At 35.4% G+C, this 144,179-nt stretch overlaps 3 protein-coding genes and 1 non-coding gene across 4 annotated transcripts in view; 3 read left to right on the forward strand and 1 right to left on the reverse strand.

The window, feature by feature from the left end:
* The first annotated feature begins 4,263 nt into the window (after positions 1 to 4,263).
* On the forward strand, positions 4,264 to 43,271 carry LOC137397383 (kinesin-like protein KIF16B). Its single transcript, XM_068083674.1, has 13 exons — positions 4,264 to 4,307; positions 7,765 to 7,834; positions 10,931 to 11,053; positions 24,410 to 24,518; positions 25,248 to 25,359; positions 27,942 to 28,069; positions 28,760 to 28,829; positions 30,696 to 30,836; positions 31,972 to 32,072; positions 36,058 to 36,279; positions 38,240 to 38,337; positions 39,258 to 39,335; positions 43,122 to 43,271. Exons 1-13 carry the CDS (start codon positions 4,264 to 4,266, stop codon positions 43,269 to 43,271), a joined length of 1,446 nt encoding a protein of 481 aa, XP_067939775.1.
* A 2,537-nt stretch (positions 43,272 to 45,808) lies between these two features.
* LOC137396133 (kinesin-like protein KIF16B) lies at positions 45,809 to 56,736 on the forward strand. The gene is made up of 4 exons (XM_068082289.1): positions 45,809 to 45,844; positions 47,830 to 48,019; positions 51,225 to 51,307; positions 56,578 to 56,736. The coding sequence occupies exons 1-4, from the start codon at positions 45,809 to 45,811 to the stop codon at positions 56,734 to 56,736; spliced, it is 468 nt and encodes a 155-aa protein (XP_067938390.1).
* A 31,738-nt stretch (positions 56,737 to 88,474) lies between these two features.
* Trnas-gcu (transfer RNA serine (anticodon GCU)) lies at positions 88,475 to 88,556 on the reverse strand. The gene has a single exon. It is a non-coding gene; the product is annotated as a tRNA-Ser (tRNA).
* Positions 88,557 to 117,463: 28,907 nt separating this feature from the next.
* Positions 117,464 to 144,179, forward strand: part of LOC137397384 (uncharacterized) — a 47,363-nt gene continuing 20,647 nt past the window's right edge. Inside the window, exons 1-18 of the mRNA XM_068083675.1 lie at positions 117,464 to 117,770; positions 118,574 to 118,652; positions 119,435 to 119,590; positions 121,518 to 121,638; positions 123,126 to 123,255; positions 123,614 to 123,790; positions 125,088 to 125,210; positions 125,412 to 125,453; positions 126,496 to 126,606; positions 126,762 to 126,947; positions 128,210 to 128,346; positions 129,745 to 130,754; positions 132,169 to 132,245; positions 135,640 to 136,524; positions 136,984 to 137,039; positions 138,566 to 138,733; positions 142,364 to 142,847; positions 143,299 to 143,389. Coding sequence (XP_067939776.1) covers positions 117,464 to 117,770; positions 118,574 to 118,652; positions 119,435 to 119,590; positions 121,518 to 121,638; positions 123,126 to 123,255; positions 123,614 to 123,790; positions 125,088 to 125,210; positions 125,412 to 125,453; positions 126,496 to 126,606; positions 126,762 to 126,947; positions 128,210 to 128,346; positions 129,745 to 130,754; positions 132,169 to 132,245; positions 135,640 to 136,524; positions 136,984 to 137,039; positions 138,566 to 138,733; positions 142,364 to 142,847; positions 143,299 to 143,389 — 4,340 coding nt within the window. The remainder of the gene's footprint in view (positions 117,771 to 118,573; positions 118,653 to 119,434; positions 119,591 to 121,517; positions 121,639 to 123,125; positions 123,256 to 123,613; positions 123,791 to 125,087; positions 125,211 to 125,411; positions 125,454 to 126,495; positions 126,607 to 126,761; positions 126,948 to 128,209; positions 128,347 to 129,744; positions 130,755 to 132,168; positions 132,246 to 135,639; positions 136,525 to 136,983; positions 137,040 to 138,565; positions 138,734 to 142,363; positions 142,848 to 143,298; positions 143,390 to 144,179) is intronic.

Here is a 144,179-nt window from a genome sequence, read left to right on the forward strand (position 1 = left end):
AACCATAATTTTCTAGATTATTTTAGGTCGTGAAACAATGATGAATGTGTGCTCAGTGGATATGATGCTACATGTACTGTATATATTTTTACAAGTTTTTAAAATAGTTCGAACCTTTATGGATTTAGCCCAAAGAACTGTAAAACAATTTGTTTTCTATTTGGTGAAATTCACTGAGTGTTGCCGTACCTTTTTACTAGTTTTTAACCAAATATCATTGTATTATGAGTACATTTAGATATATTAAATAAAACTTTAAAAACTTCGGATCATTAAAGAAATTGCCCAGGGTTACTGATACACATTGACAGAGACAGCCAGAGTTCAAAGGGTTAAGTACCTAAACAAGCCTATCTGCAATTTATACTATAACGCCTGAACCGTTCACAAAATAAAATCGCTCTGCACGCATATCAACCAGTTCATTGAATTTTCACGAAGTTTTTTTTAACTTGTTTACACTTTAAACCCTTGCTTCACATGTAATAGTTAGAGTATTATTACCAACATATAAAAACCCAGGTTTATGTGATGTAAGATAGTATAATCATAAAGCTTTTCAAATTAAAATTAGTTTTTTGCAAATGCTAGGTATAATTTTTGCTAAAAATTTGTAAAACTATATGCCAACAATATATTTATATATTTCCAATTTTTTTTTGCAGCATGAACAAATTAACAATTCCTAAGTAATTACAATAAACCATTGTTTATTATACGAGACTAAATGGTCAATTTAGTATTTATACCTTAATGGATTGTGAGTTTAACTCAAGATACATGTGAGTTAGTTGCTCAAAGGTTTTGTTTTAATAGAATAATCTCCACCTATGCATAGGTTGTTCACACTTTTAATAGTTGCAAAATGAGAAAAAAATGGTACAAAAAATCTCAAACACAGCAGTAGGCAATAGAACAGAAATTTTATACCAACCTAGAACGCTGTCTGTCAGGGCTGCAGCAGGAGTCCACAAGCAAAGGAAGAGCATCAGCCAGCTTGTCATTGTGACAGCATTTGCTTTATACATACGAAACAATGGTACCCGCCGCCCAAAGTGGCCACAAATATCAATATGAGGTTGCTTTTAAATTTGCCCTTTTCTTTAGAATTTGTATTGATTATCATCGCTTTGAGTATCCTTGAATAGCCTGAATAACGTAACAATGTTATTGCTATCAAGACTCACATTGAACATTGTGTAATTATTTATTTATAACTAGCTGTGCTACCAGGCTCTGCCGGGTATTAAAAATCAGTTTATAAACAATGAGAGAGAATAGCAGTTGCCTGCCACTTGCTATTAGCCTGGCACATTGCCAATGCATAATTTGAGTAAGCGTACTAATAAGAGCTACCCTCTCGGTGACGTTAGGCAATCACCCTACGTAGTACGCAAAGCCGTCATGTATTTGCTCCCATATAGCGACATATATCAATAGTGAAGTGATCAAGTTTGTGTGGCTGAGTTGGTACAGCGTCTGACTGATGAACCGGAGTGTCTGAGTTCAAATGTTCTGGGATATGAAATCCTTACTCCCAGATGTCAATAGCTATAGCTGGACATACCGAAAACAGAAAACAGACTTTGAAAAATATGTTATTAATAATTTGCTGAGCAAATACTAATACTTGTATTAATATATTATATTAATATAATATACTATTCTATCAATATATATATTAACATATGAATAAATATATATATATACATATATATATATATTGATCGCACACTTGCGGTCAAATGTGCCATGAGATATATATATATATCTCATGGCACATTTGACCGCAAGTGTGCGTATTTTAAGGGTTGGCTTACAACAAAATTTACATTACGGTTATTTGGTATCAAAAAGTTCACCATGTCTTACTCCTCTGTGATGTAGGTTCAAAATATGTGGAAATGTAATTACAAGCTCTTAAAAGCTAAAAACAAACAGTTAATCGCAAACATCACAAAACCGCGGAACCGCGGTAGGTTGGAATAAATTTATTTCTCTGACGTAGTCAAACGATTTGGTTATTGTTTTGACACATGATGTTCTCACGTGAATTGAAGGGCCAATAAAAGGTTCAATATAAACTTCTCGTAGCACTAGTTTATGACAACCACTTCGGGTTTTACCGAAGAGCCCTTACCAAACATAGATGCTCGCTAGTTTACAGTTTCGTTTCAGCTTGGTCGAATCGTCTACTCAAATATCTGTAATGTGAATTTTGTTGCATGTCAACCTTCAACTTTAATGACTCTGTAACTAGCTTCAGGATATCCCATAACTGCTGTAGGTCTTTGCAGCTGCTTTTACTTTTGAGACCAATTCGTGGGAATTGCTCCCAAAAGTACAAACTTCCAAAACCTATATCGCATTACCGTATTATAATATATTATTATATTTTAATTTGTATTAATCCTGTCTAATGCCGCCATCAACTTATTTTTATTAAAGAAAATTTTATTTTTAATTATTTATGCAAATATAAAAAATATGCAAATTAATATTACATTGAAAATTAATTTGACATTGAAAATAAGATGGAGTTATTTTTTTATTATTCAAGTTAAAAAACATTATTTTCATTCTTTCTTTACAATTCTTCAAGTTATGTTAATCAGCCAAGCATATCTACGTTTGTAGTTTGAATAGTGTAGTTTTAAAATACACACGTTGATGAGACTGTCTCCTAAAACAGGCTGACAGACAGATAAAGATTTCAGACTAAAATGATGACCACACCAAAAAAATAACAACATACAAATCTGAATCAATTTATGAACATTATTAATGGCTTGGGCAAAATCTAAACCTGTCTCCAAATAAATGATGAGTGCAAAAGTTGATATCAGAAAATATTCACAGCATTTTACCAATAATTCAACATTTGAGTGTTTACCTTTCATTAAACATAAAGTGTAATGTAGTACGTAATAACACACACATTTATAAGGAGACTTTTTGAATGTTCGGCGTTGTCCGAATAACAAATAAGTCTTTGAACAGAAAATTTATATTTTTTACTTTGTAATATTTACCATTCTAAATTTTAGACTTCATATTATGAGAAAAGTATTTACTCTTCAGTTCAAATAATTGAGAAAAAATAAAACAGCCATAAAGGTTTTCAAATTTTCTGAAACGATTGCAATTTTTAAATTTCAAATCAGAAAAGAAGTGTGTTGTTGAAATAAATTAAGAAAGAAAATTAAACTGTAAAGGTGTTTAACTGTGAATGTGAAATCAATAGCAAGTAATGGTTAAATAAATTATGTTTTTATATAATTAAAATAGAAAACAATTTGGTCTGCAATTATATGATTTTAAGTTTTTTCCGTGTTGGCATCATAAAGCGAAAATATTGTATAGGGTAGTATAGAAACCCGTAGTAATTATTTAATACAAACAATTAGTGGTTAAAATCATCAAAATTTTATATGCATACTGGAAATATTAACAGTTAGTAACAGAACAATATGTTAACCTTAGCAACTATAGTTAGCTACAGTAAATTTAGCACATTTAGTGGTTATGATCTGCAAAAAAATGTAACATTACAATGTACAGTACTACGCGCAATACGCACCATGGAAAGTTCTTACCTTTGAGACAGACGTGTATCACAAACGCCGAATCTACCTTAAATGAATTTAGCTTACCAGTACTGAACACATCCTTACAATGCAAATGAAGTTGTAGTATGTATTTTACTGAAATTCAAACCTTTAGCAACAATTTGATCCCTTATCTGTTTGCGAATCTATTTTTAGTGTAACGAATAATGCTGAACTGAGATAGCGAGCACTGTATTTCTCTTTAATGCGTTGTAGGAAGTATTGCAGCAAATAGCATTTCCACATTGTTGTTTATGAAAATAAACACAAACGCACGCACGCATACATTATTATTATTTTGTCATAATCAGTACACTGACTGCCAAATTTTAATTTTAATTTTGACAAATCCTAATGTTGATACAGTATGGCGAAAAAAGAATTCTTTAGTGTGGTGAGGACAAAGAAGCATCGAGTTTTATAAATGAAGGCAAAAAAATCTTATCACAGGAGCATCATAACCCATGGGCATACTGTATTAACTAATACGTAATTTAGCGTGTGCAATCGGCAAAAGGGTATACAGTATACGGTAAAAGCAATAGAATAGAAGAGCGCCTTAGCCTTGGGGTTAGACCTGCGTGTTTACAAATTTGCAGAATCAATCTTCGTGAGTTCAAATCCAGTATAAAGCAGATTTTGCAGAAATCGGAAAATGACAGCTGACGACATACAGGTGACAAACTTTGAGATATATTTGTATGTTTTATATGATTTATATTTTTTTTATTAATAAGCAGGTGTTCTACCAAGTGTAATTTCTATGCTACTACAGTCATGCTGTGGTTGCTAACTTCATTGTTGACACCAAGGGTGTATCGACATAAATATTTTCATCGAGTATCAACATAGATTCTTCTAATAAATTTCAGTTGGAAGACTATTTCTTGGTTCATCACCATCATTTTCAGGCAATTCTAACTTAGTCTAAAAGGCCAAAACAGGTCATGTCGGTGTCCTCTATACAATACAATATTGAGCCGCAACTTACTGTCAGACTTGAAGCTAAATAGTATATCAGGGCCTTTTTGAGGATATGATTCCATACCATATCTCCAACCTGTGACCTCACCAAATTGCGCTGACAGTGATCATTTATTATTCACCATATTAGATATTACTATTTGAGTAATGGTAGCAGCAGCCTATAGAAGTTTCAGAGCTATCAATTTTTTTCACAGCTATATTTTATTGTATGACACAAACATATTACATCAGCGGCACTAATGGCAATCCGTTACAACCACCTTTAAGTTTTTAACTTTGGAAGAAAGGTTTTTGCACGTAAGAGATTCATGGTAGCGATAATGTTGAAGCAACCTACGCGTTTAAATGCGGAGTTTGTTCCTCTTTTTAACAGGGAACGCGGAGTTGGAAGCTCTTGTTTGCGCTTTAGGAGCGGCGTTAGTAACTTAGTACATGTAAAAGAATATAACACAAGTATAAATGGACACGCTAGAATTATTGCCAAAACCTTGTCATTCAAATTCCTATTATAGAAAGGGATACGGTATGTAATATCTCACACACGAGCACGTGAAGGTTACTCAAACTAATTTATAAGCAAAATAGAATCGCTAAAAATTGTTGCGAAGTCACAGTTAGAAGAGGGAGAAACTATAAAATGCACTTGTTTTTTTAATATATTTTAAAAAATCTGATGATGAAATTTTTTTTTCACAAACAAAATATTTTGAAACTACGTTTATGTAAAATAATTAACGTTTTAAACAATAAAAATGTTAATTAGCATTTCTAAACATACAAACATCATCGAAGGTAATGTTGGGATAACCCACATACAAAATATTTTTTTAGTTTCACTTTAGCTACACGCGTGCTGCAGTTGTACTTTCCAGTTAGATGAAGTACTAATAACATTATTTTATGTTTTTATGTTTCATTTTACTGAGAAACAATTACGTTATATTAAAGCGATGTTGGACTACAAAGTTTTAGATGTTGGTAAGTAGCGATGTAGCGTATTTTGTTGCCTTAAACATGGTTGTAATGATAATTATACATGCAGCCACAAAACTTGCCGCGATCTATCGCGGACTGTTAGGTTAGTAGTGAATATATAAGAATGCCTGTGCTTTACGCTAAAAATAGTAATTTTAAATAGCAATAATTTTTTATGCGACAGCAAAATTGATAACTTAGACTTTGAGGTCAATAGGCATATACATGTACGTGGAGGAAAAAAATCATCGCCTTTTCGCACTTGTGAGAATACAGTCACACGAAGACAAGCATTACCCATCTGTTTTTCAAGAAATAGCCATTTGTTACCAACACAAATGATATTGCTCTGGTTACAGATTAAGACAAACAATATATGTTATGTATCCTCTCAGCATACCTCAACAGTTTCTTTCTCCAAAGGATTCCACACTGGCGTAAAAACAACCGATACACCTTCCTTAATATCCTACAATTTTTGGAACTCAATGAGGTACTTTCATATGAACTCCAAGGCAATTTTTTTCTTCTCTTTAAAGCAATAGTAACATGACCTTACATGACTGACGGGCACCTTGTTGCTCAGACATATCTGGTTATTAAGATTTTATTTCCTATGCTAATGAGGTCCTTTTTGCAGGAAATTAGACATGATTGAAGCATGAGCCATATCAAAGTTGCAGTTAGGGTCCGGCCATTAAATTCTAGGTAAGTTACAATGTTATAATATAACAGCTTCTATCACTTTAGAATTGTTAGTAAATATGGTGTTCCTTGCGTATATTTTCTGATCGATGCTACCATATTATTATTATGTTTATTATTATTATCATGTTATTTTGTTATCATGTCTGTGCACCTCATGCTATATAAAATCTTGAATTGTAGTCAACCAAGTAAAGTGAATATTTAAACTCTAGTCAAATCTCTACATGAGAAGTTTATATGTTCCGAGAGTTATTTATGTCAAAACCGTTTCATGTTACAACAAAAAGTAAAGGCTTTACTCATCTAATTTGTCTCATAACTGGAAAACCTGACATGGAATTCGACCAAGTGCACTAGTATATAAAACTATGTATTGGATTAAGTGTAATCTACTAAATTATTTGCAAAAAACTAAGTTAATAAAATAATAAAAATAAGTTAATATACTAGTTAAAAACTTATAAAAGGAGCTTTTTTATAGTTGCTCTATGATTGAGACACGGAAGTGGAAGGTTAATCTTAGTAATAAGCCTTAGGTTCAAAGGCAGAGATGGGATTGAAATATGCTTAGTAATTTACACTATGTATTTCAAAATAAGTGAAATCTAAACTAACTGACATATGGTTGTTATTTGTCTATTTTTGCATTTCTTATAATTGCACCAATCTCTTTGCTCACATTTGCGAAACAGTAATTTTTCACGATTCTTTGAGATCAGCATATTGGAGATTACTTCAGGTGAAAGTCAATTACTCGTATTGGTATATTGGTATGTTTAAGTGATTGTGAACAGAGACTGAATTCTATCAAACTTTATTATAAAATGGAAATAGACAGAAATTAACTCATTGATTTTTGATCAGGTTATTTTCTGATAATAAGTGTGTTGTAATTATTTTTATAAATGATTAACACTTTGTTGTGTCAATGTTGGTGACACTTCATGTAAAAACCTACATGAACTTAGCTTTACACACTCCGTATAGAAAGTAATGATAGTTCAGTTTTTACTTTCACTCAAACTCGACAATTAATATGAGTAAATGAAGTGTGGCCTGTTTATATACCCATTGTTAATGATTCTTGAAGGGAGAAGGTTAATTTTTACACCTGTATATTATACACGTTTATGATACACGTCTATTGAATAGTTAGACAGTTACTTTATCTCACAGCTTGTTACAAATTAACCATGGGTCACTAATCACAATACATCTTGCTCTAAGTTAGCAATGATTGTTTTATTGAATTCAAACTATAACTATCTAGCTGCCAAATAAAATCTTCATTTTTTATCATTAGTATATAATTTATTTTGTGGTGTGTATTTAAAAAAATAATATTTTATTAATAAATTAATAATAATTGTTATTATATTTATTGTAATAAAATTGTTTTATAGTATTTAAACTGTGAGCATCTATTTTTTAAATAATATACCGAGTACTTTTTTATTGTTAAATTCTTTTTCACTCTTTGCTTCAGAGAGATCGATGGCCAGGCAAAGGTGGTGATTGGAGTTAATTGTGACACCGTTTCAATTACTAACCCGAAGGTATGTTAATATTCATGCCTGCAACCACCTGCAAATGTTTTGCCCTATGATAGCTGCTGCAACAATACTATTGATTTATTGCTTGATATCAGAGAGGTCTTGATGTTCAAACTGATGTTTTTCTATTGAACATAAAGCAGTATTGACACCTGATCGGACATGTTAATTCTTGCTTGAAATGACTGTTTTTTAACTGTTATGCCTTATTGACAGAACGACGGAAATTTTGTTCTAAAACTGATCTAAAACTCTGCTTCTATTCATTAACTGTCTATACGCCCATCAAACGCTATACAGTGCGCCCTCGGGTTACGATGACCTGATTATTGTATGGCGAGGGTCAATCAAATCAATTTACCAGAATGAATCTTTCCTATAATAAGAGCCGTCTTCGTCTGTCCAAATTCACACTAAAAGTGTTAGAAAAAAGATTGCCTCACAAAAGAATTGAACTCAGATGTTCCATTTTGCAGCCAAGCTCCCTACCAACCTACACTCAATCACCATGCTGTATCATGGAATATTTATGTATTTAGTTATTGCACATGATGATTTCATGCGGCGCATAGTACCAGCGCACTAGTGCGATATATGTTTTATTGTTTCTGCGACCGTTACCGTTGTGAGAGTCTCTAAGAGTGTAGTCTGTTACTATAGTTAGTCATCGTACTACTAGAACAGTACTTTGAGCTGACCTGACACCACGCACGATCTGCTAGGTGCTGTATCGTAGGCTTTTAGTTTCAATAACACAGCATCATCGATTGATCATTGTTATCACTCGAGTGTTTGCTTTCGCTCCATTCACTCATTACAGTAATCGGGCTCTCGCTTTGTTCAAATAACTCCCATTGACACAACAATGCCGTTGCCGTGGCTGCGGCTTATACTCCACTTCCTAACTGCGCGGACCAACACAACCACTTATAATGTGTGTGTAAAAATTTTATATTGCTTCTGATATTGAATGCATAGAGGTGTTTGTTGTTTGCGAAAGCTTCACTACTGGATGGGAACCCTGATGGTTTAAAGATAATACCGTGTAAACAGCTGTTGTGATGAGAATAATTAGTCCAAATATGATATGCTTAATGTGTAAATGGTTTATTTGAAATTTAACAAATAAACTCTACTTAGTTGAGTGTACACTATGTTTGTTCCTATGTTTATAGACAATAGCGATTCAAGTTTTTATTTTTGCAATTAGTATTTTGATCAATCAGATGATAATGGATAACAGAATGCAGTTTATCTGTTAACTTTTAAGATAAACTTACACAATACTTTAGTAGATTTGATCAGAAAGTGTCGGTATTTTCTATCATTTGCATTTTTTTTATGTTTGAGGTGATCTGACTGCCAAGATGTTTCAAGATTAAAATAGACAAAACTTGATCACGGTTAAAATGGTCAGAAGAAGCATATGTGCAAAATGTTGCCAATAGTTGCTATAATTGATATCGGCTATTGTGTTCAAGTTGCAGTGTCACCCGTCTCTATTCTGTTGGTCTTTTTGCAATTATAAACATCATAATTGCACTTTCCCTTGATCTGAGTGTTTGAACTGCGTTCAAGTATTGTCGATGATTTTAATCTTGAAACATCCTGACACTCAAATCACCGCAAATAATCTACAATAATCACAATTAATAGAAAAATACTGATACTTTCTGATAGAATCTACTAACATTTTGTGCCAGTTCATATTTAGCATATCCTCCACAATTAATTTTGTAATATAAACCTTTTATATGTTAGCGTTCCTAATATAAATATTTTTTCTACTTGCTTTTATTTTACCATCAGTGATAGACAGTACTTAATCTAGATGCTTTTCAATGAAACAAGGTGAAAGAATTTCCAACCCATTGCAGTTAATATGTGGAGTTATAGTTTCACTCAACCCTCCTTTTAGCTACCCAACTTTTTCATTTTTTGGCTAATATTGGCTTCAAAGGGTCATTTTGGTTAATCCGGCTCTTGAGTAAAAATTTTCGCTTTCAATTATGTCCAGTGAGATATTCTTCATGACACTTTCAGTCACAAATCACTTATTCAGCAATAAGCACCTTGTTGTGTTTCATTGCTCCTAGTAGCAGGTGCTGACAGATTCTTGGCCACGTGTCAAGTGTTGTCTCAGCTTGTGATAGGTTTTATTCAGGTAATGCCATGTTCCTCGAGAGAGAGGTGTCAGCATTTCCTTGATAGTTAATGATATCTAATGAATTACAACAAATATTTATCCCCAAGGGATAAATGTTAGATGGCTTGCATCAGCTACTATGCTGTGGTCTCCATAATTGCTATCATTCACCTGAGAAGCGCTCATTTAAAGAATTAAGGAAGCTCACATTTATTTCTAGTAAATTTCATACAGCAATGCTTATACATAGCATTTCTAACAAAGTGGTTTTATCACTACATTTTTATGCTTCGATTGGGTTCGGATTTGCTTCAACTCAAACTCATGGAAGCCTTAAACCCCAACACTTTCGACTCCATTTTGCTTCTCTAAATCTATGCGAAGGCATTCGCTGTGGGAGTACTTCAGTATCAAACGAAAGCTCACTACTGATGGATTCGTATCATTAATACTCAGCTAACCGCCCCACAGTGGAGGTAACAAAATGCAGCTCACAACCTCACTGGTCTCTGCTACAAAAACGTTCCATGGCTACTTCTGTTTCTACTTGAATTTTTGCCTTTATATTAATATTTACACGCCAAGGATGTGTTGCTCATACGAGTATGGCTAGGTTATTACTTTTTAGTGCAACTAGTTGACTGCGCAGGAATTGAAAAGCGTCAGTGACTCGAGAATGAGTCCAATTTAGTCAGTTTTGTTCTAAGGAATAAATCTATATCTATAAATAAATCATAAATCTAGGAAATATCTATATAGATGACAACCCTGACTCGTTGAAACAGTAGGATTCTAATTTTTCAGCAGCGGACAACTCCAAACCCATTCAAAGCACGGAAACACGGTGTATGACTCTATGTTTTATGAGACAACATACAACATAATATTCTTTTTGGTTGAGTTTATAGGAATAAGTTGATCTGTTAACCACCTTTGAGCGACTCGTATTGTAGCTTGACGCGAGTAGCACACAACTGGACATCGCCGATTCAAGAGAAAAAGTCAAGTCGTTTGTGTTCGACTACGCCTACTTATCGGCTGACAGGACCGCACAAAACTACGCATCTCAGGAACTTGTAAGTTGTCTCCCATTTTCAATTATAGTACTCTGTTTAGAGACTCATGTTATTCAAGATTAGAATTTACCCCTCAGTGAACCTGGAGACTTACATGGTAACATACGACAGCCAGAAATTAGAAGAAGTCCATTTGTTCTGAGAGTTACTTTATTTCTGTGTCTAAACTGTTGCTTGTTGGGACATAAAAACATGCTGTATTTGTTTAATTACTCTCATCTCATAATTGATAGGAGGAATTAAACATCCCTACCTTTAAATGAGATGTCTTATGAGGTGGGACTTTAAATGTTTCAAGTTTAATATGTTTAATGCTTCAACTTTAATTGTTCAATTAAAGTCCCATCTCATAAGAGGTGGGACTTCAATTGTCCCACCTCTTCATATGGAATTCAACCAAGTGCACTATATAAAATTATGTTATGGACTAAGTGTAATCTACTAAATTATATGCAAAAGATTAAGTTAATAAACTAATACAAATAATTAAAATGGGCTATTTACTGTTACTTCATCATTGCGACTTGAAAATAGAAGGGTAAGCTTTATAATCGCCTAGGTTCACAAGGAGAGATACGTAGTATTAAAATATTACTTAGTGTTAAAATATACTAATTATGAGATGAATTTCTTGTTTTTGTGATATAAGAAGAAATAAATCTTAGGTATATCTTTCAACTCCACAAATATTAACCATTCCTAACTGCAAATATTGCTAGAGTAGCCAACTGCAAAGTTTCATCTGTATGAGTTCCGTGAATAGGCGCAATATTTTTGTTTATTCAAGTCGGAGATTTCTGTTATAGTCTAAGGTTGACATATAATAAACCTCTACGTACAATAAATTCAGCATACAAGTCTTTTGATATAACAGGTCTCTATAGTATCTTTGATACCATACACATCCGTTGACTCCGATTTACTTCTGCAAACATTATTGGGCACCACTGAATGTCTTCTTTCATAAACAATGAGCCAGCGTTTTCTGGTGTAAATTATAGGCCCAGGATATGCAATGAAAAGTACATCATGTGTAACTGTGTATACAAGCGTGTATATGTATGTGTTTGTGTTGTTTGGAAACTTAGTAGACACAGCAAGTTTTATTTTGTTAGGGGAATCCTGAGTAGAACAGTTTATTTAGATCAATTCTTCCAAAGATGGTCTTGGCTAAGACGTTCGAGTTGTACAGTTGGATAGTTGTTGGGTGCGTTGAAACTACTAGGGAAACTTAACTGACTCATAGATGAAGGTGTTCTCATTCGTATTTACGTATTCATGGGCTTGCTGAGTTTTTTTCTCAACATGTGACATATTTGGCATCCTTATTTGACCTCCATTTTCACCATCAGTTCAGCTTCTCAGTGAGTGTACAGTATCTCACTGGCTTTTTATTCTCTCCTTAACTTTATCTCGTTGTCTCTCAGAATCGCTGTCATTCCTATATTGTTATAATTATTGATCACATGATTATCTTATTGTTTCCTTAGCGCTGGTGCATTCCTGCAGATCATAAGTACATGGATGAGTGGTTCTGCTTTGTAAATGTAGGAATTATTCCGCAATGGCACCTTTCGTTGTCTGTTAGTACATATAACGGCCATGTGAGGAGATATCGCAGGCTTCGTAATAACACTTTATTCAAATCGCAACTGCAAGTATCGTGTAGTCATACTGCTTTAGACTATCCTTCGTTTTTTCGTGACGTCATTATATCGTTGTTGGCCATCTTTATAGACAATTTTTCGTTAAAAACACGAAGCTTTTGCTATGAATTTTTGAAAACGATGCTTTTGTTTGCAAATTTTTTTAATTATAGTATCGAAACAACACCAAAAGGTACTATTAAATAAAAGAAAAACGATTGTTTTCTACAAATATGGCGGCTTTTTCGTGAATGAGCGCGTGTGCAAGCGACTTGATGACATCAAAAGAACGATGGATTGATTAGTATTGAGTCAGCACTGTCTCAGTCGATCACGTTTGTCGATGGTTTTACTGCAAAGCTTAATATGCACTTCCTGTTTCATATTCGTGTGATCCATTAAATTCCTCATTTGATGTTTATCCTGTGATTCATAGTTTGTTTGATCAGCTGAGACTTGTAATGGTATCCCTTAAAATCTGAAAAATGTACTCACTGATAACATAATTAGCCAATAGTACATGAGTAAGGCAGAACTATTTCAACGAAGCATGAAAGTGCCACTCATATTGATGATCTCACTAAACGCACCGGACAAACACATTTACTGTTGCTCCAGGAAACACTCAGGCCTATGACAACCATTAGATCCATAGCCATGTCACCAATTTAGAAAATCTTGATGCTGGTCTACGCTATGTTATCATATGTTGTTGTTACTCACACAATACATCGGTGATCGTCGTTGATAACAATTTTTACCCTATCATAAAGCCATCTGCATTTACATCAGCCAAATAGTCTGTAGCATAGCATTCTCATTATCCAATGCATTCGCCGAAACGAGGTACTAGTCCCGCAGCAACTGTTGTGAAAGAAAATATAGATCGTCCAATCCGTGACAGCCAATCACCATTGCCAAAGTGGTACACATTGCACCGGTTGTCGTCGGTGCTCGACGAACTATCATGAAAGTTTGGCTGCTGTAATCTTTCCCATTATATTTGCATTGCTTTGACAATGCTATCGGTTTACTGTGCACATAATCGACAAATATCGACGAGTGGACATGCCGACATGCGGTGATGTAGTGTGAACCAGTATTAAGGCTGGCTGAACTACCAACCACTTCCAAATTTGCCATGTGAATGATGGAATGGTTCTTATTCTGTGTATAAAGGGTTGCTGGCTGGTACGCCTTAGTTTTGTTTCTGTCAGAATAATGAAGTGCCAGTGGTGATTTGGGTCGCTAGAATGTGGTTTTCACATCATGAAGGCAAGTAAAAAGGAGCTGAAGATATATTGCAAAGTTGAGCTCAGCTAGTGTTTTAGACTTCTGTTTGGTTGTCTGGACAATGTTTGCTCGACTAGTCTGAGCGTGTTAATCCAATCACCATAAAGGTGCTTGTTTAGGCTTCTGTCGTGTTGTCTCTTCCTGATTGGATGTAGACATAATATACAGGTGTGATGTTTATCTGTCTAATAACAACATGCTGTCAACCGCAGGGGTTGAACTTCAGAAGTTAATCACGTGGCAGTTAGGATACCATGCTATTTCCTCTCTCACTAGCTGAAAGAAAAGTGGTCTCAGGGTGAGCTTTTCCTCAGAAACCCTGAGCTGTTTATGATTGAATTTGATGGAACTTGATCTGACCAATCATATTGCATCGCCATGGGATTATCTCTGCAGATTAATTCCATATTTCTTTAGTGGTGGCAACTCAAGAAATGGAAGCTTTTACACTGTCACAGAACAATCTAGAATATTTGAGCTTCTAATGCAAACATGAGACAACTGGAATCATCTCATATATGGTGTAATGTCATTTCTTCTGCGCATTCTCAAGACACCAAACATATTTGGTTAAAATTTTGGTTCAAGCAATAAAGTGTACATGACATACATGTAGAAAGCTCTTTGAATATCTCTATTAAAATACTGTCTTTTGTCTCACTACCAGATTTACTTAATTAGCCTTAGAATGTAACTGGCTGTAAGAAGATTTCAACTTTACGCGTGCCGTGTCCAAGTTATAACAAACCATCAACAGTCTTAGCAAGGATTTGCTCTGAAATACTCTATTAAAACATATAAGCTACTGGTAATAGTCGCTAGAAAGACCAAGAAGGCTTAGAAACAATAACTGGTCAAGTCATACGACACGCGAGTGACTTCTACTAGTTGAATAGCTGTATAAAGGGCTCTATCTATTTAATCAATGCTGACTCTATCTACTTGTAAACTGATGCCTATAAATAACAGCTTACAATCAGCCTGCTGCTTGCTGTCGATATTGACTTTATTTATGTTACATATAATGGCGTATGGTGGCAGGTGATTGATCTATAGAAATACGATATGAGAGATAAACAGTGTTAGTAACAAATATTCCTGCTTGTGTTTGTGTTTGCCGACTTGACATAGTTGTTAACTGCTTGAGGCATGTTTCTTACCTTCACATAGAAAAGGTGAAACCTGAGCGTCCGTGTGAATTCTCAAGTTCTTTGCCATCATAGAAGTCATTATTTGTCAGAAATGTATACATATTGGCCAATGATGTTATTCGGTCAAGGTTATTGCCTGCAATGTTTTATATTTTCATCGTCAATACTAACTAAATGGATCAGTTCTGATGACTCAGCAAATTTGAAAAAGTTTGCATGTCGTTATCCAAATTAGCCAGAGTCTTGAGTGATGCAACAACATGGCAAATGGCTGCTGAGGTATTGAATGTTGTTATAAGCGTCTGGTAAAACCATCAGTCCTTTTATCAGTTGCTATGATCAGTTTTTCATCGGTAACACGCCACCATCCTCCATCGGTTCCAAGCCTTGGCCCTACGTCAGTGTCTAGCCTCAGGACTACAGAGGTACTACCCTTTAATCCCACATAGCTGTCTAGTGTCTCTTCATATCAAACTGCTTTAAAAACTTCATGGCTCTGTTTCATGGAACTTGCTCAAGCTGCTCTGACCTCAAACTTTTACACACATTATCTAGTGCTAACCTTTTTATAACTTGATCAATTTTAAAGCCAATTCTAGACTTGTCTCCTTCGACCTGCTTTTTATCGTACTGTGTATTCGAATATTGCTGACTGCACCTTATGCACCATTTCATATAGCCCTATAACTGCAGAACATTGACCTATATGACTCCTTTCACTTTTAGAGCATCCCTAAATAATAGCCTGATTGCTTGCGTTTCCATTATTGATAAATGATGCCTTCATATAATGCATTATGACACTGTAGCCTGGTGTCCTTTTCAAGCATCTGTACCCTAGCGAATCTAAAAGTGAAAACTTGTGAATGTAAAGTTTTTTTTACAAGAATTCGCCAAGTTTAAATAAAACAATAACAAAAGTTTTAGTAATATTTCTTGACTTCTTGCAGCAGCCAGCAAATCTTGTTTGTATTGATAGACGGCAGCATGTAAATAAGATTAAGTTCTTTAGCAATGCATACCTGAATAATATGATGAATAAAATAAATACAAGCGGGGAGGGTGAACTGTAACCTTTACAACCAAAATCATCAACTGTTAAAGCGATACACTATACCAGTGATACACTGCGGCAGCATGTAGAGGGTGAGGGTAAGGCAGCATATAGAGTGTGAGGGTAAGGCATCATGTAGAGGGTGAGGGTAAAGGTCCGGCCACACGTAACGAATTATTCGTTCAATCTGACCGAATTCACGAATTTCACAGAATTCGCAGATTTATTCGGCCGAATATCACAGAATCGTGTGAGCTGTGCATGCACACCGAATTCGTCAACGAAACGCTTTTAATTGGCTAACCAATTTTTTTAGCGAGCACGATTCTAGTAGCTTTGACAAGTGGTATAGTCCAAGACACGTACGGCGACACACAATAAAAGTATCACCGCGATATGACTTTATACATACGATGCAACTGCCTATATGCGCTAGAGATAGCGACTGTTTTGTGCGACGGAGCTTTTGCTGCATAAAAAGAAATTATTATTATTGAAAAAGAAACAATTTATAGCTTCTAAAACATAAAAGAAAATACTGGATACACGATGAGAAGTTCCTGTCATGGTGAACCAACAAGAGAGAACCAACAATAGCGCATATAGGCAGTTGCATCGTATGTATCAAGTCATATCGCGGTGATACTTTTATTGTGTGTCGTCGTACGTGTCTTGGACTATACCACTTGTCAAAGCTACTAGAATCGTGCTCGCTAAAAAAATTGGTTAGCCAATTAAAAGCGTTTCGTTGACGAATTCGGTGTGCATGCACAGCTCACACGATTCTGTGATATTCGGCCGAATAAATACGTGAATTCTGTGAAATTTGTCAATTCGGTCAGATTGAACGAATAATTCGTTACGTGTGGCCGGACCTTAAGGCAGCATGTAGAGGGTGAGGGTAAGCCAACATATCTATTGGTCAGCCACTGCGACATGATGGCAATGCTAGCATGTCTCGACATGTTTTCGCCTGTTGATCCTTCCTTTCTGTCGAGGGCGCGATTCTGGATTGTGGTTTGGTTCAAGCCTGATATCACTTCAACATTCACATGTAGCTTTATAGAATCGCAAATGTAGCCATCTACACAAGCCACAACCAAGCCACAACCATAGAGAGTCTTAGTTGTTTTGGTTGACTAACTGCATGAGAGAGTATGATTCGATTTCCTTACTGCCAGTGTTTAACTGTTTAAATTGAAATTCTAGAGAATTATGCAAAATAATATATTGGCCCCAAGGTTGGCGCGAAGAATCAAATAGTTTAAATTGTTCATTAAATCATGATGTAAACCATGTTTTTTTGTTTTTGGAGAGCAAACATGATTCTTTTTAATCTTTCCTAATTTTGCAAAAATCATTGTTTCTTGACAAACGATCTTGTTTTTATGTGTATGTAACATATCTATACACACTCCTCTGTTATGAATTAGTACGTGTGATGGAGATAATTAACTGCTCACGTTGTACAATGCTACAGAAGGGCCTTTGAAGATAGGACTTGAGTTTATTTAGTAAACCTCAAAGCAGGATTAATTGTGAGGTAGTAACTGAATATGGTACAGCTTTCCCTTCATTACTCTGTTTAATGAATGACATTACGACCTCAAACTCTTTGCAGCAATCAGCTTATGTGCAACCGTTGAAGGGTATTCTCCACCTTTGATTTTGTTCATTCATACATAGGAAACTAGCTAGTAGGTAGTAAAAACCAGCAAACTGGTGTTTATATTTTCCATGATCAACAGCATCAATCACGCCTAGGAAGAATGTACACAAATCTTGATAATTTGATGTTTTTGGCTTTCATTCATACGTTGATTGAAACTTAGTAGGTGCCTCTGCTCCACTAACTTACATATAATTTGCACATTATTTATATGAATCTCATTGTTTTGTTAGTTTTCTGTTGTCTGTCGTTCGTGTGTCCAGTTATAGCGATTAAAATCTTTGAATGATGCGCACGGAATTTGAACTCGTGACATTCAAATCGCAAGACTATCCATCGCTTTTTTTGACGTCATCACCCTGTTTGCACATGCGCTCATCCACGACAAAGCCGCCATCTTTGTAGAAAACGATCGTCGTTCTATTGATTAATAGTATTTTTCAGTGTAGTTTTGATACTAAAATAAAAAATTTGCAAACAAAAGCATTGTTTGCAATAATCTTTTTGTTTTACTATTGTTGTATGGCCTAATTTGAAAAACATTTTTATTTGTGAAATGAAATTACTGCCAATAAAGTACTATATATGTATATATATATAATTATTTGCCGAAGCTTTGTGTTTTTAACGATAAAAGTTGTCCATAAATATGGCAGACAACGATAGAATGACATCACGAAAAAATGAATGATAAGCAAGTGTGCCTAACCACTAGGCTAGGCGCTTCTCATCATGCTGGAAGCTTTTACCATGTCTCTCCCTATCGTGATTGCACATGTATGCTTAACATGCAATTTTTATTATTCATTAGTATTACCTTTATCATTGATTCGAAATTCTTGTAAGCTTGTTTTTCTTTCTATTACCTATTTTTAAATTTGTAATTTTAAAATGCGCCGCCTCAATTTCAAATTTCACGACGCCACCAATTGCCGGTTGTTCCTAAGGCACTCGTTAAAACGGTAAAAGCTAAAAACGTACCAGTATCGTCTATCAAAACTTTGAATACAACGAGCTTCTGATGCAACAATAGCCTTTTTTATACACTTCTACATAAACATTTTTTAATAATTCAACATATTCATGCACTTTTTTCTCAGTTCAAATTATTTGTATCAGTACCAAATCATATTTTATTGTAATTTCGTTGTGTCAGACTTTATTTAGCCATTGATTGCTAATTTAAACACTTAACATTCACGTCTAAACGCTTTCACAGTTGTTTTATTTTTTCTCCTAATTTATTCGAAATGCGCAAAATGCTTCTCTCATGATGTGAAGTTTTAAAGTTAGAATGGTAAATGTTGAAATTGTTAAATAAAAGTAAATTTTCTGTGCAAAGACATTTTTATTACCCGAGCAATGCCGGGCATTCACCTAGTAATTTTATATTTAAAGAAATGCAAGTAGTTGTCAAACTAAAGTATTTAATTTACTAATTTAAATCTTGGTGTTCGTAAAAAAGCTAAATTGGATGCACTTTTTATTTTATTATTAATTAATGTTACTTTTTACTAGTGCTATTCTTTAGAAATTTTTTTAAAGCTTTTTTTCCTATCACCTATTTTTTTAATTTGTGATTTTCAAACGTACCGTTTCAATTTCAAATGTGCCTTTACACTCATGTTTTTGGTTTTGATAAGTCCGAAAAAGTTAAATATTTTCCACGTGGGCAATTTTATTATCTGTAGTAGGAATTGCCTCTACATTTTCTCTCTGTTTTATCAGACAGAGTATCAGACAAAGACAGTTCGATATCTCATTTTTATATTTGTATCAGTATCAAGAAGTACCAGTATCACCGATCAAAACTTTGCTGAGCTTCTGCTGCAGCAGTTAACTTTTTTATACGCACAATTCTACATGTACTTCTTATTTATTTGTTCTCTTAATTTATTGGAACTGCACAACAGAACTTTTCATGTGATATGAACTTTAAAAGTTAGAATGGTAAATGTTGTATATGTTGAATAAAAATAGATTTTTTGCACAAATACTTTTTTATTACCCGGGCAACGCTGGGCATACATTTAGTTAACTAAGCCTGAAAAGTGGATTTGCTAGCATTCTGATGTGCATTGTGATTCACAAACAATTTGCGTGAACAAAAATGAGTAAAAAACATCAAATGCATCAAAAAAATCATAAAACTTGAATTAAATCAAAGAAATTTCAATTTTTTTTTATAAATGGCAAAAATCATGGATACGTTTTTCCAAACCTGAATACCTTTAAGGCTTCAGTTAACTGAGTAGATTTTCAAAAGATTTAAATACAATAACTTGTGTTACTCATTGTCTTGAGGTGCTGCTTGTATGGCATTTATAGCTTCTTCTAACAGAGAACTGACTGTGTTTAGAATAAAGTATTTGTCTTGGAATGGCTTACAATGGCTTGTAATGTTGTCTGGCACTGTGATGCCAGACAACATACCACAGTGCTGTGGTATGTTGCTGCTCAGCAACTATTTTAACCCTACTCTCTGAGTATCTTTGTTATATTTATATGTAAATGTATTACTAATTTGCACATTTAACTGTTCCATAGAATGATATTCGAAAATAACATGGAATGAAACTAATTTTTCCCCTGTATTTATACTGATCGATTGGCAAGTTTTAGCATTATATTAAAAGATTAAATATTTTATTTAAAGGCAGCATTTGCAATGTTTTGAAATAGAGATAGGAAATTATAACGCATTTCCATGAATATGTGTGTTTTTGTTTATTCAAGTCTGAGTTTTCTGTTATATGATTAGTTGGTCTACAGTAAAACCTCTATGTACAGAGAATTCAGCATGTAAGCGTTGGATGTAAAATTCTAGTATGCCTAAATCTTAGATTTTACATGGATTGTTATTTTCAACGAAGGAGGTGCGAATTTTTTTGAGACATTGCAGTTTTGGAGTTGATACTAGAGAGACTAGAGAAATTGGGAAAAAGAATTTGCTAAAATAAAGAAAATCGTTTCGTTTTCACTTTGCTGCCTTCAGATCATCCGAAGGTTTTTACAACCAAGATTGGTGTTTGCGATTCGGTCCAAGTCTTACGACCTAAGTATATGCTGACCTGCTGCCAATGTCTCCCTAACCCAAGTTTTATAGCTGAGTCTAGTATCTTTACTAACATTACCTATGTTATCAAGCTCTGGCTGTTTCTCAGTGGCTGCCGCTGTGTGTGTAAACATGCCCTTATGTAATAACTTGCTGGCTTTAATCTTCAAGTGTTCATTTCATTCTATCTTTAGTATTTGTTGATACTAGCAATTCGTACGGCACTGATATTTGTATAGGGGTTATACAGGTGCTTTGAGATAAACCTCACGGACTCATTCACTCCCTTTAAATTATCAGAGTTACACGGAGAATAAGCTCTGGGTTTTCATGAGCCTCTTTATTTTGCAGATTTTAAAGAAAAAATGTGGAGTTTCTGTTGAATATAAATCTTTTTTATGTAAATTTATGTCTGGGATTTTAGACTCACTGATTCATAGCTTTCGGGTACTTTTGTCCGCAAATATAATTATTGGAAGATTTTGTTAACAACACATCTTTCGCAAAACCTTATGGCTTATGTTTATCGATTTTTAGGTTTAGTTGGTGGTCTACGTAAAAGTTAGTAAAATCATACTGGGGTACTATGTGGCGTGGCTCACTAAATATAATTCTTCAGTGGTGCAGACAACTCCTGTTTCAAAAGCTTATTCAAATGTTAGTCTCGTGAAGAGTAAGCCGATATCAAACACAGTGGACCCTTTCTACCTACAATGACCTTAGCATATGAATTTTCCAAGATAATATGGAAGGCTTGAGCGCATAGTTGACTCTGCATCTAAAGTAGTTCCCTCTGTATGACATTCAAATATGACATTAAAAACAATGGCATAGATAGATCATGTGTTAAATAAACATACTAGCGTCAAACCCAGATTTATTTTATTTTTAATCAGCTAACCTGAGGGTGGTTGTTAAGTAGTCTGGTTCTCAGGAACCAGAGGCAGTTATAAAACCAAATATTTCTGGCCACCTGGTGGAAGGTACCATGGAGTGAATGTGTGTGATGTTTAGACAAAATCGAACCAAAATTGTGAAAATGCTTATTGCTTACGCAAGCTACCACAAACACATACATACACTGGGGTATTATATTACTTATATACTTACACTATTACTTATATTATGGACACCAAATGTATAAATCCTAACTTAAAAAATTATATATCTAAAAAAAGGCGGTGGTTGATGAGTTAAAAATTAATAATAGGAGATGTTTATTGTTACTTTACCTTGAAGGTACAAAAATATATTTGTAACCACGACAGTGTGTAGGTGCAGAAATAAACACATAGTCGCTTTCTTTAACTTAAACTATGTGCACTATTACTATTATTGTCTTTTCATTTATCTGACAATTGTATTTTAAATTCTTAGCAGTTTCGTCACTTTCATTTTCAAAAACCATAGTGTCAAAAAACTTGAAAATGGTCTGTTGGAACTTACTGCAGATGTATGCTTAAATATTTGCTCTAACTTTGCACTTTTTTGTTAGAAAACATGTATTTTGCATTCGATTGATCATAGAGGTATGACTACCTAGAGTGACTGTCCCAAGCACAGGTGTGGCTGTGAGTTTGTACATAAGATTATGAATATAGTAGAAATATATTATGATCGTTATGATGTTTATGACATTGTGTCAGACTTGTTTGCTAATTGAAAGTTGACCTGACACGTGTCTTACTTATAGCTAAGCTGCATGCATATCTTTGATCATAATTATTAATGGAATGTGTGTGATTGAATGGCAGGGATTTGCTATGAATAGCATGATAATCTTGAATTTGTTTAAAAAAGATAGCTGAGCCATGAAATTACTACATAGAAAGGCATAATTCTAAAGGCTGCTATTAGCTTATAGCTGTATAGACTAGCAATAATATTCCAGGATTTGTATTTGCTGTAGTATGTACATATGTATAGCTTTTTATTTGCATTAGTGATCATCAGAAAAATTATGTTTTTCGTTACACATCAAAAGAAAAAAAAAGAAATCAGATATTACTGAGTGAGTTAAACAAATGAGTTTTAAAAGCTGCTAATCTAATGGTATTGCGGAGTAGGGGTAGTGAATTGAAAGTTTTAGTAATGTAAAGTTCATAAACTGACATATACGATGGCAGATGTAGTATACTGTTGTCACGGAAATAGAAGACGATGTTTGTCATAAATGTGGAAGGATAAATAGAAATATTCTGGGCATAGTTTACGCAAGCCCAGAATATAGCGTAAGCTATATTTGTAGCGTAAGCTGCAATCAGTCAATGCAGAGATGTCTGTCCTGATAAATCTGCCGTTTTATTTGTCAAACGGTGGGAGCCATGGCACTAATTTACAAACACCAAGGTTCTTCAATAAATATTGAACATATTCATAAGAAAACTAACTTACAAGGAGACATCAGCCTTCAGTTTAAATGGGTGCAATACAAATTGTAAAAAACCAAATATTTAGGGTATGATGACAGAAAGCGAGGTCAATCACTCAGACCAAATTATAACATATCTGCCAGACCAGTGACATAGTGTAAACAACATTCATTCATATCATACAGAGTGTAATCAGTAGCTAAGACGGCAGACAAAATAGTAGACCATGTCAGAATTTATCAAGCGCTAGGGGCGACATACAGATTACATCGGTGACAGGATGTGCTAGTCTTTGCGTAGTCAACTAAAATACTAGACAAGTTCAATGTTTGATCTTCAACGGAAATATGATCTTGAGCTCACCAATCAATTAGCTGGTATAATTAGCCAATTGCATTGTTTAATAATATTAATTATCAATAACCACCTTGAGGGTGGAATGCTGTAGAGTTATACTAGCCATTGTCTTTCGTCATGTTTGGTCTGAAGTTGAAAGGAAGACAAGCCTTAAATCCCGAGGTAGCTGAGTGCATGCTAGTTCTTCCGCCCTCTCTGATGTCATTGTAGATTATCTTATGCCTGTAGGCGTTATTCGGTACCACCAATATATATTATGTTAAGTTTTTGCTTAAATTGGTAGTCATGTAATAGAGCGTTACAAATTGTATTGCAATCTTTATAAAGATTGTTTTTTTCTTCTGAGCGTTTGTACTGCGATCAAGTTTTCGACATAAATCTTGAAAAATCCTAGCAGTCAGATAACCTAAAACAACAAACAAATTCGGGAATGATAGAAAAATATTTATACTTTGTAATGAAATATTTTAAAATTAGATGCGAATTAACCTTTAAAATCACCTTTAAAATTGTTGTGGTAACAGACTTTCCTGTTTGCAGTAATCATGAAATTGTTTCTTTTAAAGGTATGTTGGTAGTTTTAAAATATTCGTGATGATGATAAAATTTCACTAGCGAGCGCTGTTTTGGCATTAAAAGTGGTTACAGGCCAGAGAGTTCCTTGCTTCTTATTAGATCAACTGTCGCTATGGAGACAGATGTGATGCTGAAATGTGTTCAGTGTTGTTCCTTTTTCCTGAATACTTTCCATTGTTATAGATATTTGAAGATCTCGGGTCAGAGGTCCTAGAAGCAGCATTTGGTGGATACAATGCCTGCATATTTGCATACGGACAGACTGGGTCTGGAAAGACTTACACAATGATGGGTAAGTCACTATGGCTTGTTGTATGGTTCATATTCCTTGCTTTTATACATAAAAAGTTATTAAGTCGTGTGTTTGAGGTATGTTTAAAGTGAAGGGGTTAGCAGCATCCAACCTGCTTCATATCACCGGGATAAACAGACATGACTTTTAGTCTTTCAGCTTATGGATTTTTGCTTTGTCGAGAAGACAACTCTGCAAGCAAACGTCATAATCAGCATACTAGTTCTTTTCGCTTAAATAAATGAATTTATATTGCAGGATTTATATTATTAGTGGTGCTTTTAATGATACGTTTTAATAACTTTTTAATTTTTTTTGTTTTGGTCTGCGTAACCCCAGTTGAAACTGGCTCAGTTTTTTATAAACTAAATTCGCTACATTTTAAATTTAATTTTAATTAATACTTCCTGACAATCAGCGAGCTCATTGCTCAAAATAACAGGCATAAAGATACAGAACTTCTAATATGTGAACACTCAGCTGCTAGTGCAAGGCACAGAGTCGCAGAAAATGGAATAGAAGTGATCTGCCATACTAATTGGTAAAAAAAAGAGGAAACAAATCCCGATTTCATATTTTGTACTTGGTAATATGCAGTTGTTAATGCCATATTTGCCATAGTGTCATCTTAATTTACTGTAAAAGCATCGCCAAAAATTTGGTAAATTACCTCCAGTTTTCCTACTGGATTACTTGACTAGCTCTAGCTAGTACAATGGAATGCTTCAGGAGATGTTCAAGATGTGGGCCTCACTCCACGAATACTGCAGGGTCTCTTCTCTCGAATGGATGAAGCACAGTCTGACCCACAATCCAATGTTTCCTGTCGAGTGGATGTCAGGTATGATAGTGCATATACTCCGTACGCGTGCTCGTGGTTTTGCTGATCGATTAAACAAGCAGCGAGCAAACATCCTGCCAACGAAACAGGAATGTTTGCTTGTTGCTCCGAGATAAGAGGGGCTTGCTTATCATTTAACCAGTATCTGGGCCATAAACTATATTTTAACTTCTGTAGTAAAGGTAGCTAAGTGGGGTGCGTTCCCGCACGGGTTTGTATCAGAGTTGGCCCTAGGTTGGTCATGCTGGTTTGTGGTCACAGCCATTTAGCATGGGTTATGGCTCATTGGCTAATTTTGCTATCAAGGAGCACACCTGTTTACGTATTACAATGGTAACTCAGACATGTCAATACTTGTTTTCTGAGCTGAAAAAACTTAAAAGATGTGACCTTGACACTAGTATGATGCTAAAAGTACCCAAGTCGCATTTTTACAAAGTTAATTTAGTAAATATAAACGCCATTATGGTGTTTGTAGTATGCTGGTGTCACCGAATAGAAGACGATGTTGTCACATGTGTGGAAAGATAAATATGCACTAAATGTTATTCGCATATTTCTTACATGTATTTTATGTTATATAGCTCTATAGACTGCGCATTCCCAAGTAAATAGTTGCCTCTCATGTTATGTACACGTTCAGAGCTAAAGCATCACGATATGAAGATATGAACAAAAATTTACAAGTTTTCTACATAATTGATAATATTGCGATATATCATTAATCGTCTATTTACAATATCGAATCGTTTAGGGATTTTTGGAAATAGTGAATCTTTATTTGTAGCTAGCCGGAACATATTTTGCCTCATGTGTTTTGTACTCCATGCATCATGCACCAAGTTTGTGTAATGCTGAATCCTATGCCAAACAAGGCACCATACTTGTTAAATGTTGACCCTTGTTTGGTAATCCCTCGGGTGCTATTTAAAGATACTCACCAGTTGATAGCCGAGTTAGAAGCACCCGCCGTAGTCAGTGTTTGTCCAAACCTTCTTTACACACGATACATACACTCCTTTGATAAGCCGACATTTGTTTACCCATAGTTTGCTCTCTTTGCTAAGTGCACAAGTGCTTGCATATCTCATGTACGTTGTTCTGCGCTGACATTTGCACTAGTGCAGCTCAGTTGAAGTAACAGTATATAAAATATTTCATAACTTTTAATTGGCTAGCGGGAGTCTTACACAAAATTTTAATATATTATATCAGAAAGTGTCAACATTTTTATATCGTTACGATTGTTTTTGATGTTTAAGGTAATCCGATTTCCAGGATGTTTCAAGATTAAAATTGACAAAACTTGATCAAGTTAAAACGCCCAGAATAAAAATACGTGCCGAAACATGGTCACTAGTTGCTATAGTTCATGTTGGCAAACGCATTTTTCTTCTGTCAGTCTCTTTACGGCTATAGACTTGCTCTGAGCTAATCAAGTCAACTGCAATCAAGTCAACTGCAATCAAGTTTTGTCAATTTTAATCTTGAAACATCTTGACAGTCAGATCTCATCAAATGTCAAAAAACATCGTAAATGATAGAAATATACTGACACTTTTTGATACAATCCACTAAATTTTGCGTAAGTTCATCTTCAAGGGAGTTATTCTATTTAAGTAGGTCAGTTAGCCAGATTAAAAGTATGTCACGAGGACTGTTGTTAAACAAGGGAGAGTTGTTGATGAATGGATGACAAAATCTCTAAAAGACATCAACCAATCACCGTAATTCCATTTTGGGGATGTTGGAGGACAATATTTTGTTGAGACAAAACTCTTAAAAGGATAATAGTTAAATTGGCTGGATTGGTGTACGTACACACATTGTAAATGTTTTACTACTTTCCTACGTTAAACCTAAGGATATTAATAAATTTTCTGTAAAATTCCAACTCAGCAAGTCTTTTATGTAAATAAATGATAGTCGCGGATACAAATGTGTTACTCACAGAAAGATTTAAATAATGTTTATGAGTTGATGCCTTAACCTCTGATCACTTAGCTCCTAATTCTCCAGTTTTATACAAGAAAGCTACTATGTTCTGATGCTTCATCGTTACCCTTTGCAGCAGTAGTCGATTCCTTGAAACCTCAGAAAGTCGGAAAAAATTGTGCGCTACCCTATTTTATACATTTTGGTTTATTATGGTGTCAGAAAACTTTTACATAATTCCTGATTTATTCCGGCTGTTTATAGATAGGGATATACGCTGCCATTAATGCTTTTGTGAGCTTAGCTGCCATCAAGGGTGGAGTTGTAATCTCTTGTTAGTTTTTGGCTTCAAATTCAAAGTGTGTTCTGGTGAACTGATAAAATGTATGTGATTGGTTTACAAAATATAAAGTTTACAATTTCCAGCGACCAAAGGACTGTCTGCTCTTTGAAAAAGTAAATGTGTGTGGGAAACATCCTCAAAGGCTCAAATCATTGAATTGCATATTTCCCGACATGATCTGACCGATCACCAGTTTTTTTAGACATATCTATTACGATCTTTGCAAAGCACTCATATGTGTCTTGTCTTTCCTACCACAAGCTCAGTATTACTATATCACTTGAACTGTGTTCATCCTATGTAGCTATATGGAGATATATAACGAAAGAGTGAGAGACCTGTTACGACCTTCGGCCGCCAAGAAAGGTCAAGGACTCGAAAGGTATACTTTGAAGGTACGAGAGCATCCCAAGGATGGACCATACGTGCAAGGTTAGGAAACTATTTCTCCCATTTTTCGAATAATGAGATTATGTAGAATGTTCTCTTGTAATTCTCAGGCAAGCATGCGTAATTCCATTGGTTTTCACTAAATCGTGTCAGAACTGTGGCAAGTTCTTATGACTTTAATTGCATAAAACATTGCTCATTTTGTTTGCTGCACATACTCTCAGACTAGCTCACGCTGACTTTCTAGTAATGCTTTTGTTTAGTTGGACAAAGCCAGCCATATATTGCCATTGGTTGATCTTCACATTTTGAAAGTTTACTAATGCAATTGTGGCAATGTAATACTGGTAATATAAGTAATATTTACTTAAATGTTAATACTGGTTTTTAGATAAATTTTTGTTAATAATGAAATATATCTTTCTATTACAAATCTTTGATAATAACACTTTTTTTTGCATGGACTAGTAGAGTTATCTCTCCTGTCCGAACATGTGATACTCTAGAGTCCTGTTGGGGTTGCTAAATATAATTTACACAATGCTCAGAAGGCCAACCCAACACTTGTTGTCGTGGAGCTGCTCTCTTAGCGCTACACCGAAATGCAACCCCCTTAACTGAAACTGCTTCCATAAAATGGGATGTCTGCCTAAGCTGTTTGGAGTTGTCTGTTGATGCATTAGATAGTTACATTTCCACCATTCAAAACTTTCCCATTTGTTTCTTTTATAGATCTCTCAAGACACATAGTCAAGGACAATGTGTCAGTTCAAGCCCTGCTTGACAGAGGAAATGAAAAGAGGTGTGTATTGCGTAGCTTGCTCTATGTAGGAATCTGAGCAAAACAGGGGGTAGTGGCAAGCGTCTCGTAGTCACCTAGATAATTGGTGACGGTGCTGTACTGGGCCAACAGTGGTGCAATGGGGTAACAGTAGTGTAATTGGGTAACAGCAATTAGGTAACAGTGGTGTATTGTTACGACCATGGTGCAATAGGCGTAGCAGTGCTGACTTTAGAAAACTGTTGTGTAATGGCTACTTGTTGCAGTTGTAAAAATGTCATGCTGTCAATGGTCAACTTTCACTCGTAGTCATCCAATGCTGTCTGTGGTAATATGAAATTGTTCTCATAATTCTTATTGTTATTAATTATTAATAATATTATTAATATATTATTATTAATATTATAATTATTATTTAAAATTATTAGTATTTTATTTTCTGACCCAATTAACTAAAGTTAATCAATTCTCAGTTACTTATACTGTCAATTTCACTATGTGAGCTTTTTGTATATTACCACACGGATTCGTTCTACAAAAACAGATTGCATGTGCTATAGAGTTGTTCCCTCTTGATTTGCTCTGTGCTGTGGCTTACAGCATGAAGCAATTAAAGAGTGAGCAACTCTCAGTTGAAAAGCTCTATAAATGAATAAGTTACACATTTGTCTTGTAGCATTTCATTAAGCAGATTGATATGCGACATAAATTGGACCTTTTTGTTGGAAAACAAAAGTTCTCATTGACTACTTTGTTACTCATAGTAAATTTAGTCAATAGTCATAAATTATATATTAAATTAATAGTCATTTTGTCCTGATTCCAAATATGTTAATCCAACAGCTATAAAATTATGTTTTTGAATGATTATGTGGGCTAAATTTGGGACATTTCATTTTTGTAATGGTTGAATATATTTTTATTTATTATGTATTAATGTATATTATATTTTATTACATTTTTATTTGCTTATTTCAAGTGATATACAGTATATTTGTCATCATTAGCCTTCTTTGTTGCATCTAAGCAGATCTGCTTACCTCATTGGGAGGGTTATAGATGCTGTTAACAACTGTAATTTAATTTCGTAATTTAGTATTGTGAATAGATGAGCTATTAAAGAGCTTGTGAATTACTGGTGAGCAGTTTGATTTGAATTTGAGCAAAGGTCTCTGTCAAAGGCAGCTGCGCAATCACACTATCATCTTATCTATCACCTATGCTAAGAAATTTTTGATATATGAGTTGAGAGTTCATCTTGATTGGAAAACTTTGGAAATTATATATTTAGTGTATTAACTCAAACTGATAACCTACTATGGCTGACTGGAGTCCTTTTAAATAATGGCATTATTGGTCAAGTTGATTTGTGATTGGTTAGTAAAATACTTGCTTATTTTTATTGGTCAAACCATAACTGAGTATCTCCTGATTTATTCGGATTGTCTATGGCTATGTATTTATGCTGTAATTGACCCTTTTGTGAGATCAGCTGCCTTTAATTGTGAAGAAACTGCTTTTTTTGTTAAAGTTCAATTAACAAAACCTCCCTTTTTGAGTTTTTGGCTTCGAATAAAACTTTATTCTAAAATAATGAATGTTAAAATTGACTGTGATTAGATTAGAAAATAGAAATTTCACTGTTTTCATCCATCAAAGGATCGTCTGTTTTTTGAAAAGGTGGATTATCTATAAGAAACTTCCTCAAATCTCAAATGTTCATTGATTTGTGTGTTTCATTGTGTGTCACTCACTAAAAACGAATTTATTTGAATTTTAGTAAAATTCAATGCTGTTGTATTGTTATATTTACTGTTAAAGTTCAACAGCAATTATTAGGATGCTACTTGCTGGTCTTCTAATATAAGTCATCATGTTGTGATGTAGAATAACAGCAGCTACCCACTATCACGATCATAGCAGCAGATCTCATGCTATTTTCACAATAAACTTCACTCAGGCTAAGTTAGAGAAAGATCTCCCATGTGAGACAGTCAGCAAAATTCATCTTGTTGATTTGGCTGGCAGGTGAGTTGTCTCAGAGCTATTACTGTACACTAAATGTTTCCATGGAAATGTTATTCGCTAAGTTGCTTTTACATAAGGCCGATTTGCCGAGTTGTGTTTCTGCCGAGAGAGTTAGAATGGCTTCTTGTCTGTTTACGATTTGAAACATGTTTTTGCAAAGACCTTACACCCAACCGACTCAAACATCAACAACAAAATGTGTCACCTTTTTAGCCCATGAAATACAACATCGATATCCGTACCATTCTGTCGGTTTTTCAGCCGGCATAAACACATTCGAGTCACCCAGTAGCTACCTGTTATGCACATGTATACCTAATAATTGTAGTACCTTGTAATTGCTAATTGATTTAAATCGTTCTCATATGCATGCACCTTATGCTGATACTGCTATTTTTACCTGAGCTTTTGGGAGAACGGAATATACCACCATTGTGTTTCTGGCGCTATTGTGAGATATGATTGGTGATGGTCATTAAAATTGGCCCAACATATTATGCTGGATATCACCGACCTTGTTTCGGAGACTGTGACAAAGCCAATTTACAACCAATTGTTGTAAAAATTGTCATTTTACACCGAACTGGATTTGTCGGTGTGGATCACCTCTGATGAAATGGCCTTGCGTAAACGCACCTTCAATTCAAGTTATCTGAGTATTTCAAATATTGTGTATCTGAATAAAGATGCTTTGTTAAGGCCTACCTTTATTTTCATAAAACTATTTAACTGTGATTAATACCTTTCTCCTATTGTTTTCCATCATAGAGTTATCCAAATACATGTATATAGCTATACGACAAGTTAACTAAGGGAAACGAGGCTACAAGTTTATGGAACTCTGGCTTTAGTTGATATGTAGTATGTTATTCTAAATGCTAGTTTAAATTTTAATACATGACAGTTTAGAGGCTGATATATCAGTCTACATTGTAATTAAAAGGCTGATATATCAGTCTATGTAGTAATCTTAAGGCCTATATATCAGTGTAAGCTGTAGTCAAAAGGCTAATATGTCAGTCTATGCAATAGTGAAATGGCTGGTACATCAGTCTATAGGTATAGCAGAAAAGTGCAAATTGATATATTAGTGTGTTCGGTGGTCAAACGACTTACATGTTTGGCTTTTCTTTAGTGAGAGGGCGAACATCACAGACTACGACAAGGATCGGCTAAAGGAAGGAGCCAATATCAATAAATCACTAGTAACATTAGGAAATGTCATCAAGGCACTAGGTATGAGCTATATTTATAGGCGAGTTGTGTGTAGCCAGTCCTTGCATGAACTTCCTGTCTGTCTAAACAATAATGAGCAATTCTCAGTTTCCTGCTTTTTGAATTATGTACCATTATTAAGCTTTATTATAATCACCTTCCTATTAATTATCCTATAATCATTTTTTATTAAGCATTGAAGTTACACAATTACTGGAAGGAACATATAACTCCCAATTTACACATATTTGTTTACACAATTTCTACACATCACGTAATTTTGACTCCTTCAGAAAAGTCTTTCCATTGGCTCTAGTTAAATTCTACATAGCTAGCATTGCGGGCTTTTCCTGGGCCCCCTACATCAGTTAAATAAGAGCCACTAGAACAAAGTAGACTAGTAAATTGTCATACTTTGGTTTTGTTAGGAAGCACACTAACGGTCCGTTTAAAAATATGACCACTTTATGCATAGATATTGTATTTTTCTCCTACCACATACGTCCTGTTCTTTTTCACTGTAGATCCTCTCCAGCTAAAATTTCATCAATATATTTTGTTACGATTTGTTCAAATAAAATTGGTTGATGTAGTTTAAATGCATGAACTTTTTATAATCATCTAATCTTAACTATTCTAGGCAGTGTTCTGTCAGTCAGTTGTGGCGTGTTGAAGGGTTATAGGTCACATGACCACTAGACATCGTCCAATTGTACCTCATATTTCATCACTGGACTTCTGACAATATCACTTTTCACTTTAAACTTTACAAGTAAACCTGTCATGCCACCAGACCTAATAACCGTTGTCTTAATTAGTTGGAGTGTGAGTAGGCATGTGTGAGTGATTATTTTTGGTGTGAGTAGGCAACTCCAGAGATTTTTATTAAAAATTTTATAAATCTCTGTTTATAAATAGACTGACAGTAAGCCCGACGTTAGTCAACATTTTTTTCCCGTTTCTTGTTAAATTACTCGACTGCTTTCACAGCAACAATCCCAGAATACGTTTATTGAATGCAGCTGGTCGAAGTGCATGCGAAGGCGCATTTTTGAGTTTTAATCGGAGAGATTGTGGCTCGTTTATATGGAAAACAAAAATTCTAACATTGTTATTTGAGTTCGGTGTTGCTCGGATTTGTCCCGCTTTTGCGCAATAAATAATCTGTAGGTATTGTGTGGAACTCTGGCAGTCTGCTCCTACAACTCTTCCATCACGCTAGAATTACTTAACGTCACGGAACATCACTTTTATTATAGTAAAAATTATTTTGCAAATTCACAAGGTGCTCAGTTTAGAGCAGTCGGTAGAGTGTTAGTATCGTAGGATGAATGTCATGAGTTTGAACTCTGAACATAGAAAGAAATCTTTGATCACTACATTTTAATCAACACCTAAATTATTACTTCAGTGCGGCTGTATCAAGCAAGATCACAAGACTATCAGAGCTTTACACGTACCCTGGCAGGCTGATGCACCGTGAGAGAAAGTCATATTTGATAACTACGCACACAGTTATTCTGAAATGTAGTGAGGTGTTCAAGTGGCGCAGTTGGTATTGTGCCTGGCTGTAAGCTGAGTGTTGCCACACCGAATCCCGTGCGATACGATCTTTTTTTCCAGCATCCAACTGCAACTTTGGATGGACGAACACGCCTTTTATAGTAAATATTTAGATATAGATTTTACTTCCTGTAACTCCCTTATTTACTTATGAAGTTTATGTCTAATAGCCAGTCAGTGAAACATAAAATTTGGTGGTTTCACTACTGCTCTAGTTTTCTCAGACTTTCTACTCACCTCCGCTCAAAACTTCTGAATGAGGTTAATAAATCAAACAGTTTTATGCTATGGCTATTTTATGTTTCCCCATGACAAGACTGACAGGGTGCCAGTAATAATAAAAAAAGAGAAGAGACACGAGGCATTATCTCACCTCGTGGTGTAACGAGGTGAGTTAATTCTTCAAAGAAGAAAAACAATGTAAATAAAAAAATTCTATTTCTCTCTCGTTTACTGCTCTGTTCGACCTTCTGATACACTCTATAATCACTCACTGTGCTTGTTGCTCCCGTGCAGAAGTCATCCACTACCGGACATACCTCGAGAGAAATGGTAAAATTTGATGTTCTGGTTTATCTGACTTTTGTTTGATCAGCAATCCTTTCTAGTGCATTTTAGCTCTGCTAGCTACTCTCCTGTATTCCTGCCTGTCATGTCTACGTTGCCTAGCGTTCTTCCTTTACCTAGTATTCAGACTAATAGAGTGAACATGATTTTCACAGGTTGCTCGAGTGGAAGATTAATCTATTGAGAGGTTAAACATCAACTTACACAAAATCTTAGATTTTATCAATAAGTATCAGTATGTTTTAATTATTTGTGATGATTTTTTGTTTGAGATGGCCTCACTGCCAGGATGTTTTAAGATTAAAAGCGAAAAACTTGATTTCAGTTTAAATTCTCAGAAAAAATATGTGACGACATGACAACTGCTATCTGTCTAGTTATTGATATCAGCTATTTTTTCAGGCTGCAGCGTTACGCCTTTCTATTTTGTCGATCTCTTAGCACCTATAGATGTTATAGTTGCACTTGCTTGAATCCGAACGTTTTCACTGCGATTACGTTTTGTCGATTTTAATCTTGAAACATCCTGGCAGTCAAAACATTAAAAAAACGCAAACGATGGAAAAATGTCGATACTTTCTTATATAATGTTCTAAAATTTTGTGTGAGTTCATCTGTTCATATGTGACACAATTAATATCGAGTGATTACTTTGTTGATTAATGTATCCTTGGAGTAATCTCGCGAGATACTAACTAAGCTATTAGACAATTAACCTTTCAGATTAATAGCCTAGTTACGCTTGGTTTCAGCCATTGTAGTAGCTAGTGACATCATTAGTTTTGCTTTAGCTGGAAATTTGTGTCATTTATTATCCAATATGAAATGATGACCGGTTCAAGAACAGCAGTCATAGTTTGATTTTATATAATTGCAGGTTGGCTCATCGCAAATTTTCTCTTCGTGGTGCAGATAACTGCTAAACATTTCTATTGTTGTATTGTGAATCACATTAACAAGTTACCGGTAGTTATCATCAGTTTGTTGTATTCAATTTGTAGTTTTTAATCTTTAATGCCTACATATGCTTAGGCGGGAGGGGGAAGTCTATAATATGTGTCCGCTGAACACCTCATTTCCATTTTAGTAGCTCTATTTACGAAAAAATAAAATTGTGTTGAATTACAAAAAAACTTTTTATGATTTATTTGATTTTCTTATTCAGTGTCTAGATCTGCTAGTTTTATCAATAAAAGTGACATAAAAAGCAAACCCCCGTTAGTTTTTGGTGCGCTTTACTTGTATTAGTAGATTCCATCTGGTGGCTTACAAGGACTTTCTGGGTGGTCAAATTGACTTCCCAGTATGCTAAATCGATTATCTGTTAGGTACCAAGGTTGTCTGTTTTAAAGACTGAATGAGTAGCTAAATACTCAAATTATGCTGAATCCATGGCACTAAGGCAGTTATTGGAGTATATATATATAGCCAGCATTGCGCAGACTACTCCCTCAGAATATTGCAGGGATGTAGTGAAATGTTTGGTCAGTGGACATTCAATGAACAGATGAGTGTGCTTCCCTTTTGTGAAATCACTGCAATCCTTTTAAGTATATAGCTTGAGCTAGACAAATCACTCACATAAAAATGACCGACTTTTTTTAACATAAGTTACAGTTATTTCAAATAGATGCAACTTCATTTTCTGAGCTTTTTGCGAGATGGCTTTTGCAAAATTTACAATCTTAATGAAATTCTTCCAGCTCCTTTATTCATTGGATTAATAGTTCTAAAGTTGTCCTTGTATACACTTCCTGCTTGCTCATCTTCATCATTCTCCACTATCTATTTTTATCTTTTAAATAGCATCGTTCAACAAACTTGAAAACTTGTCATTCTTTCCATTTACATCTCGTTTCTATGTTGTATCTTGCAGCAAATCAGTCATCCAATTTTGCTGTCAGTCAAGAAAATCTTTCTGGGTCGCTGATGGGGTCAGCTCCATGCCTGCTATCCAATAGCGATCTAGCGGCCAGAAGTGCTAGCCCTGTTCCGAGGAAAAAGACCGGACAGCTGTTTGTACCCTACCGAGACAGTGTTCTCACCTGGCTACTAAAGGACAGTCTGGGAGGCAACTCCAAAACATTTATGATTGCTAGTAAGTGATCTCACACTGCACTGAGGGTGAAAGTCCATGCAGTAGACTCTCCTACAACGCAAATCATCTGTTCCAAGAATGTTCATGTTATAAGAAGCGTAAATTATGTGTAAATAGCCTAATCCATTCCAAGATCTTTCCAGAATCACCCCTTATCATCTTTCAATATGGAAATAACTAAACTCAACATCTCATTTTGATGACTATCCAGTAACTGTAGTATTATTGGTTTTATATCGACGTCTTTTTTTTTCTTATCACTTACCTGTGGTTTAGGGTCCATGATTACAGTAATTTTAACGGGAGCGCACACCTTCAATGTCAATTTAAATCTTTTTTTACCTTTTTGCAGCAGGGTCTATCTTGCAAAGAAAAATAGCAAAATGTTACAAATGTCTAAAATAGAGTAAATGAATGTATATAATATATACCTCAAATACCTCTGTATGTTGTTTTTTTCCCCAAGTAGGATTTTTGTCATTTAAGTCGAATTTGAGAATTGGTGCTGATTAGGCGCATGACATTATATGGAATTTATTATGTAATACAATGCAAAAACTTTAACCTAAATTATTTACGTTAATTAGAACTTATGTTATAGGAGTGTCAACTGTATCTACTGTTATAAGTGTGTGTCTACTGTATCTAGTATTACAGCCTTATAGGGATGTGTGTCTACTGTATCTACTGTTATAGGTGTGTGTCTACTGTATCTAGTGTTATAGTTGTATGTCTACTGTATCTACTGTAATGGATGTGTGTCTACTGTATCTACTGTAATATATGTGTGTCTACTGTATCTAATGTTATAGGTGTGTCTACTGTATCTACTGTTATAGGAGTGTGTCTACTGTATTTACTGTTATAGATGTGTGTCTACTGTATCTACTGTTATAGGTGTATGTCTATTGTACATGTATCTAGTGTTATAGGTGTGTCTACTGTATCTACTGTTACAGGTGTGTGTCTACTGTATCTACTGTTATAGATGTGTCTACTGTATCTACTGTTATAGGAGTGTGTCTACTGTATCTACTGTTTTAGGTGTGTGTCTACTGTATCTACTGTTATAGGAGTGTGTCTATTGTGCTGTAGTTATTTTCACTCTCGTATTCAAATAGTACTTATCTCCCAGTTAAAACACACAACAATCTACAATCCCTAATCTTTAGAGATGTATAGGAGTTCTATTAAGGGTTCAAGTTGGTTTTGATTTACATCCCATTCCCTTGTCTACCTCGACATTTGAGTGTCCCAACATTTGAGAAATCTTAGATCGGTAGGAAATTCCAAGGAAATTTTTTTCTTGAGATTTGAGACAAACTTGAATTTACGAGGTGAATCTTTCTGCGGCCGCTAGATGGGCCGAGTATGCGAACGGACGCTTACGAAACAGCATCTCTTGATCTTTGTTGTCGAATCGAAAATGATTTCAAAAGGCCGGCTAAAAGTGAAGGTTAAAAGCGAGTCGGAATTTGAGGCCAGAAGAGCAAAGCCGGAAGAAAATAAAAACTGAAAATGAAGACTAAGTTATAATTGAGTTTACTGTACGATTACAACTCAATTTTAATTTTGCTCGTAGTAAGCTAAATTCATTTAATTTGAATTCAGCATAACAAATTCTATCTAACTTTATTGTTTTAGCAATGATCGTTCTAACATGCAGAACTGATCTCAGAATGAATTAACTCCGCATGAAAAGTTCCAACGGTAAAAAAGCGTCTACTTTCAAAGTTAAAATTTTAGACTTCAATCACATGATCCTATTCTGAACATCTTACAGCCATTAAAACTTATGTTGGTAGCATTGAATGATTTATCTGTTCTAGTCCTCAGCGGGAATAATAGCCTGTTGCTAGTCATGCTTTTGTGGTTGGCTGACCTCAACTAAATATTAGAGCAGAAGTTGTCAAAAAGAGAGAAAGTTTGAATTTATAACAGAGTATTTATCTCTCCATAGATATTTCTCCCTCCAGTATATACTATGCAGAGACCCTCAACACTCTACGCTACGCCCAAAGGACCAAGAGCATCATAAACAAACCGACAGTTAACGAGGTGAGATATTCATCATGTCTCTTCACTTTTATTATTACTACTATCAGCCTGTCGGACTAGTATGCTGTGAGTGATTGTCAGGTGTAATAAATATACATACAATTATTCTGGTGAGTCAGTGGACGGTCGATCGGAGCAGTTATTAGAGTATCGGTCTACCATGTTAAAATCTGGGAGTTGAAATTATGTACGAGGTAATTGTTTTTCAACACCCAGCGATGGCTTCAGACAGATGGGCATGCACGGCCCTTATTATAGTAAAAACTTGCACCCTGACAGTCTAGTGTGCCATGAGTCATCGTCAGGTGTACTGATAAAGCAATGAGAATGACTATTGCACAATTACTCTGAAACAGCTGAAGGTGGTTGATTGACACTGTTGTCAAAGTGCTGGTCTGTCCAGTTGAATGGTGTGAGTTGAAATCACATGCGATGCATTCTTTTTTTCAAACCGTGGTTTTTGATAGACAGCAGGAGGACACGACCCTTATTATAGTAAAGATGGATGTTAAAAATCGGGGTATTGAAAATGTTTTTTTCAAAATTCATTTGCTGATAAGTTTGTTCTTTGAATGAAGCTTATTTAAGTATCTAAGTATTACTTGAATGAATACTAATGTTTCTAGTTTTAGCTGATTGAGTAATTTTTAAATAATGTTTTTTGTAATATAAAGCTCTATGAACTATTGTACCCACGAGTGTGGGACTGTCAAACTGGCTATCTGCAAGTCAGCTAGTGCCGGTCGATTCAATCCACACACTGTTTTCTTATATCACTTTAGTTGAGTATACTTGAGATTCAAGATAGTTTGATACGTAGTGTTGTACGTCTTTGATATTTGGCTGTAACGTGAATTAAATCGTCTTGGTTAGTGATAAACTAGTTTATTCTTTGTGTAAAGTCTACGTCTTCTTTTTAGGATTCAAATGTGAAGTTAATAAGAGACCTGAGAGGTGAAATAGAAAGGTTGAGACAACTCCTCGTCACCTCCCACATGGTGAGTTTTAAAGGAGTATAACTAATCTCTCATATGAATGTTTAGTATACAGACAGTGAGTAGTCACGTAACATCAAATAGCATGAATTACTAACAGAGAGTGTATCTTTTACTACCATAACAATATAATAACATATAATCAGAATATTCTAATCAGTAGTATAAAATGCTAGTAAAGGTGATTAATAGTAATGTCAGCAGGTATTAGTACTATTAGAGAGTACATACAGATGAGTATATAAGTTACTACCAGAGTGCATTTGCAGTCGTACCATAGGGTATACAGAGTATCACTATAGAGTATATAGGGTTATCACCATAGAAAATATAGAGTACCACTATAGAGTATATAGAGTATTACCATAGAGTATATAGAGTATCACCATAGAGTGTATAGAGTATCACTATAGAGTATATAGAGTATCACCATAGAGTATATAGAGCAGCACCATTGAATATATAGAATATCAACATAGAGTATATAGAGTATCACCATAGAGTATCACTATAGAGTATATAGAGTATTACCATAGAGTATATAGAGTATCACCATAGAGTGTATAAAGTATCACTATAGAGTATATAGAGTATCACCATAGAGTATATAGAGCAGCACCATTGAATATATAGAATATCAACATAGAGTATATAGATTATCACCATAGAGTATATAGAGTATCACTATAGAGTATATAGAGTATCACCATAGAGTATATAGAGCAGCACCATTGAATATATAGAATATCAACATAGAGTATATAGAGTATCACCATAGAGTATATAGAGTATCACTATAGAGTATATAGAGTATCAACATAGAGTATATAGAGTATCACTATAGAGTATATAGAGTACCACTATAGAGTATATAGAGTATCACCATAGAGTATATAGAGTACCACTATAGAGTATATAGAGTATCACCATAGAGTATATAGAGTACCACTATAGAGTATATAGAGTATCACCATAGACTATATAGAGTATCACCATAGACTATATAGAGTACCACCATAGAGTATATAGAGTATCACCATAGAGTACCACCATAGAGTATATAGAGTACCACTATAGAGTATATAGAGTACCACTATAGAGTATATAGAGTACCACCATAGACTATATAGAGTACCACTATAGAGTATATAGAGTACCACTATAGAGCTCATGAAGAAAGCCTGAATGTTTCCACTATATGTTGTATTCATATCTTATTCAGCGTACTTCCACTCCAGTCCCTGAACTGCTATATTGTCAGTCATACAACTCGACCTCCGATCGCTTGCACAGAGCCAAGGTGGTATCATGTGTTGTGATTGATTGTCATCATTGTTGCATGCGGTGGTGGGAGTAATGCCCTCTCTCCTTTCCACTCTACTAACCCAATCTTCCATGCTTATATCATGATTGGAAATGTATTTCTTTCTTGTTTGTGTAAACCGCGTGATGAAGCGTGTAAAGGTTGATTGTTGTACAAAGTGTGCTCGCTGTAGATTCCATCTCGTAGTTACGTTTTAACATTACAATTATTCATCATGGATGACATACTTCCTTGCAGTTTGATTGTTGACTTACTACTCTAATCGAATCGTAGGTAGTATATGCAGAGTACATGATTACACAAGAGTACCCTCACTGTATCCATGTTTCTAAGGCAGGCTCTCTGCAGCAGACTTGTAACTGCAGAACTGCGCCAAATACATTAATTTTGACCAGCAGTTTTCTCAATGGTTTTTCATTCTCTGTCTCACCAAATAGATGCAGAAAATATGTCTAAAGATTTTTGCTGCTACTAGTGGGCTGTATTCAAAACCAAGTATTGTACTACATACTGGGATCATTCATATCACTTAAATTTGGAAGAACTTGTCAAATGACACTATTTGAACTTGAATATAAAAATGCTAACAACTGATCACTAAAACGCAGCAAATCAATCACTGTTATTTTGCACCCAAAACAAACATTGTAAATACTTAATATTTTTGTAATATTTTGAAGCGATCACTCAGTCTGCCAACTAGATTGGTTTATGAAACGACAATCGTTGTGAAATGTTGCTCCTATTCTACTTTCTTATCAAAAGAACTACACGCTAAAATACATCTTTGAAGGGCTAGTTAATTACTTCTCTAGGGAATGTTTTTGAAGAGTGTCGTGATTAGTTCTGATAATTCTAAAAGGTCAAAGTTCATGTTTGCCACCTTTTGTGTAAAAATATTGCAACCAGCAGAGCTTGCATCTTCTGTGAACTAATATCATGTATTTGAAAGATATGAATCAGAGTGTAGAAGCTCACCTTTTGAGTAGATTTTAGCCCTATAAAGAAACAATGAAACACTGAAGAGCAAGATATGATAATCATTTCTCATATCTTGAGGCTGCTCATGTCTTTCTTGAGTTCTGACTATGTTTAATTTGCTGTCTGTTAAGATTGCTTCAACTCTTTCTCATGCTTCTCATCACTTCACGAAGATTAAATGATAGATTCTCCCTATATATGTAGATTCATTGACTTCTTTTCTTGTAACAATTTGTTTTTATGTCGCTGTTTAGTTACCATGGAGCCATCTTGTTTCAATGGTGCCATCTTGTTTCAATGGAGCCATCTATTTTTCTGGAGCCATTTTGCTACTATAGCACAACTTGCCCACTATCTTTTCTCTGTACAGCAACTTATTATTATAGAACAACATGTTTTATGAAACTATTTTGTTTCTATAAAGCAACTTGCATCCATGTTTGGTACTGTCTTTTTGTCTCGTTGTCCTCAATAAGATTTTAACCTTGTTGATTCACAAATTGACATTCCTCAAATTGCTTTGATGTTGTCACTAAAAGGCACAATCATGTTATTGTGCTTTTTCATTAGTCAAATCTTTCCTATCATTGCTTAGCTGTAGACTCTTGTAACTTATATCAAATGATAGAGACAGGACAGATGTGTTACCCTTCATTTATTTTCTGAAATGTTTCTGTTTTAGCGAGATTACAAATTTTTGCTTCTTTCAACTGTTTTCGATTTCGAATGTTTTTTGTGTTCTTGCTAAACTCTTCAAAAATATCCTCAAGTCGTAACTAAAGACCAGTGCATACTGTATCACAGTATGTGGGTAGTAATTTCACACTACATCGGCGATCGTCTGTGATAACATGTTTAACACTATCGCTCACCACACTGTGGTGCTCATTGCACAGACTGTTGTGGATGCATGATATCGGAAAGTTGGACAAAGCAATGTTTTCCTATATAGCTGCATTGTCTCGGCGATGCCATCGGTCTGCGGTATACTTGCATGTAGTCTATGAATAATCGCTGAGAGGATAACTCCGACATAATGCGGTGCATGTGTGCCAGTCTTAAGTTATGCCTAGCTAAGAGACATATTGTGTTGGATGCAAAGTTAATTACTTATATTAACCAGGCTGTGTAAAAGAGGAGACGGAAACCTCTAATATTTCTATCATGGTGCTGGCATCAGTCCAAGTAAATTCATGCTTAGCTATTTAGATGTATCTTTGCGCCGTGGGCCTTAGTTAAAATTAATTTCATGGGCTTTAGTTAAAATTAATTCCCAATTTTATGTGCTGATAATTTTTTAGCTGAGATCTGACCAAATGATTTCATGCTTGTCCTTTTTGACATAATGAACAATATCAAACAGTTTTGTATGTCGGTGACTACACAATGAGTGCATACTGCCCGAGTGCGTCGATTCAATGCTGCCCAGTAGTCAGAATTAGTGATATCATCTGAATACTGATAGAGTACATATTTATATTCAGGCTCAGTCGACAAGGTCCCTCACAGACATGGATACAGGGCTGGTTGAGCGGCTGGAAGAAAATGAGGCTGTTGCTAAGTCTATGCTCACTAGCTGGCTGGATAAGTGGCAGGAGGCTCATGACATAATGAGGGCGAGTCAACATGAGTAGACAATTCCATACAAATTTAGGCCTAGTTAAATTGTGAATATGTTGACATGTCTGGGCTGGTCTATTCACTGAAGTTAGCCATAGGCCTTGTTCACATATGCTTGCCAAAATCGAGTACATTTTGTAAGAGTAATCCATCACCCTTCTTTAGATATCCATATGAACTCTGCTTCTCAAGAGGGAATGATTCTAGATATTTTACTGACTCCACTGTACACCAATTCACTGGTCCCTGCTTTGTTAAATATATTGGCTTATGTTTTTAAAATTGTGAATAGGTTTGGCTGAAACTTTCTTTATGGATAGAAGAGAGTTTCTGTGAATTTCTAACGGTTGTGTAAGCCGAAACTCATGTGGCCATTGTAACAAGGTTTAATTAATATAATTTTGTGTCTGATATCATAACATGATGATCTGCACTTGTGATAATTATCCTTCTGACAAGCCCGCACTTCTGCCTAGTAGTTACTTGTATTCGTTGTGTTCAACTCCCATAATGTTCATTATCTCTTCATGCCTACATAATGGTTATTGTCTCCTCATGCTATGGATTGTAATATTCTCCCGATGCGATACATCTTAAACTAGTTTTTTGTGAGTACAACATTTGAATTAGAAAAAAACTGGCTACTGTTAAGATAATCTTGTCGGGTAATAAAGTACCTTTCCACCTCACAAACATTAATTGATAAATCATGCCTTACTAACTGTACACAACATTAGCCTTGACTTTTCTAATGGTCGTCAAGTGTTTGATTTTTCAATTAGACAAATATGGATCAACTCTGGCATCTATACAAAATATATTTTTATTGTAAAATTTCTATTTCTTTATACAGAGAAAAGTACAATAGGGAAATAATAGAAAAGAGATATTTGATCGACCTTTTTCATATTTTTGTTTTTAGCATGTTTGTTTATTCAGAGCCCTACATTCTCGAAAGCTGATGCAAATGTTCTGAATACAGCGTTCTCCTGGTCTTAGCGGCTGTAATAATCTCGGTCTGTCATAATCAGTGGTTTGTGTCATAACAATACTCTCTCAGGATTGACGTGTTTATATGGCACAAACATTTTAATTTTAAATTTTTTAGTTAGCCTTATTTGCTAGCCTCGGGCAGGCTTCCTATTTGACATGCCAGCTTTCTAGCCTGTCTGATGGAAACATGTTTGCATCAAGCTATTACCGTTATATATCATTTCATCAGCTACCTGTTTTGAAGTTTTTATATCAATTTTAAAAGAGTTTTCTACGTCTGTCAGAGATTTTATCAACTTGCTGCCAGAGGATCAGTCAGGCCTTTGGTAACATTACCATTAGAATTTCGACTCTTTGTGTCTAACAGCTGTAGGAAAGTTAATTATATTTTATTGAATGTAAAAGATATAAGATCATAAGAATATATATTATATTTAATATAAAACAATTTACTACTTCAAATTACTAAAAGTTTATGCAGTATTTTCTTATCATATCTATGAATCCTGTCAAACTCTAATTTACAATGATTCGCTAATTCATTACTTATTATCAGCGGTGGTCTTCAAATAGGTGCTCAATCTTTTAATTAGCTGGTCAGAATGTTTGGGGGTGATGAATTTAACCCTTATACGGGCAGAGCGACATTAATGTCACCAGCTTTAGCATTTTTCACTAAACGGTTTTTCATATCCATCGAAGTATTTTACCGCGTTAAACAAGGAACTATTTTGAGTAAAACATATTAGACGGATACAGTTATTATATATTTCGGTGTTTAAAGCTTTTATAAAGTTTTGAGAGAGAAACCTTAAAAATTTTGGAGTAGGAAAATGGTTTCCGTTACGCTGTAACAATGGTGGTTTTAGGTGCCATTATGTGCAGGCCAGAAAAATGTAGTGGCAAGAGAGTTAAACACTATCGTTATTAATAGAAGTGCTTTTTACTTTTAATGTTCGACATTGCATAGGTCCATGAAGTTATTCACACAAACTTGATTGATTTTCAAGGAATCAATATTCACTAGATCGTGTTTTATTTGTGGTTTCACACGAGTAGTAGTTTTGTGTTAGCTCTAACCACATTGTATTTGTTATTTATATTTGACTTTACTTTCTTAAAATGAAACGTTGTTTTATCCGGTAGGAAACACATGATTGGTCTCTTGATATTTTTAGCAACTCTGATTAGTTTCCCGATATATAATCCGGCTCTGATTACTGTATTAAATTTGTATAGACATGGTTGTCAAAGGAATGATTAGGTTTCAGAGAGATTATATAGGTTGTCTATACTATGGATAGCCCTTCATGAATTGTAGAGTTCTTACGCTGAACTATAGATAATTTAAATATAAGCTTCTTATAATGGAATGTGAATATAAGGATTTGAATTGCCTCAAGGAATGGAACCATTGACTGTCAAGTATGGTGAAAACCGCTTGAGAGAGGAGTGAGTGTACATGAGTGCAAGTATGAAATTGAGATGCAACAGATATGTAACTGTTATACAGGAGTCAGATATAATGCTGAAGAGAGGGCCAAGAAAAACTAGCTCTATGGGGGTGATTGTGGACTCGCCCCTTCCCCACCTCGTTGGCATAGATGATGATATCCTGAGTACTGGAGTAATCATATACCATCTCAAGGTAAGGACTGTATTATTCTCTGTAACTAATAGCAGAATTTATGATTTGTGCCATATTTTAAAAAGTTTACGTAACACGTTGACGTGCAAGTCATGAAAATATCAAGAGAAGCTACCATTGCGAGCTGTTAAATACAGAACTTAAAAAGTTATTATTTTTCGTTCAAAATAAGATTAGCATAAAGTGGACCACTCCTTTTGTTATATTTTGTTATTGCTTACTACTTCTTTATGTTTATAAATCTACCCATAGGTTTGCTTTTGTCTAGTATGACCAAGGCCAGGGGTCGACAACCTTTTTCACTCAAAGAGTCATTTTGGATCAGTTTCCGCAGGAAAGAACGCAGTGGGAGCCACAAAACCCCTTTGATATTTTACATTTGAAAAAATAATAAATACTACATGTAACGTTTTTGTTTAGCTTTTAATGCTTTTATAACATGTTCATACTGTAAAATGAAAAGGTGTGGCATGTATAATGATTTAACAGCTGAGAAAACAAAATTACACTTTTGCAAAGACTAATAAAATAATTGTGGCAGTTTTATTGGCGCATGAATTGTTCTAAGAAAGGTGGACTACCTGTTTTAGTGTTGTTGTTTGTCAGTAGTGTTGTTGACGATATTGCGAACCCAAATGGCTGGCTAACCTTACTAGATTTCTAATTGTTTAACCCAGTTCGTTGACATAATATCAGAAGGTATCTTATTGCGGTTTGGTCCTCCTGGTAGTACATTTTTCTGTACTTTTATGTTAAAGTTAAAGCCACGAGACAATCATGTGATAAGGTACTAATAATAATATAACATAAATAATGACGCATAACAAGCGACAATGTTTGATTATCACCATAATTACAATTTTTTTAATTATATTACAAAATCTAGTGATAGAACTTCTATATTATTATGAGTTGCTTGGTATATGGTGAAAAAAGGAAAAAGGAAAAAAATTCAAAGTCAGAGGGAGCCGCAGCGAGGTGATGAAAGAGCCGCATGCGGCTCCCAAGCCGTGGGTTGTCGACCCCTGAGCAAGGAGGTCTTATCATTATACTCGTAAGCTTGCACAGGTTGTTCTGAGGCTTGTTGTGAATGTCACACAGCACCACACGCACTCTAGTATTACTCATAACACAAAAAAGTGTGAAAACAGGAAAATAGTTTATCTAGTTTTCTAAAGGATTCTCAAACCTGATGCTGCCCCAATTTCATACAAATATGTATTTGAGAGTATTCTTTCTGTAAACACTAGTAATAGCCTGCAAGAGCTCTTACATCAATTTATATATTAATAAACAGCAAGTGCATTGTTACAGCCAATAACATTTCCACACTGTTCTCTCTATTTTTTCTCTGTGCAGTCTATGATCAACACAAGGGCTGGTACAAGGCTTCTGAAATATCGATTAGTCTTTATGCATTCTCTGGAACCGTAGCATATGTAAAGCATCTTGGTCTTACTACATGTCATAGGTATAACTATAAAAGAGTTTACTAAATGCAATTCGTAACCACTCTCTATACATCTTGTGGTCTTCCAGTTCACCCAAAAAAGCCTTTCGATTTGTCACACTCAGAATTCTTCGAATCATAAGCGGCTTTGTTCTGTTCATATAACATAGAATTATTTTTCCTAGAGAGTTCATAACTTTATGAATGTTTGATGACCTGTGGCCATTTCCAACCTGACCAATTTTTGTGTTAGGAATTATTTCTGCACCTAAAACACTGAAAAGGCTGAATGATAGGCTCGCCATCTTTTAGCAGAACATGTAGGGCTGTGGGCTAGCAATACCAACTCTTATAAGCGAAATGAATACCTCTTGTAGGTCTGTTTTGTACTCAGTTCATAATCTCATTTGAAAAGGCTAAGTCTCAGTTCACTTCCATGAGCTTATTGGTCAATATGTCATGCTAATGTTTACATATGCAGGAGGGCACAACTACAGTCGGCAAGGAGTGTGCTTCACGCAAGTGCGATATTGCGCTTCACGGCCCTGGGATTGCAGCAGAGCATTGCATTATCAAGCATTCTGACGGCAGTGTGTGTCTATATCCCAGATCACATGCTAGCTGTGCTATAAATGGATCGGATATTACAGAACCTACAAGGCTGACTCAAGGTGAGTAATCAAAGAGTGGTAAATATTGATGTTCCTAGCTATGGCTGTTTGTTACCTCATTTTTAACCTTCGTATAATAAGGCAGGGTGTCCGAACTCCAGATACCAAAAAACCTTTATTTGATCGCCACTATTATAGGAGAAGGATTAAAAAATAAAGCGCCACCCTTTAATTGAACGTCACCTTCATTTAACCACCACATTGACATTCGTTGGTGTTTATGAACCCATAATAGCAAGTGAATCAATAAAAAAGTGTCTGCAAAATCTTACTAATAATGACTCGGTAACATCAATAGCAATTATTTCGTTGTTTCTGTTCGTATCGCAGTCTGTCTTCTACTGTTTTAAACAATAATTTAATCTTAATGCTTTTAAACAAAACTCAAATTGTGTCCCAACCAAAGTGCCATCAATAATTAATAATCCGCCTTGTGATACAGACATTGCTAATATGTTAAACTTGTATTTTACAACTATAGCAAATAAATTGGCAACTCAATTGGATAGGAGTCAATTATTAACAAAAAATCCCAACTCTTACATAAAGTTGAACGATGATGGAAAATCAATTTCCTTTACATTTAGATATGCAGATGTAAATGATATAAAAGGACAAATAAAACAAATTAATGTAAACAAATCCTGTGGTTCAGACGGAATATCGGCTTTATTTATCAAAAAAACTTGTTCAGTGGAACGGACTGCCGGTCGGATTAAGGCGGATTGGAAATCACACTGTTTTTCGAACTACTCTGAAACAATGGCTCCTTGACTCTCTGACATAGCTTTTTTTTGCAGTAAATGAACTTTTGTTTTTGTTGACTCTCTACCCGGGCTCTGCACCTCGACTCGCTATGCTATTGTGCACGTGGGCCCTTATCATTAAATATAGATTGATTTTTCTATTATGTTTTTTTTTATTCCTTGATGAAAATACAAACAAACAAAGCTATTGTTACACCCTTATGTTTTCTTATTAACCAAAGTTTAAAAACTGCTATTTTTTTTATCTAATTTAAAACATGCTATAGTAACCCCATTATATAAAAAAGGTGATGTAAATCTATGTGATAATTATCGTCCCATTTCGGTACTTACAATCTTTAATAAAATATTTGAAACTTTTGTGAACAACCAATTGCTATGCTTTTTAAAAAATCATAACATTTTATCTTTCCACCAATACGGTTTCAGAAAATAACTATCTACAGCTAATGCCCTTGCAAAGTTTAAAAATCAAACTTTACAAGCCTTTAGTGAAGGGAAGTGTGTGTTAGGAATTTTTGTGGATTTCAAAAAGGCTTTTGATACCATCGATCATAACATTCTGACAACAAAACTTGAAAAACTCTGCTTTGACACGGCATCTTGTCAATGATTCAAAAGTTATCTAACAAACCGAACACAATCAACTAAGAGTCAAAATAGCATTTCTTCATCACAAACATTACTTCATGGAGTTCCTCAAGGCTCTGTCTCACGTCCTTCATTGTTTTTAATTTGTATAAACGATCTACCTGTTTGCTACATTTTTGCTGTATATTATATGCCGATGATGCAAATTTGTTTTATGAATTAAAAGACCTTAATAAAGTTTCCAATAATGTAAACAATGACCTTCAAAGTTTATGTACTTGGTGTACCTTAAACAAATTGACTGTTAACATGGAAAAAACCTAATACGCTGTTTTGCAAAACCCCCAAAATAAATTTAATTTTACTGATAAAATCCTTAACATAATCTCGCAAGTTATCTCTAAATCTAATACTATTAAATTTTTAGGTATAACGTTAGACAAACAGTTAATTTGGCGATACCAGATTTATTCGATTTTGCAAAAATTACGTCCTATTTCAGGGTTAATGTTTAGATGTTCCCAGTGTCTTCCTGAATATATTTTACTACTGATTTACATTTCTTATGTAAACTCAAAACTAACTTACTGTGTTGAGGTGTGGGGAAATGCTCCAGCTGTGTACTTGAATCATTCATTTTTCTTTCAAAAAAGTATTGTAAAAAAGATTTCCTATATCCTACTAAAGAGCTTTTCCAAACCTTAAAACTTTTTCACATTTTTCGGTTATATAAATATCGTACTTTGCTTCGTGCTTTTTTAACATTTCAAGATCATCTTCAAAACACTATGCCTGTAAAAATTACAGGCAAAGTTTTATAAATTTACCCATTCCATCATCTAGCTCCACTGCCAGTCATCGAAAACCAACATACCAAGAATCGGTGCTATGGAACCATCTACCTATATTTGTTAAAAAAACATAGTACCATTTCCGAATTTAAAAACAGTTTAAGAGTTCATCTTCTGGAGCAGGAGTGAGAGTCTATTTTTTTCTGTTATTGTCTAACTGGGCCTCATCATCACCTCCTTTGTGTTGTTATATTTATTGTTCATTATTAGAAATTAATTATACACTGTTATATTGACAACCATGTAATGTGTTTATTACTTCAATTTTTGTTCTATTTTCCTATTGATGAAACAAACAAACACACTCCGAAAACTTTTTGGTTTTTTCGTTAAAACCTTGAACAGAACACTACAGAAATAATAAAGAACTGTATCAGGCGTTCATTAGTTCTTTGTTTAACACAGTCTTCATACTTTGACGTGTGTGAAAAAGGGTTTACATTTACGATGGTATATGAATGACTAGTTTTAGGTTAAAAGTTGTGCTTAGCCCTTATGTGGATAAAAGTTTATCATTGTTTATTCAAAATGTCACACCTAAAAGTTTTGCTCTGCGAAAACATATTTTGGGTGCTTATATTGACAGCAGTGCAGAAGGGTGAAGGTCGGAAGACATTGTGGAAGGTATTGAACGATTGTTTGTATTTAATCTAAACATGGACTTGAACAAAATTCTAGAAGATTTTATCAAAAACTATCGATATTTTTCTACCATTTGCGATTGTTTTTTGATTAACTAAAGCTAAAGTTCTACAACTTTGTCATTTTCTCTGTGAAATGTCAACAGTTCTTTAGCTAATTCATTGGTTATGTATATTACTTTATTGGCAATAATTTCATTCCACAAATATAAATGTTTTTCATATTAGGCCATACAACAATAGTAAAACAAAAAAAAGGGAAAAAATTTTCAGTTCATTAGCTGCTGGTGATGGATGACAGGTTATTATAATTTATGTTACCTGCATGTATCAGTTCACTTGTCTATTTCTTTAGGTGATGTCATACTGCTAGGAAAGACAAACATGTTCAGGTTTAACAATCCTTCAGAAGCTGCCAAACTCCGGATCAAGCGCAAAGTAAGTGAATCATCTTTTATATGGTACGATTTGCAGAGAATTTATTAGTAGCAGTCAATTTTCTCATCCCTCTGGTTGACTTTGTTCTGTGTGCCCAATCAAATAGAGAAACTCTATATATAAATATTCTCTTCAACTTTGTGTTTGTACTACATGTGAGACTATTGATTCACGCATTTGCCACATTTTCTGGTTTTGTTGATATGTTGACGAGAATTCAGAAAGCCTAATGTCTATAACTGAATATTTTGCTAGAGGTGTATTTTTACTTTTTGTCTGCGGCTGTTTTAGTTTTATAAACATTTTATTGAAAAGAAGTGCTAATTGCCCAGCAAATCTTTTGATTTTTATTAAAATATCAGGTCATCACGTTTTTGGATATTTGTCTTACTCGTCAGTCAAACATGGGTTAAGCAGTGGTAAGTAGCTAAGGTTGTGTAGAGTGACAAGGGAGCTGTAGTTTGATCATTTTATTAATGTGAGTAGTTCGACTGCCAATTTCTCATTGGATAGAAAAAATTATCTTCACTTCTGATCACATGATTGTTGTGTTATCCATGCAACAGTGGCTGGTTTTTGTCATCAACTGTCATATGCTCAATATTTTGCTTATTGCCTTTTGTTGCTTTTTTATTGCTAATCTTTTGTTTTGGTATTCATTATTTTTATTATCTACGTTCGCTATTTTCTACTTTACCTCATTTCAAGCTTTTTCTCCCTTCGCAAAGTTTTATTTTTTGTCACAATGACTCCTACACGGTTTCATGAAGTTTCGAAAAAGGATAGTTCAAATATGTTTTTTCTAAAGCGTTCCGTCTGAATTGTAAGGATGGCATCTCCTAACAGTTTTTATCGAAACTACCAATTGCACTCGCATTTTTGAGATCCAAGACTTTGAAATCATAAATGGTATGAAGTTTTGTTTAATATTATTAAAACATTGTAGAGCTAAACTATGCGAAGAAAAACTGATTTACAAAACTGCAATGTTTTGATGAATTTTGAACATCATAATTACCTTGTATGATAAGCTGAGAATTTTATATTTTGAGTTGATTGATGTTGAGGTAATCGTATGTTGAGGTTCAAGATATGATCATCTCAACATACAATCACGTCATCATATGATGACGTGATTGTATGTTGAGATGATCATATCTTGAAGTGATCATATGATGAAGTGATCATATATTCAGGGGATTGTATATTGAGATTATCATATATTGAGATGAACGTATATATCGAGGAGATTGGATGTTGACGTTTAACTGTGTTGTGGTTCATCCAATCTGCTGGATACTGGATTCCCTTGCACACTATCAGTAATGTCATTCTCTGTGGTCGGAAGTCAAAATCGATTGATGCAGCAGAGCTGTAACTTATGCACTCATTAGTGTTGCTCGTAAACAAGTTGTCGGACTGTTTGTTCTTGCAGTTACTCAAGGTCAGGGTAAAGTTTTGTATCATCTTTCTGTTTATATTCCTCACCTCAATAATCTTAACTTTGTTTTCTTCTCACAAGCTTATCACTTCTGTCAGACTGAGAGTTAGAGGTAAAAGTTCTCTACCATCTGGTTAGTAGGGGGCCCAGGAACATGTAATGAGTTTAGGATATTAGGCTAGCAGAATGCATTAGGTGAAGCAGAGTAAAATAAGAGTTGGGTACAGACTGATGTCAGATACATGTTTGCTTGTGGTTATGGATTGTGAGGAGTTATGTGCTCTCTGAATACAATTATATCTTCAAACCATGATACTATGTGATGTTTCTCATAACTGTTAAATAAATACCTTTGCATGTGAACTAGTGGAACTCTGCTACTCACAGCATGTTGAATGTTTATCAAGTGTAAGCCTTCCAATCTTTAACAATCACCCAATCACCTCCTTAGTTGCTCTTTGTCTCTTCTGTTCTCTCCAATGTCTGTCTGTTATGCTTCAGGTTAAATCAGGTATATTTTCTATTGCGCACGTTTCTCCACACTAGTGATATACATGTATATATATATATATATATATATATATATATATATATATATATATATATATATATATATATATATATATATAAATATATATGTATACATCTATATATATATAACATGTATATATATATTATATATATTATATGTATATATACACATATACAGTCAAACATGGATAACTCGTCCACGGGTAGCTCGAACACATGGTTAATTCGAACATTTCCATTGGTCCGTTCCCACGTAATGATAAATTGCTATAGATAACTCGAACTCAACACTGTTAATTCGAACTGTTTTTTTGCCCAACGGCTACCGAAACGGTTGCTATCGCTTTAGAAAATCACTTTATTCAAAGCCATAGAGGTAAACTTCATCTTTTCGTAATTCATAAGCGTCGTTATTACCACCATCGGCAAAGTATTTTTGTCAACGACTTTTCTAAAAGTTTGGTGAAATTTGATTTATACTGCTATACGATGAATAGCACAGGCTAGCCGGGTCACGCGCGTAAGGATTTTCGCCACGCACATACAAAACAAAAATCGCATGTTGTTTTTGTTTTGTATGTGCGTGGCGAAAATCCTTGAGTGCGTGACCCGACTAGCCCGTGATGAATAGTTTTCCGACGTTGATTCCATGTTGAATCAACGTCGGAATGTTGAATGTTTAAAACGTCTTAAAAATTGTTGTAATTAAACGTATACGTTGTCTGAGCTACAAAAAACTATTCATCGTTTGACCTAAACACAGAATACGTGTGTAACTTCAATAAGTATCTATTAAAAAAACGTGAGTGATATAGAATGTACCGTAAAACATCGTAAAACTTCTAATTGAACTGCCTCGGAGTGTTGCTCTTAACGAATCCCAGGTAAAGTAAGATAATCTCTGCATAAACTTCAAGAAAAAACGGCAAAATTGATCGTGGGTAAAACCCCAAAAGAAAAAAATGTCTTTTCTTTTGAGCATTTCAACAACGATCAAGTTTTGCCAATGTCAATCTGAAAAACGTCCTGGCAATAACATCATCTCAAACAACAAACCAATCTCAAGTGATAGAAAAATCTCTATACTTTTTCATAAAAACGTTTTAAACTTTACATTTGAAGCATTTAATTTGAAACAAGCCATTTGTGCTTTTGATTTATATTATAGTTCGTATATGTACATGTATCTACTAATAAATAAGTAAATACATGGACTTGTGACAGTGCTCTGATAACTTGAATGCTCTGATAATTCGAACACTTTTGCTCGGTCCCTTGAAGTTCGAGTTATCCATGTTTGACTGTATATATAAAGAATTGTATTTATGGTCACGTTGTCTATAAAAGTGCTCTAAGTTTCCTGAGCTGATATAAAATAGATATAAAAAGTATGAAAGTTTGATAAAACTGTAAACTCATGAAACTTTGAGTAATACAGTTTTATCAAACTTTCACACTTTTTATATCTATTTTATATATATGTATGTATATATATATATACAGTCAAACATGGATAACTTGTCCACGGATAGCTCGAACACATGGTTAATTCGAACGGTTTCTTTGATCCGTTCCCACGTAATGATAAATTGCTATAGATAACTCGAACTCAACACTGTTAATTCGAACTGTTTTTTTGCCCAACGGCTACCGAAACGGTTGTTATCGCATTAGAAAATCACTTTATTCAAAGCCATAGAGGTAAACCTCATCTTTTCGTGATTCATAAGCGTTGTTATTACCACCATCGGCAAAATATTTTTGTCAACGACTTTTATAAAGGTTTGATCAAATTTGATTTATCCTGCTATACGGTGAATAGCACGGGCTAGCCGGGTCACGCGCGCAAGGATTTTCGCCATGCACATACAAAACAAAAACAGCATGTTGTTTTGTATGTGCGTGGCGAAAATCCTTGAGTGTGTGACCCGGCTAGCCCGCGACGAATAGTTTTCCGACGTTGATTCCGTGTTGAATCAACGTCGGAATGTTGAATGTTTAAAACGTCTTAAAATTGTTGTAATTAATCGTATACGTTGTCTTAACTAAAAAAAACTATTCATCGTTTGACCTAAACACAGAATACGTGTGTACATTCAATAAGTATCCATTCAAAAAGCGTGAGTGATATACAATGTACCGTAAAACCTCGTAAAACTTTTAATTGAACTGCCTCGGAGTGTTGCTCTCAACGAATCCCAGGTAAAGTAAGGTAATCTTTGCATAAACTTCAAGAAAAATCGGCAAAATTGATCGTGGGTAAAACGCTCAAAAGAAAAAGATGTCTTTTCTTTTGAGCATTTCAACAACGATCAAGTTTTGCCAATGTCAATCTAAAAACGTCCTGGCAATAACATCACCTCAAACAACAAACCAATCTCAAGTGATAGAAAAATCTCTATACTTTTTAATAAAAACGTTTTAAACTTTACATTAGAAGCATTTAATTTGAAACAAGCCATTTGTGCTTTTGATTTATATTATAGTTTGCATATGTACATGTATCTACTAATAAATAAGTAAATACATGGACTTGTGACAGTGCTCTGATAAGTTGAACGCTCTGATAATTCGAACACTTTTGCTCGGTCCCGTGAAGTTCGAGTTATCCATGTTTGACTGTATATATATATATATATATATATATATATATATATACATATATATATATATATATATATATATATATATATATATATGTATACATATATTATGTATATATATATATATATATATATATATATATATATATGTATACATATATATGTATATATATATATACATATATATATATATATATATATATATATATTATATATATCTGTAAGATAGTTTAATAACAGTTTTTCCTTCTGGTAGGTTTTAATTCCAAGCTTTTATGTAAATTCTGTGTATATCTAGTTGTCCTTTTTCTGGCTATATATTTTAGACTGTAAGCCAACGCTTGTAATTTTTACTGATCAGCGAAGTCTTGCTTACTTATGTAATGTTTTAAGTTTGCATGCTTTAGGAGTATTAGCACTATAGTTTTTAAATTAGTGGCTATTAACTAAAAATTAGAAAATAATTTACGAAAAAAGTATTATCAGTTTTACATTGGTCAATGAAATTTCTTTTAGTCGTGTTTGATATGGTGAAAAGATAACTCCAAAACATCCTCATATTAAGACAACTCCTGAGCAAGTTACTCACTCTAAATTTATAAATGTTGTAGCTTTTGTAGTAATAGTTCGCATTGTGGAAAGACAACTTCAAAGCTTATTACAAGCTATATTTATGGTTGCTTTTACTTTTGCAGTCACTCAATGACATAAGTATGGAGAGGAGGAGCAGCAGCAACCTGGAGATGTTTTTTAAGTCTCCTATGTCAAGGGCCAGCAGCAGTAATTCACTCTTATCTGGCAGGACGGAGCAGGACAGCCCACGATTGCTGCAAAGAAGTGCTAGCGCTCAGTAAGTTTATGAACTGTTCTTCACACTAAATTATCTCTTAATTTTGGTAGAAATTTGAAGAGCCTATACATTGGCACTCGGAATAAATATAGCAGTCAAGTTAAAATGTGTATTTTGTGGACATTACGGTACTATTAATGTGTTTTTTTCTGGTGCTCACATACCCTAGGACACTTATATTTCGCTAGTATTTAGTTACGTGAGTAGCATACAGTAGAATTTCGATGCAACTTAATTTCGCAGCTCTGATGAGTGCGAAAATATAGTGATGTGAAAATAAATGCAGTGGAACAAACATAATTAGATTCCTCGGGTTCGTTTCACCGGTAAAAAGAAAGGTTTCAATTTGGGACTAGTTTGTAATTGTGATCCGCAGGTAGAATTGTGTGGCCGAGATTGATAATGCAATTTGATCGCTTGCTGCCATTTGTTTCTTGGACTATCAATGAACAAAGCTATTTAATTCCGCGTTTTCGCTCGTTCGTTATGATAGTTTAGTTTCGCTCATGAAATCTTCGTGAGAGGATGACTTCGCGGAAACGCGAAAGTTAGATGAGGTGAATACATAAGTGTCCTAAGGTATACCAGTTAATGACTGCCTTTCTAGCTTCGATGTCATTCAAAGGTACCTATTGTTTGCCGTCAGATTTGTCTGCCACTTGACTAGACTCGCCGTTTACCATCACAGTTTCTACTCATCTCCTGGAACCATTGTGCACCATCACCTATTTTTGTCAATCACAAACACCGTGTACTGTCACCCGTCTCTGTCAATCACAACACTGTGTGCTGTCACCTGTCTCGGTCAATCACAACCACTGTATACTGTCCCCTGTCTCGGTCAATCACAACCACTGTATACTGTCACCTGTCTCGGTCAATCACAAACGCCGTGTACTGTCACCCATCTCTGTCAATCACAACACTGTGTACTGTCACCAGTCTCTGTCAATCACTTAGACCTGGTTTCTTAGACATCTTACTCTTGGTCTCTGTCACTCTGTCCTCATAGTAGATCATATAGTTTGAAACGTTTACTACTAGATTTCTGGTAAAAAGCTCTTAGGTTAAAGGTGAGACAAAGTACAGCATTTGTGAATTAACCTCTCACTGGTATAATAATTAAAAGTGACTGAGTTGGTGTGATAATAAATAACAACATTTGACAATGTAATGATTGTTTCATTGCATTTAAAAAGCATTGATTCTTTCGTGGTCGGATCTGGCAGTTGTTCAAATTTGGTGGGTTTAAGTTTGCAAATCTGTCCTCTTTCTATTAGTTTGGATGAATACATCCAAATTTGCAAATATTTGCTTTATTTCTGTCTTCAACTACAGTCAAACAAGGATAACTCGAACTTCACGGGACCGAGCGAAAGTGTTCGAGTTATCAGAGCGTCCAAGTTATCAGACCACTGTCACAAGTCCATGTATTTGCTTATTTATTAGTAGATACATGTACATATACAAACTATAATATAAATCAAAAGCACAAATGACTTGTTTCAAATTAAATGCTTCTAATGTAAAGTTTAAAACGTTTTTATCAAAAAGTATAGAGATTTTTCTATCACTTGAGATTGGTTTGTTGTTTGAGGTGATGTTATTGCCAGCACGTTTTTTAGATTGACATATACAAAACTTGATCGTTGTTGAAATGCTCAAAAGAAAAGACATCTTTTTCTTTTGAGCCTTTTACCCACGATCAATTTTGCCGATTTTTCTTGAAGTTTATGCAGATTACCTCGCTTTACCTCACTTCCGAAGGGCAATCGCTAAGCGGATGTTTGGTATAAATCAAATTTCACCAAACCTTTAGAAAAGTCGTTGACAAAAATATTTTGCTGATGGTGGTAATAACGACGCTTATGAATTACGAAAAGTTGAGGTTCACCTCTATGGCTTGGAATCAAGTGATTTTCTAAAACGATAACAACCGTTTCAGTAGCCGTTGGGCAAAAAACAGTTCGAGTTAACAGTGTTGAGTTCGAGTTATCTATAGCAATTTATCATTACATGGGAACGGACCAAAGAAACTGTTCGAGTTAACCATGTGTTCGAGCTATCCGTGGGCGAGTTATCCATGTTTGACTGTACTTTTCTTTATCCAACTAAAATATTGTAAGATGCATGAATGTTGTTTGAGTGCTCATCATGCTATCAATTCTTCTTGTATATGCAAGCAAGTCCTCTGACCATATTAACAACTTCTCATCAACTCTGAATGCACCTAGAATAATTTGATTTCTTTTGAATTGAATATCATATTCAAGCTCCAAGCTTGTAGAACTCAAAGAAAAAACAGAAATCAAATAGAGTAAATAGTTTTTATTTGTACTTTTTCAAAGAAGTGATATTTATAAAGAGCTGAAGAAACAATGATCACAGTACGCTGAGCCTGATAGAGTGTGTATATTTTTTATGAATAGAAAAGCAAATACGATAAGTTTTATTGTAAACCTCTGGTTGCTGAAGCGAAGAGGCTTTCAAGTCTTGTCTAATTTGGAACTCTCGTTACCCAAATGTTCAATCGGTGTGTCATTAGATACTGATGTTCTGTCGACAGCCATTTTTATTTCCTTGATTGGTTTGAAAATCCTTCAATCCTTCCGCGATATCTCAAAGACTTACTCCCATCTCTTTGGTACTTCTGAATTCACATGACACCGTAGCGACGCACGAAGCGACCGAAACTTTGTAATCCTATACAAACCGAAAATGTGGAATAACAAAGTGTACTCGGCTGTAAGATCAAGGCGAAACAATTCCCCGAATTATCTCGGACCCAGGCGTCGAAGTGTTATAGCCTGTTATGAAAATCACTCATTATCTCTCAATATCCTATTGGATTTGAGTACAGTCACAAATGTCTACTAAATATTCTCTCATCGTTCTGTAGTCTTGACGTGACGAGATGAGATTGTCCTTTAATAATTCTAGCACTTGAGCTCACTTCGTCTTGAGCAATCTGGTGTTAATCAACAGGATATCACTAGCTGATGTTGACTTTTCACTGTGAATAGTACAACCAATCTTCATTTTCTGCATTTCTATAACATTACATAACTCATGTGTTGGCCTGCTCACAACACCTGTTTAGTAATGAAGAGCTTGTTGCCGATGTCTGGTGTCAACAGGTGCCCTGTCAGGATTCCGTTTGTCTAGTTAGCGTCTAGTCATGGCTAGTGTCAACAGGTGTTCTGTCAGAAATGTGCTCTATCTACTTGCGGATAGTAATGGGAATATTCTTTATGTTTGTAGGCATGATCCAGACGCCTTCTACCATTCAGAGATTGAGAGAATTCAAGATGCCAGGTGAGACACTGTAATAATATGGTTGAGTAACAATGGCAGCCGTTTTTAGCTTCAAAGAGATATCGGAGATTGGCAAGTCTGTTTATTTTGCAAGCATGGTAGTGGAACATAAATTTTTTTAAATTTGGTTTTACACCTTTTTGTCGGAACTGTTTTTAATTTTGGCATTCATTTTAACTTTTAGTCGAAACATTACATTGCATCTAGCCAGTTTGTAGAGAATCAAACTCTCAGCGATTTATGATCAGATAAATCATAACACCAGTTCAATTACAGGGGCTCTGTTACCAACCTGAATCTTTTTAATTGTGTTTGGCTAAATACACCAGGTTTCGTACACTTTTTTAAAATACGTATTACTGCAATTCATGAAATTTTAAAAATCATTAAATCTCCCTACTGACCCTTTTGTCATTTTTAATGAAGACATGTTTAAATGTTACACTTTTAGCAGAATTCTCAACTTTTTGTGTTTAAAACCTTTAAGCCATACAACTTCTATTGTCTATTTTTTATCTACATGTAGATGTATTTAATACTAATTCGTAGAAGTAGTTGTAATAACATAGTACTGACGGTAGCTGCATGTAAAGTCAGACAATAGGCAGATCTGAAGATGCAAATTTTAATTTAGATTTAACATCTATTGCTATGTAAAAGGCGGCTTCTTTTTATAACTTGCAGTTGTCTCCTCTTTACTGCTCAGTATGAAGTAAACAAAAATGGGAATTTTGAAAGTTGATTTTTTAGCATCTTTCTTAACAGTCGGATACTGATCACTTAAACTATATGATAAGTAAGTTCAAACTCTTAGTTCCAATAACTGTCAAAAATTGACAGATTCTCGCTCGTGCGCAGTGGTAAGTTTTTCAATGGTTTTGCAAACATGAAGGTGCACTTAGCTCTGTGTACATGAAAAGGAAAGAAGTGAAAAGGCTGTTTCAAGCAAGCATTATCCTGCTCTACAAACAATTGCAGTTGAATTAAATCGCTTGTATAGATTTTCTCATCGACGAAAAACATCAACTTCGGAAGGCGGATTATCTTTTTTTCATTTATATTAGTTTAGGTTCAATCTGCTCAATAGAGAAGTGGTGTTTTTGGTCTGTGATATCTCTATACTGTGATCATACATCTATGATCTTTGATGTCTGTATACTATGCTCATTTGTCTATGATGTTTATAAGTTGTGATCATATGTCTATGGTATTTGATGTCTATATACCAGCCTAGCCTACTACTTTCATAGAGCATTTATAAGAAATTCAGTGTACGTAATGTAATATATTATCTGCTCACTTATTTTACAATTTATTATTATGTAATTTCGATATGCTTAAGAGTTGAAAAAATTTTTGGATTTCAAACAAATCACTTTTTGAACCGCATCTTTGGAACAGATTATGATCTAAAACTGAGGTTGAACTTTATTTATATAAAGTCTATGGTATGTATGGGAGGCTAGATATGACAAATTTATTAAATACTTCATAAATCTTCATGGCCACTTTTTGTATGCCTCTTCCACTGCTTAAGGAAGGTTAACATGTCAGCTGCATAGATGGTCATGCACCTTGTATACATTAATTTAGTTTTGATCGAAAGTCATCAAACAACTTTAATTATAGATCTATTTGTTTGACAGTCTATTTAAGGTAAATTGTAAGGAAAACTTTATGGTTAAAAAGATAATTTCTGAAGGTATTAAGACTTGAAAACTTAGTGGCCACCATGTAAAAGCGCCGCCAACAGCTCGAAACAATATCTCCTCAAAGGGCAAATAATATCTTTTGCGTTCTGCCTATCAATAACCTAACAAGTCAATCTAGCTTGTCTACTCAGATATATGGACCCGTATCAAATAACTGTTGATTTTGAACTTACAATAGAAACACGTAATCAATCTTTGTTAGCTCGATGATAAAGTCTCTATTGACTGCTTCACAGCGAATAGAGTGATCAATCCCCTCTACTACAACCACTCCTGTGTGCGGGTCTATAGTTTACCAGCTCAATAAACTAACCAGTAAACTTAGACTTAGTGATTGTCAGCTTAATTGGTTTACTGATGTTTCAGATAGAGAATTTGATTAGATTGTTTCGTTATATTTATCGATTGATGTGTGGTTATGTATCTAGCTGGATGTCTCTATGGAAAACGCTCTATGGTCGCAGGTAAGCGCCTGATAGTTGTTCTCCTTGTGCTGTGGTTTGTATTTGGTAGCTGATTAGCTAAGTTTCATACCGCTCTCTATAGTTCCAACATGCCTTGTGATTCAACTTTGCTCCTTCAATACGCTCCTGTCTACATCTTGTCATGCCTCTTTGTCTTGCGGACCCAACTTTGTTCCTTCAATACGCTCCTGTCTACATCTTGTCATGCCTCTTTGTCTTGCGGACCCAACTTTGCTCCTTCAGTACGCTCCTGCCTATATCTTGTCATGCCTCTTTGTCTTGCGGACCCAACTTTGCTCCTTCAGTACGCTCCTGCCTACATCTTGTCATGCCTCTTTGTCTTGCGGACCCAATTTTGCTCCTTCAATACGCTGCTGCCTACATCTTGTCATGCCTCTTTGTCTTGCGAACCCAACTTTGCTCCTTCAATACGCTCCTGTCTACATCTTGTCATGCCTCCTTGTCTTGCGGACCCAACTTTGCTCCTTCAGTACGCTCCTGCCTACATCTTGTCATGCCTCTTTGTCTTGCGGACCCAACTTTGCTCCTTCAATACGCTCCTGTCTGCATCTTGTCATGCCTCTTTGTCTTGCGATTCAACTTTGCTCCTTCAATACGCTGCTGCCTACATCTTGTCATGCCTCTTTGTGTTGCGGACCCAACTTTGCTTAATGGGCTCATTTTTTCTTGTATCCCACTTTGCTTTGCAGATTCTGTTTACCTGTTGCCCACTTGGTCTTGTGGGCTCTATTCCTTTTATGGCCCTACTTGTCTTGTGTACCCACTTTTTCCTGTAGGCCTAATTTTCGAACAAATCCATTAAGCCCGGGGTTTTTGTCCCCATCAATTTAATTCCCCATTTTCTACCCATTCCCCAAATGAATCACCCGATCCAGTTTTTCCTGATCCCATTCACTGTTGTGATTGCAAATCATTTTGACTAGGTTTCTACGTATTGATCTTAGCAGATCTTATGCATTGTCAATCTACTCGTAGTAGTCAGTCGGAATGTGCATCCAATCATTAATGTTTAAATGGAGAGAGTTGTCTTCTCTTATACTAGACCATTTATAAGTCGCTGTTTTCATAAGCCTTTAGAACTAAAAGAGTATTTGTTTTTTGTGCTAAAAAAATAACGTAGATTGTTATTTTATAAGCATATAAAGATGAGCAGGTTGTCTTCTCATATACTGAAACATTTTCATAAATACATTTTTATAAATGTCATTTGATCAAATGTGGCAGCAAAAATTTAGCACAGAGCATGCTCTACTTAATTGGGGTTCCTATGTGCCTTTGGAATGCTCTTGCATAATTTTTATTTGACAGTAATTGAAGTTTGATTTGCTGTCTGAATATGCAGTGGCATTTCACTATAATTGCAATAGCACTTTCTAGAAAAAGTTCGGCAGAAGCATCTCTAAAAGCGAGTTTAAGAAATTTTTTTTTATTATGTAAGGCAATAGTAAAAATTGCAATTATAAAAAAACCGAGAAAGTAAAATACTACCTTTTCCACTCTGAAAAGACAGCAGCTCAATGTGGTCGGAGAATCCTGATTACTGAACTCAGATTGATGAGATGTCTGTACTGACATATTCCTCTGTGTTGGTTCATCTCAGATTTATCATCTCTGTGCTATCAGCAAGCTATCAACCTGTCTCTCCAGGGTAATACATGGAACCCTGGGCCTTGTGATTTTAATATCCATTGTGAGGTCGCCTCGTGATTCCTCCCTTTCTGGTGATCTATGGTTTTAGTTGAATCAGCTATTTTTATTAAATCAATAAAAAGCTTTTAAATTTGATTTAGTTTTGCATTATTTAAGTATTTATTTATTATTTAAGTTGCAACCAACAATGTAGCCAATTATGTTGGTTGGTGACTCGGTCGATATATGATACAGAATGCTCACCACTGAACTGTTCATTTCTCGCAAACAATTAGTTATGAATTTTTTATTATTAAATTTGCTGTTTCTCTTGATATTATGTATATTATCACAGGTTTTATATTATTTTACAGCGATGCGCGAAATAAACTGTATCGCTCTTCTCATGGACATTAACGTCACTAATTGTGATTGTAGTCAATTGTCATGAATTATGTATTAAACTAGCTGAAATAGCAAAAACTAATTGAACTTGATTTTAACAATACTACGTTTTATACAATAATAGTTTTAGCATTAATCTTTAGCAGGCTTTTTCCAGCACTATTGTTTCTTTCTAGAAAAAACACTTTCTTGCACTAGCCAAGCGCATACATATATAAGGTGATATGAATGTATGGGCTGTATGGCATTTAAAAATATAACCCAAGTTATTGCGTGAAGATACTTACGTGGACATCTTTGTGGATAGTTTCATGGTCGCACGGCATGATACGTACGTACATAAGGAATTCATGCATTCATCATAAACATGGGTGTCTTCCGGCATTCTTTAACATAATGAGGTTAGTTAAAACTTTCGCACCCTTGTACATCAACGTCACAGAAGGTAATCACTTAAAACTCCACAGGTAATCAGTCCTTCCTGCAGTCTTCATTCGTAAGGCTATCAAGCTGATTGTAGGCATGTTAGGGGGGTGTTTGAATTAGTTTCGCTCACTGCAAGTTGCGCCATTACTTCATGTAATAACTTATTCGAAGGAATGCGTTTCTCTCATGGTGTTGTAAGTTTGTTTTTTTCTTGTTTTTCATGGTATTTATAGGGTTGGCTCTCTCCTGTTTCTTTCGCGTATGGCTACTATATTCTAATCAATACTATGACATGCCTGTAGTATTCCTCATGTCAACTGCCAGCCTCCCATCAAGTTGGTCAAGTGTTATACCGAGTCCACTTCGTACTCTTTTATAAGTGGTTAAATATTGATTGTCGATCTTACGCTAGTGTAAAGTTGCTGCCAATTTTTGTGCTGACTGTTCTCAGGCTATTTAAAGAAACAATTGTTATACTGCTGATTCAATGTGTTTTGGTTTTTGATATCATGTACTTTTATTGCATGGATATTCAGGTAAAAGTAAATCTGTAAAAAAATTAACCACATATCTTTCTTTAAAGAAGCATTCACCCAAATAGTTATGTATGTAATTGTGCAGTCAGGAGTTACTTGTTGTGTGAAAAGGATTTTATTCTAGTCAATTCGGTTTACATTTCACTAATCAACATAATTTCGTAGTTTCTAAATTGTAGGGGTTTTTCACCTGATGTTACACTGAGGGCTTTTATTATGTGCTGTGTTATCAGCTTAGTGAGATCCGTCAAGTTTACTTGAACATATTGCTACTATAAGCTATCTTAGCCTTTGGTCTGGACTTCAATTTAACCTTATATCAGGACTATAATTAACATTATTTGTATAATTCTGATCACTAGGTGATGCTCAGCTCTCCACAAATATAAATTTACATGGTTGAAGTCTCGGTCCATTTTTCTCCCTAATTAAAACTGAAGTATTAATTATAACATCAACTACAATCATGGCTATTTGTCCTTGACATTTCGACGCGTAAATTTCTATCATGGTACTTATAACATATTGTTTCAATTTTTATTGTTAAAATTTTGAGCTTTCAAACAAGTTTTTTCCTAAACTGTCATATTGTTTTAGAGTGACCAGATTTTTATTTTGAATTTAACAACATTATTTCGATGTGATTGGGATTTCGTTTTAAAACCTACTCTTTAACAATTAGTTAACCAATCACAACAAAAGCAGCCGGTGTAATTATTGAATTGATAACTCCTAATACGCACAAATACACTGGCATTAGGCACTACCATCATCCACAGAAACGTGCTCATGTGAGCTCAAATACATAATACTGAATATCATTATAGTCTGCCCGTAGGCCTTTACATGTATTGCTGGGGAATCAATTTGAAATTATCTACTCTTTTAGTGAAGATCCAATGCTTAACATGTTCTCCATCGTGAGGTAAAACTTTTGCTTCTCTTTCTGCCTGTAGTAGTAGCAGCCTTAGATTTTAATTTCTGGCCCTAACAATTTTGCTTCATTAGCTTACAGTGCTGCAGTCATAACTAACCAATACACTCCTATGAAGTTCTCTTTCGTAAATTATAAGAACTTGTTTATGTTGCTCATGCCATGTTGCTTCATATAATAATTCAATTTACATTTTTTTAATCAAAAATGAGCTTACACGAAATTTCAGTATATCTTATCAGAAAGTATCGGTATTTTTTTGCCATTTGAGATTGTTGTTTATGTTTGAGGTGATCTGACTGCCAAGATGTTTCAAGATAAAAATCGATAAAACTTGATCGCTGTTCAAATGCTAAAAAGACATGATGTCACTAGTTGCTATCATCGCTGTAATTTATATCGGTTATTCTGTTCAAGTTGCAGGGTTGCGCATCTATATTTGGTCAGTCACTTTGCAACTGTAGCTTTGGCTTGATCTGAGCGTTTTAACCGGGATCAAGTTTTGCTAATTTTAATTTTGAAACATCCTGGGTGACAGTTAATCTCAAATATAAAAAACAATCGTAAATGATAGAAAATTCCAATACTTTCTGATAAAATCTTTTAAAATTTTGTGTAAGTTTATCTTTAAGTAATGATTGGTTATTCTCATCTCCAACTCATCCATTGGTTCTTCACGTTGAACCCTTTCTAGTAGTGGTAGGACTAACACCAGTTTGATCAGAGCTAACAATATCAAACACTAAGCTCACCACCATAGGTTGCCATGTAGCAAATTCTTTTATATTTTATCATTTTAAAATATTCGTTCTTTTGGTTTTCTGATTGAAACGGAGATTGTATAGGTAGTAGTATTCGCTCCCTATTGGTCCAAATGCATTGAATTACAGAATGAATGCATGACCCAATTATAGAACATTCAAATCTGTTGTAATTTACATGTAGGTTTGACAGCTATAGATTAATAGACTGCGCTCTGCTAAGAGTTACTAGCTTTCGTTATGGTCAATCGGTAACAAATATACAAAAAGTCAGTGATAGCTTGCCGCAAAAATCGTAAGAATTATTGATGAAGCTATATGAGTGCTACCTATTTATTGAGCTCGTATTAAGTTTGATGAAAACTTATAGCTGTTGCGGTGAATAGCTCCAGGATTTCTTTAACGTTTTCTATTGACTCCTATTATTCATATAGTGTGGACCGGTTATTAGTACATAGATTCGTTGAATTGAGTCCATATATGGAACAATGGTCTGTCAGCAAACTCTAGGAACTTTGACTCAGGTGTGTCAAAAACTTTACTGGTTGGCATGTTGTTTTTATAGTATGCTGTGTTTGATTACTACGCCGACAAATCCTTACAGACTTGAGGTTTATTAACAGCTCTGTCTGAAAAATATTAGAAATGCTTCGCTAATATCAGGTTATTTTTATCGGAATAACTGACTGCTTCAAGGTATACTTCATGTTCAAAATACTAGACAACCAGTGCTTATGTTTGACTGTCTATCAGCTAAATATTGGGATTGAGGTGAGGCCGGTTGACACACCATTTCATGACAGCTGCGTCAATATACCAGACCGCTGTTCAATAGATGCATAGATATAGGTAGAACAGCTTGCAAGTTTTGTTCGAGTAATTGGATTTAATCATTAATCTGAATAACCATATTAATAAATATAAAATTATCATGTGATGTTGGAGTAGAATATCTAAATATTTTGTTATCTGAATAAAGTTGATTAAGAAGGGAAAAGGGTATATTATTATTATAGTGCATACTCGCGTCAGCTTTTGAATTAATTTGCGAGACTCATTATGTGACTTTTTTGTTACCTTCAGAGGCCATCTACCATATAAATAAAAAAATACATGTACTTTTGAGTAGCATGGACATTTCAAGCTGTTAGATAAATAAAAAAATTGTTATTAATTTTTGAAAACCGTGCTCTAATCATATACAGGTATCTAATTGCGAATGAACTACCTGCTGCCGGTGTATATAGGTGTATATAAGGGTCACCTTATATACACCTATATATCATTATAATATATATACCTATATGAACTCTAACTCATCTTTGTGTTTTTTCCTTTAGAGTTATGGTTGTTGTCAAATTTAATTCATTTGTTGAGTGTTGTTCAATCTATGCTGATGCTGGCAGGGAGGAACTGGAGAGACAGAAGGCGGAGTATGCTGCTGCGGAGGAAGAACGCGTGAGAAAGGAAGAACAGCTCATGCTGACTCATGAAAGGAAAATGTTAGAAATGGAACGTCTAGAGAGACATCTACAGGTTTGTTGGACAGAAGGAAGCTTGCATATTTATGTTTATGAAAACTTCCATAAGCATGTTTCCACAGACAGACATAACTCGTTTGTTGTCAATAGCCTAGGGTTCCTTGGCTCACTGGTGGATATTTGGTATTGAGTGGGTTGGTGCTTGTTTGGAATGCTTTTTATCCCTCATACATCAGTGGTAATTCTCTGGTCACCGACCACGCTTTTTCATCTTTGAGATAATTAGTCTTTCACAGAGATTATTGCACTTGTGAAAATAGAGTCCTTAGACACAGGTTTGAACAAGCTTATTTTTAATTTAAAGCTTATAAAATTTTGCTGCACAAAGCATCTCCAGTAGTGAAACCTTAGCTTAAATTCTACTTCTAATAATTTTCACTCTATCTTTCAGGTCTGTAGGTTTGAATCATTTTCGTTCTATCAAACTGTTTTTTACCGAGTTAAACTATCGATAGAACTCACCGTCCGACTGGCCAAACTGTGTTTTATTCGACCTTCGACTGTTACGTGACGGCTTTTAGTAAATTTATTTATTTGCCCTTTTTACATATTCCCTTTGAAGTTGAGCCAGACTGGTGTTAGCAGTTAAGCGTGCCATATGAGAAGATATTTGTTGAGCTTTTAGTTGGCTACTTCAAATAAAACAAGAAAAATGTCATAGTGCTGTCGCTTGTCAGTTCATATGGAAGTCTTGTCAACAATTGTATGCCAGTTTTTGCTTGTAATCAAGATTCTAGCCAAAAGACTAGTAAAAATACTGTCTAACTTTGTTATTAAAGTAGTTCTATGTCATCCATATGAATCACTTCGAATCTAATAGTTGGCATGTATGCATCATGTGAAACTTGTAGTTGCATGGCTAGAAATGTGCTGGTATGCATGGCTGCAACATTCTTTCCGAAAAATGATAATAGATAATCGTCGTCGTAGGCTATTTGAATTATTTATGACAGCTACCTAATATCACTGAAGTTGTTACAGCATGGATTATCAGTCCAACTGAACAGGTGCCCTGTAGTGGCATTGAAGGGGTTAGTGTGTCGAATCAGTTGGCAGCCATGACCTTTATAAATGTCACCTGCTATAGCTGTCACAGTCTTATCATCATATAGTGAGTGGTACGTGTATATGTTGCTTAACTGTCCTACTACGAATTTTCTTTATAAAGAGCATATATATCTCTCACATAGAAATTTATGTTTTTTGTGCTCAGCTGATGATAGCGGAAAATGACAAAATGAGGATTGAAGCAGAAGAGGAAATACATAAAGCAAGGCTGGAGCTACAAAAGGAGAGACAACTCCGTAAGTTAACTGCAAAAATTCAATGCAACGGTTCACCTGTCATCACACATTTGCGCATAGCATCCGAGTAATTTTACATTCAACACAAGTATGCTCACAACTTTTACTATACCAGTTGTTCTCTCCCTAAAACCACCCATCCTTACTCTACTCGTAAATCCTTTCTCGATCTACCACTTCCAGCACCTACTTCAGCATCTGGACATCGTCAGCCTTCATATTATAGCTAAGAAGCATGAACTTAGCTGCCTTCTGGCATCCAACAACACTAATCTATTTAGGATGGTTTTGAAGCCGCACCTGGTGCCGAGGGTGGAGTAGTCTGTGCGGCATTGTGCTGTCTCTTTTCTTTTTCCTTTAAATTGCAATGATTTCCTATCCATGTGAGTCAGACCTTGTTTACTGCCTACCATCTGGCCTGTGCACCTCGATTAGCCAAGCTATTGTGCTCAAGGAGCCTTCATCAAAGCATGTTTATGCTAGAATTTTTAGCAATTGTCTCCTTTGATGAAAAAATAAAATTCTATTCTATTCGCATGATGATATTCTAGGCAATGCTTGCATGCACAAAGATTCCTCATATTCTACTTGTAGACCATGATCAGATAGCTCAAGATCTTGCTGAGCTAAAGGCTCAGCAGGCAGCCAACCCGTCCAGTACTACTTTCTGTCAGACTGATATGCTGACTGATGCTATGGACACACAGACAGAGGATACGCTATGCCCTACAGGTGAATGTTTAAGTTGGTTGTATGGTTTATCTGTAAAGTTTGTACTTTTTTCTATACTGCGATATTTTTTGCTGTACTGTTGTTTGAAGATTTATGTAGTAGGAGTTGTTACTCCTTGAAAGGAGTGTAACCATAACATAAAGTTGGGTGTCATGCTGAATACATGTTAAAGCCTTGGGCTAAGTTTTTCCCTAACGAATATTACACCTTTTCTAAATGAGCTGTCGGTTTATCTCTATAAATTTGTAACTGCAATAGTTTGCTTATTTTATTTATTTCATTCTTTATTTTGTTTTGTTTATTTTTAGGTTGTTTTTCTGTGATTAGCTGGCTTTATTTTTAGTTTTGAAGATAACGTTGAAGATAAGAATATGTAAAGGCATGTTAGCTGCTGTTCCTGGTTTTATCCAGGTAATAGTTAGGTAACCCAGTTAACTTATCCTGACTGGTAATAGCTGGTAACATTGATGACAACTCTTTTTTGTGTGCAATGTCTTTAAGGATGCTATGAAAATAATTTTACTTACACATGGGTTGAATCGTTAGACCTCAAACTAGACGCGTAGTAGTAATGAAAGTGGAGGTAAATACTTATGTTTATATTATCTCTGTCTTGGTTAATTGAATAGGTTATGAAGTAATGCTTAATCAACCCTCAGTATTAATTGGTGTATTAATAATTAACTAATAAAATAATTAATTAATTTTTAATTTGTGTATTGATTAGGTTTTAATTTGTTTTCATTTTTAGTTTTATCATGATGAGTAATTGCTGTTGTTAATGTAATTGCTGTTGATTACCATAGCTGGCTGTTTATGCAATATTTGTCATACGAGACTTATTGCAACAAAATCACTTATAAAATATTTTACAATAAACTCGTCTCTACTTTCATAATATCTCTTCTACTTTAAGTACTGTTGGTGGTACGATCCTGTCAGCATGTTTTACACTAGCTCAACAGTATACATGTTTTTGTCAGCATACATTCAGGTTTTATAGAACTAAATTTAAACCAAATTAGAATTAAGTTTAGTTTAACCTAAGTGTAACACTTATTTGTAAGTGTGTGTGAGTATAGTAAGCTAAGTTCATTTAAATTAGAGTTTATGCTACCCTAGGACACTTATATATTGCTAGTATTTAGTTTCGTGTCTAGCATACAGAGTAAAATTTTGCTGCAACTTAATTTCGCATTTCTGATGAGTGCGAAAATATAGTGATGTAAAAATAAATGCAGTGGAACAAACATAATTAGATTCTTCAGGTTCGGTTCACCAGTAAGAAAATTTTTTTTCAATTTGGAACTAGTTTGTAATTGTGTACCGCAGGTTGAATTGTGTGGACAAGATCGATAATGCAATTTGATCGCTTGCTGCCATTTGTTTCTTGTACTATCAATGAACAAAGCTATTTAATTCCGCGTTTTCGCTCGTTCGTTATGATAGTTTACTTTCGCTCATGAAATTTTCGCGAGAGGATGACTCCGCGAAAACGCGAAAGTTAGATGGGGCGAATACATAATTGTCCTAGGGTATGTTACTTAGCGTCGCCATATGCAGGCTTGATGCCTCTTCTGTGTCAGTGTTCATGTCATTCTGCCTAGCGACGGATAAACAATCGTTCCCTTTCTATATTGCTAGTGCCTAGTTACTGATTCTTCACTAATTTTTCTCCTGTTAACTTTGTTTGCTTTGAATGATTTGTGTTTTTAGAGTCTGTAGCTGGTATGTTTTAAAACTATCTGCACTTTATACAAGCTTTTACAAAGATCCCTAGACATGCGAATGAAAATATGTTTTTGTACAAAGCTACAAAAGCATTAAGCAAGCTGAATTCTGCACAAATGTTCACCCAAGTGCCTTATTGGTTTTATCAGAGGAAATACCCTTGCATTGTCCAATAAGCACAAATATCATTTTGCAACAAATTTTCGTTTCAATATGGCTGTTACCATTGGCTTTATCTATTGATTTTCTATCAAAACTCAGACTATGTTGCGACTTTACTTTTCAAGCTATGTTAAATTGTTACTTTAGCTTATTAAATACTGTAAAGCTGCTTGCAAGTCGACCATAAGATTTGTTGAGTCTGCAAATTAGCCATATGTTACTTGAATTCATGATCACTATCAACTTCTTCTTTCCATTCGCTAAAAAAATGTACTTTAATTATTTATTTCACTTTCATAACACGTTATAAGGCTAGCACCTTTAGTGTTTCATATTTTATTCTTCATGTTATCTACTCTACCCAGTTTTTAGTTTTGCGTCTTTTATTTCTATTACTACCCTAGATGTCTAGTGCGTGATGATAGATTGTCAGATGTAATAGCTACACGTATATGTACAATTATTATGAAAAATCAGTGGGCAAGTGGCTGGCTGAAAGTCCAGAGTTCGAATCCCGCATGAAACAATTTATTTCAGACAGATTCAGACAGAAAGATTCAGCACAGACAGAGACAGCTCTTATTATAGTACATATTAGGTTGATTTCGTTTTCTTGTCTTCATTGTGTGTTATTTTTTTTCTGAGCAGGTGAGGCCATAGAAGCTCTTATGAACGAACGCCGTCAGACTGTTCAAGGTCGTCTGAAGGAGCTGACACAGAAAGAGCTGTTATACAAAATGCAAGAGTCTGAGTGTGAACAGGATATAGAAGATAAAGCCTATGAGTATGAACTGCAAATAACTGATGCACAGGTAGGGCCTTCAAGGAACAGTCCCACCACTTCTTATGGTTGCTATATGATCTTAAGCTTTTTCTCATTTTTAGTTGGAATTCCTTTTAACCCATTGTATGCCTTCAGCAGTAGAAATGAAATCTAATGTTTTTTTAGTTAAAAATAATTGTTGTTCGCTATCTTGTCATTTCTGACACAAATCAAAAGTATATTCTTATCAAAGACACATATATTCTCCGGTTCTTCTTCCGATTCTACGACTACCCTATGATCTCTAATTTTTTGATGGTCCACTTTGTTGTATGATCTCTAATCCCGGATATCCCTACTTACCCTGTGATCTAGCTTTTCGGTTTACCTCTCTTCAGTACCTAATTCTGTCACGCCTTGTGTTGGTAGAGAATTAAAGGATTTTAACGTATCTAGAAATTCCGTTTCACAGGATGAGATTTCCGATGTGAAATACCACCTAAATGAGCTAAAACACTCCGTGTCCTTCAACTTTGGAGATGAATCCGGTGGTCCTCCTGGCTCTGATGGCGAATCGGATTCCGACTCTGATTCAGATCTCAACCAATCACATGACTTGACTCACTATATCATTAGACAACAACCAATCAGCAGTGAGCATTCAGCTATGTCAGCTGGTGATGCACTTGTCGGTGCTGAGGCTATGGAGATTGAAGGTAAAACCTTCGATGACGATCAAACAGAATCTATGCAACACACTGATGAATCTGATCCCAACGGGCGGCAGTCGCTTTCTAGCAAGGTAGGTGAACATTGTGTCATATGGATAAGTCCTTTGGAGATACGATCAGCGTAAGTATTTTGACAGTTTAGTCGTATAGTAAGTATTATTTGTGGAAATTTGTTCAGGTGACCAGTCTTGACTTTCTTAATTTATTAATTTGACTTTCTTGGTTTTATTAATTTATGCAGAGAACTTACTCTTATAATGAGTAGTAATCCTGGCAGTCACGAGTACTATGAGAGAGTGTCAAGTGTGCCGATAAAACACATCGAGTAAGAATGCACCCAACTATTTGATAAGTTGGAAGGTGGACAATTAGCCCAGATGTAAGAGTGTTTGGTTGGTAAACTGAATGTCCTGAGTTCAAATCTTGCAGCATGTGATCTTTTTTTGCTAACTTCCAACTGTGGTGTGGAACAGATGAAGACAGCTCGTATTATAGGAAATACTAATCGTACTGTTTAAATGTTTGTTATAGGAGCAACTCGCCATATTACATGTATGTTGGCCATGTATTTCAATCTACTTATACCTGCAATGTATTTCCTAAAAATACTATAGTGAGCGTAAAAAACTTTTCAAAGGTACATTGTTTTATATGACTATATTACTCCTATATATGCAACGGTAAAAAAGCAAATGGTTTAAATATACATTATTATAGTTTAAATAGATATTATTATAGTTTAAGTACACATTATTATAATTATAATTTAAATATACATTATTATCACTGTTTAAATACACATTATTATAGTTTAAATACACATTATTATAGTTTAAATACACATTATTATAGTTTGAATACATATTATTATTATTATAGTTTTAAATACACTTTATTGTTATAGTTTAAATACACATTATTATTATTACAGTATAAATACATATTATAGTTTAAATACATATTATTATTATAGTTTAAATACATAATGCGGTGTTGAAGCTACTTGCTTGGGTTGCTAGTAAGCAACTATTTACATGGAACTGAGGTATCTAACAGCTTGTTTCTTGAATAATCGACTCTCTTTAACTGATTCTTTCTTAGCAGGCGTCACAAGCTAAGAGGGGTCGTACACAGAGCGTTCCATCACCAGAGCGCTTCAAGGTCTCACGCAATGCCAAATCAGTCACATCCAGACTCTACCCTCAGTATGAAGTCAAGTTTGAATATAAAGCTCCACAAAGAGAAACGACTCCTTCACCTGTTCCAGATAAACATCAAAACTCGTGAGTATGAAGTCGTGTTTGAATGATATGATACTAAAAGCCAGTACCTCACTTTTAACAAGGGAATCATACGATGAAATGAGGTTCTTAGGCCAGGTGTTGAAATGAGCAGACAACTTCTCATTAGTTTTTTAATTATTGCTACGGTCAGTTGGACCTCGTAGTGTAGTGGTTTAGATTGCTGGTCTTTAGACTGGGAGGATTCAAGATCAAATCCTTTGCAATGCGGATTTTTCGTTGGTAAATTTTAATTGGTTAAACTGGACACAGGGGCTACAGATAAACAGAAGACAAACACGGAGATTTACACATATAGCCATATAGATATTTATGGTTGAGATGGGTTTGAACAGTAATGTACTTAAATCCTACTTGCCAACGCATGCTGTCATACCATTTTTATTCATGAAAAATAGCGGATGAACTGACGGTGATGGGGTATAACTTGTTTTGGAATAAAATACATTAAATTAATTTGAGCTTGATGTGTAATTATGCGCTGGCTTAAACATTGTATGATTTAAGTACATGTAGCAGATTTCAGGTAGTTGGAAACATTGTGTAAATCTCTATTTAACGAACTGTTCAGCTGTCAGTGTTCATTTCCTTAAAAATAGTAAAACCTTTCCCTTGACAAGTTTGTTTACCTCTTAGTTACCTTTTAGCCTTTGTTCCTTCATTTTCAGACAAGCTGACCCGGTGAGTAAGATTGGGTTTGGCCTTTTGAAGAAGATAACCTCGTCTCCTTCCACTGTTCCACCCGCTATTCCTGCTCGCCGCTCCTCCGCCCCTGCTCAGAGTTCTAGACGCTTCACACAGTCGCAGTCCTATCTAGGTGCCCAGGGCTCTTCAGTAGCCAATCAGGAGACACCCAAGGCAAGGCAGAGGTCACAGTCATATCCATCTAAGCCTCGGAAGACTTGGGACACACTTGACGTTTCCAATGAGGACACACAAAAATCTTTTGCACCTGCGAAGGTAAGTTTACCAGTGCTGTTTCATGTATATACGCTAAATGTTTTCTAAACTGCTATTTTTTTTAAAGTGGTTCAGTGGTTTGGGCTTCAACTTATTGTTAGTAGGTTGGTAGTCATGGAAAGAATGTTGATAGTGTTAGGAAGGGCATCACGATCGCTCCTGTGCTACACCCGCTCAATGTCTGTAGAACTCATGCAAAAAAGGCCCAGGCATCTTTCTCATAGGGGCATCAAGCTGTACTCAATCAATGAGTATAATCTTATGGTATAAACCTTTTCTTTGGCTGGTGAAGATATTTTTCACAACTTTGTCTTTTTTGTTCATTGAAATAATTGCTCATTCTGTTCCATTTCAAGCATTTTTAGTACTACATTGTGGACATCCAAGGCAGATGGTTTCAGCATTTTCTCAATCCATGACTGATTAGGAAGTGCATCCTCTTTATGCCCTCGTTACTTCGCAGCTTACCTTTCACGGTTTCAGTATTTGAAAAAATTACGGACCGTTAAAAATGTTCAATAAAAATTAAAGTGTGAAAGAAAGCGAATTAAAAAAATTGAAATACATCAAAATAAAAATACATAAACATACAGAAAACGCATATATCTCAAATGTGTGACCTCCTTCTCACAACAAACCCAGTTAATCTCAAATACTAATATACAGACCAAATGAAGACCAAACTGCACCCGTACTACATGAATGAGTTCAATCTCTGGCTTAAAATGCTGAGACTGAAGTTAAAATATAAATTAAAAGTCAATAAAGATAATTTCAATTCACTCACTATATAGGAAATAAATACAATATGTTTAGAAAGCAGTTTTAAGTGTTCTGGTAGTAGATTTTTAGCTCATATATTTACATTAAAAGATATAGTTTCTATATCACAGCTTATCACTTATCATGGGGTACACCAGTTCCCATTCAACCCGACAAGTAGGGGATTACTGTCTATTGATTATCTACAGCCCACCAGCTTACTGACAGCAAATAGAGGCAGCCTGTCGCTGTGAAAACTAATACACTGATTTGAGTTTTAATCAGTAAATCTAATAGTGATCAGTTTAATCTCTGCTAAAAAATTGTTACTTAACTTTCTATTTCAGAACTACATGTAACTTAGCCAGTATTAGTACTTTCAGAACAAGCCATTCTGCAATCCAATTGAAGAGATGTGCCTTAACCCTTGATCTCCAGGCTCTTGTTTAAATGTAGGGGTTTGTACATGTGCCGTCAATACTACAAGGAAGCTGAACAATGGCTCACGCTATACTCAGATGTAATATGAGCTGCCTTGGAAATTCAAAATATTAGCTATCAAACTAGGGTAATTAGTTTTTTTGTGCAAAACACTAATCTTACCCAAAAGAAATAACAAGGTACAACATCTCATATCACACAATATCGCTGATGTTACCAGTCAGTTATAAAAATAAAAATCAAGACTGCAATATTCAACATTAATTCTGACAAACTGAAAGACATAAATTTAATCCATGGTTATTTTCCATTGTCTGTTCATCTGTTAGTGTTTTATGTCACAAAGCGCAAGGAACAAAGATTGGCAACATTATTCTGAGGTGATATAATATGGCTGATCAGCTCAGTTGGTTAAATGATCAGTCTAATAAGCTGAATCTGATGGGTTTGAGGCTTTCCCTCTCCTTCCATATTTGCCAACATTTTAGTCATCTCTGTAATTGCATGTACAGAATTTTGAGATTGCATGAAAGTTTGTACATTTAAAACAACTGTTATTGTTACACAGAAATAAAAAGCTTTGACATCCATACTGCACTTTATCATTGGTGACAATTTAACATTGATTCAAAGGTCTATTTTATTAGCGATTAATCTGGGAGTCCTCTCAAGCAAGTCTCAAATGAAACTGAGTTCAGATATAATGACTTACAATAGAATTTATGATCTCTCTAATGTGGACAACTCATTTTAACAAATAAAATATACATATATTATTTCTTATGGGTCTGTTACAAGGGCTTATTAACAGAGAGGGCTGTTGCTAGCATTCAGCTTCTTTCTCATTTCATATCGGTATATTATATATATCATATATGTTATACAATATACCGGCATATGTAATAAATGATATTACATCATATTATATATTACAACACAGGGGTTTGTAATAATGTTAATCTTAAATAAAATACAACATAATCACAACTAATACACCTATCATGCTTACTGCGGGTGTCACCATTTTGTATTTTAAATCACCTGATTATGAAGTGACATTGTTCGCACTAGTCAATTGACCCTTATTAGTTTGTTTTCTGGTAGTTGTAGTAAAATTCGAATATATTTAATTATGATTTGTTAAGAAACTTATATTATCCTTTTGCATATAAATATTCTGTAGTTATTAGTCTAAACAACACACCATGGTGTCTGAGGGTTGGATTATCGGCAAGTTTAATCAAAATTCTTCAATTTCAAAAGTCACTTTGTATGCAAGATTCGCTAAGGTGCACGAATATAAATTGTTATGCAACAACATATATTATATGTTGTGGGTCTGAAAGTATTCAATGAGCCATATTAGTGAAGAAACAGGCGGGTGTGTACAAGTTGACATCGGCTAGCTGAGTGAGCATTTCTCTATCAAGTTGGTTTCAATGGAATGCCAAATGTTTAAAGGCCATCACCTGATGTATATTCTGAAAGGTATAAAATTGAAATTGTGTCTTTCGTAACAAACAAACAAAAACAACTGCAACACAGGACTTATGGTTATTACGTTATTATTGTTGTAAGACAGTCAGCAATAGTCACAATAACTTTTGTTGGGGATTATACCAGAACTAATTAATCTCAACCTGTCTATGGCGCTTACATACATCAACAATTGGTACATTCAATGAACTGTTGCCATAAAATTAAGAACCACCATATTGGCGGATCACTCTTAGGAACCAAACAGAATTTTGTAACGAAATAGGTTTGATGATTTACCGAAAGGCACGGAGTATATGCATGTGAAGGTTGCATGAAATCAGTTAAAAAGGGGGTAAGGAATAGTGTTTATACAGACTAACAGACAGACGCACAAAATGACAAAGTTAGATTTATTAATATAGATTTGTTGACACTCATTTTTCACTTTAATATTTATAGTATATTGTCATTTTAATTTTGAACAAGTTTATACCATTATTTCATCCATTATTAATATAAAATACAATGCTGTACATAACAAGGTTCTCAGGAAAAATCTTAGTAGATTCAGTACCTCTTACGTCAGTCATTTTGTTATTGGAAATTTTACTCAGTGCTAATATTTTGACTATTTATTTATTTCTTAGTTGAGGCCTATCATCTAACTTCTATTAGCTTGGACTGAATTATGATTGTAGAGATCAGTGCCAGAGAGGGCCAGAGTCCTGTCACCCAGCGATATCAAACGGTCACTTTCACGGAAGGTAAAGAAGGCCACTAGTCTGTCTCGCATTCCTGAGACGACATCAGATGAAGACCGAGCTCGATATGGTGATCAGACCCATATGGGCAGCATGTAAGTTGTCTCCCCTGTGAAATTCTTAGCAGCTTGTAAAGCAAAGTTTTGGTTGACCATTTAGGACAGCTTGAAAATTGTTTTAGTTTTACACTCAGAAAAGTATTGGAGTTGTCTTCTCAATATTTATGCATTCTGTACCGTAACATAACGCTAAAGTTGTCTGTTCACATCAACCTCAAAGTACCCAAAATGATATATATGTAACAACAGTGTACTATAAATGTGCATTTAAATGGAACACTTCCACTTAGACCAGAAAGAGTAATCTTTTAACTACACGATGATAGCAAATTTGATTGGTTCAGAACAGGGCATGTGACCGGGAGCTATTTTTGTTTAATTCTCTCCAAATATTGAAGTAACTTGCTAAACACATTGAAACTATTCGGAAAACACAATAATAGATGGTGTAATAATGCGGCAGTGTAAATTAGTGTAATAATATAAAAATGCTATTTTGGTTTTATGTAATAAAATATAGTTAGGCGCAAATTGATATGAAACATTGAATATGTTACTTAGTTATAAACTCTGGCTACTGCTAGGTCAAGGCTCTTTTATAGGACTTTAGAGATTAAACTCACTTTTTTTTAATGTTTGATGATACAAATGCCTTTCTATCTATAAACTTTTGGTTTCTGCGCAAAACAACTTTAAGTAACTAGTTTTGTGAGTTTTGCATGCTCAATAGTTCAGTTGAACTTATTACTATATCAATTCAATTGATCTAATTATATAAATATCTAATATAATAATATTTAATATTCAAACTATAGACTTCAATATCATTTCATTGAGTGTTTATGGATTCTGACAATACGACTTAATCAGTGTGGTGCAATGCTTAACGTGAATGGGCAACTCCAACGTTGCATTCATATAGCTCAACATAACTTTGAGTTTTGGAGTTTAAATAATCTACTAGTTCTTTCAGTTTTAAAATCCTTTATCATCGGTTTATTTTTTCTTGTATTGGTTTTAGTTAAAGTTCAGTGAGTGCGTGCGTGCGTGCACGCGTGTGTCAAGTATTTGATCATATTATCAGACCTACATCGATGATAAACTTGGTTATGCCCATACTGCAACGCGCTTATGCTTGAAGGCCTGCCCTCGGCACCCACCCAACTCCTGATTCAATGGACATGGATGAATCACTCACACACAGTCTCGACTTTAGCAACTCTGAGCCTTTCAAGAAGCTTCTGCCTAAACATAACTCTTCCGCAGACAAGAGTGATGACGAGGCTTCCGTTCCATCACCTCCCAACTCACCTCGTAGTTCAAATGTGAAAGCAGCACCCACAAACAAAAAGTCTAAAGGTACCTGAATTTGATAGCATCAGGGTCTGATATTCTAGGCAAGCTTTGTCAGCCAGTGTAGTGCATTAACAGGGAAAATCAGGGATATGGAGCGAAAACCCAACTCAATTAAATAGTTTGACACGGTTCAAGGGTCACTATTATTAAATTTTAAAAGATTTATCAGAGATTATAGAATATTTTCTATCATTTGAGATCTGTTTGCAGCATATCATTTTTTTTAGCGTTTTAACTGCGATCAACTTTTTTCAATTTTAATCTTCAAACATAATGGCAGTCAGATCACCTAAAACAACAAACAACTTCTCAAATGATAGAAAAATAGTTACACTTTCGGATAAAATATTTTAAAATATAACGTTAGTTGCCCTTTAAACCTTTACATATGCAGTTAACTAGGTTAAAGACCTGCTTGCTGTATTAAAGTCGTTGTACGTAGAATCAAATATTTGTCATAAAAATATACTGTTATTCATTTAATCTATTTGTGCTGCTCAGAACTCCTAAATAGCTGCTGCAAGTAATTTCACTGAGCAATAAAACAAGAGTTGTACAGAATTAAGAAATAATTTAATCAAAAAGTTATCAATAGGGAGAGTTATCTTACCCTAGATAATAGGGAGAGTTATTTTACCCTAAAGACATGTGAGCAGAAGTGTAGGTTTGGTGATGAAGAGGTTTAGTTGTAGATGTCGTGGTTAACATACACACTGTCTACTTACTCTACTTTTCATCTGGTAACATTTTTTGTAAAATTAACTTAGTTTGCTTTTATTATTTGTTGTTTCTATTTTAATTTTCACAGATTTTTGTTGTTATTAATGAAACTGTGTTGCTTCGAGCTACTTGAATCATGGGAATATGGTTGGAAGTTACTTGGGAATTAGATTTAAGTATCTGCTCCAATTATGTGTTAGAAAATTTGTATCTCAAAGTATCCTCAAGTAAAGGTTTGACTGCAAGGGTTTGCACGAAGATTCTGTAAAGCAGAGAAACTATGGCGCAACGAATGTTCTCTTATAGTAAATAAATGAATTAGAATTTTTTTTTTCTAATTTTGCATTTCGTAGTAATGAGCGGTCATTTGTGATATATCCATGGCTAGTTAGTCAAACTACTAACTAAATTTGCTAACATAGCACTTATGTTTACATATCTCTCTCCATGTCTTTATATATCTCCCTAATTTAGATCTGAAATTTGACTAGTAGGTGATGCGACCGAGCAACTTTGCTTTATATCCACTAGTACTCTGACAGTCTGGTGTGCTGTGAGAGATCGTCAGGTGTGCCATTAAGACACATAGAATCGGTATGTGCACAATTGTTCCAAATCTTGCAAACATAATCATCGGTGCAGGTGTTTGTGTACCAGGTAGTGAAACCCTTCATAGCTGGTTCAAATCCAGTGTGTTGCAATATTTTTTCCGATTTCCAACTGTGGCTTCAAATACGTCTCTTATTATAGTAAAGACTACGGTAAAGATTTACTGAAGAAAAGCTCAGGAAATCATCTCAACCTTGTGGTTTCAGATGATATGTTTTGTATTTTTATAGCTTGCTCTCCTTGTCATTGCCTGTTCAACTTTCATTTTGTATTCAACATGTATATTAGCTGCTTGTGATTAACACTACCTACCTGGTTATAAAACCAAAAACTGTAGAATCTCTGACAAAGGAACACCGGTTTGCTAGCCTTTGATTTCGCCAGCTGCAAATGGACAGATTTGTGGTCATCGGTCTTTTTCTGACAGTTTTGTGGTCATCTGTCTATTTCTGACAGTTTTGTGGTTATAGGTCTATTTCTGACAGTTTTGTGGTCATAGGTCTATTTCTGTCAGTTTTGTGGTCATAGGTCTATTTCTGTCAGTTTTGTGGTCATAGGTCTATTTCTGTCAGGTTTGTGGTCATAGGTCTATTTCTGACAGTTTTGTGGTCATAGGTCTATTTCTGTCAGTTTTGTGGTCATAGGTCTATTTCTGACAGTTTTGTGATCATAGGTCTATTTTTGACAGTTTTGTGGTCATAGGTTTATTTCTGACAGTTTTGTGGTCATAGGTTTATTTCTGACAGTTTTGTGGTCATAGGTTTATTTCTGACAGTTTTGTGGTCATAGGTCTATTTCTGACAGTTTTGTGGTCATAGGTTTATTTCTGACAGTTTTGTGGTCATAGGTTTATTTCTGACAGTTTGTGGTCATAGGTCTATTTCTGACAGTTTTGTGGTCATAGGTTTATTTCTGACAGTTTTGTGGTCATAGGTCTATTTCTGACAGTTTTGTGGTCATAGGTTTATTTCTGACAGTTTGTGGTCATAGGTCTATTTCTGACAGTTTTGTGGTCATAGGTTTATTTCTGACAGTTTGTGGTCATAGGTCTATTTCTGACAGTTTGTGGTCATAGGTTTATTTCTGACAGTTTTGTGGTCATAGGTTTATTTCTGACAGTTTTGTGGTCATAGGTCTATTTCTGACAGGTTGGCGCAGCTACTTATGTTGGGTGATTTGATCATTCCCCGCGATTCCTTTTAAAACTTATGCATAACCATAGCCATGAAATTACTTTACAGGTAAGCAGACGAAACGCATTAAGCCAATTGGTGGTCCGAACAAGAAGAGACAGAGAGGAGGCGATATTCCAGTAGAAATCTTCCTTCCGCCGTCTTCTCTCTCTCCGAAATACCCATGTAGCCATGGGCACTCTGGGGGAGGTGGGGGAGGTAGTCCAGCATCTGGTAAGTTGACAGGAGTTGAGAAGACATTTGTCTTTATGCCAGCTTGCTGATAACTAGGATTCTAAGACACGTTGACTGGCAATTGAATTGGCATCAAAGACACTAACGAGGGATTTCAGATTCCCTATCCTCAGGGAGCATGTGATTGAGTACATGTGACATGTTTGGAAATCGTGCATCCCTCACACTTGAGGAGAATTATGGTAGTTCCTGCCTCGAGACACAACAAATGAGTTAATGGGGTCTGTTGGCAGTGGATAATCGCAAGGGTACTAATGCATACCGTAAATCCTTGTGTATAAGCCACAGCTGTGGCTTATACGCACAGAAAATTTTGATTACAAATTTGATGCAAATTTTAAACAACATCCCTGAAAATTTGTTTCAAAGTTTGGGGTGCAGCTTATACACGCAGTCTGAAAATTATATATGTAAACTTCTCACTACCTTTTGGATTAAGGTACCTTTTAGAAATGCGCAAATGCTTAAAATAATTAATTCAACAATAAGAAGCTAGATAATATCCACTACTTGTTCCACAGAATGAGGTCATTAGCCATGGTTACTGTCATACGACATTCCCAGGACTTGATTCAATTTGTTGGGTTGCTTTTCGTTAATGCCAAAAACTGCAGCGGCATTGGTAGTTTCCAAAAATACATTCACAACTTTCAACTTGAACGCAGGGTTGCATTTTGCCCTTTTTGACCACAGGTGATTTAGTACTTGTTTACGTTGGTGATTTAGTACTTTTTTGTTAGTAACACTCAAAGGTTGACTTGCAACAAAATTCACATTTCAATTATTTGGTGTCAAAAGATTCACCATGTCTTACTCTGCTGTGTTCTAGGCGCAAAATATGTGGAAATGTGATTACAAGCTCTTAAAAGCTCAAAAACTAACAGTTAGTCGCCGCCATCACAAAACCACCGTAGATTGGAATCAATTTATTTCTCTGATGTAGTCAAACGATTTGGTTATTGTTTTGTCACATGATGTTCTCACGTGAATTGAAAGGCTAATAAAAGGCTCAATATAAAACTTATCGTAGTACTAGTTTATGACAAACACTTCGGGTTTTACCGAAGACCCCGTATCAAATATAGATGCTCGCTACTTTACAGTTTTGTTTCAGCTTGATTTAATCGTCAAGTCGTAATCTGATCATGTGATCCAATACTTTGCGAATAATATCTGCAGCATTTTTTGACTATGACATGTGACCAACAGGCTCGTCATGTTTATCAGCGGATGATATGCACTCCTTCGAGCTAAGGTTAAAAAATGGAACGAATTTTTACAGTGGGTTTTGAGATATCAATTCTCAAAATGGCAGCATTATGATGGCGATGAAACAGACGCGTAAGGACAATAGACATGGTTTTATTGAATGCGTGAAGTATATTTGTGAAAATATTTTGACGAATGAGGTTGCATGAAAGTGTAAACAGAAACCATCTTGTTCAGCTACGTCCCATTTGAGCCGTTTTAAAAATGATTCTAATCTACGGTGGTTTCATAATGGCTGCGATTAACTGTTCGTTTTTTAGCTTTTAAGAGCATGTAATCATATTTCCACATATGTTGTACCCACAACATAGCAGAGTACATGGTGAATCCTTTGATACCAAATAACTGTAATGTGAATTTTTTTGCAAGTAAACCTTTAACACGTAACACTCCCCATTAAAGGTGAGAACATTCAGTGGTCCATTGCCACCTCGTCAGCCAACCTGTGTGTTTGACGACAGACAGAGTTGGTAGACTTGGCGAATGACTCACATGGTTAGGTTAGATTAAGTGTGATAAGGGAAAACTGTTGGTGTGGCACACTGTATACCCGTCACTCAAAAACAAACTTGAAAGTTTGGGGTGCGGCCTATATATGGTGGCAGCTTATACACGAGGATTTACGGTAATCGACGGTGGTTTGTGATGTTTAGAATCATTTGATTGTTTCGGTGTTAACCAAACACTTGCCTTATAAAGAACACATTCTGTATATTCTAAAAATTCTTTATCAATTTCTAGTTTTTGTATGTTTGAGGTGATCTAATTGCTAGAATGTTCCAAGATTAAAATTGAGAAAATTTAATTGTGGTTAAAATGCTCAGATCGAGCGAAAGATTTATTATGTTGTCTATAGTTGTGAAGAAACTGGCAGAATAGAGGCGCTTAACACTGCAACTTGAATCAATTACCCGGTATCAATTATCGCGACGATGGCAACTGGTGACATCATTTCTCACAGATTTTTGAACACTTTTACAGCAATGAAGTTTTGTCGATTTTAATCTTGAAATATTTTGGCAGTCAGAAACTATCTCAAATAATAGAAAATATCGACACTTTCTGATAAAATTTACTAAAATTCTGTGTAAATTCATCTTTAAACTACATTTGTTTCAACATTTTGTTGCAAGTACTCTTCTATGGAATACATCTATGGATATCTGAAGTCATCTTAAATGTTGAGTCAAAATGATCAATTTGCTATATCTAAAAGGATCACATCTTCTCTTGACAAATTACTAAAGGGTGCTGTAGATTATCAAACGTGCTGTCAGACTGCTTTGTTGAAATAGACTCGCTAACAGCCTTCAACTCACTGAGTGGGTGTCGTCTGCTCATGATTTTAGGCTTTTCTAGGCGATACGGTGAGACTTTCAATTTTTAGTTTAGCTCTCGGTGTTGTGATGGCTTCCAATTCTTGATATGGGACAATCACTCTCCCACCCGTCTAACTTGTCACCATTCTACTACATCCACACTAATGTCATCCACTCGATTTATCCATGAATGCTTGTTAAACACTTGTCAGTCTAGCCACCCAACGATCAATTGTAACTCTTTATTTGTGTGGGAGACAATTTCTAAGTTCAGTATGGAAGTTTGGAAACGTTTTACTTTTGTCTTGTTGGAATTTGACAATCACAAAAAAACAAGATACTTCCTTCACAGGTCTGTTTTTGGCGACAATATAACTGAGTAAAATAGTTTTATTTATGGGGATTCGTTTTCTCGAGAAATATGAAATCATTTCAAGCTAAATGACCTTTGACACTGAAACGGTATATTTGGGTTAATTTTGCAACTGTTTTGCAGCCTGGTTTATTATTATATTATGGTGTTATAATACAATAATTTAATAGTAATTATACACCTGATTTATAACATTAATTGAGGTATTACTGCACTGGCATAAAGCTCAGTGTCTAAAATTTACCATAGTGTATGCAGTGCGAGGTTCGCCTCCTCATTGACTTTCTGTTCACTGATAATGTCCTGCTCATTCGCAACCCTAGCTGAGGCATTGTATTTAGTGAATAGCCTTAGGCTTAGCCTTGCGCATAGCCTTAGGCTGCGAGAAACTGTTTACTGTCAGTACTAGTTGCACTGTCAGGTTTAGACTGTTGTTTAGGCTTTTGTTATAAAAATATAAGTCTGTTTGGGGTATTTATTTTATCATTATTACGCTGTATGTTGGGTGTTTTCACATAACTAATATCAAGCATGCGTTAGAAACTTTATGTATCATCGTTGTGCTCTAATATTTCACATTTCATCACCGCTCTTTTAGCTGATGTTAGGATCTTATCACTTCTACAACTGCTGCTTTTCAATTTTTTCTTAAAATTTCTTTTTGTGTAAACTATTAATTTTCTAAGAAGACCTCAAAGTTGTACTCCCATGTGTTTTTGTGTGAGTCAGTAAAGGACCATTTTATGTGGTTAATTTGAAGTTGTCTTCTTTGATTTTGGTGTTATTTGCATCGCCTTGAGCAGTGTTATAAGAAAATCATGTTTTACAGCTGATAAAGAGATCTTCCTGCCATTCGACAAGAACACCGCTGTATTTGCGAAGACCTTGAGAGCAGGCCTGTAAGTTCTATATCTCCGGGTCAACTGTTAGCCTATTCTCAGCCAGCTAGTTTGGCATATTAGTGATTACTTATGAACTTTTCTTTGCTCTAGCAGTCTTTGTCCAATATTATAAATAACTAGTATGTAGTCTGACAGTCTAGCGCATTGTAAGTTATTGTCAGATGTGCCGATAAAAAACAGAGAATACGTATGCGTGAAGTTATTCTTGCAAACCTGGATGTCGTCGATTGGTGCAGGTGTTAGAGTGTCGGTTTACCATCCAAAAGTCATGAGTTGGAAGGCCGTTGAAGTCAATCGTTTTTACTAACCTCTAAGCCTGGCTTCGGGTGGACATATGGGCATGGCTCTTATTATAGTAAAGATTTCTGTGACGTAGGCATTGCGCTTTACTTCCTGATAACAGCGTCGAGCAGCAAGATCGAAAACGCACATATTAAGGATGTCTGATATAATTCAGTGATATCAATTGCCATTATATCATCCCTTAACTCTACTTACTGAACTGTGACTGCGCCACCACGCAGCCTATAGAGTTATGGTAGATTCCAAGATTTCAACACATGGATTAACAGATCTTTCGCACCCCTGAGCTAGTTTCAGTGCTTTGCAAGTCTGTTAGCCTGCCCTAATATTTCTCATTTATTTGTGAGGTGATAATCTCTCTTTTAGCAATGCATGTATTTATAACAAAACTAATGAATTTCAGAATTCAAGTGTAATTAGTGTTTTTAATAAACTAGCTTTAAATATTTATTGTGATATCAAGCTCGTTGGATCAAAAAGTTTGTTTGATATATGCCGGGAGAACATCTGCCTTCGATCATAGAGTAAAATGCTCGATGAGGATGGGATTCGAACCCACGCTCCCAGAGGGTAATGGATTAGCAGTCCATCACCTTAACCACTCAACCACCTCATCTGTTTACTCATGGAAGTCGAGATGCATCTAAACAAGACATCTAGATGTGATATCGAAACGTGACATCTAAACATGACATCTAAATAAGACATCTACATGTAGATGTGATGTCTAAATGTGACATCTAAACATGACATCAAAATAAGAGATCTACATCTAGATGTGATATCTAAACGTGACATCTAAACATGACATCGAAATAAGACATCTATATGTAGATGTGATATCTAAATGTGACATCTAAACATGACATCTAGATGTGATATCTAGATGTGATATCGAAACGTGACATCTAAACATGACATCTAAATAAGAGATCTACATGTAGATGTGATGTCTAAATGTGACATCTAAACATGACATCGAAATAAGACATCTATATGTAGATGTGATATCTAAATGTGACATCTAAACATGACATCTAGATGTGATATCTAAACGTGACATCTAAACATGACATCTAAATAAGACATCTACATGTAGATGTGATGTCTAAATGTGACATCTAAACATGACATCGAAATAAGACATCTATATGTAGATGTGATATCTAAATGTGACATCTAAACATGACATCTAGATGTAATATCTAAACGTGACATCTAAACATGACATCTAAATAAGAGATCTACATGTAGATGTGATGTCTAAATGTGACATCTAAACATGACATCGAAATAAGACATCTATATGTAGATGTGATATCTAAACATGACATCTAAATAAGACATCTACATGTAGATGTGATGTCTAAATGTGACATCTAAACATGACATCGAAATAAGACATCTATATGTAGATGTGATATCTAAATGTGTCATAAAACTGATATCTGACAATTTCTTTAAATGCCTAAAATATTTTGCAATAACACAACATTTGATGACATCATCTGCTGCTATTTTCACTTTAACATTCTTCAATAACTTTCCTATTAGTTCAGCCTGAATCAGCATTGGCAGCATTGCAGTTACTACAGATGTGAAGGAGACATTAAAATCAGATGTTTTTGTCCCCATTCGTAACCCTTAAAAATTATTGAGACATGGTTTCTATTCTTTCCTGCAGCCAACAAGCTAATGCAGACGATAAGAAGAAGACTTCTGGCAGAATCGTCGACGCAACCCGGCCTAGAGTTGGCAGCTCGCCAGTTTATCCTTCTGGTAATCATATTTAGCCTTTCTGTTTGCTCACCTGTACACAGGTAATAGCCAGCTTTGTTTAAATTAAGTTAAGAGTGGCCACTGACATCCGCATTTGAAACCTGTATATGGCTGAGAGTTTTGATATAACTACCTAGAAGGCCAATGAGGCCAATGACAACGCTAGTATCCTTTACACCCTCTTTCTATATACTTCACCTGTACTAACTCATTCCGGTTGAAATCCGTATGAACATTGACTGTTACGCAAGTCATTACGGTATGCTGAACATGTGTTCAACTGCTCATAGGCTCTAGTAAATTTTTGTGTCTTTCGAAATCAGAAACTGGTTTCATGGTAATCTAAGTGGTATAGATTGTTTATAGTTGTTCTGTGAGATATCATTGAACAGTTGCAGTCATATGTTACAAGCTGCTAAAGTATTTCTGACATGGGAAATTTACAGACTTTATACAGTAATAATTTCTTCCAATTTGAATTCCTGTTGAAAAACTTACCCAAAATTTTAGTAGATGGTATCAAAAAGTATCCGCATTTTTCTATCAGTTGCCGTTGCTTTTGGTGTTTGAGGTGATCTGACAACCAGGATGTTTCTAGATTAAAATCGACAATACTTGATTGCTGTTAAAACGCGCAGAGGAAAAATACTTAAAAGTCCTGGCAGTTAAATCACCTCAAACATCAAAAACAATCACAAATATTCGAAAAATACCGATACTTTTTGATAAAATTTGTAATAAAAAATTTTTATAAAACTTTTTGATGAAATCTAAAATTTTGTGCCAGGTCATCTTTAAGTTAAAGTTTGATTTGCGATTTTCTGTTGCGTAGCTGATAGTCCATATAGCAACTGTCAAGAATATAACTATCAGTGACAAGCAGCTGTGTCTTCCCATCGTTCCCATTGTACATGACAAGCAGCTGTGTCTTGCCATTTTTGCTGCCTGCAGTTAGTTTCTAAACTTGTTAAATTAGTGTTTAATTTTGCTATCTCTTTATTTTTAGATGTAGGAGTTACACTTCTCCCCAGGTCCTACAGTGCCGAGAATCTGTCAGCTTCTTCTGTAAGTTTTCCATCCGAAGTGGTAGAGTGCTTCATTTGGAATTATTGCCTCTTGTACTTTTCTGATAAGCTCAACATGAACTCATCATTAATACAGGTTTGTGTGTATTGTAGATGGAAGCGTTCACCGGACCTGATGAGTCGTCTCATCTCTCTTCGCCAGCAGAATGTGAAGGTAAGTCTGACGGCATAAAGGTGCTCCTTTTTTGTTTTGTTCCAAAAAGAAGAAAACTCCAACAAAGGCACCACTTGACACTCTGAATGGGTTTTTTAAATACAAATTAATAGAAAGATTAAAATGAAAGCAAAAAATATTGGTAAGCTAATATATAATTTCCCTTTTAAAATAAAGTTGTGGTAACAATTGATATGCCAGCTGGTATGACATAGCATTAATTCAATTGAAAAGGTTACAAGAAGAGTTGGCCAAAGGCTATTCTTAGAGAAGAAAGGACCTTACACAGAATGTTCGTAGATTTCATCACAAAGTATCCGTAGTTTTCTAACATTTGCAATTGTGTTTGATGTTTGGTGATCTGACTGCCAAGATGTTTCAAGATTAAAATCAACAAAACTTGAACGACAAAACACGATGCAAATTGACGTCACTAGTTGCTATAGTTGATATCAGCTATTGCGTTCATGTTGCATCATTACGCGTCACTATTCTGTCGGTATCTTTTCAACTATAGATGTCATAATCACGCTTTCACTTGATCTGAGCATTTTAACCATGATCAAGTTTTGTAGATTTTAATCCTGAAACATCCTGGCAGTCAGATCACCTAGAACAACAAAAACATTCGCGAGAAAAATACCGATACTTTCTGATAAAATTACTAAAATTTTGTGCTAGTTCATCTTTAACTGTTTTGCTGCAGAAAAGGTTTCATTTTAATTGTAACGGCTCACCTTAGTTCGTATACAGAATAATTCATAATGGCTCATGTAGTTATTAGGTCCACCTGAAATTTTGCCAAAAAATGTTTAAGATATTGTACTATCATTTTACCTACACATAACGGAACAGTTAGTTTCCGTTTCACCCAGAATTGACAGTATAATATCGCAGTTTCCAATTTTTGCATTTTCGGTTTATGATGGATTAGAACAATTTTATACAGGGACCTAAACATGTTTCCGCAGAACATGCTAGTCAATTTTTTTCATATTGAGCCTTAATTATTTCTCATGACTATTTTTTTAAATTACAGAATAGAGTCTGCCTTTTGGTCAAACTGCAAAAATGATAGCGTTGTTTTAATGCCAGTTCTGCTAAAATAGTAAAATATTACCGATGACTGCTGTATTTCTAATCCAATGATTTGTATGCAGAAGTTTCTGCTAATTTCAAAGAATTTTAGATCGAAGTTCTAGGAACAAAACACTCGTCTTTACAGCAAAAATACTGAGCATTTGTTAGCCAAAGTTAATTTCGCGCGAACAAGCAAAAACTTTCATAGTGAAAGAGTTGGAGAAAATGAGGGATTTTGCCTTGAATATTAAATTCATTATCAGAACATTGATGCCTCATTAGCACAATTATCATAGCCTCATGCACAGATAGCTAAACTCTATTATTTGTTAAGAACTTATATGTGCGTTCTTTGATAGATGTGTCCCACACTTCTACCCAAATAGAGCATTAGGAAACCTTGCTATGTGTAGATATTCACCTTAAAAATTGTTGTTAGGCAGGGGAGCTCATGACCACCCCTCAACTAATGGTCTGTACATACCAGGGGTTGTTATAACCACTACGGCAGGTATATTGATGTCCTCTCTATACACACGACTTTCCGTGTAGCTTGTTTTATCACCCTTTCATATTTGTTTCAACTTTTCTGTACAACGTATTGTATTTACCATACCTATGTGTTCGTTATATGGCCTTCCTTTTAAATGTATTGCAGGCAAGTAATGGAAATATGTAATTTGTAATTTTTATTCAGTCGACCATGACAGTTTTGTCAAAACTTGATTTGGTGCCATAATATCAAGGCTGTGGTGAACTGTTGGTGAAGAGATTATTGCAAAAATGTAATATGGTTATTGCTCTACCCTGTCAGTAGTCTTCCATCAAATCCCGGATAAATTGCAATTGCTTTTCAGTAGCAGTAGAATATTCTAGTTATGTTATAATCTATTATAATATATCATGATATATAATAAGATATGTAATACATTATTTGTAATAATAAATATAATATCTAATAAAATGTGCAACAATATATGTGTAGTATATATATAATGTATAAATAAAACAATGTATTTATCATATATTACATTGTTCTAATTATATTAGCCACATGTTTTTGGAGAGTCGTATTTTTACAGCTGAACGCTTCTTTTTAACCAACTCACTACAAACTAGGTTTAAAGTATGTATACTGTCAACAACCATATGAAATTGTTGTACAAGTACTTTGTAAATCTGCTAAATGTGTATATATATATAACTTTTTCTAATTAACTAATTAATCTCTAATACGCATAAGTGTTAACATGCAACTCCAGCACAAGTATTTGAATTGTAAGTCATGTGCTGGTAATATGCTCCTATACGCTTGTAATTGTCAGATGTTGTGATAACTCCCGACGCATCTCCGCGAAGGCTCGATGTCTCTGCAAGTGTTGCTGAGCTCCATCGCATTGCTTCTTCCAGTAATGATCTCTGTCACATGGTCTCCACAGCTGACCTTAGCACCATGCCGGTACGTTTGATGTTATGTAGCGGTTTTGCTGTAACCCTTGTTGACGGTCTGAGTACATTGTTGGGTATCTCGTGAACCAACCAATATGTATTAATATATGGTATTATTTGATTAATCTTAGTATCATTACCATAATTATTTGAGTGTTACACATACCCGTGTTACAAGAACATCCTCATGTTTTCAATGAAAGCTTGTATAAATTTTTTTTCACATTTTTCCATCTCAAACTTAGGATAGAAAATAACAATAAAGACATGCTGCTATGACAGAAAATTTAATATCAGCATACATTATATTGGTAAAGTAAGCTGCCAGCATGAACCCTCATTTATTAGTGAGGTTGCAAAAGCATGCTCGCAAAAACAAGCCTAAATGAAATAGTGAATGGCCAATTGTGTATTCATATCATAAAACGGTATTACCTGTATGTAGATTTGTTATTAAAACTTTTTTGTACATTTTGTTTTGATAATGATTTCTTAGTTTGGGCGTTGTAACCATGATTCGTCAGGCATTGCAATGCGGTGTAATGAGGCACCGTGATTCGTCAGGCATTGCCATGCGGTGTAATGAGGCACCGTGATTCGTCAGGCATTGCCATGCGGTATAATGAGGCACCATGATTCGTCAGGCATTGCCATGCGGTATAATGAGGCACCATGATTTTTTATTTTTGATCAAAAATTAGTGTAAAATCAGCAGGGAGTCTGGTGATGCCCTGTATTTCTTTAATTTTCAACCAGATATCCCTCAAATGCGGGTTTCAGAGACTGTTTCTCAGGAACCAGACAGAGTTTCAAAACTGAATGTTTTTGGTTGCCTGAGGGCATGGCTGATATTAAACAATATGTCAGCTGGATGGTTGAAAATAGCTGCCATAAAATTTAAATGATATCAGGGGACCCTTACTTATAGTTTTTCTACACATAGGATGACGCGCCTCCTGTTGTGCAGTTCTATGAAGATGGAGAGTTGGTGGAGTTGTCTCCTCAATATCTTGATACGAGGCAAGCTCTCGCTAGGCAGGCTCTAGAAGAGGCCCAGAAAAGATATTCTGACCTTGAAAACCAAGTTAGACAGATTACCTCACGGTTAGTATGAGCTCTTATTTAAAGGTTGGGTGTTGATCAGGTTTCACGTAGAGAGCAGCAACTATTGTAAAGGGTATAATATGAGGCAGTTGGGTGAGGGATAAAGCCACAAGCTGCTCATGCTTTATGCAGACGTGTTACTCAGCGAGGAATTATCTAAACTAGTACTCTAGCAGTCCGGTGCATTTTGAGGGATCATCAGGTGTAACAAGTATCAGCACAAGTCTTCCGAAATGCACTAAGGCAGTTGATTGGTGCAGGTGCTAGAGCTTGGTCTACCTAGCTGAAAGCCATGAGTTTGAAGGCTATACCATGCAAACTTTTCCCCCAATCTCTAGCAGTGGCTTTGGATGGACGGACAGACAGACATAGCTCCTATATGTCTCTTACTATGGTCAAGACTAGATGAATGCCGGCGTTGCCCGGGTAGTAAAAAGTCTTTGGACAAAAAATTGATTACTATAGTAGAAATTATTAGGAGTCTTACTATAGTAAAGTTTCGTAATAAATTCCATATTTTCTCAAATCTGTTTTACACTTTGATGGTAGAAACATTCTACTGGTATTTAATGAAGTTGCTGACCCTTTTGCAATGTTCCATGATGTCTCTGAGGCTAGCCTTAATGTTCCCTCCTGAAGTGTTACACTCTACTGATGTTCTGTAGTCTCTTACACTCATAGGTTTTAAGCCTGTTTAGATCATCACTCGATCAATAGATCTCTAAGTTTCTAGGGTATGGTGTTGCGTTGACAGAACAGTCGGATAATGCTGCGTCGATTTGTGTGGCAACATTTCATACTCAAATAGTAGTCGGATCACCATTGAAGCATAGCAATAAAGAATAATGATTTGTGGAACATGAAGTTAATACTATAAACAATTTTTAACTATATATCAGTTTATAACTCTCACCAGTACTTGTGTGTGTAATGCTGTTGGTTTACCGTTAATCCACTGACTCAGTTTTATCTGTTCGTTAACTGAATCTTCAACATACCATTGCCTCATGAAATCATGTCTGACGCCTCATGTGGTCGGCCATGGAAATCAACGGCTGAAGGTGTTGTATGCATAGGTAGGGTTTGTTATGGGTGCAGTATTAGACTATTTGAAATGTTTAATACCATGTAGCATTGAGGCCTGGATCAAGTCCTTGGAAAATCGTGAACAAAAACGTTAGGAGTCAAGGTCATAAGTAGCTGGAAATCTTAGTAGAAATAGCTGTTTCTGAGGCCAGCTAGGTCAAATGTATGCGGGTGTATATAGTATGCGTCCGTATTGTTGGACAAATATGCAAATAAATAATGTTTATTGCTAGCAAGGTAAATTATAAATATATCAGTTACGATGTTGTGAGTTTTGTCAACAAAGGATGAGTAGATGTATTGATATTTTATTACAAAGAAATGATGTGTAATCGATAAGTAATACAATGCGATGAGAAACCTATTGGTGCCTAGGTGATCTGGTCAATACTCCCTCAATCGCTGCCTATTGAACTATGTCAAGTTTTATTGAATTTTTCCCGTTGAGCGTATTGAGAAGATCCAAAGTAGGGTCCCACTAACAGTCGCCTGGCTCGCTTACCTAGGGTCTACCATGGCCAATGGCTGGAGGTACTTTTATAATATCTTGTCATGCAGACCTCTGCCGTCTTCCAATGGGAAGAAGAAATCGAAAAGGAAGAGACGGTAAGTATTAGTATGTTGTCGCTATGAAGCATCCGCTAATCCTTGCTTTTGGTGGTGATTTAACGCTCAGCTATGACACATGGCACAACTCAAATCCATAATCAACCCGCTTGACGAGTCATAAGTGTGACAGGGCACCTGCTGGAGCTATGTAATACTGAATTGATCACGCTACTATTTGAGGATGCTTATGCTTTGACGTAAACAGATTTCAATGTTTGAAAAAGATTTGGAAGAATGAGATATTTACCATTAAGCTGGGTATCAGGGGTATTGAACTTGAGGTCGATTTAGCATTATGGCTCAGTCGCAATTTGACTTACTCGATGACGAAAAGTGTTATTTCTAAGTATTTTCAGTTTCGCTGTTTATGTTAAGGTAAAGGTCTGGCATGCACTACATTCGATCAATGATCTTCCTGAGTATATCAATTATTACTAAAGATTAGATTTATATAATGATGACGAAAATATGGTATGTTTTCATTTTGGTGTCTATGTACAACTTGTATATATGTATACTACTTTATTGGCAACAGTTTCATTTCAAACAAATTTCTTTTCCAAATTTTTCCTTAAAAGAATCATAAAACAAAAAAAGGGCAACTGTTAGCCACTAAAATAAAATAGTTTTACATATAGTATTTAAAATACCTTTCCCTGCTCAGAGAACAGGTATTAAAGCTAATTATTAAACGGATTGTTAAAGCAGCGAGCAATGATATTTTCAAAAGAACTGTTAGAGGTTGTATGTCATTCGTTCATATCACGTACGCTGAAATCAGTTGAAACCTGTAACTGCCGTAATAATTAAGAACACAAACCATGAAAAATCTTGAAACCTTTATTTGACATAAAATAAACATTTAGCATAGTGAGAGGATGCAAAGACTTGGATAGATCATCTGTAGGGATGATATATGCTGGAATATGATTCGTATATCAAAAGAATGTGTCTATGAAACATTCATTATTTTAGTTTTCTCAGACCTGGCAGTAGTTGAACCTATATAGGTTTAACTGCATAGGTTAGTACACCAGATCATAGCCCTGAATCAATTCTTTTTTTGGCAATGGTGTACTCTCTATTGTTTTCTGCCATATCATAGCCTTTGATTAGCGTATTTGAACCCTAATTATGTTTTATTATTGTAAGTTTGTATACGGCTCACAGTCCATTAACCTTTGTATACAAAATACCTTCAAATTGCCTGAGTGTTATTGTGTCCTTTACAAAAGAGTTGGAGTTATTTGCTTTCCTGTGACGCTTAATTGCACTCGGCGTAGGGCAGCAGCTGTCAAGAATCGTGTGAGATTTGTACGCTATGGTCTCCCACCCACAGTTGATGGCTCATATTGGGTGAACATGCATGATTCATATTAGTATGGGTGCATTTTACTTCTGCAAGTGCTTGTCTTTAGTGTGTTACAACCCGTTGCACTCGGTAACTTGCTGCGACTGCAGTAGCCAGTGCTTTAGTCTGAGATCCAATGAACGCCTCAGGGTAGTTTAGACTTTAGTTGTAGGTCACTTTCAATCTCTCCAGAATAGTGGCAACGTATTTATCTTTGAATAGGTTATGCGATAAACATTTGGTTAGTCAAACTGGTTTTATAATCTGGGAGTTATCTGCTACATGGAGTTATCTTCTACTCGCCGCTGTCAACGATGTATGATGGCAGACATAGTAGTTACTATATCAAAAACTTGAGAAAGAATTCAATGAGATAATTTTAGTAAACACGTAATGGGTATGTTATAAGGCAAGCGTTTGGCTTTCGTATTATAAAAAAATTACAATGTTTACAAAGATTTCAGGCTTTCGCCGATTCGTTCCGCCATGCATCTGTTTATCCGCTGTCATCTGACTATGCATGACTCAGTTATCACGTACCATTGTGGACCCAACTCCAGAGTAATCTACTATGGCTGTCTTGAAATAGTGTGGGGACCACACGGTTGTAATCCGAACTCCGACCATACCCCAACTGTGTACCTCTATGTGTACGTTATCCTAAAGCACTCCTAGTAATTTAATAATACCCTTAGTTGTTCAAACTATTTTATTTCTATGATTTTTGTTTGTTTTAAAAATATTTCTAGATATTTTTTTCGGATTAGCAACTTACTAATTGACATCTTTTCGAGAATAGTGGCTTGGAAGGAATTAGCAATGTGTTGTTGGCATCGCCTTCCCTGTAGCTTTGAGACATACCGGTAGTAGATCTTTATGATATGGCGATTTAATTGGTTGGTGGCAATTTTAAAGTAGATGATTTGAAAGTTACCACTATAAAGAGATATCGCCAATCGCATGAATGATATAATCATGTAATGTCGATTTATCTCACTCCCGATAATTTTCAGAGTGAGCGATAATGGAACTAAAATGCACGAGTCTTCCAGACTTAGAATAAGCTCATTCCATTGCCTTCCAGCACACGGACATTCATAAAATAAATGTTTCTATTTATTATGAACACAGCACTTTCTTTTTATGTTAAAATATACAAAAATATTAACAAAATTTACAAGTTATTTTTACATGTTTCTATTTTATTTTCACATAATAATATTTTGGTACTATTATTATTATTATGCAATAATTAGAATAATTGCGAATCGTCTATTTGCAATATCGAATCATCTGGTAATTTTTAAACCTTTTGCAATTTGCTTTTTTTTGTTCATGTTTCATAGACCAGAGTGAGATCTTTATCAAAGTTCTAACTCGTCGTTTTTTGCATAATTGCCTATAACCTGGTGTTAACACATTCTTTACATAAGAAGAATAATCTTTGGGACTATCTATATGGCGCGATGAGCTATCCCTCAGAATGATGCCTCTATCTTCACCTACACCTGCATTCACTTGTCAACTAGCTACCGAACTTTGGATTTTGGGAACGATTGAAGTGCAATGTCAACATTTTCAAGCAAGCTAAAACTTTCAACTTGAATTACGCATAAATTTTAAAGTATAAGCTCCTACACGTCAGATCTCTGTTGACAATATACTTGTTGAACATTTTGATATGATAGCTAACCCGCTCTATATGGATATCTATGGCCCCTTGGAGAGTGCTTTACTCTATATATGCTCCAGCGTATAGCGAGATAAGCCGAAGTGAGTATCAGCAAAGCTATCGAATTTCTCTCAAAGATATTTAATTGAGTTCTGTTCTCATTGGCTAGAAGCCGGTGTCTCTCAGGTTTCTGTAGCGTGTTGTAAATAGAGGATCGAGTTTCTCTCTTATTAGTTATATTTTTAGTGTATCTTTGATTGGCTTGTCTCAAATAACTGGAGTATTGGATTGGCTACTTTGTATAACTTTAACAAACTTGAGCTAAGCTTTCTGTCAGTGTTAAGGTACCCAATATTTAGGAATAATCCCATTTAACATGGCAATACCATGATATGATGAAGTGTGAATGGTTGCATCAAGTCACAGCTTTAATAATTAGATTAAATCATAGTATTCAATCATAGGTTAAAGTTTCAAAGTGTAGGCTCAGTGGTAGCCACTATTGACACGAAGCAGATTGTCTTAGCCTGGGATCTAAATGTAGCTATTTTGGTGCGGCCATACTGCTCAAGTGATAGCAGCAAATCTATTCAAGTAACAAATTATTGAATCGTAAGCATGTACCTGACGTTGCAGTTTATCATTTTTACATGATTATATATCGTATAAAGTATAATATATATATTATATCGTAACTTTGATATTATATCGTAAAATGAAGATGTTCATGTTGTTGTCATCTTTAGCCAAAATTATCGGGTGTGTGATTGCACATTTGTTTCAATTTAATCTGCTCTTTCTATCACTTCTATGCATGACAGAAATCATAACCAACTCTAAAAATATTTTTGAAATATGATGTTTTACTGCCATAAAAGTATTAAATTTGTAACGTTTTTTTTACATTTAATATTAAATAAGTTCATCTGAAGAAGCTCAGTAAACATCTAATGTATTACTTTTTAATATTTTAAGATGTAAAACTGTTATCCATTTACTTTCATTGACTGCTCTAAAGTGTTGACCTTTAAAATGTCGAATTTGTTAAACGCTGCCTTTAAAATAGACGACTTCCCTTTCCAATCGTTGTTTGCCGATGCTTATCTTTTATTCTCCGGCTCAGATTACAATGAACCAATGATAATAGGTTTCTATTACGTAGCGTATGCTGCGGCTCTATTATATTATAAGCCTTCTTCGCTGTTCACTCACTCGTCGCGCTGAAGGCTTCAGAAGAACGCTGTTGTTCATTACTAATGATGTCGCTTATTCTCCGCTGTCACTGACATTCTCTTTTCGATTGCATGCTGCTGACCTTTAGCTGCCTATTGTAACACAGTCATTGGATATAAACGCGGAGGTATTTTGAGCAGAAGATTGTGAATGCTGCCGAGGGGTTAAGGAACTAGTATCAATGCCTGGTGTAAAAGTTACCGAAATGAACTATTAGTCAATGGTATTTAATTACTGTCAACCTGATTAGATTTTAATTGGTTCTCAACGCTAGCTGCTGCCGCATTTCCCTGACGGAGCATTCAGAAGTGTTTGCTAGAGGTTGATGCGGGCTGCTTCTGTCGAGAAGTTATCTGTTTCCTCATGATTATGGGCACTTGCCTTTCCTAGTCGTTATTTCAACTCACCTGTTTTGAATGGTCGGAGTATTTCGGTCTCGCATGTCTCCGTGACATGGGTGGCTGTCAGGGTAAAAGCTCTTACTGGAAGAAGAAGAAATGGCGGAAGAAGAGGTAACGTGTGTTACATGCCTTTTTTTACTCTAGAGGTGGAAAGTGGTAGTGCATTGTGGGTCAACAGATGGATTTGCCAAGTTATTATGTTTTGTATTATTAAATTTTTCAAAGATTCAATTTTTGACCCATAAGATTTCATCCAATTCCTGGTATGTTTATCTGAATAAATTATAACAGGTTTTAAAAAGCTGTTTGTAAATTCGAGCTGTCATTAACGGTCGGGTATCATTTTAGTTATGCTAAAATCAAAATTTAGTACAGTCTTTCCTTACTTGAATATAGTGACTGCGCGTAGTGACTTTTCGTAAACATAGGTCCTGTTTGAATAAGGCAAAGATCTGTGTACTGATGTTTACCCATTTCTTTATTGCTCAGGTTTTTCAATACCCAATTGTGTTTTCTGAGCCTATGCTGAATTATTTAAATACTGAAATATTGTGAATATTTGGGATGAATATAGGAATAAATTAATTGGTTATTTATGGGTAGTACTTTTATGATAAATTTTAAACTTTTAAATAATAACTTCTAGATTGCTGTCAAGTTGGGTGTGGCAGCATCCTTGCTTACCAATATGCAAAATTACTAAGAAGCCAACATATTAGTATTCATACTTATGACACGAGAAATACTAGCTATAAATAAATGGCACAATCAATGATCAGCCCCTACAGAAATTTTAAAAAATTTGTTCCACGCATGCATTATCCTGAATTGAGAGTACGAATACTAATATCGACCATATATAAGTCGCAGATGATCCCTTCTTGAGCTTCTTGATTTCTTTTGCTGCATTCCGTGAAAAAAACTCTATCTTGTTGTATTGTGACAAGTACGTGTCATGTGTTAAGGTCGTGTTTAGGAATCCAGTGAAAGCTACATTATATTTCACTGGTTTGCTATATCGTCTTTGAAGTCTATTCTCAGAGAGAAAAAGGTTGGATTGCCTTTGTAGCTGCTCCACAAAAATGCAAACAGTGTGATTTTGTAAGCTTTTTTGGTATCTTAAAAGACTGCAAAGTATGCAACTCGATTAATTTTTTTTTGCTATTAAACATTCTTAAATGTTACGTAAAACAATAGTATTTGCTATTTTGCTGCAGTTGAAGATGTAGTTGCGTCAAAAATGAAATTAGGACCCATAAAAGGCTAAAACATCAGCTACAATTTGATGCCATTTTTGTCTTTGTAGACCAACCCTGTCCAGAGATATATGCGTTTGAATGAGGCCCTCTTTTAAAAAGCTCACGTTCCAGCGGGTGCCAATTTCGTGACGTCACTAGCTTGTTTTCTGAAACGAAACCACGAGCGATAAATATGAGGTCGCTTCGTTAGCCAATCACGATTGCGAAATTTTTATATAGACCGTAATAAATGTTATCACTCGTAAAACGCGTTGTCTGTGATCTCGAAGAGTCTCATCGCTAGAGAATTCATGCTCATCGTTACTGATTCAACGCGTTTCAACAATTACTAAGTTATACATAGTTTTAAAATGGCTTCAAGTTCGAGCGACCGCTACTCAGAGTTATCTGAGCAACGTTTAGTAAAAGATTAGAGTAGACAGCCTATGGCCAAAGCTGACAGGCGTCAGCAGCGTTTTGCTGCAGAAGAAGACAGAATGGAGGTAAATTAACTTAGAGTCTTCTATACTTTAGTAAATGTAATATTTTTATAGTCATAAATACATATACTAATTAATAAAATGATAATTCTTTGCTATCTCCAATCATCGTTTCATAGCTTATCTGCCGTTTTACCTAGCTATAATATTTTTTTCGAATTTTCTTTGGTAAATTAGAATCATGATTACAAATTATTTTCACACGTAGGAAGTGGGTAAAATCGATTGATCATTACAAATCTTTAATTTCCAGAACCAAAGCTTCGAATCGTTGGCTTGGCGTACTTGTGCCTTTATTAAATGTTTATTCGTTTTTAAAATTACACTCGCAATCTATTTAACTCCCAATTTGGAAGCTGTCAATGGATACGCTTTAGAATGACATATCTATGAATGACATATTTATTGCATCTACTTTGTTTACATTTACTTGTTTTACTGATTACAGAATGTTTATGTCGTCCCACCAGCCGAAGAAGCTTTGTCAGTGTGGAAACTGCTATAAAGGAGAAAGCAAGACTTGAATGCGTGCTGGATGATGTTTTGTTTGAGTTTGTTGCAGTAGATGAATTTGTCTTATTGTATCAGCTAATACTATGTGAGTGGCCACGACTTGAATATTTTTAATAAAAGCTTTATGCCGAGATGAAAATATTTTTGCTTGTAAAAATTATATAATAAAATAATATTGTTGAAGATAATGCAAAACATGATTTGCAGAATATTGTAGTGAATCGGATATGGTATATGGGTGTCCGCAGAACTGGAGAGTGTGAGTTCAAATCCAGTTTGCAGCAGACTTCTCATCCTTAAAACTCTATCCCTGTCTATATTCTTTTCAAAGAGGTGGCTTGCTAGTAGTAAGAAACTAGTAAGAAACTAGTACGTAGGCAATAGGTAATAGGCGACATAATGTGGGCGGGGCTTATGGGAGGCTGTATATCGTTTATATGGGTAGCTGCAGAACTGTGCTGATACAAAGACCGCGTTCTACATAAAGTGACTAGACAGAATTACCGTAGACCGGTAGAATTGGTAGTCGGTACCCAAATGTTTACACAACATTTGGAGAAAGTGAGTAGAACAAACTTTCAATTTTCGTTATTTGAGGCCTTTTAAACATTCATAATAATGCATCTGTAGCAGGATTTAAAATTTTATTCTAGCCAACACGAGCAAATACAAAATAAGATATATGCCAATAGAGCCGCGTAAAACTAGACTTTTATCGCAAATAGCCGATGTGAATACGAGAGATAGAGAGAGGTTGCCAAACGCGTGACATCATTTTTGGCGAGGCTGGGCACGTTTTTGTGGCCTGAGCGTTTTTACGGTGATCAGATTTTTTCGGTTTTAATCTTCAAATATCTTGGCAATGCGATCGCGTAACACAACAAACAACATATCAACTGATAGAGAAAAAAAAATGCTTTCTTTTAAGATCAACTTAAATTTTGACGCAACTACATCTTTAAGAATTTATGTGGTAGCGGTTGATTGGTCAATCGTTGGTTATATAAGTTTATATTTGCTGTTACGGAAGCAGTTGTAAAGATTCTTTATCAGTAATGTTTGAAAGTAACATTGCAAAAAACAGAGTTGAATATATATTTACTTTCAGCATAAATCAGCTCAAAACAGCTATTGTTTCATAAAACTGCAAAAAAAGTCACCAGCCACATCACCTTCAACAATTATTTAGTTTTTGACTATCTGACAAACTTATTTTAATATGAATATATAGAGTGGTTGACTTGGTAAACATACCATCACTGTACAATGCTTACATTTGTTTAAAAATGGTATTTGCAGGAATTTTGATGTCTATTTCATAGGTTTTGATGGACATAACTTTATGATAATTGCTAGCTAATGTGTTAGTATTTTTGTGTAACTGACAACAACCCAAAGCTCCTTCTGTAAATATAACAATATTTAGTACACTGGCAGTTTCGTGCGCCGTGAGAGATTGCCATGTGTAATAGGTATGTACACAATTATTCTTAGATATGAAAAGTTTGTGTAGAAAGGTGGTCGAGTGGCGCTGATGTAACACGAATATCCGATTAAATTTGCATGCAGGGCAATCTTTTTCCTCACGCTTTTAGCGTAGCAGCAGATGGACAAACATGGCTCTTATTATAGTAAAGATTTAGTCTGTTCATCCGTACCAACTTTTATTCAATGAAGTCTGCTGATGGATAGTCTGTAGACTTGCTATATTATACTCAAACTGTCGCTCTGTCCGAGACAATTGTCTTGCTTATGATTGGATGAATTATAAAGTCATAGTAATAATGTTTTGATAGGTGTTAACACATAGTATTAATATTGTTGCTGTTTACCTGTGAACTGTATCAAGTATTATGCGAATATGTATATAAGCTGGTAGAAACCTGAAGCTATATATGCATCAGAATTGATTAAAGCTTGTCAGAAATTGATACCGTGATTAGCAATTTAATTCCAAGTAGTTCTCGGTATTTGATAAACGTGAGAGACGAGAGGTAGTAAAATCAGGATGTCTGCTATTTAGTTTAGTGTAGACTTGGTGTTGTGTTTACCTCTTGGGAAGTGACAAATCTATCTCCAATGTTTAGATTATCAGTGTTAATGTTGTTTGTGATCTATATATTTATGCCTGGTGAATTATGGGAGAATCAGCAGGAAGAGTCAGCAGTAGGTGAGCTAGTAATTGTAGATGGAAGCGCTTATCGTTTCTAAATATTGTGACAAGATGAATTGTACCATAAAACCTCTAATTGAATGCCATGGCGTTCTATTTTTCAACCGTTCTTTTATAGTGGCAGTCAAATAGAGGTGGCGTTCAATTAGAGGTTTTACAGTAACTTAGTTATGTCCAAGTCGACCATATTGAGCTTGTCGAGTCTTAAAGTTGAAGTTTATGAAAACTTTAGGGCGGCTCCATACTTTTGCACATGACTGTACATGATACAGCTCTATAGTTTATAAGGCATATTTGTTAGCACCCACTAGTTATTCCCTTTCAGATTTATAACTAAAGGACAAATTGCTAATTGCCATGTAAAATAATAAAAATAATGACTCTAAATTATAGGGATAGAAAACAATCAAAGCATTCCAACCCCCAGACTGTAACCTTTGAAATAAAAATGGCTATACTTTGTTTACATGGCTCGCAGTAACTGCAGTAATGGTGGCCGATTCCATTTCAGATTTTTCTACTTGGTGTTACCACCAGGTATCTGCTAGCTGGCGTAGCTGAGACTTTGTTTTGGAATGAGGTTGAATTTGTAAACGCATCAGCGAGTTTTTGCTAGCGTCTTTGCGTGCTGCAGGTGCTTGAAACCTGGCTGAAAATACTGGAAGCGAGTTGCCAGTGAATCAAATCGCCCTATCTTCATTATTAATCACCTGCGCAGTTTTCGGTTTACTTTAGAGGGCCTGTCCTGAAAGAAATAAACCAAAATTTCTTTTGCTCGTGTTTTGTGACGTACCGGTATTTGATAAATAAAAACAAAAAGTAGGAATTAGTAAAATTAAATTAAAAATTACAGAACTTCATTAGTAAAAGCCTAAAAATTGGTATAAAGTAATTAGCGTTTATTTTCGGTATCGCCGCAGGGAAAAAGGTAGAGCTGTACCAGTGTTCATCTTTGATCAATGAATAAACATTGCCCAGCTGTTACTTTTACAGTTATATTCTGTATATTGTAGTTAAAAAATTTAGATCGTGTAAAACCGATTGCTCATTCACCTTTCGTTAGAATTCTTTTTTCTTAGTCGGAACACAATTAGGTTTTTCATAGATTAACAAATCAGCAAGCCAGACACTTATCGAGTTACACACCAACGCTCATTGGCAGAATGTAGACCAGGTTACGGTAAGCAAGATTCGCTCACCCTGACCTAGATAGATATCTCACTATGACACAGTTAATCCACAAGTTTGTACCATTGCAAAATGGAAACGACAAAAATCCACAAATCAACCAGTTGTGTTACTCGCAAATTTCCATCGAATGTTTCCCGCTTGCAAAAAATGGGAAAAGCACTTGTGAATGGCGCATAAGAAAATGCAGTGCATACTATTCCATTTTAAATGTTTCCACACTTCGGTTTTTTCGATTTCGAAAGCGTGCTGCCAAGAGATACCGCAACTCCGCTATGACGTCTGGCATAGAATTCCTTATTTTTCTAGCAAAACGCCCACATTAATCTGTAACATGCAAAAGTGCATTGAAACACTTATCACGTTATCTCAATGTGCTCACAACTCCAAATCATCATCATCCAGGCAATGGAAGCACTGATTCAACAAACCACTAGTTTGTTTACACCTTCCCCGTTTCTCTCTTAATACTTGACGGAATGTTGTAACAGATAGCACATAGCCATTACAATTTCATTTACAAAGATTTTCAGAAACTCATTAGTTTTATATATACTAATACGGGGGGGGGGGGGTGCTGACCAGCAGAAGTGTGACACTATACAGGAGACAGCTATGATAGCCTCAGTCCACAACAGTGGAACAGCCTCAGCATATGGTATTTCGCTGTGGCTCACTTTAGTTCTACCCTGATTGATGTCTATTGACTGAATTGAGCTTTTTATAATGGCTGTTTCAAGTTCATTGGCCTGTGTCATGTCAACTCTTGTAATAACATTGTTGTCTAGTCTATGGTGGCTGCCTGTCTGGAAAGACAAGGAGTTGTCCCTCATTAATCGATTATTGGTCTAGTAACTCTAGTTGATCTTTGCTTCCACTTTCATTTCCTTACAGGAAATCCGGGCATCAAATAATTATTGGATATGGTTTCTTATTTGCGTATGAATACCTTGCTGATTGCTACTCCATACAGTAAATTGTCTGCATACATAAATGTGTTATATATACAAAGTTTTAGGTATCCATACTTTGAATCATCATGCTTCAAATATATCTTCTGCTGGACTATTGGTCTTCCTCCCATTTCAGTGCAACTAGAAAATGTCATGGACAGTAATTTCTCGCTACTTTGTAGTTCGGTTACTTTACGAGAAAATAATTAATTTTCCCGCGAAAAAAAAATTACAAAATTAATTTGATTAATTTTTTACAGAAAAGATTTGTAAAAATTTAAAGGAACTGAATACAAAAAACTATAGAATACATCAATTTTTCTCATACTCTGAGACAGTGAGATCCCTCCGTGAGCACCGTTGTGATATCAGTTGTTGTGGTTCGCTGTTTTTCTTGATACATTTGTGAAGTTTGAAAGTGCAAAGTGCTTTTGGATGCCTTTCATCAAGTTTTTAAATGCCCTTGACCTTCAAAATGATCTTTTGAATCTAAGAAAAAGAGGAAAATGTTTTCGATTAATGGAAATTTGACATTGTTAAATATGATGAAGGCAGACAATAGCTTTACGTTCGTGACAAGAAAGTATGAATGTATAGTTTACTAAATAAAGAAGGATGAGGCAGCATACTTCAAAAATTAGGTTCTATTTCATGGACTTCTACTTGTCGCAAGGTGCCGGTCCTGATCAACTCAGTATACTCGACTGATCACTTTACAACCAATTTTTAAGCCTAATGAATCATTACATTAAATACATACAGTAAAATCAAAGGCTAAGAGATTGCCGAGCCCAATTTGAAAATATGTTTAATGGGAGTTGTCATTCCTTTGAACAAGTATTTGTCAACTTGTAAGATGTAATCTGCAGTGAATGCAATCCACACATCGTAAAAATATTATTTATGCAATAGATTATGCCATGAATCACCACTCTATTAACCATGGCAACAGGCTGATATCTGCACGATATTGATTTGGCTCCCTCCTATTGGTCAGACAGTGTCGGGTTTTTTAAAATTGGTTGACCAATAGGATTATGCTAGCTATAACAAACTAATTTTCATCATTGCGGAGAGGCTGCATTATTCTGCAGTCAATACACCTATAGTAGCTGTAGAGAAATATAATATTCAACAAACTCTAGAGGACAGACTGCAGAGGTCAAGGTAGCTAGATGCATTGCAAATGTTTTATTTTGTTTCAGGGCTGCTAAGTCGAAGAAGGGGAAGGAGGGCTCTAGGCTAGATGATGAAACTTCATTTTCTGATGACTCTCTCATCGGTATGTATCTGGAGTTATGCACTCTTTTCCAGCTTCCCTTGCTTTTTTATGTTTCTTTACATGAATAATACTATAACTTATATTCACCTCTGTTCTCTTTTAGCTCCTATATTTCTTGAGTAGTGTCACACACAACCTCGGTACCTATGTCATGCGAAATTTATTACCCTCATCTGAAAACATATTCAAAGCTCTCCTTACATGTTATTTCTCTGATCTAATTAGATTTAGTTTTGCACTTTCATCGATAATCAATTTACATGTTTTTACTCAACAGTTTGTTATATTTGTCTCATTAATTATTCGCCATGTTTCTGCCCTCTCAGGGGAACAGAACGCTGCCAGGCTCAACAGAAGGAAGAGACGAGCCGCAAACCAGCCTAAGAATGCGCGCCAGCCGAGCTCAAGCAACGAGAGTGATGGAGAGAAAAAGAGTTCTCCGGGGCCTGCAGACATCAAACCTAGGTGAGATATTTTAGGCTAAGAGTTATAAATAGACCTACAAAGGTTCTTTGAGTTACGGGAGTTCTTGCCCGTCGTATTGATCTCAGTCTTATTTATATATAACATCTTTTATGGTTCAACACTAGCCATTTTATTCTCAAAGATACGCTCATGCACATCTCATCATAGCTGTGACTCAAACAGATTAGTCTTAGGAGTCAGTAGAGTGGTATGCTACTGAATTTTATTACCTATTCATGGAGTCATTTTCATATTAGATAGTCAGCTACCCGCAAATTGTCTCACTTCAGGCATACAGTAATCCCTGGCCACTTCATGGTCAAAGATATTCATTAATAATGACAGAAAATGAACAAAAAAATGAAATCTTTCTCATACTCTGACCCAGTGAGAGAGCACCATTGTCTTAGCAGCTGTCACGGTTTGCTATTTTCATGTTGCGATTTGTGTAGTGTAAAAGTGTAAAGTGCCTATGATGGCCTCATCATGTCTTATGCATCCTCTCCACCCTCAAAATGATATTGTGAATTTAAGAAAAAGAGAAAAATATTTACGGTTATTGAAAAATAGATTTATTAAATATGATGAAGGCAGACAATCGCTTCACATCTGTGACAAGAAAATATGAATGTATAGTTCACTAAATAAAGAAGGATGAGGCAGCATACTTGAAAAATTAGGTTCTATTTCATGGACTTCTACTTGTCGTAAGGATGCCAGTCCTGATCAACTCAGTATACTCGACTGATCACTTTACAACCAATTTTTAAGCTTATTGAATCATTGCATTAAACATAATTAATTAATGGGTTAATGAAAAAATGATTTTGTTAGATATATCACTAGTTTCGCGACTGACTGTGATTGACTGATTATTTCGTAAATATTGACCTGATTGACTGTGATGTAAAAAGTGATTGGTAAGCTAATTCAGCATAAAAATGCTTTTCTCACCGATATATTTGTCACTTTTATTGTGAAACAAACCTTTATCCAATGAATTTTTCTGTTTGTATGGTGACAGCATTTTTACACTGTTTTCTTCAGGACATTAATTACATGTGCTAATAATATCTTTCTGTCTGAGCCCTGATAGACCCTTCATATATATGTAGTGCTACCAGGCATTGAGATCAGTTAGCTTGTAGTTGTCTTCTTCTCATACTTGAATTATCTCATACAGCCCAGAAGCACAGAAGTTGGCTGAGGAAGTAGACCGTTTGAGGGATGAATTTATGAGTCAACCTAAGCCACCCCTAACATCTGTTGCTCTTCCTGTCTGGAAATCAGGCAACAGTCCTGACCATCTTTCCCTGCCCCATGTTACGTATTGTAAGTGTTGAATAAGCTTTCGGCATCTCGTCATCTTGGTCTATGGAAGGTTTCGATGTTCAGAGAAGACCATTTTAAAACTAAATAAAAATTAAAATAAGAGATCTGAGAGCTTGACAGGATTTTAACAAATGATTGTCAACGCTGGAGCTTGCTTTACATACGCTGATTATTTATCTGAGGTCGTAGCACTGTCACAGTTGTGAGCATTTTTTTAAGTCGTATAAATATCAAGTTACAAGCCAGGTTACTTGCAGATTTTTCAATGCTGTTGTTCTATCAAGTTTTATTTAAAGTGGTACAACAGTAGCCAGGCATATTCATTTGCGAAGACCTTTAGGGTACATAAGAGTGTTTTATAGGTGCAAGTAATTTGACAACATCTACAACCTTTGTTGCATAAGACAATCTTTTTAACTTTTGTTTCGGATTATGAAATATCATAAACTGTCAATATATAGCAAAACGCAAGGCTTATCTAAAGTATTAGAAACATGGCAATCAAACTGAAACTTCTGACATCAGCATCTTCAGTAAGGATGAGCAGATGATGTACCGAAGAAGCGTGCCACTTTGTGGCTTTATTCGTGGTCAATTTTGTTTAACCGGGTGCTGCCTGCTGTTGGAGTTTGTGTGAATAACTTCCTTTTTATGATAAACTTACACAAAGTTGTACTAAATTTTATCAGAAAGTATCGACATTTTTCTATCATTTATGATTGTTGTTGATGTTTGAGGTGATCTGGCTTTCAGGGTGTTTCAAGAGTAAAATCGACAAAAACTTGGTCGCGGTTAAATTGCTTTAGAAGCGTGGCATCGAAACGTGACATTTTGTGTCTACCTGGCATAGCTATCTTGTATGTCTACCTAGCATGGCTACCCTGTATGGCTACTACACATGCCTACTCTGTATGGCTACTACACTTGCCTACCTTGTATGGCTACTACACATGCCTACCCTGTATGGCTACTACACTTGCCTACCCTGTATGGCTACTACACATGCCTACCCTTTATGGCTACTACACTTGCCTACCCTGTATGGCTACTACACATGCCTACCATGTATGTCTTCTACACATGCCTATGTTATATGCATTATTTTTCTTGTGATTATTTTTTGTAGCGCTCGTAGCAACTTATATCATTGAGTTTTTATTCATTCTAGGTAACATGGCTCCGCCTACTCCTCGTCGAGTCCTCTATCCCAACATTCCTGCTGATGACCTCAAGGTCACACCCATTGACATGTGGAGCTCTCAGCTGCCGGTGGGAGAGTCAGTGACAGGTGGTCAGTTCACAGTTACCGCGAGAGTCACTAACAACCTTACCGATCGTAAGTGCAGATCTCGAGATGTACAGACTACAATATAGTGGACAGAGTTATATCTCACATAACTATGATACTACAAATATGCATGTCCGAATCATTCTGGTATTTATCATACCACTTGAATTTGAAGCTGTCTGTGGTTTCATTTAAAACTAGCACGCTGACAGTCCCGTTTACTGTGAGAGATCGTCATGTGTAATAACTCTACGCGTAATTATTCCGGGCCTGATCAAGGGTGCATGTGGTAGGGTGTTTGGATGGAAATCTGAATAACTGGTTTCGACTTCTGTGTAAAGCAATATTTTCTTCCTAACGCTGTTAGCGAAGCTATGGACGGTCAGACAGACAAGACTCTTATTATAGTAAAGATTGAAAAGTATGTATGTTCATTTTTCATGTGCAGGGAAATTTATATATATGAATTTAATTCATCACAGAAATTGCTTGTCTCACTGAAATGGTTGTATGTTGAATCAAACATTGTCATAAGAATACACTCTAGCTTCTTTAATTTGTTCTAGAGCCTGAAAAACTTAATAAATAACTCCTTGAGGAATACTGGGGATAGATATACATACCGTTAAAAACTGTATTTTAAAGAGAATGGTATAACATGGTTGTAAAAAATAATTACTAAAGAAGTAAGCAACGAATTAACTTTGTATTCTTACTTGACTGTTTTGTTTGATCTTAACTCTATTTTAAGAGGTCAATGTCGACAAAAGCGAATCAAGCCGTTTGAGAAAAAATTATAATATGGGAATTCAATTTTTTTTTAAATTCTTATGATATAATGATGTTTTAGAAATTAGACGAGCAAGTTGTTTATTTCCATAAACAATCTATAAAAAGGTGATCAGGAGTATAATAGGTTTGGTAAGGCAAGAGAGTGGTGCGGAGGCAGAGGTCGTGATAGAGATGCAGTGTTGGTTACCTGAAGTTAGACTTAATGAAATAAAACTATCGCAGCTTCTTTATATTATTCTTATGTCTTTGTTATTTTGGTTCATTTATCAATATATATGTGTAATGATTGTGGGACAACCATTTAGCATATTAAACTGAACGATTAAAACAAATTATTGGCAACTTATGTACTTTGTTCTGTTTTGAACATGCAAATTCAAAAACTCTAGCAAATATAAGTGTTTTGGTCCAGCAAATTTTGTTTCAAATTCATCTTTTTGTGGTTCAATTTACAGCTTTTATGTATCTTTTTATGGAGCCATCAGAGGGGCAGCAGACCCTTTTATCATGTTATCATTGTATTTATTTATCCATTTTATTATTTTGTTTATTTATTTATTTTTTTATTATTGTATTTATTCAATTTATTATAGTATTTATTGTTATTTATCATTTATTCATTTTGGCAGCAGCTTTATGTAACCACTGCACTTGTGTAATTTACTCTACCACTTATAGTAGGGTTTAATACTAGTAAGAGGAAGGTACTACAGGTTTGTCAGCTACACTGCATATTATAGGCAGCCTTCATAGCTTGCAGAATAAGAAAATCAAATATAATGCTAGCTCTATTTCCTGCATAAAGTCTACCCTCATTTATTCAGATTAATACAGACTCGGCCATGTCCGTACATTTAAAATGTCATGACATTGAATATTGAATACAGTACTGTATGTATATTGTCTCGCACACATACTCCTAGGTTGCTATATGGTACGATACAACATATACAGTATACATGAGAGAGTAAGATATGGTTATACCTACAATAGGGTACAGTATAGTATTAATAACATTAATAATAACAGATGATAATTACACTACAACATTCATTCTGGCGCATGAGTTCCTCGCGTCATTAGTCAAAGTTGTCATTCTTCAAATAAACACAGCGGCATCAGACAATCGCCAGACGTTGTCAAGACATAAGTTGCTGAAAGTGAAGCCAGAAGAAGCAGGGTCAACTGTAGTTATTATTAAAGTGGCTTGTCATTAATCACATTTTGCTGTCTACTGTAGCTGGGGAATGTACAAAGTCAAGGACAGATGTCTGGGGTTCCATCCACCCAAAAGATAAGGATGTTCAGTTAGAGAATCAAGATGTGGTGGTGCAGGAGGCCTACACTCTGAGTAGCCATAGAGACCCTGACTGTGTGCAGGATGGTGTGAAAAGTAGGCCCGTTGGGGACCACTCTCTCTCAAGGTCAAAAGTCTCGATACAGAGCTTTGGTCAAGGTAGGTCTCTCAAGGTCTCTGGGACAGAATATTGCTTTATGGACTATGATCAGTCACTTCTAGTAGATGACCAAAATATTACCTCAATTGCTGAAAGAAATTCCTCATGAACATTTTATGGTATCTTAAAATGTTCATGCTCGTTGTGTTTATTTAATGATTATATCTCTATATACTAGTGCTGGATAACGATTCGAGTGCATTCGGTTTTTCGATAGTTATTCTCTCTCGGTTCATCGATTCAGAAGGAGAAGACAACTGCGTATGAACCGAATTTTACCTCACGATTCGATTCAGTGTTTGCGCATGCCCACGCAGCAGCTTCCTAAACAAAGTTTCGTGTGAGCATCGATCGGTCAGCAAATGTGTTTAGAGTTTTTTTTCATCCAAATTGTGGCAATAGTCTTGACTCTTGCCAAATTAACTCATATGAGGTTTTGTAGTTAAGAGACTCATTTTTGTAATATCTTATTATGGTATTAATCTTCATTGACTGTATTTGTCTTGAGCATATTGTAATTTTTTTATTTATATTTATTCAATTGTTTTTAAATTAATTAATTTGATGTTGATTCATTAAATTTTAAAGAGGATAACATTTTTCAAATCGTATTGGTTAATTAATATTATTATAATTGAAAATGACACCATTACTTGAACATTTTTTGCAAATATTAATTATCAGTTTACTATTTATTAATAAATATACAAATCTCGGTTCGATGCGGTTCATAATGCCCATATGAGTAAACCGAAGTAATAAATGAAGATTCGGTTTCATTCGGTTTTCATGAGAAAACAACTCTGAAATTGAATGCAAAGTGCAGGTAGGCATCGAACAGCTCTACTATATACTGTCAAACCTCTATTTGAGTGCCACCTTTATTTGAGCGCCATCGCTAATAGAACACCAATTTTACATTAACTAGAAATTCCACTGTCATACAGCCCACGACCAAAGTGATATTGGAAAAAAGAAAGGGTACTGATGGTTGAGAAATGCAATATTAGCAGTCAAATAGGATAACTGCAATGGTAGCTGTAATGTACTGGGTGTTATTATATACAACAAATAGCAATAATGAAAGGAAAAGATTGTATGTTTATATCTCTCTACCTGCAAAAAAAGAAATGCAATATTGGCCAATATTAGAAGTAAAATGCACTGATATTATTAGAATAACCAATATTATTTATATAATAATAATAAAAAACCAATGCACAATTTTGTTTACATTTCAAAACGGCATAGCTAACAATATCACGAAGTTGTGATATTTATATAGATTTTTAGAAAATCTGTACTACGTAGTCATTGTCCTGTAGTCATCCAAACTTATAATTAATTATTGCAATAGTCTCATTAGCACCGTTAGAAAAATATCATCGTCATGCCTTTATTTACGCTGCGTTAGATTTTTAGAAAGTCTGTACTACGTAGTCATTGTTCTGTAGTCATCCAAACTTATAATTAATTATTGTAATAATTTCATAAGAAACGTTAAAAAATATCATCGTCATTTGCTTTACTTATACTGCGTTGGACATCAGTTAGAACCGTTAGAAAAAATATCATCGTCATGCCTTTACTTACACTGCGTTAGATTTTTAGAAAGTCTGTACTATGAAGTCATTGTTCTGTAGTCATCCAAACTTATAATTAATTATTGTAATAATCTCATAAGAAACGTTAAAAAATATCATCGTCATTTGCTTTACTTATACTGCGTTGGACATCAGTTAGAACCGTTCAAAAAAAATATCATCGTCATGCCTTTACTTACACTGCGTTAGATTTTTAGAAAGTCTATACTACGAAGTCATTGTTCTGTAGTCATCCAAACTTATAATTAATTATTGTAATAATCTCATAAAAAACGTTAAAAAATATCATCGTCATTTGCTTTACTTATACTGCGTTGGACATCAGTTAGAATGGGAAAGTATTCAAATGTGTCGGCAAATGAAAATGAAAAAATTGAAATCGGCAAAAATGAAACGATTTCTGTACTCATATGTTAATTGCCAAACCTTCGGCAATTCGACAATGCTATAGACTGGTAAAAAGCGCATGTTATTTTTTCGTAAAATGCGCAAGACTTCATCGTTCTATTATCTGTCGCTCGGCGTTTCAATTTCCCATCTTAACTTTTATTAATCCGAGCTTTTCAAGCTTTTTGTGGCAATTTTCGTTCAAATTAATCTGTCTATTTGTGTAGAATCCGATCAGATGGGTAAGTTTTAAGATATTATCGTAGGTTTACAAAGACTTGGTAACATATTCAAATAGGTTTAAATGTGTTTTGTATCGTTTTTATACTTTAACGACTTTAAATTCCGATGCTTAAATTTTTTGATGAAATTTCTTGACGAGGGTTCGTCTCATTGTTGATGAATAATTTTCGTAAGTTGTGTGCACATGCATTTATCATAAAAACTCCCACACTTCTGCTCCGCTCGTGTGGTCGTGGGATTATCTCTTGTCTTCATGAACCCATTCATAATAGTAAGTGATCAGTAAAAAGTGCTCCTCAAAATAGTACTAATAATGACTAGATTACATCAACAACAATTAATTCTTTTGTCGTTGCTGTAATGGCCGGGCGGTTGTTGTCAAAGTTGCCATGATTTTAGTGACAGTGTGCCTGAGAAGATCGATCGTCAAAATTATTGTAGCTATACTTTGATTCAAAGTCATTAATTAAGGTATAAATCTGACCCATCGTCTATAGCTTGGTCCATTAGGTGGTGTACAGCCTGACCTGAAGACTTTACAATGTTTGGATAAAATAAATTTGTAATAATATCTAATGGTTATTATTTTTATCTATATATATATATATAAATCCTTGTGTTTGTCATCCGGATGTCCAGTTACAGCAATAAAGTTATGCATATGTGCTTTGGTTATAAAATTTTATCGTTTAAGTGTATATCTGGAAATTTTAGAATAGCCCGTTCTCATTTTTATGTAGCGCTGAAAATTAGTGCTTAGCTTTTGAAATTTTTATGAAATGATTTTGTTTTGGTATGATTTCCTCTGATTTTGTTATCTTTAGATGAGAAGTTATCCGTTGATTGAATGTTTTGTACTTAGCTGTTTAGTGCTGCTAGTAGCGTTCGCTCTTTTCTGTTCTCATGGGCATTTTTATTTTGAGACCATATTGGACAAAGAGGTGATAGTTTTGGCATCTTAATATTATAGTAATTATTAAAATATTTTGCCAACATTTCTGACAAACTTTGATTACTCCAGATTATCCATTGAGTCATCATTTTTGTAGACACGGAATCATTACTAGATGGAAGCACCTGCACTGCTGACCTCCTTACTGGTGCCATGAGTGATACAACGTCTGTTAATACTAACATTCTGCTAGCTGGATGCCAGACCGCCCAGTCTGCATCTCCACCTCATCCAGACCTCCCTGAGTTTTCTGCTGCTCTTACAAATCCTAGCGCTTTGCTGCATCCAGCCACCTCTGAGCCTTTCATATCAGCTGACTGCCCTAAAGGCACTGTTAGATTTTCCCTTGATAAAGAGAAATGTGACGAGTCTGTGGCAGTGAGCAAAGAGGGGAATGATTTGACTGTATCCATGGACAGTCTTCAACAGCCATCGGTTGCACCTTCCATAGCAAGCAAAGGTAAAAGTAGGTTTTCGTTTTTATCCTGAAAAAGCTTTTATTCCTTCAACCAATCTTGGTGTACTGATACAGTACTACACCTTAGTGTACTGATTCAGTGCCTCTCCTTAGTGTACTGATTTAGTGCCTCACCTTAGTGTACTGATTCTATCAGTATCAAAAACTTGGCTCAGGCATAACATCCTTATGCTGTGTTCTGGTGGGCACGTATTCCTCGACAAATCTGAAAGCCTGAAGCTAGTGTTAGGGTTGTAAGCTGTACTCTATCAAAAACTGTATCGTAGTAAACAGAGAATATTTAGATAGAAAACAACATGTTTATGTCTTCTAGTGATTGTGGAGTTCCTAAGAAGTTTTGATCTGATAGTATGTGATGTACTTTTGAATATTTTAATTAGTTGGAGGTAAGATATGTATTCATAAAACAGCAGTCTATGCATAGTTCTATGTTATCATTTTTTTTTAAACTTATCTCATGCAATTTTACTATAATAAGGACTTTGGTCTGTCTGTCTGTCTGACAACCACACTTAGAGGTTGGGGAAAAGATGGCGTCATATGTGAGTCTAACTTATTCGTGGCATGTAGTTTAGTAGACTGAGACCGTAACACCTATGCCAAGCGATTGCCTTCCGACGCATTGGAATATTTGTACCATTAGTGCATAAACCTGATTGTCTCTCACCGAGCACCGGACTACCAGAGTACTATTATTAATAATGCTACAGCCACAAAAGCTTGTCTCCGAGCTAACAACTTTTCAGCTTTAGGGTTAGTAATTTATATGTCAAATTTCAATGTAGAGTTTGAATCGGATGATACCGATGAACTGCTGGCTGCCAAGGCTATAGACACGCAGGCGGAATTCATGCAGCAAGAGAGGTAACTCTTATCTATTCTAATTGTTTTCAACATAATAATATTATTCGTTTATTTTTCGCTAGTATCGGCAGCATGTCTTTAAATATGATATTTGTATGATAGTTCAGTTTAGGTGACAGGAAACTGGATATGTTTAGTTTCATTTGCTGATCATTAATAAACTGATATGACCTTTGTGGTCAATGATATAAGGCCTAGCCTTAGGCCTTAGCCTTTGTTTGCTATGTGCAGTGAACTAACTTTTCTGACTAGCTGTTTAAGTCAAATGGGCAGATGTTACTAAAACATAGGATATAATCCAACATATAGAGGTGAAGCACGATGGAGTCATGTTGGACAGGCTGATTGTTTTAGTTTATCTATACAAGATATGAGCGAAAGCAATCTTTCATCATTGTAGTCAAGTTAGGCTGCCCTTTTCTATCATAGTGTTTCATATTTCACGACTCACCGCTTTTTAATCACCTCCAGAATTTCTCTTTCAACTTCCTCAAAGTGTATATTAATAAATTCACCAAAGTTTTTTATATCAGCTCAAAGCTTTGAAAACTATCAGTAATGCTTTTTTCCTAGACATGGATATGACATTTTATAGTTGTTTTAATAGATGCGTCTATCGGTATGCGTTGATACTCACTGTACTGGGATACGTCCATGTTTTAATACTCACTTTACTCTTGAGTACATCTATGTGTTTATACTCACTATACTTGAGTACATCTATGTGTTTCTAACCACTCACTATTGTTTGGATATATCTATGTGTTGCCCTCCTTCACTAGACGTAAACACACAAATGCAATGGCTAAGGAACTCGTTGATGGAATTCTATTGGAAAGTCTTGTGACTGTGTCTGTGGGGTCAGCAATTAACATTGCTTTGGCTGATGCTGCAGAAGACGGCTATTACAGTGAGGGAACAACTTCTTCTGAAAGAAGGTGTAGTTTTGTAAAAGGCAGCGTTGTAGTTTGAATTTTCATTGTGGTTGGTCTAGCTGGTGCTAATATAGAAGTAGTCAGCAAGAGTGGTTTGTCACCCATTAGTTGTCATAACTGTTCCGGCATCAATAGAAAATGTATAAAGTAAGCGTTTGCTAGCTTCTGCCGGGGCTAATTTATAGTTGAATACCATGAACTATTACTCCTGACAATATATTGTAATTTTCAAAAGAATATTTTTAATTTTCCAAAAGGTTTTTTTGTATTTCAAAAGAGATAAGGTGTACACGTAAACTTAGTATTTTCAAGTCATCGTATAATGTTTGTTTTTGCGTTCACGACGCCTCATGGCAATATCTTTTCATTTATTTATTTTTGTGATAGCATATTTAAAACACTTTTAAAAAAGTTCTGGAATGTCAAATAATAGTATATAATAATATTAATACTAAATAATGAATTTAAACTGGTCCTGAAAGAGTTTTAGGGGAGAGTTTAAGCGCATTGTACAGAAGTAGACAAGTCTTGATTATTACACACTTCCAGAGAACTTTTCGTTTTGTTTATGGGAGACGGGTTAACATGACAATTTTCTAACGGAAATTATAGTCGTATTCTATTCACCAATTATTTGTACAAAAACAGACAACTCTATTCTAAAACTGTTTATACCTTTCTCAGGAAGGTTGTCAATGTTTGTACATTTTTCTTGTTAGAGATAACTCCTGGGTCTCAACGCATGCAAGTTCATGTCTTAAGAATTTTTTTATAATTTACCTTTGAGTAAACAGTAACATTTCTCAACCATCAGTACCCTTTTTTTTTCCAATATCTCTTTGGTCGTGGGCTGTATGACAGTGGAATTCCTAGTATATTTCAATTGCTATTTATTAAACTAGCAGTTGGTTTAGTTAGCTGTTCTTTGATAGAGTATGCAAACCTCCTTTTGTAATCATCCAATCATAGAGTATACAAGCCCTGTTCTGTAACAATCTAATCATAGAGTATAGAAACCCTGTTCTGTAATCATCTAATAATAGAGTATACAAACCTCCTTCAGTAACCATCTAATCACAGAGTATATAAACTCTGTTCTGTAACGATCTAATAAGCTTTTAATTTTAAAATAATTCAAATATAAGTTCTTTTATTATATAACCTTCGCTAGATAAAAGAAATACCATTCTTGACTTCTAACTGTCTGTTGTGTTAACTGTAGAGTTGTGTCTCTACACATTGTCTCGCATTTCTCTTTCCTATTGGTCCAGTTGAATTAACCAAGCACTTAGTCAACCATTCCAAATATTATTTATCATTTAGCTTTTCACAACTTTTGCTGACATGTTGCGCTATTCTAATAACTGCTTTTCCTTTCAGTGCAAAGAAACGGTATGCCCTGCACATTTTATCCGCTTTTATCTGTTTCAGTCTCCACCTTCCCCTTTTTTTAATTGTTCTTTTAACATTTGGGTCTTACACTCTCACTTACTGGCTGATAACCACCACTGATTGGATGATAGCCTTTTTTAGCTTTTGATGATTGGCTGCTAGTCTCCTCCACTCTTGCTCACTCGCTCAAAATTAAACATTTTATTTTCCTGCTTCCACAGCATGTCAGTTTGTCACAAGTTTGCTCTTTTTCTGATTGTATTGTTTTAGCCACCTGCGTTTCATGTGTGAGCCCCTTTTTGCTGACATTCCAATGTGGAGATGTTACGTACCTGTCTCGCTGTAGATAGTACATAATTACACAGAAACGTTTTCTAACGTATTTGGTATTGAATTTTTGGTGCGTTTTTGGCAAAATTCCATGATGACATAGCTGGACTTTTTGAAAAAGTTCCATAATGGCATAACTCATATTTTGATGTGTTTATTTAAGTTTTGGTTCAAAGCAAATTAATATCGTTGTGCTTGTTCATTACAGCTTCCATGAGCTGGTTGGTGTAAGCTCTCAGATATTCCTACCAGATGGAACTCCTTTAAATGAAAACCCTCTCAAATTCAACGACCCCCCTCAGTCTTTACTTGGCTCCAAGTCTAATACGGTAGGTTATTTCTCTCTTACACGTTTGTCATCAACACGTGTAATACTTGAGCCATTATATACTGGTTGCTGATGAAAAAATTCAGTATTGCTGGATATTTAATTGTGGAAAACTGGTAGCAGGTAAAATTACACAACGTACTATGAAGTTTGATCCTGTTTGAAATTGGTTTATTAAGCTTGTATTTATTAAAAAATTTTACCCATAGACTGTCTTCAACTATGCAGATAAATATTCCAGTTTTATGTTTAGTTGATCCAAGAGCTGCTTCATAATATTATGTTAAAATTTCCATATTATTTTGCAAATATTCTTTTAACCCACAGGTAGAACAACATTTCTGTCATGATATGCAACTACACACAATAGACATAGCTTTGATTTCATCGTTGTTAAGGAGGTCATTTTGTTATAAAAAATATCATTGCTTAATGCATGGATTTGTTTGTATTTTCATCCTATCGGAAAGTTCACTATAATAGCATTCAAATGTTTTATGTGAAAAGTTTCATCGCGATAAACGTTCGCTTTATTTGCTTGCCTCCGCATGACTTGGGCGACAAATTTTTATATCATGGCGGCTGCCAGACAAATCTGAGAGCGATTATCTAGAGTAACTACATGTACAAGTTTTCCCAGTGCTTAAACATACCCAATGAAAAAAGAAAAATGTGTGCAAATTAGGCTAAATCGAGGAAACTGGGCCAAAGATACCAAAGAAACAGAATCTCAACCCGGTGTCCTGATTGTGGTATGGGATTCTGCAAGGAAGAATGTTTCCGTAGAAGAATGTTTCACCCGTAGGAGGCAGAAGGAGCTTAAAAGATGTACATGCGGAAGCTTTGAGAATACACTTAGTTATGAAGGATCAAAAATAGACAAAGCTGAAAGCTTCTTCTCCGCAGTGACCAGTGCTTTACACTAAAGCAATTTGTTTATCTATTCATAACAATTATACACTATCAGAATCGGTTTGTCGAAATCAATATGTTTCTTTAATACTTAGTTGATCCAAGAGCTGTTTCATAATATTATGTTAAAATTTCCATATTTTTGTGCAAATATTCTTGTAACCCTTTTACAGGTAGAACAACGTTTTTGTCGTGTTATGCAACTACACACGATAGACATAGCTTTGATTTCATCATTGTTAAGAGTGTCGTTTTGTTATCAAAAATAACAAAACGACCCAATTACCTCTAAAGCATCACTTCCTTGAAAGTGTATGAAAAAATTATGTACCAAAATTGGTTTCTGTGTATTTCATTGAGTACTACAAGCTTTAAGTTTGAAAAATGGCATTCAGCTCAAAAGGAATTGCGCTATTTTAAGCGCTTTCACAGCCGATGGAAAGTCTGTAATACGGTCTAGGATGAGAGCACTTGCTGGTGTATACAAGATTCGGTTTCAGAGTATTGAAATGATGGTAAGTAGAGATGTGTATGACTGTGATACAGGTGCTAGATCACGGTATGAATATCTTACAGAGTAAGCACAACCTAGAAGCACCTGATGAGTTACTTCTGCTCAGATCGGAAGAAGTAATTCTCAATGGTACAGAGGTGAAGGTCATATCTGTGCCTTGGGATACTGGAGTTGCTTCCTCTCTCAAACCGGGTAAGTGACATTAATTTGGTGATCCTAATTGGGGTTTATCTTATTCAAATTAGGGTTGATACAGAATACATAGATTGTTGAGTGATATGAGATGGGTAATGTCAATAACTAACATGCCATGCTTTTGAAAACTTGGTAATACAGGCATTTGGTTGGATCGTTTGGCTCATTTTGTGATATCTAGCAATTGGGATTTCTTATGTCAACCTAACGATCATATGGCCACTTCTTTCTTAATTGCCTCATCCTTGGTGCAACCATATTGTTGACTTAGAATGAATATGCAGCCGGTACTATAATGTGACCCACAACTGCTTCATCATCTGCTAGCTCAAAGCGACCATGTTATATTCAACAGCCGCCAGCAGCATTACTGAAAACCTGAAAGGAAAGTTTATGCGAGGCTCACCACTGGCAGAAAGTGAGGAGACTGAGACAGATTCATCGAAATCAATGGGCAGCTATCACCTTGAGCGACAGCCACCTTCCGAGCATGTCATCGTCGAAGAAGACGTGAAACCACATATGGCACCTGGTAGGACAATTTCTAATGTCAATATCTTTGAGTCTGTAGCTGGTCATTTTTATTGTTTGTAGACACGTTTATGATAAATTAATAGTTTATCATTGGCCATAATATCATTGTTAGACGTCTCAACCTGTCCATAGAGCAGTAGCTAAACTTTACTGAGATATAGCTAAGGCTAACCAGAACGTACACTTTTAATCTCATAGTTTTTATCATTTTTAACTCGGATTGATTTATAAACAATAATCATTCATGTTTTACGGTTTATCGAGACTGCGGCGCCTCACAAAAGGGGAAACTAATAAATTAATATCTAATAGTCACTTTCATTAATCGCAAAAAATTTCCTCTTATTAGATTCATTAGATAATTTTGAGGGCGTTTTGCACTTATACACTTCATCAAATGTAACAGGAGAACAACGATTCCTGCTTTTAAGAGCTTTTAATCACATTTCTACATATTTTGCATCTGCGACACAGCAGAGTAAGACATGGTGAATCTTTTGATACCAAATAACTGTAATGTGAATTTTGTTGCAAGTAAACCTTTAAGCATTACGTCATGACGCAGCGCACACTTTAACGCGGAGTTGTTTTTATTCTCATCCGATTCCTGCCATTACGATGATGCTCGTGAAATGGGTCTCACTAGGCAAGAGTATGAAAAATTTTTATGTATTTTTTATTTTAATTTTTCAATAAATAGTTTTAACCCCTTGAAGTACTGACACAACGGAAGCTGAACCTCGAAGTATCTAGGATTACTGTATATAGATATGCCCAGGGTGTGCTTGGAGACTAGTTCTGTGTTCGAATAAGATGATAGCTGAGTGATTAGAGCAGATGCTTTGGTTTGGTTTGTTTATGAAACTAGCAATTCACACAAAATCAAATGTGTTACTAGTGGAGATGAAGTGAGATACAACTGAGAGCTACAGTGGTTGTAATGCTTTTGTCTTAACCATTCTTAGATTTATCATTTCCTGTAGCCTCCAAAAAACTCTCTTATATTCTCACTCGATGTGATGAATGTGTGAAGTCGGTACTCATACCTCTACACCTGTTAGTCAACATTAACCTGACAAGATTTCTCCTAAATAAATCACTGTATTTCATTATTTTGCGAGCTTGTGCATGTGTATGTGTGCATACAATTGTCCAATTTTACATACAATACAATTTACATACTGTAAATTGCATAACAATCAGTGCAGTTGTATGATTGTATTTTATTGACATTATTTATCCTTAACAGTATTATATCAATATTAACCTTTTTTCATTACTTGTTTTTCACGCAGGCGGGGTGGATGCTACGCCAGCCCTAAAAGACGTACTAGGCGACTCAGCTATTAGCTCAGATTGGACAGAAGATGTCATATGCACATCACCCGGTGCAAAACCTCTCTCCGAGCCCCCCAATGGTAACTGTTTCAATTGGAGCTCTGTTCTAGTTATATAGAATTGGAAATCTAAAATCAACAGTGTGATAGATTTTAGTTTAAAACATTCAATAAAAATTTGAATAATTGGTCGTAATTTGTTATTGTAGAATGTACTATGTTTGAGTCACTAGAGTGTCTCCATGACAACAATTGTAAATCTATCTTTTGTGACTATTGTAGATGAGAGAGTGAAAGGAAGGGATCCATTGCCTTCTGATTCAGGTGAGGACAACTTGATATACTCTTCTTCATCGTCTACTAATATTCCTTCTGTCATTTATAGTACGCTGTCAAAATAATACATATTATGGTAAAAATACACATGCATCTCCCTCTCTCTTGGCACTCCCCAATCTGATTGGTCTTGCTTCTAATTTTTATTTCCATTTGGTTGCAATACAAGTTTCTTTATAGAAAATATTCATATTGTTTTTACGGAAAAGGTTTTTCTCAAGTAAAGTTACTGTAAAAAATACATGTAAACATTTTTTATTGGCTGAAAGAGTTGTTTTTTCAGTACTACAACTACACATAATTTCCCATATAGTTACCCATGATTCAATTACATAATAGCAGTGCTACTGAGTCTATTAGATCCAGTATTTGTTCTATGATTATCTATGCCACCAATGATTTATAGCAAGCAATCATAGATCTACTCAGAGCAACCAAAATAAAGCATTCATAAGAATATCTTTCACATGGTACGCAGTAAGTGTACGTGTTGCTAAAGAGCTGATATGAACACTTGATTGCAATCGATAGGTTCATCCGTAAATATAAAAATATATTATTTTTATATTTAAAAGTTTAATAAAAAGTTAATAATTTAATTTTAAATATTTGAACACATTTGCCAATTGATTAAATAACAATACTTATTTTAAAATGGTTTTTATAACTATCGTAAATGAGGAAAGTGTCATTTCTATTAATGTTATTGGTGACAAATTTGGCTAAATTTTGTAGTTTACTTTAGTGTATTTGTTACAGATATCTTAGCTTGTCAGTTGCAACCTTTTTATTGGTTGCAAATGGTTGAAAAAAAACTTGATAAATTTTTTGTTGTTAAAGATAAATAATACAGTTTTATTAAGGCGGTTTTATAAATTTCACATTTCAACAACAAGTTTGCTTTTAAACATAGAACATTTATCACTATTCTCTTGGGAGTTGCATATCAGGCTAGGCCGTTTTTAAGTGTGTTAGGATTCTGTAAATGGTTTAAAGTACCTATTTTGAAAGAGATATTATTGTTCTTTAGGTCATGGCTCAGAGCATGCTGAGACTCCACCACCGCAGGTAGAAACTGTCGATGGCGGAGCTAATCCTGCAGCACACTCTCTCAGTCTACCTTCGACTGTTGACAACTCGGGTATGTTGCTGCAATTGGTCACATTTATGCTCGCAAGTACTCATGCATTTATTTGAGAGGGTTTAATTGACGATGTCACACTTCCTTCGACCAATCATGTCAAATAATTCTTATTAAGAAGAGAACTAGTCATCAACAAAATACTTCAATTACAGATTATAATATAGACGAAGAAAAAAGCACTTTAGACGTGACAGACATAAAAGGTGACAGGAAGTTGTCTCCCACAATTCTGTGTAAGCTAAAGGATGAGGATGGGCAGGTGTTTACCCCCGTGTATCTGACAGAGAACTCAGATGATATCGACTCAACATTTCTGTCTCCTCGATCTGCTCAATCCAGTAAGTTTAGCTTTCAGCCTTTGCTCATAATTATTCATTTGCATCTGTCTGTCTGTCTCTCTTTATGTCAGTCTATGTGTCTATCCTCATGTTTTCCCGTCTACTTAACTGAATGGCAGACTAACATGTCCAGGGATAGTTGTGACTCGCTGAGTAAATGACCAGTTGTCAGCCTTATCTGTTTATATACAAATAGCATTAGATATTCTTGCATATACACATGCTTTTATCCTTATCTCCATGATTCTTGCTTATGCATTCAACTCTACCAGCAACTGTTTTCAGGTGTTCTTTTTAAGTGTTTTCAAAGCAAGCAGCATTTGTTAGATAATGTGAAGGTGCCTGCCTGAAACAACACTGTAGAATGAGCCTGTTTGTGGCATCTTTAATAGCCTATATACCAAGCATCCCTAAAAGTCATGGCATCACCATGGAGCCGTTAATCCTATACTGTTGTAATCTGGCAGTTTCCACATCATCATTATATCATCCATTGACCTTGAATCCTCGTTGCGTCTCACCTTTGTCATAGACACCCCTACGCTACGTAATACTTCAGAATTTGATTATGTGACAACATTTTGCGTCTAATATAAACTGTTCAAATATGCAATAAAGACATCAAAAACCCTTTTTCTTGTTATCTACCGGTTTACTACCAGAACATGTTACAACATGAACATCTGAGCAAGATAACAATTCACTGTGGGATACACCAGTATTTTAAATTTATATAGTTTTCAATGGTGACTCTCCTTTAGCCTTTATGGGACAGAATAGATATTCATGCTAGCACTGCACAGTTACCAATTGTCAACTTTGATTACCCATCACCTGTTACCACTTGTCAGCCACTGCTACCCTTCAATTGTTGTGAAATATCAACTGCTACTACAAGTAACTTATTATGACATGTCAACTTATACCACTTAAACTGTGGAAACATGTTCGCTATAAATGCCTGTTAACTATTATCATATGTCAACTGCTATGGCATATTACCTGTTAATACTTGTCATCTGTTTTGTTAGTGAGTACTAGCACTTTGACAATAAACTTCGGTTAAGTTTTGCTAACCCTAAAAGCTTTTTTTTATTGTTGACGATGTCTGTAAGTGATCGCTTGTACCAGATGTCTAGTGCAACACCGTGCTTCTATGTATCATTCTATGTGTTGTACTTGAAGGCAACGCTGCCGCGTCGCAGTCTGCAACTGATCTTTTCTAGGCACACCTAACCAGCCGCCATGTTTATTTGTGACAGGCGAGGAAAGCATTATGTTTGTGTTCTTGACTCGCTCATACAGCGCTGATGAAGTCAACAATGCAAGCTCTCGTTTTGCTAAAGATATCAGCATAGAGAAAATATTTGGCTGTGATACACTGTCTACCGATACTCAGGTTAGATGTTTTTCATTGTATTTAATTTGTGCTTGCAGCATCTTCTGCAGAGAGCACTCAGGTATGAAGCTTACCCTTTAGCCGACAATCTCATCCTCTTTCGCTCCTGTTCGCTCGGCAGTTTTTTAGCACCAACTTCTGTTTTCCTTATCTGTAGTCACTGCTGGTCTGTCCGTGTATGTAGTTGACCGTTTCTGGTGAAATAATAGGCTTCCATGAAAGAGAATTACATTAAACCAATTTGTAAAAAGCTTTTGCGTTAGCGAGTTGTATGCATGATTTTATAATAAGCTATACACTGGTAATCCAGTGTGCCGGGAGAGATCGCCGTGTGTAATAACTATGTGCACAATTATTTCATAATACAGCAATCTGGTGGAGTCGTGCTGGTGGTAGTGTTGGCCTTCCAAGCTGAAAATCACAAGTTTGAATACACTTGAAAGCAAACCCTTTTTATAACATATATGCTTGGCTTCGGATGGATAGATGCATGGGCACGACTCGTATTATAGTAAAGATTCTGGCTTAACTCTATGATTATCACTGCTGCTGCATAACGGGTGCGACTAATTACTAATGATGAATGCCTAGATAATTAGGGGAAATTTTGTGACAAACCAAATAATACTGTAGATATTATTTCATCACAAAAATATTTTCCAGTAGTTACAATGTAGTACTAAGTAGTATTTTAACAAATCGTAAAAGATAAGCCTGTTGACTGAAAAATTTTGTTAAAGCATATCTGTTTTTCTTACCTGCTTTCGTTTGGTGTAGCAACCATTGGATGCTCTGCTCACCGCAGTTGTCAATGATTGGTTGCTCTGCTTACCATGGTTGTCAATCATTGGTTGCTTTGCTTACCATGGTTGTTTGGCTTCTCGCTCAGCTGTTGTCGTTTTGTGAGGTTGTGTTGTGGCTTCTGTCGTTGCTTTTTTGTCCTTGTACCTATTCAATTCTTCTGTCTGCGCTGACTATTTAAGCAGTCAATCTTCTGGTGCCTTGCTTTTTCAATTTATTATTTCAACTACAACTTTGATCTGATGTTTTCTCTTTCTGTCTCCTGTTTCCATTGCATGTCGCTCAGTTTCTGTTTGTATATACATTGTTTTGTTGGGCTCGGTGCACGCAACTTACATTTGTTAATTTTATTGTCTATTTCCAAGGTTTTTTTTATACAGGGCCGGTACTCATCTGGATAAGAGCTATTTGCTACAAATATCATTGTCTTTGCGCCAAGTTCTTGATGTAATGTGCTCAATCTTTGCTAACGGTGCTTATAAAACCGTGTGCTTTTTGATAAATGGTGCTGCTTGTTTTGGTAGGCGTAGTGCAGAGCTTGTGGTTATAAACTTACAATGTATAATGTCTTACTAATGGCCAGTACTATTATTACAGCAAACGGAGCCTTCGTTAACCAGGCAAGCCAGCCAATCAGAGCCGAACCTATTCGTTAAACCTGACTCACCCCGGTCGTCTGAATCTCGCACTCATGGGGAGACTAAAGGGGTCCAGGAAGACATCAAGTCTATAGAAAATATAAATAAGGCAGCAGCTCTTGATGTTACTGACCCTGTTTCTTCCGCTGTTGCGGAGGTCAACCAGATTCAACTTGATGCTCTTGAAAAGCCTCAAGAGAACATCACTGTCAGTTCAGAGGACCACCCAAATCTTTATGGCGAGTCAAACAGTGTCAGATTGAATGTTAGTGCTGCTGAGGAAGATGAATTTAGAGTTGCCAACGATGATATGGCTAGCAGCACTAAGGAAACTTCATTCTCGGATGGAGAGTTTTCTCCAAGAGGTTTGGACGAATTAAGTGATAGGAAATGCCTATTGGAAGTACCATCACTGACTTCCTCTATTCATTCAGCAGACATCAGCGAGTCCAACGCAGATGATAATATAGAAACTGTTCATTCATTTTCTTCCGGTGACTCCGCTAGACTGCCACAGAGAGGAGAGTTAAGGTGGATTGAACAGCCAGAAGTTGCTCCTTGTGCTACACTAGACCCAGGTCCTACACTTGTTCTACCAACACATTTATCCGATCAAGAAGAAACACATGATATGCCTCCAGTGGAATCGAAAACATCAGATCTCCTGATCGATTCAAACGCTTCACCAATCATTCTGGATCCTTCTGCTAACTGTCAGAAAGAGATCAACCGCAATACTTCAGGGAGTGAAGCAATTGTGGAGGAAGTCTGCATTAATGAAGTATCTGAATCACCTGCAAGGAGTTTGGAGAGCGAGGAAGTTGATGAAGAAATGTTGGTGGCGGAACAGAGGCAGCAGTCAAGTAGGATGACAGAGATGGAGGCACTTTTATTCGGGGAGACCAAGCCAGAGGATGAAGCGATAGAGAAATATATGCAGTTGGTCAACCAAGTGTCTGGGCCATCTGAGTAAGTGATTTCACTGATAGACTGATGACTTGATATCATTAAATTGTAAACCAGTCGAACACGTTTACTGCACAGTGTTTTATATAAACTCACGGTTTTTCAATAATAATTTCGATTTTATATCACCCATCTAAGTTGCAGGTTCAAGGTCGTTTTCATGTGGTACTTCTTTATTTGGATTCACCACAAAAATAGCAATTAATTTCGCTATCATTCTGTTAACTTACCAAAATGCAGAAAATGTACTTATTGCTAGCAAAGGTCACCGATGATGTGAGAGGTGAAGATGAATTTGCACAAATGTTAGTAGATGCTATTAGAAGGTATGGAGATTTTTATTTCACTTGCGATTGTTTTTTATGTTTGAGGTGATCTGACTGCTGGAGATGGTTCAAGATTAATATCGACAAAACTTGATCGCGATTAAAATGCTCAAAAGAAAATCACCTGCGAAATGACGTTACCGGTTGCTATTGTTGATATTGCGTTCAAGTTGCAATGTTATGGGTCTCTATTCTATCAGTCTCTTCGCAACTATAAATGACATAATCACACTTTCACTTGATCTGAACCGTTTAACTGCAATAAGGTTTAGTAATTTTAATCTTGAAACATCTTGACAGTCAGATAACCTCAAACATAAAAAACAACCGTGAATAATAGAATATTACCAATACTTTCTGATAAAATCTACTAAAATTTTGGGCAATTCTTCCTCAAGTAAAAGTGTTTCTAACACGAACCAATACTGCTGATTTTGTCGGAAACCGATGCTTTGTTTTGCTGTCTATACTGGTCTGTTCAACACTACCATGGATGTCTTGTTACAATATGATACATGACATAATTGGTTTAGAAAACCATGTTTTTCTACTTGACATAGCCAACAGTTGAACTGAAAGATTCTGAAAACCACTTTTAGACTGTTACCATTCACACTAAAAATGTTCTTGCGTTTATGATTAAAAGACCAGTTTTTTAGGATTCACCCGGGCATCCCACACTTGTTTAACTGTGTCACAAAAGGTTCGGTCGGTTGTTAAGTTTTTTTGACTGATCATTTGAACACATCCATCAGTTGTGATTCTGCTGTTATTCGCTTTATTTTCATGCTTTGAATGGGTTCGGCGTTGCCCGCTGCCGACAAATTCCGACTCGATTGTTTCAAAGATTCGTAGAGTCGCAATATTTCCAAGATGAATTGGAAATATTTCCAATTCCTTAAAAGTTGTTAAAGTCAAATTCTAGTCAAGTAGTCTCACTTTCTCACAGATAATGGTGTCGATTGCGTTCGGATTTTCTCGTTTTTTTGTGATTTGAAGTGGAAGCAACATCGAACCCATTCGAAGCATGGACACACAGTGCGAATTAGGTTAATACCTAAAGTCTTTATATACACACTTTCTGTTTTAAGAATGGAAAGTGAGCTGGAGCGTACCCTAATCAGTGAAGTCAGTGGAATCCAGAATGGACTGGCCAATCAATTTAAAGGTATGAAGAAAAAATGCTGCGGTCCATGCTGGAAGGTTTTCTTTTGCTTTGCTTGAGAGTTTTTGTAGAATTGAATAGAGCGTGCCATCTTCCGCATACGCCATTTTGTCAATATCACATCATTTGACTAATGTTTATATCAAGGAATTCGAAATATTTAATTATGATTCTGATTCGCTTTTGGCCATTAGACAGACACTCAAATGTGACAGCTGTGAGAAGCACTGCAATAATTGCACTGTTAACTGACTCATTTCACCCCAAAAATAAAATCATTTCTCGCAAAAAGAACAAAAATTCCTGAAGTTTTGGCAAAATATATATATTTGTATCCAAAATGTGAGAAATGGTTGGATAAAAGTCATTGCGTTAGGATCGTTCGCTTTTGCGTTAGTATTTTGTCCTTGACTTCACAGCTGATAACTATTAGAATTTCTAATACCAGCTGCAGTGAGAGGTTCTTTGTAAAACAGATTTGACTGTTTCACGTTTAGATCAACTTTCAACCCTTTTTTATTCTTTACAATTGTTACAAGCGACAATTATAACAAGTGAAAAAATTTGTTCCATGTATTATTTCTCTAACAATTTCATCATCGCTGTTCAATGAAATTAAGATTATTAGACAAGAAAAGAAGTCGAATAGTGAAGAATCTGTTAAAGGGTCTCTGATTGGTTGCATACTTATAAATATTAGTGACTTTATCTCTTATTTTATTCAAGTACTGCTTATTTTTATTTCTATGGTTTGGAGCCGTCTTAACCCTCTTAACGTCTTAAATGCTTACGCTATAGTTTGCCAAAAATAGCGTGACTATCTAATAATTTGCTGGTTCAAGTAATGGCTAAAGACAATGCCAATCAAATTCTTTACATGGTAGTCTATTAGACGTATTCATGTTTGTATTAGAAACTATACGCAATCCCATTATACCAATCTTCCCGCTTTTTGCAAATTTCGCATTTAATTGTTGTTTTATTTAGTTATTTTAGGAATAAAGTTTTGTGACACAAACACACATTCTTTTTGGTGTATGATCACACAGACATACATACAAATGCGCATGCACACGCATTCACACACATTCACACACATGCACATACACGCATTCACACACGTACACACATGCGCATTTGCCTAAGAAGTAGTACATTCTCAACCACACGCACACATTCACAAATTCAAGTAGCCATACAGCCACGAATCTACACTATTTGCCTGTAACAAACTTTCACACCTCATGTTCTTCTGAGAGATTTGTCTTAGATTGTTGTTGACAGAAAGTCATACATTTTCTGTCAACCATAATTCTAGTTTTTTTTTTTATTTAGCACTTCTAATTTACGTCTGTATCATTTAATTATTTCTAAAATGGTGTATACAAACGCTCGCTTATACTTTCTCTTTGGGCTATTGTCACCCAAAGATTTAGCTGCACATATTCACTCATACTAGTAGCCATATACAGCGTAAGAATTTATAGTAATAAACAGATCTTCACATCTCTTGTAAGAGAAGAACACATTTTCAGAAGTCATTGTCTAGTTATCGCTCTGTCTTATGATTACATTAACAAGAATCTTCAAGTATCTTTACCAATCTTCTGACAGTATAATTGTGGGCGCAGGGCAATGCACAATCTTCTTAAACTATCACCCATCATTACCATAAATTCTCATCACACCACATTCTGCGATCAGAGACTCACACACACACACACACACACACACCATGTAGATACTATTTTACCAATATTCGCTAATCTATCGGGACCGAGACCACAGATGGATCATGGGAGCCAAGTTTTATACGTGTCCGTCTGTTGGCCTTATATTCGTTCTTGTTTTTCTCAGATGCCATCACAAAGTCTGATATGAGACAACCAGCAAATAAACACGAATATTTGTTATGCCAAATGGTCTTTTTATGAAGTGGTCAGTTCAGTACAGATGTCTTCATTAAATAACCCTGGCAGTGGGCTTCAACAGGCTATTTTTACTGTTTCCTCTTTCGATTTATCTTGCAGAAGCCACATGTCTGTTGTTTCTGTGTTGTGCTTTGCTTTTTTGCAACATTATTTGAGGACTTGCTTGCCTCATTGATCATTTCATGTCATTGATTGGGTACATCCTTTCATGGAAGATCATACCTTTGCAACAAGGTTGCGCCACATCAAGGGGCACACTCAATGCTATTTTGGGAGAGGTCAAACAGACTGCCAGTTTTACACCAAATATGTTGAACTGAATTAGTTTTTTAGTTAACTTGGATGAAGAGGCTAGTAGAGTTCTACTGGATGGTAGATCGCTTGACACTTGGCTAAGCATTCATCAACTCATAATATTGTGTTCATCGTGTTCATGCTCGATTGTTAGAAGCTGCTGTGTTCTAACACTTTCATAATGTCAATGTTAACCAACTCAACCCATCCTATTGTTTATGAATAAACATTTTTAAGGCTCCCACTTTACCATAACTCATGGTATATTGATGAATGTGGTTCCTGTAAAAGACTGTGCACTACTGACACTTCGTCTGACAGCAGAAAAGTCTCATCTGAAATCCTAATCTACGTCGAAGTGTGCAAAACAAACCGTTGATTTCTTTCTAGCAGATATGTTGATAAGCAAAGAAATAGTCAATTACCTGCAACAGGACACAATACTCAAAGGAAGTTTGTAGTAATTAGGAAGTTTACCAAGTTGCTGGTAAACCAATCATCTCTCACATTGTTTTGCTCAGTCGGTGGAAGGAAATATTTTGAGACTTCAAAAGTTTTGAGGCAGTATTTTAGCAACTCAAGCAAAAAGACAAGTTAGGGAGCCCTAAATACGTATAAAACAGGATGAAGATGTCAGTGGTTCCTTACAAAAACTGTAAATGAAGATCAAAGCACGTGATGAATGTAATGTGTGGAAAGGGATTTTGGAGACTATCCAAAGTCATTGATACATTTATTTAATAATTCACGTATTTGAACAGTAAATGTTATCCGAAAGCAAACAAATCGTTTTGTATTGATTTAAAAAACATACAAGCAAAATTTTGTATAAACTATGAAACATTCAATCATTTGCTTGTTCAAGGTGTTGCTATAACATGTGTAACAAAAAGAAGATAGATATAATCTTTATTATTATTAAATCACAAGTTACATTCTTTAATCATACACAAAACTAAATCTTGTGTAAAGACTAGCTATAAAACTAAAGTGTATGCTTGCACAATCAAAACTCAGTTCAGTTGTTACATCATCACATAACACTTCATCATTTCGACAACCATGCTTTATATACTAGCTTAATTCATGTGGTATGAAAACGTGCTATGCATATTGTATAGTAGATCGAATGACTTCTTTATTATCAATATGTAATTTCCACGGTGTTTTAGATGATCAACAAGAAGAGAGTAAAGTTGGGAAAGTTGAGACACCAAACTTAAGCAAAGCCGATTTACCTACTTCTGATAAATCCAGTGTAAAGGTCGCAGAGTGGTTAAAGAACAGTCATGGGGATCATGATTCTTCAGCTCTTTTAACAGAAAGTCAGACAATAGTTGGGTTACAGCACAGTTCTTTAGATGGCATCGTCTTTGACTCAGTCCGACCTGAGAAAAAAGAGTCTAAGACAGAGGCTGAGCAAATTGGCCCAGAAAGTAGTGGTTTTACGCCTACAGCTCCAAGAGAGATGAATTTAAGGGACATGGGTGTGCAGGTTGCAGAAGGTGCTTCAAGCTCTCCAGTTGCTTTCCAGTCTCCGGTCTCTGGGTCCTTCTCCTTACCTTACCAAACAGATCCCACAGACACCGCAGTTCAGTTTTCTTGTCAACATAGCCCTAATAATTTGCACCAATCAGATGTGGAGGTTCAAACTTATGGGGTGAACTCATCCATTACTATGCCTTTGATTAGCTCTGCGAGTCCAACTGACCAAAGTCCAAATAACTCTGTGCCTCTATATGTCACTGTTGATCCACATAATATAGCCGATGCTGAGACTCAAGCGTGTGTGGTCTATGAAGACCACCTGTTAGTAGATGCCAACCATCTGCGCCAATCACAGGCTGCAGTACAGACAAGACCTTTTGACAATTTGGCCCCGAACACCGTTGAAGAGTTTGTGCACGGAACAAGTGATTTGGCGGCAGCCTCTAGTCCAAAGGAGCATTACAACACCGGTGTACAAACTCTGGCAGACCCGAACTTTTCCGACAATAATGCAGCACAGTTGCACAGATCTTGGGCTTCTCAAACAGATGTTTTGAATGTATCAGGTGGTCAGTATTTGAACGTTGCATAACGACTTTGCTATTGTCTTAAAAATGTATCAGATTTTGCTCATTATTTTCTAGCATATATTCCTAGTTACTGTTGGACATGGTCAGAGTTTTCATCTAACGTACCATAAAAGTTCATGGTTTCTGGTTACTTTTACTATCCAGAATATTTTCATTGAATTTATATGATCGGCTCAAATGCTTTCTTTAAAATTTCAAAACTAGGTGTTTTGTTGAATTTTGTTTTTATTTTCAAAAGGCCAGTGAGATAATTGGACACGCCAAACAACAAAGTGTCTATTCGTTTTTTATGGTGAACTTTCTCAAATTTGTAATTTTAAAACCATCTTATAAACTCAGATTATAAACTTTGCATTTGTGTTTTTATGTTAGAGAGGTTTAAGATTTGCGATTTTAACATCTCATAATCCCAGTTCACAAAGTTCTCTATTTTTTTAGATGGACAGAGTCAGGACCTCCAGAAGTTGGATGTAACCACCATGACAAATTTTGGGGTAAGTTGGAGGCCTGCTTTGGAGAATTTACATGAAATTACTTTCATAACAGTCTTTCACTCTACTCTATTGTAATCTCTTAGTGGTGCCCTCTTGTAACCCATAGCAGGCAAGACAAGTTCTGCAGTTTTCTGTTTTATGTTTCCGATGAAGCAATCTCCTTAATTATTCTTTCTCTTTTGCTTCTCTCGCAAAGTAATTTATTTGGCTGTGTTTTTGGATTTGACAAGGCTGGCAGCTTTGCGATGTCTTTTTGTAAAATAGAGCTGGCAGTTCACTGAGGTGTGACCTGTTTCAAAGACAGCTCCACCGCTCCCTTCTCATGCGCTTTTTTAAGGCCTCACCTTGCAGTACGCGGTGCTGCTGATAGGACTGACAATTCACTCTGTTTTACATTTGTGTGAATCACATCTGGCAGCTTAATTTATTTTGCTCTTTTGTAAAACAGAACTGGCAAGTTCATATAGCGTGTATTTTATGGAGAGGAATGGCAGCGCACTTTATGGTGATTTTATGCAAGACTTAGTTAGCAGTTCGCTGTGCTGTAATTTGATGCTGAGTTCACTCTGGCTTGAAGTTTCTGTTATGCATAATCAATCACAATCACCAATAATCAATCACAATCACCAATAATCAATCACAATCACCAATAATCAATCACCAATAGGTCTTTTGGTGATTTAAAAAGGTTTGTTAAAAGGTGTGTTATTGCTGCTGCTTCGGTTTATCACACAGAAAGTGCGCCCATAAAATACTAATTCATTAAAGTTTTTTTTCCAAAGGTAATTAATTTGACTTGTCTAATCTTTGGTGGGAGTTCATCTTAAGGCAGTAAGCAGATACAATCAGACATTAACTTCCGCAACACTTTCCCACCTTACAAATTATTTGACATATGGTTTAAAATTTGAGAAAGCGTTTGACGTTACATCCGAGCTAATTATTATAAAATCTTGTCGAAAACGATTTCAAAAGATTACAGTTTTGTGATTAAAAGCATAAATGCTCATTAAAATTAAAAATAAGATATAAAAAGAATACAGTAGGTATAAAATAACTTTAGCTAGCTTAAGATGGAGTAAGTTACTACTCAACCCATCACCAAACTTGAGTATTACTGAGGCTACACTTTCATGCACGCGTTTAAACTAAGGTAGCAATAAAAGTGTCTGTTTACCTACATGTATTATGGCTTCTGAAATTTAGCCTTACATGGAATTTAAACTTTTAAATTTATTTCTTATTTATTTGAAATGTATTAGTTTTAATTATATATATTTAACTATTTGAAGTGTTCATCATCATTTTTCACCTTTGGAATGAATCATACAAAATACTGTCATAAGAATATTTGCTCCAACGTCTAACAGTTTTTGACATAGGAATAAAATATCTTCTTTTTTTATGTTTGACTTTCCAGGTTTTGAACTCATCTTAGCAATCATCTCTAACCAGCTCACAACCCATTTAGTCACTAATAATGCCTTTTTCTTTAGATATTTTATATACATTGGTATTTTTTGCAGGAACTTCCAAAGATTCTTTTGGCTCACTCTCCAATGCCTCCCTTGAAGTTTGACATGCAGACGAGTACTACAGATCTCGCTGCTAAGACAGACTCTCGGAAAAGAAAGTCGACCAAGTTGGCTTCACTTGGTAAACTTTCTAAGAGGCCTTCCCGGTCTTCAATCAAGGTAATAATGCTTATCTGACCGGTCTGGTTGGTTACAGAACATGGGATTTGGTTGTTTTGGTTCTAACCAATCTTGAATTAAATATTCTGAGTTTATCCATGTAGTTTCTTTTTTATGTTGTTCCCGGATCATATTATACATTGTTATATTTTGTATATATATATATTGTTATATATATATATATTGTTATATATATATTGTTATATATATATTGTTATATATATATCGTTATATATATATATATATATTGCTATATACAGTGAAACTCGGATAAATCGCCCTCGGATATATCGAACACTTGGTTAACTCGAATGGATTTGCTTGGTCCGTTCCCACGTAATGATAAATGGCTTTAGATAACTCGACCGAAACTCCGTTAACTCGAACAGTTTTTTGCCAAACGGCTACCGAGACGGTTGTTAGTTGTTACTATCGCTTTAGAATATCACTTTATTCCAAGCCATAAAGATAAACATCGACTTTTAGTAGTTCTTAGGCCTCGTTATTACCAAAATCGGCAAATATTTTCATTAACGACTTTTCTAAAGGTTTGCAAAAATCAAATTTTACCAAACATCCGCTTAGCGATAAGCCCTCCGAAAGCAAGAAAAGCGAGGTAAAATTTGGATAACTTTAAAGTAATATCGGCAAAATTGATAATGGGTTTTTAATAGTAAAGCAGTTTTGTAATAACTGACTTACTGCAAAATTGATCTTGGTTAAAACGCTCAGTAGAAAAATACGTATGTATTTTTTCTGAGCATTTTAACCGCAATCAAGTTTTGCCAATTTTAATCTGAGAATGTCCTGGCAGTGACATCACCTAAAACAACAAACAAATCTCAAGTGATAGAAAAATATCTATACTTTCTGATTAAAAATATTTAAAACTTCACACGAGAGGCCCTTTAAAGAATAGAGAAAGCATAATATTATTATGCTTTATTATTCATCTTGAAGTGTTGACTGATGTTCTAAAAAAAGAATCAAGGAGATTGACCAACCAGAAGCTGAGATATAGCCAGCCAAACACAGGTCTACCAAAAAACAAAAGTGTTTTGGTAATCATCAATATATGACGTATGAAATCGACTTGTGTGTCATTGGTCAATTAAGTCAACTAATGCGCTCTCCTATAACAATCACGGCGTTTTAATTGGTTTAATCCCTGGAAGTATAGAACAATCAAATTGGGCCTAACAATCATCGCTCCTAGAATTCCGAACCAGTCCCTCTGACGTGTAGATTAGTTTTAGCATAAAATAATTACACGCATCTATTATTTCGCTATCTTGCTAGTTCAGCTCAGTTTTGTTGTTCTCCTACTTAGCTTCCCTATTCAGACTCATCTTTAGCGTTGTTCAGATTTTTTTAACTATAGCTAATAAATAGAATCAATTACATCAATCTCGGTTATCATTTGGAATTTTCTACAAATTATATTAGTTACATCATTTATTCTATACGCAGTTATATTATTATTTTGTATAATATGCATTATGAATATTATATAAATCATAAAAAATAATCATAGATAAGATAATAGATCAATAGAAAAATCAAAGCAAAAGTTATCGTTTTCTTTTCTTATAGCAAGAGCAGCACGGTCAAGTTAGTCTTTTTAAGATTATGGCTGTAGTGAACTTCCAGTCTGTTAATAGTGACGATAATCATGAAAATCAACTGAATGCTGCAGTAGATACACAGTAGAAAAATGATGAAGCAACAAAAAGTCCCATTCCTATTTCGTATTCTAAACCAACTGCAATCGCGGATATCGCATATAGACTATACACGCGCCGTTCGTTGAACAGATGATCTTCGGAGCATATCCGTGGAGATCGAGTTAAAATTTGAAGCACAATAGTCAAAATCTGCTCTTCTGCTTTAAAAAATCATGGCGAGGGGTTGTGGGCAAATGCCTTTACCACACAATGTTTGGATGATTTTCCTGAGAAACCAGAGCTAGTATGTAAATTATTTACTATCGCGAGAAGCGTTTCTCATCTCGTAGCCAAAACAATCATTATAAGTAACGGCGGTAAGGGTGCGCAACTCCGGCACATGACCATTAAGTCGATTTTATACGTCATAGTTTTCGGGATTTTCGAAGGGTTTTCCTCTGATTCTTTATTAGGTAGACCTGTGTTTGGCTGTCTATATCTCAGCTTCTAGAGGGTCAATCTCCTTGATTCTTTTTTTAGAACATCAGTCAACACCTCAAGATAACTAATAAAGCATAATAATATTATGCTTTCTCTATTCTTTAACTTGCAACAAGCAATCTATGATTTTGATTGATATATATTTTGTATATGCACATGTATCTACTGATAAATACGTGCACTTATGACTGTCCTGATAACTTGAACGCTCTAATAACTCGAACACTTTTGCTCGGTCCCTTGAAGTTTGAGTTATCCGTGTTTCACTGTATATATATTGCTACATATATGTTATACATTGCTATCTTGGGTTTAAATGGGGTCTGTTTTCACTCATATTTTATTTGGGTTAGATCTATTTTTAAACTTTTCCATAGCTACCTTATTATGCCTCAAGTTAATAGATTCCTTTGTTCAATCAGGGAATGTCCAAGTGGCACTCTGAACCGGTAAAAGGCTATGTATATTGTCCATTCCTTCTCTTCTTTTAATCTCCCATCTAATTCTGACTGGTTTGGAACTAATAATAATAAACATTTTAATATTACTACTGATTTGTACCTCTAGTAATTATTGTACTTGTGATTTCTGCTCAATAATCGATGCAGGCTTTGAGAATGTCACTATTTGTCAAATGTTTCCAATCACTCTGACTGCCTGCCTGCCTTCTGTCTATTGTCGGTGTTGCTTTCTCATTTGAACTCATGATTATTCTAGAAGTATTTATTCCGAACCTTTTGGGATTATTTATTAATTTCAACTTACATATAATAGTATGATTACAATGGAATTATCTGTTAATAGTCGCTTTGTTTTCTTAATTCTGGAGCGCAACTGTTGATTGGTGTTTTTCATTGGCAAGCGTAGAAAAGGTTTAAAATTTAGCTAAGCAAAGTTTTTTTGTGGTAAATATTATTGTATATCTATACACTATATATTTATATATATATTGTATATATATAGCAAACTCCCGTATGTTTATATATACAGGTTTATATATATATTATATATATATAGCAATATATATATATTATATATATATAGCAATATATATTATATATATAGCAATACATATATTATATATAGCAATATATATACACATATATATATAAACCCGTATATATATATATATATAAAGCCGTATATATACATATATATATAAACCTGTATATATATACATATATATTTAAACCCGTATATATATACATACATACGGGACTATATATATATATATAAACCCGTATATATATATATATATATATATATATATATATACATACATACGGGACTTTGCTATGCTATATACGACGATACATTACATATGTATGTATATTTATTAGTCAGTAGCGTCGATTCGAAAATGGAATTGTATTATGTTGTTTTTCAAAAAGCCGTGTCTGTCACCTGCTGATATTGAGATTTCTCCCTAGCACAGTTATTTATCAAGACTTTACTATTTTCTTAGGATGTTCTGGCTATGCTTCGGGAAGGCCTCACCTGCAGTGGTTGCGAAAGTGTTCGGCTCTTTGATGCTGCACTCGCGCCTCCAGGACTGAGCAGTTCTTGTGGGTCAGACTCGTGTTCTTCGCTTGATTCATCATCAGATGCCTTGAAATTACCCGCCGCTTCGAGTAAAGCAAAAGCAAAAGGTTCAAAGTCCAAACTACCTTCCGCAGCGGATCATGCATCACGAAGGTCTGTGAAGCATGGTGGAACAGCGGATGCTCCTGTCAAAAAAGGTAAAAAAGCAAGATCCCCTGCGAAAAAAAGTTCTTCTGCCAAAAAACCTGCAGCTGGTCACAAGACAAAAGAATCTGTTAATGCACAAGATTCCACAGAAGCTCTTCCTATGCCTGGGTATGAGTTTTATGAGCCATCAGGAACACAGATGACTAAAACACACTCTATGGAAGCCTTTGCTGATCCACTGTTCACAGAAGGAGTCGCTGGTAAACCAATTATTTTTCACAATGTTTTGCTCACTCAGTTCATGGTGGAAGGAAATATATTGAGACTTCAAACTCACCTGGTGAATTTTTCTAGTCCAATCAAATCTTCCGCCATTACGAAAATTTTAGCAGTGAACTTTTTTGCTTTTATTTTATTGTTTGAATGGCCAGTGCGGCATTGCAACAGTTATATCAGCAGTAGCTGGAATGGCCAGTGCGGCATTGCAACAGTTATATCAGCCGTAGCTTGAATGGCCAGTGCGGCATTGCAACAGTTATATCAGCCGTAGCTTGAATGGCCAGTGCGGCATTGCAACAGTTATATCAGCCGTAGCTTGAATGGCCAGTGCGGCATTGCAACAGTTATATCAGCCGTAGCTTGAATGGCCAGTGCGGCATTGCAACAGTTATATTAGCCGTAGCTTTTGTCACTCGTATAATCTTTTTACAGATGTATTTGGTAAAAATCAGCCACCCACATCGAGTGGTGCAGACTCTGCTGTCTCACCTCGTTCACAGAAGGGTCAGAAATCCCAGTCAAGGTAATCTTTATTTCCTTCACCACGGCATCCTTGGTTGGTGTTTCTTGTTGTCATTCAATAAAAGAATACAAGATGCTATGACATGTTTAGTTAAGGCATTCAATATCTGCACATTACAGTCGGTTGTACCCTGGCAGTTTCAACAGCCGCTAGAGATCGTCAGGTGTCTCCATAGTGCACAGAGAATAACTATCTGTATAATAATTGTGAAACCCCTAAAGCTGAATGATTGGGACAGGGGGTAGCACGAGGGTAATGAAACTCAGGAAGCTGAATGATTGGGACAGGGGGTAGCACGAGGGTAATGAAACTCAGGAAGCTGAATGATTGGGACAGGGGGTAGCACGAGGGTAATGAAACTCAGGAAGCTGAATGATTGGCACAGGGGATAGCGCGAGGGTAATGAAACTCAGGAAGCTGAATGATTGGGACAGGGGGTAGCGCGAGGGTAATGAAACTCAGGAAGCTGAATGATTGGGACAGGGGGTAGCACGAGGGTAATGAAACTCAGGAAGCTGAATGATTGGCACAGGGGGTAGCGCGAGGGTAATGAAACTCAGGAAGCTGAATGATTGGGACAGGGGGTAGCACGAGGGTAATGAAACTCAGGAAGCTGAATGATTGGCACAGGGGGTAGCGCGAGGGTAATGAAACTCAGGAAGCTGAATGATTGGGACAGGGGGTAGCACGAGGGTAACAAAGTAGAATGTCTTAGGTTCAAATCCCTTAGAATGCAAAGTGATCTTCCAACCTCCATGTGTGTTGACGGACATTACTCCTATTATACTCT

This window comes from Watersipora subatra, chromosome 5, assembly GCF_963576615.1.
Source record: "Watersipora subatra chromosome 5, tzWatSuba1.1, whole genome shotgun sequence".
In the NCBI taxonomy this organism is placed as follows: Eukaryota; Metazoa; Bryozoa; class Gymnolaemata; order Cheilostomatida; family Watersiporidae; genus Watersipora; species Watersipora subatra.

Coding starts and splice junctions, on each gene's coding strand:
- LOC137396133 (XM_068082289.1), top strand. CDS start 45,809: ATGGGGGTGATTGTGGACTCGCCCCTTCCCCACCTC. Junction 48,020..51,224: donor ACCTACAAGGCTGACTCAAG/GTGAGTAATCAA, acceptor CTATTTCTTTAG/GTGATGTCATACTGCTAGGA. Junction 51,308..56,577: donor AACTCCGGATCAAGCGCAAA/GTAAGTGAATCA, acceptor TTACTTTTGCAG/TCACTCAATGACATAAGTAT.
- LOC137397383 (XM_068083674.1), top strand. CDS start 4,264: ATGACAGCTGACGACATACAGGTGACAAACTTTGAGATATATTT. Junction 30,837..31,971: donor CTTGTTGATTTGGCTGGCAG/GTGAGTTGTCTC, acceptor GCTTTTCTTTAG/TGAGAGGGCGAACATCACAG. Junction 39,336..43,121: donor TCCTCGTCACCTCCCACATG/GTGAGTTTTAAA, acceptor ATTTATATTCAG/GCTCAGTCGACAAGGTCCCT.